The 144,179-nt window shown below is 42.8% G+C and overlaps 3 protein-coding genes across 3 annotated transcripts; all 3 read right to left on the reverse strand.

Moving 5' to 3' along the window:
* Positions 1-29,866: 29,866 nt before the first annotated feature.
* Positions 29,867-44,695, reverse strand: LOC117811348. Its single transcript, XM_034681582.1, has 6 exons — positions 44,660-44,695; positions 44,167-44,325; positions 43,882-44,078; positions 43,118-43,247; positions 35,163-35,356; positions 29,867-30,647 (listed from the first exon to the last, which is right to left on the reverse strand). The coding sequence occupies exons 2-6, from the start codon at positions 44,260-44,262 to the stop codon at positions 30,404-30,406; spliced, it is 861 nt and encodes a 286-aa protein (XP_034537473.1). The 5' UTR covers positions 44,263-44,325; positions 44,660-44,695; the 3' UTR covers positions 29,867-30,403.
* Positions 44,696-45,828: 1,133 nt separating this feature from the next.
* On the reverse strand, positions 45,829-105,492 carry LOC117811799. The gene is made up of 12 exons (XM_034682273.1): positions 105,348-105,492; positions 61,522-61,572; positions 54,935-55,035; positions 54,545-54,671; positions 51,824-51,873; positions 48,176-48,281; positions 46,689-46,847; positions 46,481-46,598; positions 46,336-46,397; positions 46,113-46,238; positions 45,933-46,027; positions 45,829-45,840 (listed from the first exon to the last, which is right to left on the reverse strand). Exons 3-12 carry the CDS (start codon positions 54,998-55,000, stop codon positions 45,829-45,831), a joined length of 921 nt encoding a protein of 306 aa, XP_034538164.1. The 5' UTR covers positions 55,001-55,035; positions 61,522-61,572; positions 105,348-105,492.
* LOC117811344 lies at positions 80,496-85,344 on the reverse strand. Its single transcript, XM_034681570.1, has 2 exons — positions 81,000-85,344; positions 80,496-80,566 (listed from the first exon to the last, which is right to left on the reverse strand). Exon 1 carries the CDS (start codon positions 85,221-85,223, stop codon positions 81,309-81,311), a length of 3,915 nt encoding a protein of 1,304 aa, XP_034537461.1. The 5' UTR covers positions 85,224-85,344; the 3' UTR covers positions 80,496-80,566; positions 81,000-81,308.
* Positions 105,493-144,179: the final 38,687 nt, after the last annotated feature.

A 144,179-nucleotide genomic window follows, 5' to 3' on the forward strand; every position in this document is an offset into this window, starting at 1 on the left:
TCTTGTGTATCTGATCCGGAGGACTCAAGACCTGCTGGATCAGAGACGCAGCCGGAATGCAACAGAGCAGATCCAGAGGAAGTTAACACATTGACTAGAATAGAAACCTATGAGACCCGGAGCTGTGACGGATCAGAGACGGACCAGACACGGATCTGGTGGAATTTGGCTGTGAGGCGGGGAGAGCACACCTCCCCTCTCTTTCATGGGGATACATGAAACGACAAGGCAGGAAGAGCAGCAGCAAAGAAGTACAGAACAGAGCGAGCATCAGTGATGGTTCGTTTGACACTGGTCAAATCAGACACAGCAGGAAGGAGGATCTGGGTTGTGAAGAGGTTTGCAGGCTGAAGCAGTCGGCTGATATCGGCCGGTGTTAAGAGCAGCTGATGCTCTGTCAGCTGAGCTCGACTTCATGCCCTGAACTAACTCTCCTTCTGTGCATCACAATAAGAACTCTAAAACTAAATGTGGTACTTTAGTTCTTTTCCGCAACCTACAAACATCAAATCTAAAAACAATATTGGTTTAGCCCTGAAGGCTGAGCAGCGAGGAACAAGAGAGCTCTGCTCCTCATTGACAGAGCAGATTGATTTCAGGCAGGAGAGAAGCAGACGAGTTTACATGCTCGTCTTAGATTCTGCAGCTCGAGCAGCAAACATAATTTATTCATTAGTTGTTATTTTAACAAATATTTAAGACACCTGAAGTTGGCTGTAACTTGTTTAAAGTCTATTGGATGCACAAGAAGCATTGAAGGCAGTGATGTAGTTACCAAACCTCAAGTCTGGGTCCAGTTTGAGTCATGAAGAAGAATCAGAGTTCAGTGTTAGTTAAGTTCCAGATTACCTGAGTCTGAGTCCAAGTCAAAACTGAATCAATTGTTGGGGCTTCATACCAAAAACCTACAAAAACAGTCTTTATGTAAAGGATAATGTTGGTTAGGAAGTGGTTATGGGAAAAAGAATCTGGACCGGGTGGCGTCAGGGTCTTGTCTCACACTGAAGGTTTTATTCAATGATTGATGGACAGGATCACTTAGGAAAATGTCCGCATTACCGAATTAGCATGCTAACCAAAACTGGAGTTTAAGCCACATTGTTTACCAATATGATGCTAACAGAAACTAAAGGCTGATTTATACTCCTGCGTCGCCATTACGCAGCAGGGGCTGACGCGGACACGAGCTCTACATACTTGTGTGTCGATGTTGAGGACAGTCTGGTCTCTCTGATAGCCGGTCGCCTGCTTCCGGTCCCGCTACGATCTCTGTTGACTTTTCCACAGAGATTCAGAGCGTGTTCTGTTAATCTACAGCTGATACATGTTGCTGTTTATCATACAGACATGATTACATGAAGAATAGAGAGGAGGAGATCAAATACACGGCCGATGAGCGGGGATCCAGGAAGTGTTGTAAATGCTGTAAATACAATGCAGCCGAGCGCGCCGGTTGGTGGGCTCTGGTCCTGGTCCTGCCCGTCTGCCTGGCTGTCTGCTCCTGGTGCCGGGCCCCCTCGGCCCTGGTGGCTCCTTTGGCTCCGTCTTGGGGGGCTGTGGGGGCGGTGTTGTGGGGGTGTCCCTTGGGGGGGCTGCGGGATCTCTCCCCCCTCGCCCCCCTTTCCTCCTACTGGGTGACCTGGGGGTCGCCCTGGGTGCTCCGGCGGTACCTGCTTGCTTCCGGTCTGGGTCCTTGGCTTGTCCCCTGGCCTGGGTCTCCCGCGGCGGGTTGGGTCCTTCGGTCTGACTGCTCTCGCGGCCCGGGTGCCGAGTCGTACCGCTCGGCTGGTCTGACCCAGGTGGTTTCATCTGCACCAGTGGTGGTCTTGTTACACAAATAGAACACAGCTCGGCGGCAACCCTCTGCGACCCAAGCTTCAGTAATGATTGTGGACACTAAGGGTTGCTTAATCATTAGTATCACCCCACGGATTTTCTTTTTGGCGTCATGGTGAGATGGTCCCTCTCCATCTAAGTGTGTTAGGTCTCTCTCTCCATCTCTCTCCCTGTCCCTTTGTATATCCTTATGTAATCTTTCTTTCACTTTCTCTTATTTTTATTTTTTTTTGGCCCACCTCGGTGTGCACGCCCTCTTTTACAGAACATGATATTAGCTGCCAATAAAAGATAGGCCAGAGTTCTAAGAGGGATGGTGATGGTTGCATGCACACAGTCACAAGCACAGAAGAAAAATATTCTCTTTCTTTTCTTTTGTTTCAACTGTCTTTTATTGTTTTTTTTGCATTAATTACAAATCTCACATGACATTCTTATGCGGCAATATCAGCACATCAGCTTACAAAATCTGGTCTAGAATGAAATGAAGTAAGGGGGGGAACGACTCACCCTTAACATAATACATAATACAAACAGTACAAACATCCCTTGTAAAAATAATACTAAAAAATAAATAAATAAATAAATAGAAAAGATTGGTTCTACCACCAATACTATATACACACACATATAAATACATACATATATACATAAAGAAACATAAAGCCATGATGATGATGATAATAATAATAGACTGAAATACACATATAGATCACAGATAAATAAATACATTAAAATTAAAAGGAAAAAAAAAAAACAAAAAAAACAACAAAAAAAAACAACAAAAAAACAAAACAAAACAAAACAAAAAAACACGAGAGAGAGAGGGGGAAGAGGGGGGGGGGGGGCTTCACGAGGGCCTCAGTCTGCTACTTTTGCACCTGGTAAGTTGTTGAAATAGTCCAAAAAGGGCTTCCATGTTTCAGAGTACCTCCTAGCAGAACCCTGGCTACGGTACCGTAATTCTTCTAACTTTAAATGTGTCGCCACATCTCTGACCCACCGAGCGTGTGAAGGTGGAGCCCTGTCCTTCCACTTAAGGAGAATAAGTCGGCGGGCCAGAAGAGAGGCGAAGGCAAGAGAGCTTGATTGACAACCTGAAAGGGACATCCCTTCTGGAGCCACGCCAAATATAATAGTTACAGGGTTAGGTGTTAAGTTGCATGAGTACATAAGAGAGAGAGTCTCAAAAACGGAGGTCCAAAATGGGACAATAGATCGACAAGAAAAAAACATGTGAGTTTCCTTCTTTTCTTTTGCTGCAAGAATAAATTGCATTAATATTTGACAGTTTGTGACAAACATGACACAAACCAGAAATATATATGCAGACAAGAGGAGAGAGAAAAAGAAAAAAAGAAAAAAAAACAAAAAAACAATGCAGCCGAGCGGACCAATCACAGAGCTTGTGGTCCGCGTCGATTCGATGTGTAGTTACATTTTGGAGGCGGTGCACGTCAGCTACGTGTGTAGGCCTCTGCGTAGGTACGGGAGCTACGCTGGTCTCCTGCGTAGGGTACACCATCGCCATTCGAGGCAGAAGTATAAATCAGTCTTAACAGATTTAGCTGCATTGTTTACCAATATGAAGCTAACGTAAGCTGACAGTTTTACCTCACCTGACGGTCTGAGGTGTCAACAAGCAGAAGCTAAATGTGTCTGAACTCTTTTCAGCGGATTGATTTGACATGACGTGTGATCAGTGTTCCTCTGGCGTTGCTCATGTTAGGGAAAGTCAATAACCGTTGTCAAGGGGTTTTAACCAATCAGAATCAAGCATCGTAATGACAAAAGATAAATATGAATCATCTCCATCTTTTGAGTCCGTATGCTCAAAGCTGGAGTCTCTATCCAAGTCCAGACCTGTGCTGATTTTGATGAGCTCTGCAAATGTCTCTCTTTCTTTTCTTCTCAGCACTCCTTCCTCTTGTTTCCCTCCATGTTGCACGGTGACTTCTTACATCACATGCACAAGAAAAGCCTTTTGTTTTCCTGTAATTTCTCTGCGTGCACAACCCAGAACATTTACAACACTTAGCATTTGCGTCCCTCGCTGAATCATTGCACCTGTGCTGCAGCGTGTGTCCGTGTGACCGTAAGCTACAGCTGTTTGGAAGAAGAAGAAGAAGAAGAGCAAAGGGGTTTTTAGTGGAGGCATTAACATCAGTTTGTCATTGCACGAAAAGGTCACCTCTTTATCTCTCTCTGGGTCTCATGCGGCATTATTTCACAATCTGATATCCGTCCATAGAGCGCTGAACCACAGAGGTACCGCTGACCCTCTCTTTCTAACAGGACAGTAACCTTTTACTTCCTGTTTCCCACAAAGGCCACCCTGTCTCTGCAGCAGCTCATAAACCTGTTCTCCTCCGTGTGTGTCTGCGCCTGTTTGTCTCCCTTTATGCCTGTGTGTGAGTGTAAGCTCGGGCGAGGCTGATGGCTGTTTATATGAAGCAGAAGAGTGTATCCATGCTGAAATGACTAATTGGGAAACATAGTGTACGAGCTCATTTGACGCACCGAGCAGCTTATTCTCTTTGCATGAATGACTGCAGGTTTATACCCTGAACGCAGCACTCCTTACCTCACCGAGGAGACTGTTTGTTTTAATTTCATACTCAGTGATAGATTAGGAGAATCTCTTCACAGCATTGTGCTCTTGTTCAGTCTTGTTTGTATTTTGTTTTCCACCCTGAGGGACTTCATCTTCCCTCCTCCTCCTCCTCCTTCCTCCCGCACCTCTGCTCCGACTGCTGCCACAAGCTTGGCATCAAAGGGCCGTTAAAGAGGCCGCTTCTAAATGAACTTGACAGCAAAGCCAAGGCGTGGTGATATGGGTGGACATGCAAATCAATATTTCACATCATCAGCCTCTGGTTGGTGGAGCATGGGGACAGGATGGCAGGGTGCGGCCGACGCTGTCATTGATTTAGACCACAAGAGGAGTCAGAGCGGTGCACGGCGAGGGCTTCGTGGTCGCGTCTCAGACTGGAGCTGTAGATACTGCCGAGTCAATCAAACTCCAGATATCTGTAGGAGGGTTTGTTGTTGCAGATGCTAGCAGCAGTATGAAACATGCATGAAGTGCTTCAGCTGATCACCGTGTGCCGTGGCCTGGTTCTAAAGGATGTTATGTTAACGATGACCTGGAACAATCAGGCTCTTAAAGGTTTGCTCCTCATTGAGGCGATAGAGCGTCACAGCTCCACTCTCTGCTGTGAGATCTGTGCATGCAGAAGGAGTTAATAGCATAGATTTTCAACTGTACTTGATGAAATCTGGTTGTTTTGGTCAGGATTATGCTCAAATATATGTTCCTCAACTATATCTAAGTTCCCTATTAAGAGCCAACCTTCGATTTAGTAAATTCCTGGTTTATTCCCGTTTATTCCCATGGAAAGTTTCCAACTTTATAAATTCCAGGAATTTTGCAACCCTACATCTCAGTGCCATCAATACAACTGATCAGCCGTGACATTATGGCCACATGGAACAAGAGCTCGCCCATTCATTGTACTTTCTGAAGCTTTTACATTGTCAGTTTTTGTTGATACAGCAGAAAGGTGATTGTTCTTCTTTATATTTATAGTTGACGTCATATTCTCCATCTGTTGGAGTTTTCATTACTGTGCCCTGATTTAACACTCAGATCTTTCATGACATTCAGACTACATCTGTGAGCTTTGGTCATGCGTCCCCAGGGCTCCTCTCACACTGAGTTTAGTAGAGTTTTTAATTCTTAAATTTTCCAGATTTATCATGAAGTCAAGAAATTGATGTTCCCACAACTCCAAGTGCTCCATTAGGTTTAGAGTGTGCGAAGGGAGGAGGAGTCTTCTGCATTGATGACATATGTGTTGAAGGATGTGTATGCATGTAAAGAGATATAGAGACAAACAAACATGGCTATTGTTAGCACTCACAACTGTCATGCTAGCATTATCCAGTTGTACTGGTGACACGATATCAGGAGAAAAGTTATAACACATATATAATATTGTAACAGCTCTACTGTTTGTTAAACCTGTTCAGTGTAGATGCTCTGAATTCCTACAGTGCTGACAGTCAGTGAAGGCATCAGGAGAGGTGTAGAGTGTGTGAGCTGGAGAGAGGAGAGACAAGAGGAGAAGTTCTTCATTCATTCAAACATTGATTGTTGCTTTGTTGGTTGTCGTGGTAACGGCCGACAGTGACCGATTATTAAAGATCAACGTGTTCACCAATCGGCTCGTCATCACTACAGCGTCCGGACGGACGCTACAGTACATCTACATTTCTGTAGGACTTACTAAATGTCATTAATTCTTCTGCTTGTCAGAGCCCCCGTGGTGAGAGCTTTTTAGACTCTGATCCGGACTACAGTCCTGAGCAAAGACCCTCATCGGGTCAGAGGGGACAGGCCCGAGGTGGAGCGAGAGGGGCAGTCAGTAGAGTCAGGGGAAGCAGAGGCAGGAGACGGGGAGTGAACGCCGGGGAAATGTACGCTCTGCAGGAGGCGGGCAGAACGGCAGGACAGGATCTGATTGGTTTCATCATTTGGCTCCTGATGGCAGGGATTGTTTGGTGTTTTCCCAGGTTTACTCCGGCTGTAGAGAGCAGCTTTTTTTTACCTCTTTCTTAAAAAAAAATTATGTATTGATTACCATCAGGACATAAAGATCATTTTAACCAGGAGAACAAAAAGTGGATCTGAATCTGACGACCAACCCCAGCTTTAAGAGTATAAAGTAGAGAAACTCGCACACACACTTGCTTGTCGTATATGTTTCTGGCTTCATGCATGCTGCAGTTTTGGAAAATGTCCACTGTCGCTACATTTCCATTCACACATGCAACAACATGTCTGAACATTCTCAGGTGTGCAGTGAATGAGTAAACGGGGTTAAACTGAGTACCGGCTATTAGCGCTGATGTTTGTGAGCAAGAGGATTTTGCAGTGAGCTTCATCTGCATGGAAAGGGGGCATTGTTTCCTGAGTGTGTGCACACACTGCTGGCTGAAGCATGTGCAATGCTTGGAGCACAGACTCAGTTATGGGTGTTCTGAATATCAGACTGGTTCTTATGGTGTAACGGTGAAACCTGTTCTGCGGCAGTTCAGCTCAACGTTTAGGGAAAGATGGTTTGGAAGCTGTTTATCACACCGGAATGACATCTGCGCTTTGTTTACACACACACACTGACACAAACACACACACACACACACGTTCGTCGTCTCATTGTAGAAAGAAAGGATCAGTGTGAGCAAAGCAGATGGAAGGCATATGGAAGCAAAGACAATCCCTCCTCATTGAATTGTTCCATTTAGTGCTACACACCAGCTAAGCAATGTGTCACAACACGAGCAGTATTGATGCAGCCTGGCAGCCGCGGCGTGAACAGCAAACATGTCATTCAGTTGTAAATTATGTTACACGCAAGGTCACCTTGTGTAAAGGTTGGGGAGGAGGAGGAAATGAGCTGAGGGTGTAATCTGTTTCCTGGTGTCAGAGATATATATCTGGGCGAGGAAATGGAGACACATGCAGTTAAACTGGCAGATAACACAAACACAAACATTGCACACATGTCTGTATTTATGAGCCGGAGAGAGCAGGCGGCTCTCGCACATTTGATGCCATAAATCACACAATCCAGTAAATTTAACCTGGGCTCAGAATAAAAAGTGTCCTCCGGTATTGATTGGTTAATCAGGTGTAGTAAAATCAATCACTTCAAACAAAGAGACTCGTATAAACGTATGCAGATGCAGCGCCGCGTCTTGCAGCTGGCATCGTCTTATTAGCTTTACTAATTCTCCAACCTTGAGTGACTTTCAACTCGGAGCCGCGCTCCCTCAAGGATACATGTCTTAGCATAATACAGAGAGCTTAGGAGTCATTGAGATGTGGTCCCTTTGCTCCGTTAGACACTGCCAGGCGAGGATCCTCCCTCCCCCCCACACCAGCTCTCTGCCAGCACAATGCCAACTCTGTGCCGCTGCAGCTTGGGCACCCTTGACCGTTGACTCTGTCTCATTCACACCTCCCCTCCCCCCAGACGCACAGAGTACACTGAGGCTGTGTTCTGAGGCTTCACTTCCACTTTGACTGAGGATGTTTAATAAACTGCTAAATCAACAATACTGCAAAACAAGCAGCCGTCAAACATGAGTCTTTACTTTGAATAATAAAAAAAGTACAAATAAATATATATGAAATAAAATAATAGTAATGATAATAAAAGTAATAAAACAAATAAAAAAGAAAAGAAAAAATAATAATACAAAAGTTAAAATAAACAAATAGAAATGATAATAGTTGTAATGATAGAAAATAAAAAAAGCAATAAAATAATAATAATAAAATAAAAAGTAATACAATAATACTACTACTAATAATAATAATAAGAATTATAATATTATTAAAGCAAAAAAAAGTAATAAGAAGAATAGTAGTGAAGTGTGCTTGAGCTGGTTATGGTTCTGTTTACTTGAGTTTGGTTCTGGTTCTGGTTATGTTAGCTTGAGTTGGTTTTGGTTCTGTTTGCTTGAGTTGGTTTTGGTTCTGTTTGCTCAAGTTTAGTTCTGTTTCTGTTTCCTTGACTTTAGTTCTGGTTATGTTTGCTTGAGTTGGTTCTGGTTCTGTTTGCTTGAGTTTGGTTCTGCCAGCTTGAGTTGGTTCTGGTTCTGTTTGCTTGAGTTTGGTTCTGGTTCTTTTTGCTTGAGTTTGGTTCTGGTTCTGGTTCTGTTTGCTTGAGTTGGTTTTGGTTCTGTTTGCTTGAGTTGGTTTTGGTTCTGTTTGCTCGAGTTTAGTTCTGTTTCTGTTTCCTTGACTTTAGTTCTGGTTATGTTTGCTTGAGTTGGTTCTGGTTCTGTTTGCTTGAGTTGGTTCTGGTTCTGTTTGCTCGAGTTTAGTTCTGTTTCTGTTTCCTTGACTTTAGTTCTGGTTATGTTTGCTTGAGTTGGTTCTGGTTCTGTTTGCTTGAGTTTGGTTCTGCCAGCTTGAGTTGGTTCTGGTTCTGTTTGCTTGAGTTTGGTTCTGGTTCTGTTTGCTTGGAATGGTTCTGGTTCAGTTTGCTTGAGTTTGCTTCTGGTTCTGTTTGCTTGACTTTAGTTCTGGTTCTGTTTGCTTGAGTTGGTTCTGGTTCTGTTAGCTTGAGTTTGGTTCTGGTTATGTTTGCTTGACTTTAGTTCTGGTTATGTTTGCTTGAGTTTGGTTCTGGTTCTGTTTGCTTGAGTTTGCCTCTGGTTCTGTTTGCTTGAGTTTGGTTCTGGTTCTGTTTGCTTGAGTTTGCCTCTGGTTCTGTTTGCTTGAGTTTGGTTCTGGTTATGTTTGCTTGAGTTTGGTTCTGGTTCTGTTTGCTTGAGTTTGGTTCTGGTTCTGTTTGCTTGAGTTTGGTTCTGGTTCTGTTTGCTTGAGTTTGGTTCTGGTTCTGTTTGCTTGAGTTTGGTTCTGGTTATGTTTGCTTGACTTTAGTTCTGGTTCTGTTTGCTTGACTTTAGTTCTGGTTATGTTTGCTTGAGTTGGTTCTGGTTCTGTTTGCTTGAGTTGGTTCTGGTTCTGTTTGCTTGACTTTAGTTCTGGTTATGTTTGCTTGACTTTAGTTCTGGTTCTGTTTGCTTGAGTTGGTTCTGGTTCTGTTTGCTTGAGTTGGTTCTGGTTCTGTTTGCTTGACTTTAGTTCTGGTTCTGTTTGCTTTAGTTTGGTTCTGGTTCCGTTCTGTGGATATGTTTGCAGTTTTTTGTTAATTTGTACAAAAAAAAAGTTTGATTAAAATACTAAACAAAAGTAAGAATGGTTTTGTAACAGAATAAATGCACTTGAGGCTTCTCATAAAAACACCGTACATAAAGAGGTTTCAACACAGAAACCATTCTTTTTTGTTAAGTTAAGGTTAAATATGCGGCTACAAAAGATCCTAAAGTAAGAGCCGTTCAGGAGTCAAAAGAGCCGGCTCTCTGAAAAGAGCTGAACTTCCCTTCACTAACGCACACCCATTCAAAGAAGACAATCTTTACAGCAGAAATAAACATGTTCACAGCCTGGTTCAAAAAACAGTTCAGGTCTGAAAAGTTAATTTCTCTCTGCACACACTGTACGGGGTGAATTAATTATAACTTGTTATTATTGAAGATATTAAACTTATGAGTTTTCCATAATAAGGGCGTGGCTGACTTGATTGACAGGCGGGCTCCCTGTTAGCTGTTAGCAGAGACACTAAAGGCCCGCCTCTTTACCTCACACTAGCTCCACAGAAGTTAGGTTGAGTTCAGCATTTCCAATATGGCACCCGCCGCGGTCGGCTTCAGAAACAGATGGCTTCCCCGTGTGTTGGGGCGTTAAAGTCGGATCCTTCTGCCAAATATTCAGCTGAGACTTAGATATGTGTTTCTAAGTTTTCATAGCTGCAGATTTTCTTGTCTTTTACACTTAATACCTGTCTATAATTCAATATAATACATAATTCATGTAGTTTAGTAAATGTCAGTGATTAAGGGCTGGAGAACTTTCACAACACTGATGCAGTCACATTACTGCATACATGAACAAAGGAACCACACATTCCTCATTATCTCATATTTTGCAGTCCTTACTTTGACTCCTCACTCTCAAATTTGCTCTCCAAATAAAATCCATCTTGCATTCTCACATATTTTTTTTCCATTATTCATATAAACAACACTCTTATCATCAAATGTCCTTCTTTCACAGGGTAATGTGCCAAACACGGGGAGACAGTCAAGGTCAATCCATCCCCGTGGTCCCCAGCTGGCACTAACCCCGGTGACGAGGGTGTCTGGGAGAGGGAGATGTTTTCATGCTGGGATGCACAATTTGTCCAGTGTTTACTCTCCTGTCCATTTGCATCACTGACAGTAGACCTGAGTGACATCAACATGAGGCCACAGTCACAGAGTGCCGTGGCTTTTTTTTATTTTATTTTTTTAAAGTTAGCTCAGAAAAAAAGAGAATCTCTCCCAGGCTGCAGACGAGGCGTGCATGTACTGTGCAGTCATGTACACACGCAGGATTCTTATGTTATGCAGACTTTCTCTGTACTCCATCTCCAACATGACGCAGGTCTAACTATAACCTTTGTGTTTCATCTTAATCTGAAAGGATTGTTAGACTGGTGCAGGATGTTTTAACCTTTGAAATAGAGCTGCAACCATTATTATGATTATTCATCGACTGTATCAGTCAGTTTCAAACCATAATGTTAAATATTTGCTGTTCCATCCTCTGAAATGGGAGGATGTGCTCCATATCCTTTCAAAATAAGAGTCTGTTGGACTCATGCTTTGGCAAAAGATGCAGGTCAACAAACCACTGTGGGTTATGGAAAAATTGGAGAACTAATTTCATGGTTTTTTTTATTCTATAGGTAATTATTCATGTTTTAATTGTTAGAATATTTGCAGATTGATAAGTACTGTACATAAAAATGACAGAGCCAGGTTAGCAGATTTGCGCTTGCTCAGGCCAAGAAATCCAAGGTCGTCCCTTCACTCAATCAGCCTCTAAGGACGACAGAAGTTAGAGCATTGAAAGAGGTCATTGACTTCAAATATCTGAGGTCAAGGATCAACTCGTCAGACCAGGACAGACCTCGTCAAATTACAGAGACTTTGCATTTCTCTGCTCCTCAAATGCATCTACCTGTTACATTTCACCACAGTCCTTTGAGACCTCTGAGTGTGAAAACTAGCCTGGTGTCACTGTGATCTCGAAAGTTGGACATTTCAAGATGCCAGTCGGATACAGTCAATCAATTTTTGTTTGTATAGCGCCAAATCACCAAGACAGGGTAAGACTCAGTCTGACCCCACCTTAATCCACCATGAGCATTGCACATCGCAGTATTTAGCTAGTTACAGCAGAGAGGACAAACTTCCTTTAACAGGCAGAAACCTCCAGCAGGACCAGACTCATGTTAGACACACATCTGCTGAGACCGTGTTGGAGAGAGGGATAGAGGAGAATAAGAGAGAGAGGGAGCGGTGATAATGATGAGACGAGTAGTAGTAGCTGTTGCTGCTGGAGTCCAGCACGTCCGTATCAGCTGGAGTCTTGAACGTCCACAGCAGCAGAGATCCAGAGGAACCTACGAGACTAAGGGAGCTCAGGGACTCCAGAAAGGTCTAAGAAATAGAGAAGAGAGGGAGACCAGAAGGAAGAAAAAGAGCAGAATAAATGGTGAAGGAATGGATAGAATGAAATGAGACATAAAGGATGAAGAAACGTGGAAAGAAAAAAAAAGAAAGAAAGAAAGAATGAAGGAAGAAAGAAAGAAAGGAAGGAAGGAAGGAAGGAAGGAAGGAAGGAAGGAAGGAAAGAAAGACAGAAAGTAGGAAGGAAGGAAGAAATTAGGAAGGAAGGAAGGAAGGAAGGAAGGAAGGAAGGAAGGAAGGAAGGAAGGAAGGAAGGATGAATAACAGACCCCAAAAAAGGAATCTACAGCAGAGATCCAGAGGAACCTACGAGACAAGGGAGCTCAGGGACTCCAGAAAGGTCTATGGTTAGTAACTTTAATGGGACAGGAAGAGTTAAAGTAAGAGACAGGAAGACAGAGGAGAGAGAGGGAAAGACAGGATCCCAGTGTGTCAGTCTAAGCCTATAGCAGCATAACTAAGACCTGGTCCAAGCCTGATCCAGCTCTAACTATAAGCTTTATCAAAAAGGAAAGTTTGAAGCCTCCTCTTAAAAGTAGAGAGGGTGTCTGCCTCCAGGACTCTGACTGGTAGATGATTCCAAAGGAGAGGGGTCTGGTAACTGAAGGTTCTACTACCTCCCATACTAGGCAGAAACCTCCAGCAGGACCAGACTCATGTTAGACACATATCTGCTGAGACCTACCGTGTTGGAGAGAGGGATAGAGGGAGATGAAGAGAGAGAGAGATGATAGTGGGGAGACGGAGAGTAGTAGTTGTAGCAGCTGGAGTCTGGCACGTCCACAGCAGCAGAGATCCAGAGGAACCTACGGGACAAGGGAGCTCAGGGACTCCAGAAAGGTCTATGGTTAGTAACTTTAATGGGATGGGGAGAGTTACAGTAAGTGATGAAGGGGTTGGGGGGAAGCATAACTAAGAGCTGGTCCAAGCCTGAGCCAGACCTAACTATAAACTATAACATCAGAATCACCTCCTGAATTGGGACTCCTACTTGTTGAAACTCAGTTATCACGTTTTTTATTGGCGGATATAACGGACTCTCCTGTGACGGGAGCGGCCATCTTGTTTGTTTACAAAGTGTCTCATCTTGTAGAAATAAAGGACAGTGATTGGTCAGGTGGATCAGGAATGATGACAGCGGCTCCACAGTCACCTGTCAGCTGGCTGCTAACGCCCGGCTGTATGAACCCATCAGAGCAGGTTATCAAGATATGAAACCGTGACTTTAGAAGACGCTCGTTCTCACCCTCTAAGAAGCTCTGATCCAGTCATCACAATCATTTGGTCACCTTGGTTGTTTCATTAAAACCTTTCATGTTGTTCCAACGCTCATCAGAAAACAACCATCAGAGAGTGTAGCCGGGTACATCTGATTGATATCCAGGTATGCTTTGGGAGGTGTAGAGATGTAGCGTATTACATAAGCAGAGCTCTGCCTGGATGTGTAGTCACACCTGATGATGAGCAGAATGACCTGATTTCCTGTGTCCCAGGAGACAGATGTGTGCAGATGAAGGAGCGCGGTGCATCAGGCCTGCTTTCACTTCTCCTCCTCCAACCTGTCATGGAATCAATCCTGCCTTTAGATGTGCTCTCCACCGGGAACGAATCAGAGAAGGTGCTGTGGTTAACCTTCTCTGTCTTTTCTCTCACTCTCTGTTTCTATCTGTGAACACATCTATCCATCCATCCTTATGTTTTGTCATCCTCTCTCTTCTCCTTCCTCCTCAGAGATTAGCTCTCTGTCTCTTCCCTCTCACTCATGCTGACTTTCTTTCCGCCTTGCTCTCTTTTTATCTCTCCACATCTCCTCCTCCCTCTCCCTCTCTCCCTCTCTCTTCCTCTCTCTCCCTGTCTTTGCAGCGCAGCAGCTCTCGGAGCTGAGGGACTATGATTAGGACAGAAGAGAACTGGCTGTAAGACAGAGACAAACTCAGAACTGGGTCATCATTGTTTCTGTGTGAGGGCCCGCTCGCTCGCTCGCTCTCTCGCTGGCTCGCTCTGCAGATGAAAAGCTTGAAGACGAGAGCAGCAAACGGCGCTCGATGCAGCCCCAGACATTTCTGGGCTACAGAAACACTCATGCAAAGGAGTGAAAGCAGCTGCAACACAGGATTTATGTAATAAGAGCTGAATAAAACATGCTGCCGGCCCGCTTTCTCCATCTCTGAACCCTTCCAGTTAGTAGTCATCGGTCGGTCGTAGCTGCAGGACGGAGGAGCGGCACGGTCACACAGAACGCGGCCAGCAGGGAAAACCTTGGTTGTCACAGGGTAATAGTATTTTGACATCGATTCACCATTTTTCTCCTGCTCTCTCACGCTCCGTCTCTCCTTCCTGTCCTCTCTGCACTCATCTCTCGCTCTCTCTTTCTCTCTGTCTTCCACCCCTTTAGCAGACCGTCTGACAGGGTCTGTCCCACTGGCCAACCATTCAGCACTCATCATGCGCATCATTTCCTCTCATCATTCCCCCCGGTGTGCTTCTTCCATCTCCTCTGGCCTGTTCTCTCGCCATCAACCACTCCCCACAAACCTTCCTCCTCCTCCTCCTGTGTGTGTGTGTGTGTGTGTGTGTGTCTCTCTCAGTGTGCAGCGTATAGCGGTGGCATTTATGGGTATGCATGCTTTTACATGGAGCCTGCTTCTCTATACTGTTTAAGTGTGTGCCAGCGTGACAGCACATAATATTATCACACAGAAAGGATGAGTAACAGTGTGCTGGGGGGTAAAAGAGGACGAGGTATCACTTTGAGACCACCAGGAAGTCATAAAACATAGATATGTTTCATGTCAGAGCTTCAAACTTTCAGTTTAATCTTAATAAGTGTCTCACTTTATCACCCGGCTATCTTCCTGATCTTCAGGCTGTGTATGATGCTTGATTCTGATTGGTCCAAACCCCTTGACGACGGTTATTAACTTTCACTAACCTGAGCAGTAACATGAACCGCAGAGCTCAGAGAAGAAGGAGAGCTGAATGAGGACAGTTTCATGTTCAATCCAACAGGCAGAGAAGAATCCATCACCATGGAACGATCACTGACGAGGAATCACTGAGACTGATTTTAAAAACTGTAAACATAAATCATTTTAAACCCTTCTGGGTGGTCGAGACCCCTCTGCTTCACATCAGGGTCTTGTCTCACCCTGTCTGGGTTCTTCTTCCCATAGCAACCTGCTAATAGTACGTTATCCCTTACTTAGATTCCTTTATGAATGACCCACAGGCTTTGCTTTGTGTTTCTGCGACTGAATATTGAGATTATTTTTGAAGTTTGCTCAAGAAAATGTACAAAACATGACATCCAACAGAGATGGAAGGCTCATTCTGCTTTAAAGGAAGACAGAAAAAAGCCGTGTCGGTGACAGAGCAAAGGCCAGCTTCATATCATTACCTGGACATTTTGCTCAGAGACATTCTTACAAGACGTTTAATCTTTGCAAAAGAAAATAATTAACTATCTGCATGCACTAAGTTATATTTGGCGGTATGTCTCTGTTCTGGGAGCTCCCTGCCCTTCCACCTGCCTACGTGGAATGCCAAAGCCTAAGGCAGGGAGAGCACACCTCCCCTCTCTCTCATATATATATATATCGGCCTTTTTGCCTCTTTTTATTTGATAGGACAGCTGAAGAGAGACAGGTAATGTGGGGAGTAGAGAGTGGGGGAAGACATGCAGGAGATGGTTGACCGGCCGGGAATCGAACCGGCGACCCCTGCGACAAGGACTGTAGCCTCTGTTTGTGAGGCGCTTAGACCACTAGGCTACCAGCGCCCCCTCCCCTCTCTTTCATGTGCATGCATGAAAAGTCAAGGCAGGGAGAGCAGCAGCAAAGACCCTCGGGGTACAGAACAGAGCGAGCATCAGTGACAATACATATGAGACTGGAAAAATCACGGCCAAATTCAACCAGATCCGTCTCCGGTCCGTCTCAGCACCGGATCAGATAGGTTTCTATTCTAGTCACTGTGTTAACTTCCACTGGATCCGCTCCGTTGCGTTCCAGTTGTGTATCTGATCCAGCAGGTCGGAGTCCTCCGGATCAGATACACAAGACTTCTATTTGTGCCGGATGCCGGAGCACGACGCATCAATCTCAACAGAGCAGATGGAGCGGGACAGGAAGTCAGGTTTCACCAAAACAAAATGAAAACATCTGGTTAATTTTCAGAATAAAAAACTCTGTTTTATCACCAGATCGTATTTCACTTAACTACAACAACAAACCAAAGTCATGATGAGCGGAGCCAGGCCTGGAGTCAACAGGTCAGAGGTTTTCAGAGGACCAGAAAGACAACATGGATGAGGAGAGGAGGAGGAGGAGAATCCTTGATTCAGGGAAAACCTTGGTCACATGACTCCAGCTGTCCGGCGGTCCTGCTCCGTGCTGCGTTCTGAAAACACAACCGGTGGGTGTTGACGGACGAGAGAGCATGGAGCCGGACTGGACTTGGATCTGGTGGAAGTCCTGTGTCATACTTTCTGTCCCATGACATTTTTTATACTTTAAAATTTAAACTATCTTTCCTTAAGAAGTCTGGTTAAAGAGAGACGTGCGTGAGGTGTCTCATTCTGTAAATCCGGCTCCTCATAGAGCAGGAAAGAAAGATGTCCCTGAATCAGAAGGTGAACCACACTGACTCTCCTCTCAGCCGCACCATGACACGGCGATCTCTCTGAAAAGAATCAGCTGAGTCAGTGAATGATGACCCTTCATCCTGCACACAGCAGAGCCCTGTACGCACGTCTGCAGGCTTACAAACATGGCACTAAATGAAGCCCTCTGTCTCTGCATGTTTTTGTGTTTTCCCTCTTCATGGTGCATTCAGTGTGTGTCAAACCTTTACAGCGGATCAGAATTAGAGGAGCCTTGGCCTACTTTCCAAACCATCGAGGAGCAAATAATCAGCCTGAGCCGAGGATTTGCCTGGCACTCTCTCAAATGTCTCGGCTGCTTGTGAAACATCCTTTTTTCTGCGAGTGTTTGGTTTCACCGAGACGCTCAGGAGCAGTCTGTGAAGCTTTGACTGAGAGGATACTGAGACCTCTACTGCCATCTAGAGGCTGACTGCAGGAGGTTCAAGAGAGAGGGCTGTGTGTCTTCTGCACCAAATGATCTGCATTTTATCAATCGAAGCCCTGTAGCTTTAAATGTGTTTAACTTAAAGGCACTATGAGGAGTTTTTCACCAGCTGAGAAACAGACTGAAACGCACACTGATGCCTCTTTATGATCTTCAAAAGCAAACAAAACCATGAACAACAACACTGATACCTTCTCTGTTGTCATTTTAATGCCGTAAACCACTCAGAGGGGGTAGGTGTCAGACCACATGATTGATATTTGGCTTTAGAAACACCCTATTTCCTCTTTTTTCATGTCAAATAATCACATCCAGTGATACATCTGGCTGTTAAAAGACAGCAGGGTGAGGTTTTTGTTGAAAGCACTACTTTTGCATGTACAGAATAAGAAATAAGAGGTATCACTTTGTCCACAATGGAGCACCTAAATTGATATAAATCAAAAGTTCCTCACAGCAGCTTTAAAGAGCTTCATTAAATCATGAGAGTCTGGTCATGATTGGCTGCAGCAAAGTTTAATAAAGCTGCAGAAATACAACATTTAACAACTGAAAACACAGGTAAACATAACCTTGGACACGTCCCAGAAAGGGGGGCGGTGGTTGAGTGAGTCAACGCTCGATCTAATGTCCTTGTCACACCTTGTTTTTTAATATATATATATTTTGGGGCTTTTTTTGCCTTTATTGGATAGGAGAGCTATAGAGAGACAGGAAATGTGGGGAGTAGAGAGAGGGGGATGACATGAAGGAAATGGTCGACCGGCTGGGAGTCAAACCGGCAACCTCTGCAACGAGGACTACAGCCTCTATACTTGGAACACTTAAACCGCTAGGCTACCAGCACCCAGGCCCTGTCACACTTTGACAATTTAGCCAGCGTATGCCGGCTTATAAAAAACTTGGCGAGGACGCTGGCGTACGTCGAGTTATAGGTACGTTTTGTATAAGTTAAGAGCACGATGAAGCATGCTGGTATATGTCGTAGTACGGCGACCATGCAGCTTATGGATCATACGTCCGGCATACGCCTGCCATAAGTTGTAGGTAAGTTATCATTGACACACGTTCACACACGTAGAGCTGTGTGTCTGCGTGTGTGTGAGTGTGAGAAGCCTTGAAGCCCTCACTCAGTGTCAAACAGCAGAGCCTCTGGAACAGAAGCTGAAGCCAGCATGTCAGAGTCAAAGTCTTCTTTATTGTCAAAGTATGTACTAGACATACTGAGGATTTCATATTGTGTTTCTCTCTCAGACCCTCAGTGTTGATTTCGGGGGGGTCAGTGACCGGGTTAAGTCTGTGAAGGGGGCACTATGGGAAGAGGGGGGAAAACAGGGAGAGAGTTCAGCATCCTGACTGCCTGGTGGATCAAACTGTCCCTCAGTCTGCTGGTTCTGGTTCTGGCCTGGAGACTGTGTAGTCTCCTTCCTGATGGCAGCAGGCTGAAGAGGCTGTGAGACGGGTGGGACGGGTCGCCTGCGATGCGTAGGGCTTTTCGGGTGAGGCGGGAAGAGTAAATGTCATGTAGGGAGGGGAGAGAGACACCAACAGTCTTCTCAGCTGTTCTCACGATGCACTGGAGGGTCATTCGTCAGGACGCAGTGCAGGCCCCGTATCACACAGGGATGCTGCTGGTGAGAATGCTCTGGATGGTGCCTCTGGAGAAGGTGCGCATGTCGGAGTCTGCTGGTGTTCAACGATAAAGCTGCTGTTGTTGAATTCAATGAAGTTCAGAATGTGATGTTTCTGAAAGCACTGCAGTCAATGAGTGTGACTTCCTGTAAAGAGCAGAGGCTGTGCTCCTGCTGGTTTCACTCCTCTGACTCTCTCCACGGCTCATCATGTTCTTACAAAGAGAGAGAGACTGCAGAGTTTTTAATAACACACACCTTTTTTAATCACCAATGAAGAGCATCTCATTTCAACACCGTCATTAACGAGCTGCAGCCTTTTTATACACTTCACCTGTGTTATTACGCTGCTGCACGCTTTGCACAAGTGGACTATAGTTGGGCAGAAGTTATGAATATGATATGTATACGCCCAATATTGAAAAAAGCATCAGCGTATGTCAGCGTTTTAGAGGCAACGCTGGCTAAATCGTCAAGGTGTGACAGGGCCATAAAGGTTGTTGGTCCTGCAGTTGCACGCCAAAGTGTCCTTGTGCAAGACGCTGAACCCCAAACTGCTCCTGGACACAGTCAGCAGTATCTGCATGCGGCGTGAATGAGTGTAAAATTGCATGAACAAGCTAATGCGTCTTCCTCCAATGCATTCAATCTACCTTTAAAACATTAAAGACACGACGCACTCTCACTCAGAAAGCAGAATCAAGTCTCATGAATGTGCCACCGAGCGAAGCCTGCAGCTCCCAGCATCACTCAGCAGAGTATTCTTAATAATCAGTGATTGTGCATGTGTCAGGGATCAAACCTTTAAGCTGTGTTCCCATGCAGAGCACAACTCCTCTCCAGGGATGAGGTTTTGGGATCCCTCTCTGCGTTTGCTCTGCAGGGATGAGGGTCTTAAAAAAAGAGTCCCGGGGCTTTAATTTACTCCCCGCTCTGGGACGTTTGTGCAGCTTCCTCTCTTGTCAGCGGACTAATCTGCCTAATCTTCACAGGTGTTTGAAACTCCGTGGAAAAGCAGACACCAAAGGGGTTAGAGGAACCTTTGAGAAGCTCCTGAGACTGAACTTAAAGACCTGGGTACTTTCAGCAGCCTGATGTTTCCTGATTACAGAAGTTACTCCAACAAACAGTATGATTTTTTAGAGTTTCTTCTCAGACGAGCCCCCCCCCCCCTCCTCGCGGCACAGAAGTAATGCCAGAGCCGTCCCCGGTGCCAGGAAGTGCCCTCAGGTTTATAAATGAACTAGTTGTTGTGCAGAGTGTGGGAAGATTTTTCTTATTACACAAATAACCCGACATCAGCTACCAGAAGAAGAGAAAGCTGGGGATCATCAGAGGCTTAAACCTTGAAGTATTTTCCACCTCCTGTTTTATTTGATTTCTCCTCTTTGTTATGACTTCTCTCCCTCGCTCTCCTCCGACTAAACAACTCAAACATCCCGTCCAGCTTTAAGCTGATTGTGCTCTACAGTGATTCCCCTAATCACCGTTTTCATCTTGCTTTAATTAAACCTGTTATTGTCCCGAGACACACGCCATTATGCTCTCCATACTTCACAGAGAATGGATTAGAAAATGACGAATACCTTATGCTGACCTTTCTCAATCACTGCCTGCTGGCAAGGCTGAGCAAAGTCATTTCAGCAACATATTTATCAATCCAGAGCACACCTTCAACTTAATCCTAATGGTCTTTTCATTAGCCCGTTAATTGAGCTCCATGGAGAGTGTTAAAACGTCTCAGCAGCTTTTGAAAAGTGGTCGCATGTCAGAGCCGGCCTTCACACATTCATTCCAAGTAGTTAAACCCACGTTAACCTCCGAGTGTTGACATCAATCACACGTGCACGCCCTGTTTTATTCCTTATCTGACTCTGTGACGCTTTAAATAACCTTCTGAATGTAAAGGACTCTGCCTCACATTTACATATCAGCATTATAGATAACAAGGCTCCGGGATAAATCAATGCAATTACAGTAATTACAGGATCTGTTTCATACGTTTATAAACCATGCTCTGATTCTGTGCTACGTATTTCAGCACAATGTAAGATTTCAAACAGCTTGAGTGATAGGAGAAATGTAATTGCAGTTTTTACACTCAACTCAACTTTATTTATAAAGCACTGTTCATCTAAAGCAGGGGTGTCCAAACTTTTTTCAAAGAGGGCCACATTTGATGTTGTCAGAATACCTTAGAGCCAGTGGCTCCTACTGAGACTTAGGAATCATAAAAGTTATAGATGAAATATATATTTAATAACAATTATTTTACTTTTTTTTCTCAATAAATAAGTAACTAGGTAGTCCTCAGTTCTCCACAAGCCACGTATACATTAGCAAACTTTATCTTCTTCTGGAGGAAAATGTTTTTCATGTTGTTTTTTAGACTTGTCTGACCAGCAGACAACATTTGAAGAACAAAATAATAATTTTCCTGCATTCTAAATATTTTTTATGCACCAAATTTTGCCTTTTCTGCACAATTTCATAATTTTGATCTTGTCTTGTGTCTTCTTTTATGTCTTCTGAACTTTTAGTGTTCATCAAGAACATTTTCACATCATGATATAATCATTAATTTGAAAACCTGTCAACTTTAAGAGTTCTTGTGTTTCTTCTTTATTGCCATCTTGCAGAATTCCCAGAGCTTTGGCTTTATATAAGTAGTCCATATGGAGCTTTTTGAGACGTTTCTGGATTGACTTTAGTTTTGTTTGTGCGCTTGAAAGAAACTACAAATGTACAGATGATTCAGAATGTGATTAATTTCTAATGCTATTAATTAATGCTATAAATAACACACTTTAAGATGGAAGCTTGGGGCCATAAATAAATGGACCTTGGGCCGCAATTGGCCCACGGGCCGTACTTTGGACACCCCTGATCTAAAGCGACCTGGTGTGTTGACCTGAGTGCTCTGGCTGGAGTGTGGAGGTGCAAACACTCACACAGGTATGATGGTGTACCGTCAATCATCTCATCCTTGACCCCGGACCCCTTGCAGCACTTTCATGCATAAGATAAAATAAGATCCTCCTTTATTCATCCCACAACGGGGAAATTCATGGAGTTCCAGCAGCAAACAAGAAGGTGTACAGAACAAGAATTTAACAAGAATATATATAGAAAAGAAATGTTCATCAGAGATGACAGCTTGTCAATAATTCTCCTGTCAGCCACCTCCTCCACAGGGTCCAGGACTGAGCTGGCCTTCTTCAGTTAGTTCAGTCTGGCTCTCCTGTATCCTGTCCGCCCACAGCAGGTGAAATCCTTCCAATGTGGCGTTCGTGTCCGGTGTTAGCTCTGTTAGCATGATGCTACTCTGGTGCTGGGTTAGCTGGTCCACCTTATCATAGATAGATCTTACAGTCCCCATAACGGTGGGTGGAAGGACAGGTCCATGTCGTCTTTTTTAGCTTGCACCTCAGTACCAGCACGTCGTCCTCGCCTCCTTCTCCTCGGCTCGCAGGGAACATCGAGCCTAGCATCGTTTAGCATCGACATGCTACGGGCTGCTAACAGCTGATCTCGTATGTAAACAATGCAACCACGGATACATGCAGGATCTCCGGACACACACAGGAACAAAAACAGTAAAAACACCCCTGCACACGTAGTCAGTTTGGTGTCCATGGCCAACAAATGAGTCCTTAAAAGTCCTGACAGGCTCCAAATACAAAGAGAACTAAACAGATATGAAACAAGATTAGAAATTAGATTAGAGACAACATAGATATATTCAGTCTTTGTGCTAATGCTCTCGTTAGCTTTCAAAGATTATTTCAGTGTGTTTTATGACCAGCTAAAAACTCCTCACAGGAGTTTTAAGCATGACTTTATTTCCCTGTTTTGTTAATAAACGTGCTTTTATTTTGAAGGGAAGCTAAAGATACTTCCTCTGTGTTATAATTTACTGTAGTGAGAAAAAAAAAAAACAGCTAAACAAACAACCAACAGCTTAAAATGTTGGATGTATTAGTGACCCCTGAAGAGAGATAACATCGTCTGTTGCATCTCTCTTTCTCTGTTACTTGAAGAGCAGGTGAGGATTCATTACTCACGACCTGCATACAGGAAGTAAAGAGAGAGAAAGAGAGGTAAATATCCTTTCATATCTTTGATGGGCCGACAGGTATCGTCTATGTGTGCAAGCAGAAGTCTTCACCTGCCTCCACGTCTGTGCTTCTCTTTTCGGCCACAGAGAAGTTAGAGGGCGTCCTCTGCTGTCTAAAAAAGGAATCACTATCCATTTTCCTCTCCCTGATTTGAATCGGCCCGTCGGTGCACCCCTCTTTCAGCTGCATCCTTAATTCAGTCTCATAAATCTGACTCCTCTGCCTCTGACAGAGCGTCTACTTTAACTGCTGTGTGCTTCTTTTTGTAATAACCTTGAAAATGTAAAAAAGAGAAGAGTCCTTGGCAGGCTCTGGTTCAGTGTTTGGCCCCATTTACTGCTCGGGAAAGATGTGAGTGTGTTTTGTGCAGTAATCAGATAAATCCAGCACAGGATTAAATCACTGATTACAATTCAAAGCATGCTTTTTTTCCATTCAGACATGCAGGGTAATTGTTCTACACTGCCTGCCCTGTATGAATAATAGGATCTAATCAGAATCACTCATAATCAACCCCGAGAGGCTTTCTCATCTGTGCACAAATCCCACATCATGATGGTGATGTGGAGTGTTCCCAGCGTCCAGTAGATGGCAGTGCTTCCTCAGGTTGTCTGGGCTGAGAGCAGCGAGCATGAACCAGGGACAAAGGTCACATAACACCGCCGTGTTGACCAGGAGAGGGTCAACACATAAATATCTTCGGGGGACTTTCTCAAGTGCCTACAGCGGCTGCTTAGAGTGAGATTTGCCAGAGGAAGAGGCAGAAGTCCCGTTTCCACCTCGGTGAAATGAAATCAGAAGCCCCTGGGATTTGAGCCTGACCTTCCTGACTTTCCCTGCCGCTGAGTGATCACTGAAACATTAGAGGCTGGAAGGTGTGCGGCTGTGGAGGCTGCACTGAACTGCTGGATGATAAATGCACATATTAATAGAGATTATCTGCTAATTAACACCTCACTTCCTACCTCATTAACTGTAATCTAACGTCTGATGAAGCAGACAGAGCGGGGGGATATTTCAGAAGCAGGGTGACACAGAAGTTCCTGCATTAAGCAACAATCCTTTACACTGTACTGTTTAATATACGGCTAAATGCCAATCCTGTTTGTTTAACGTTCAGTGGACAGGAATTCCTTTGGTTCCCTCAGACCTGCATGCATTTTATTGGCTTGTGTGGGATTTGGGCAGGAAACCAGAGCTAATGCCCCCTCTCCCACTTCAAACGGATGCCAGGCACCCTTAAATGTCATGGGGTGGTTAGAGAGTTGAAGGAGGTGGAGGGAGGGAGGGAGGGAGGGAGAGAGTCAAAGAGAGAAATCCAGCCACACCGGGCTCTCCTCGGAGCTTATCAGTGTGTTCTGGATGTAGCTTTACCGAAGCTGTTAAGGCAAACCAGATGCAGCGAAGGTTGCTCTGTGCCACTGCGTGTCAGGTACAGGCTGGGTCGACCTGAGGCGCCGCGGCGGTACAGGAGGAGGCCAACGTACAGTTCAAACTGGCTGCAGATGTTCCTGACTGGAGTACAGTAGAGCAGAGGTAGTCAGTTGTCAGCCTGGGGGATGAATCCGGCCTTTTATTGACCTCGATCCGGCCTTTAAATCAAGCTGAATTATCTATGTGTGCAAAGGTTTGAGGCCTGAGAGAAAAAGACTTGAAGCTTGAGATCCCAGTGTGGAGAAATCAGAGTGTCTGGAGATTTGAATTATGCTCTCACCAATCATCTTGGATCCAGCTTGCTAAAATTAGCATAATCAACTGTGCAAGTAGCTCCAGCATCAGTTTCCTGGGTGCATCCAGGACCCATGTCTGTTAAAGTCTGTCCCAGTTTTCTCCTTGATGGTTTTTGCACGGCTCTTGCTCTTGCATGCTGGATTTTGTTGCACCTCTTTGAGCATCCTAGCAGGAGATGTTGCTGACCAAGGCGCCAGGTGAACCTGCATGACAGCTTCTGCAAACTGATTCAATCAATCAATCTTTATTTATACAGTACTAAATCCAAACAAACGTTGTCCTCTATGTTCTATTATTAACAAAGACCCAACATCAGGACCGGATCAGATCCAGTCCCATCTTCCAGACAGGACTCAGTCTGATCTCATCTGAATCCACCATGAGCAGAGCACTTTGCAGCATTTAGCAAGTTACAGTGGCAAGGACAAACTTCCTTTAACAGGCAGAAACCTCCAGCAGGACCAGACTCATGTTAGACACACATATGCTGAGACCGTGTTGGAGAGAGGGATAGAGGGAGATGAAGAGAGAGAGAGAGAGATGATAGTGGGGAGACGGATAGTAGTAGTTGTAGCAGCTGGAGTCTGGCACGTCCACAGCAGCAGAGATCCAGAGGAACCTACGAGACAAGGGAGCTCAGGGACTCCAGAAAGGTCTATGGTTAGTAACTTTAATGGGACAGGAAGAGTTAAAGTAAGAGATGGGGGGTGAGACAGGATCCCAGTGTGTCAGTCTAAGCCTATAGCAGCATAACTAAGACCTGGTCCAAGCCTGATCCAGCTCTAACTATAAGCTTTCTTTAAGTGCCTTTAGAAGTAGCTTCTGAGACTAAAAGTTCCTGGTACTTTTGGTGGAAAAGCAGCTTTAGTCCATTCATCGTTGAGTAAAGAAATGCATATTTTGTTTTTTTTAAAGGTTAGACCAGGATATTTATGCAGAGGGATTTAAAAGGGTCAGAATTCATTTTAAAAAAGATGCAGCATTTTGTTCATCAAAATAAGTCCTCTCTGCACCTCCATCTTCTCTGCTCCCTTTTTAAATAATGATTTAAAAAGCCTGCAGCAGAGTGTCGGGCCCTGCGGTTCATCGTCCTGATTCCACAGCATCTTTGAAACATTTGAAGGTTTCATGGTGTCACTTGAATTACTCACCCTCATGGATTTCTGCTGGGTTTCAGATTGACAGCTCTCCTGGTTTATAGCTGAAGTATCAAAGCCTGCTGGTGTGTGTTCTGGGGTGTGTTGGTCACTGGGAAATCCACGGCGCCTTTCTACTCCTGCCAGCAGCAGTGTTTATAGGATTTTGTCTCATTTTCTCCAGTGTTAATTTATTTCCATAAAGGCAGCCATGACACATTCTCTCCTCTGCCTTCAGTCTCTGTGCGGCTTCACTCTACCCAGCTTTGAGTTTCTCTCCCTGTCGCTCTCTGCTGAATGGAAAAACAAACAGAGTGACCACAGCCTGAGCCGTTCAGACAATGAGCATCATCTTTCTTTCTCTTGTATCATCTCTGTTTACCTCCATCTCTCTGGTGCTTTACATTAAGGGACCGAATCATGCTTTGATTTGATGTCTTGTTGTTGTTTTTTAGCCAGACGTGACCATATTTGGTTGAGAGGGCGGAGCTAGAGAGAGAGGAGAGAATTTTCCCAAAGAATGAGTCTTTGTTTTTGTTGGTTTGTGATTGGAAACGTTTATTTAGTACATTTAAGGAGCTAAGAGAGCTCATGGAACAAAGTGGACCCATCAGTTTGCACGGATCTCTGCAGGGAGATTCTGCAGTTGGCACCTTGCAGACAACATCAGAATCTGGCAGCGCCTCTTTTCTATTCAAACCCGAAGTGATTCAGCGTTTCCAGCGCTCAGAGTCCATGGCGTCAGCTGATTTCTGTCTCAGCGTTCTCATTTGAAAACAGTTCAACTTTTAGGACACCGCAGCGCTCATCAACGTCACTCCTTGATCAACGACCAATCAGAAACAAGAAGGGGCGGGGCTTCTGATTTGTCATTTGTAAACAGTTCAACTTTTGGAGTACTGCAGCGCTCATCAATGTCACTTCCTGATCACTGAGCAATCAGAATCAAGAAGGGGCGGGGCTACCAAGTTTCTCAACAAAAATATCAGAGGGTCGTTAACGCAGCGCTCTTTTGAAAACATTTCAACTCTTGGAACACTGCAGCGCTCATCAATGTCACTTCCTGATCACTGACCAATTAGAATCAAGAAGGGGCGGGGCTTCTGATACCAACTTTGTCGACAAAATGCTGGGGAGCCGTTGTCGCAGCGCTCTCACCGCAGCGCTCTCGCCGCAGCGCTCTCGCCGCAGCGCTCTCGCCCCAGCGCTCTCGCCCCAGCGCTCTCGCCCCAGCGCTCTCGCCCCAGCGCTCTCGCCCCAGCGCTCTCACCCCAGCGCTCTCACCCCAGCGCTCTCACCCCAGCGCTCTCACCCCAGCGCTCTCACCCCAGCGCTCTCACCCCAGCGCTCTCACCCCAGCGCTCTCACCCCAGCGCTCTCACCCCAGCGCTCTCACCCCAGCGCTCTCACCCCAGCGCTCTCACCCCAGCGCTCTCACCCCAGCGCTCTCACCCCAGCGCTCTCACCCCAGCGCTCTCACCCCAGCGCTCTCACCCCAGCGCTCTCACCCCAGCGCTCTCACCCCAGCGCTCTCACCCCAGCGCTCTCACCCCAGCGCTCTCACCCCAGCGCTCTCACCCCAGCGCTCTCACCCCAGCGCTCTCACCCCAGCGCTCTCACCCCAGCGCTCTCACCCCAGCGCTCTCACCCCAGCGCTCTCACCCCAGCGCTCTCACCCCAGCGCTCTCACCCCAGCGCTCTCACCCCAGCGCTCTCACCCCAGCGCTCTCACCCCAGCGCTCTCACCCCAGCGCTCTCACCCCAGCGCTCTCACCCCAGCGCTCTCACCCCAGCGCTCTCACCCCAGCGCTCTCACCCCAGCGCTCTCACCCCAGCGCTCTCACCCCAGCGCTCTCACCCCAGCGCTCTCACCCCAGCGCTCTCACCCCAGCGCTCGCTCTATGTCACTTATTGATTAGCAAACAATCAGAATCAAGAAGGGGTGGAGCTTCTGATACCAACTTTGTCAACAAAAATGGCAGAGGGCCGTTGTCACAGCGCTCTTTTGAAAACAGTTCAACTTTTGGAACACTGCCACACTCATTAATGTCACTTCCTAAACACCGACCAATCAGAATCAAGATGGGGTGGAGCTTCTGATACAAACTTTGTCAACAAAAATGGCGGAGGGTTGTTATCGCAGCGCTCTCAGTTAAAAACAGTTCAATTTTTGGAACACCGTCACGCTCATTAATGTCCCTTCTTTATTACCAACCAATCAGAATTGAGAAGGGGCGGGACTTCTGGAATCAACAACAACAATGGCGTACAACCCGTACGGAGGAGAAGAGTTATCACACTCGTATTTTTGAGTTACAATTTTCCACTTTAGAGCTGCTGCTGATGCTAAGATACAATTTCTATCAATATATTTTACAGTTTCTTGTTGAAATGCCGTTTAATAAAAGCAGGGAAGTGAAAGTGCCTTGGGACAACTTTGGAAACCCTTTGTTTTGCACTCGGAGCGCCAACGACCTCAATTTCAGAGCGCTTCTCAGGGGCGTTTACTCTTGGGCACCTTAGTCTTCATGCAATCTAGAAATCTTGCATCTTAAGTGGATAATTAATGTTTTAAATGGAGGCTAATGGAGATTGGCTTACTTTTTGGGTCAGCCTCTAGTGGCCCCTACAGGAACTGCAGTTTTAGGCACTTCTGTAACATCTCCTTTAGTTCCTGCCTCATAAACACTGACTATTGCATGTTTATGGCTTTTGATAACCTCTCATATATCATCGTCCTTCCTGAAGCACGTCATCATGGCTCATCTTCATCAGTGTGTAGATTAACACACATTAGTGTGGTTGATTTTTATTCTCCACATCAGGGAAGTAGTCTCTCAAATCCCCAGCTTGCCGGCACCATACCCCTCCTCCTGTTCTGTGGCTGTGTTTGGCAACCAGAAAATATCATCTCCCTCATCAGGAGGATTATATGGAGCTTATTTTCCTGTGATTTCAAAACCATTAATGTCCAAATGTATTGGTTGCTGACCCACGACCTTTTCTCATCCGCTGACAAGTGAAACCGGACTCATCACTTCTCGTCTCAGGCTCTTTGGACCTCCGGGGTCTGGGTCACGGTTTGGTAGTGTTTGTGCTTTCCTTCTGTCAGACTCGTATGATCCAGTGCCACTTAGAGAGGGAGAACAAGGCTGAGAAATGAGGCATTTCCGGGGCCCAGGGGTTTGTTCCTACAGCACAGTGGATTACATTACAACTTACAAAGGCGAGACGTGACTCATTTTTTAATAAACCTTCTGCTCTGAACGCGGTCCCAGACCATCTTAGCATCTAATCTGAAAGGAGGAAGCTAGCAGGCAGGATTCAAAGCTTCTGGACGTGTCTTTGCAGCATGTCACATATTTGTCTGACTATATCTCTACTTTAAAAAGGTAGGGCGTTTGAACTCATCAGATTTGTATTGTTGCTGAATGGAAAAAGGAAAGCTTATCAAACATCAGGTGGAGAGAAATCTGTCTGTGTCTATTTTTAACTTGGACTTTTCTCTCATGCAACAAATATGAAGCAAAACAGGAAGAGATTGAAAACATGACTTTATCCTTGGAGTATTTTCATGGGCATTCTTCTGCTCATACATTGAAACAATATGGTTAATGATACAATAATTTCTACCAGGAACAAAATGATGGACATGTGGTGCAGCTTTAAAAGAGAAGACGTCAAATAACACAAAAACACAGCTTTATAACTACAGGACATTTCTGACTAAGATGCATTTGGCAACAATCTATGAAACCGTTTTATAAACACAATAAACATCTTTACATATGGGGGTAAATAACCAACTTTTAAGGAACACTGACAGATCTGCAGGGTTCCCACGCATCCTGGAAAACAGTCCAACAATTCTCCAGTCATTGAAAACACATGAAAAAGTTCTCCAACAGAGACGACAGCATCATCTTAAAGGGCTAAATGATGCCAGTCAGGACCGCTCTCATCAAAATGATTTAATATCTGTATGCAATAAGTTATATTTGGTGGTATGGCTCTGTTCTGGGAGCTCCCTGCCCTTCCATGTGCCTATGTGGAATGCCAAAGCCTGAGGCGGGGAGAGCACACCTCCCCTCTCTTTTGTGTACATACATGTAAAGCCAAGGCAGGGAGAGCAGCAGCAAAGACCCCAAACGGACTATCACTGACAATACATATGACACTGATCAAATCAGACACAGCAGGAAGGAGGAGCTAGGGTGGAGGAGGTGAAGTGGCTTGCAGGGGGAGCAGCAGGAGAAGGCAGGCAGAGCATTTTAAATAGAATGGCCATTTCGCTATTTGCTGATTGGATGTCAAATTATGAGTCACTGCTGGTTGCAGTAGTTTCAGTTAAGTGTTTGGCATGCAAAGGTTTAAAGTTTGGGATCCAGTTCTGGCTTGGAGTGCTTGTTTCAGATGGGTTTTGGGGCATTATTGGGAGAGTTTGATGAGGAAGGCCAAAGTGTTAGAACTTAGAATGGCAGCCAAACCTTGGCTAATGCTGGGCGAACACAACTACCAGTGCTGCACCAACTATATCATGACATGAATTGTGTAACAACAGGTTACACAAAACCTTTAAGTTTTAACCACCATAGTGTCAAATACAGCTGTTCCTCCATTGTTCTTGTTGTATTGATCTCTAGGAAATAGTTGGAACCCTGGATCCATCTTCCACCAATGTTTCTGTCTCTTCACATCCTTCCTCTTTATCATCAGATGGCCATCACTTTCCGTTGTGGAGTAGTTTCCAGTGGAGCCGTATTCTTTTCAGTCCAGATTGATGGGATGGGATCAGGGTTGACCATGTGCTGCAGGAGGAGAGGGTGTATCTGGGAGGTGAGGCTAGGGGAGGGCTGGCGGAGAACCACAATTTGAGCGCTGGGTCCCTGCCGCAGGATCTCTGTCAGCTCTTCTGTTGTGGAGTTAATCACTGGAACGCTGTTCACCTCCACCAATCTGCAAAGCCAAAGACACACATTCAGAAGTTATTTCAAAACAACTTGAAAAATGAGAAGTCCAACGACATCTTATTACAAGTTACTAAAAGTAAATAAAGCGACCTCTTGAGTAAGAAAGTAACTCCAGGGTGGAAATGCCTCAAACCTGCATTTTTTCCAAAGGGCAACAGGGGGCGACTCCACTGGTTCCAAAAATATGTGAATTATATTGAAGCTGGTCTAAAACGCCGCAGCTCGAGTACTGACCCCCTATAAAATCATCTGTTCCTTCTGAGAGGGTTAGGGTTAGAGTTCTTCTCAAAGACCAGGCAAATTCTCACTGAGAGGAAAAATCAGATCAGCCCATCCAAGCTGAGGCATCTGATTCTTCTCAATGCCAACCTGAGGACATTGCTACAGTTTGGTTCTGGTTCTGTTTGCTTGAGTTTGGTTCTGATTCGGTTCTGATTCGGTTCTGGTTCGGTTCTGTTCCGGTTCTGGTTCGGTTCTGGTTTGGTTCAGTTCTGGTTCAGTTCTGGTCCGGTTCTGGTTCGGTTCTGGTTCGGTTCTGGTCCGGTTCTGGTTCGGTTCTGGTTCAGTTCTGGTTCGGTTCTGGTTCGGTTCTGGTTCGGTTCGGTTCTGGTCCGGTTCTGGTTCGGTTCTGGTTCAGTTCTGGTTCGGTTCTGGTTCGGTTCAGTTCTGGTTCGATTCTGGTTCGGTTCTGGTTCCATTAAGTTATGGTTCCGTTCAGTTCTGGTTCGGTTCTGTTCTGGTTCGGTTCTGGTTCCGTTCAGTTCTGGTTCGGTTCTGGTTCGGTTCTGGTTCGGTTTTGGTTCGGTTTGCTTGAGTTTGGTTCTGGTTCTGTTTGCATGAGTTTGGTTCTGGTTCTGTTTGCTTAATTTTAGTTCTGGTTCCAACCCTAACCCTAACCCAAACCCTAATCCTAACCCTAACCCTAACCCTATCCCTAACCCTAACCCTAACCCTAACCCTAATCCTATCCCTAACCCTAACCCTAACCCTAACCCTAACCCTAACCCTAATCCTATCCCTAACCCTAACCCTAATCCTATCCCTAACCCTAACCCTAACCCTAATCCTATCCCTAACCCTAACCCTAACCCTAACCCTAATCCTAACCCTAACCCTAACCCTAATCCTAACCCTAACCCTAATCCTAACCCTAACCCTAACCCTAACCCTAACCCTATCCCTAACCCTAACCCTAACCCTAAGCCTATCCCTAACCCTAACCCTAACCCTAACCCTAATCCTAATCCTAACCCTAACCCTAACCCTAATCCTAACCCTAACCCTAACCCTAACCCTAATCCTAACCCTAACCCTATCCCTAATCCTAACCCTAACCCTAACCCTAATCCTAACCCTAACCCTAACCCTATCCCTAACCCTAACCCTAACCCTAATCCTAACCCTATCCCTAATCCTAACCCTAACCCTAACCCTAACCCTAATCCTATCCCTAACCCTAACCCTAACCCTAATCCTAATCCTAACCCTAACCCTAACCCTAACCCTAACCCTAATCCTAATCCTAACCCTAACCCTAACCCTAATCCTAACCCTAACCCTAACCCTAACCCTAATCCTAACCCTAACCCTATCCCTAATCCTAACCCTAACCCTAACCCTAACCCTAACCCTAACCCTAACCCTAATCCTATCCCTAACCCTAACCCTAACCCTAACCCTAACCCTAATCCTAACCCTAACCCTAACCCTAACCCTAACCCTAACCCTAATCCTATCCCTAACCCTAACCCTAACCCTAACCCTAATCCTAACCCTAACCCTAACCCTAATCCTAACCCTAACCCTAATCCTATCCCTAACCCTAACCCTAATCCTATCCCTAACCCTAACCCTAACCCTAACCCTAATCCTATCCCTAACCCTAACCCTAACCCTAATCCTAACCCTAACCCTAATCCTAACCCTAACCCTAACCCTATCCCTAACCCTAACCCTAACCCTAACCCTAATCCTATCCCTAACCCTAACCCTAATCCTAATCCTAACCCTAACCCTAACCCTAACCCTAACCCTAACCCTAACCCTAATCCTAACCCTAACCCTATCCCTAATCCTAACCCTAACCCTAACCCTAATCCTAACCCTAACCCTAACCCTATCCCTAACCCTAACCCTAACCCTAATCCTAACCCTATCCCTAATCCTAACCCTAACCCTAACCCTAACCCTAACCCTAATCCTATCCCTAACCCTAACCCTAACCCTAATCCTAATCCTAACCCTAACCCTAACCCTAACCCTAACCCTAACCCTAATCCTAACCCTAACCCTAATCCTAACCCTAACCCTAACCCTAACCCTATCCCTAACCCTAACCCTAACCCTAATCCTAACCCTAACCCTAACCCTAACCCTAATCCTAACCCTAACCCTATCCCTAACCTTAACCCTAACCCTAATCCTACCCTAACCCTAACCCTAACCCTAACCCTAACCCTAACCCTAATCCTAACCCTATCCCTAATCCTAACCCTAACCCTAACCCTAACCCTAACCCTAATCCTATCCCTAACCCTAACCCTAACCCTAATCCTAATCCTAACCCTAACCCTAACCCTAATCCTAACCCTAACCCTAACCCTAATCCTAACCCTAACCCTAACCCTAATCCTAACCCTAACCCTAACCCTAACCCTATCCCTAACCCTAACCCTAACCCTAATCCTAACCCTAACCCTAACCCTAACCCTAATCCTAACCCTAACCCTATCCCTAACCTTAACCCTAACCCTAACCCTAATCCTACCCTAACCCTATCCCTAACCCTAACCCTAACCCTAATCCTAACCCTAACCCTAACCCTAACCCTAATCCTAACCCTAACCCTATCCCTAACCTTAACCCTAACCCTAACCCTAACCCTAACCCTAACCCTAATCCTATCCCTAACCCTAACCCTAACCCTAACCCTAATCCTAACCCTAACCCTATCCCTAACCTTAACCCTAACCCTAACCCTAACCCTAACCCTAACCCTAATCCTATCCCTAACCCTAACCCTGTACCATAGTGATAAACAGATAACACTTCAATCTGAATCCAGTAAATCCCACTTGTATCCTTTAAAACAGAGTGTCATTTCATTCCTTGTGGACTCAACATGACAGCATTTAGACTTTTCAAGTAATTGATCTTAAACGCTTTCAGAAAATTAACAGTAGCAAGACTCACAAATGGTATCATAACAATGGTGTATATGCTGTTTTTAATGACACAGCACAATTTTATAGATTATTAGAAATGTATTCAAATTATTTCACGGACCCCCACGCTATGGTTCGTGGACCCACAGGGGTCCCAGGACCCCACTTTGGGAACAACTGTGTTGAAGGAAGTTTTGACACAGGGATCAGCCTGTGTTGAGAGCAAAAGAAGTGAAACATATTGGCTGTTGTGCGACCCAGACTCCCATCAGCAATTACCTGACAATGATTTAGCTTTATTTAATCTCAGTAAAGAGACATCTGCTTGCAAATACCTCAAACAACTTATTTAAGACACCACTCAACTCAAACTTCAGTCTCGCTTCTCAAGCCTCCAGTTAGACGTTAAACATTGGCAGAACAGGCGAATGTGCATCAGCTCCGTTTCCAGATAATGTAACTTCTGGCGCCAAAAATTACAAGATTTTGCGTCCAAAATGTCAAATTAGAGGCGTGTTGGTGACATCAGGTCGGCTAGATTGTCTTCTTTTATTCCTGTGGTGTCTACATTATCTTTAATAACATTATTTTCTCAACTTAAACTTAATATCTGTAAACCCTATAGAGCAAATCTCTCAAATCTGTCATAATATGAAATGTTTATCTCACTACAGCAAAGGAAAACGTCTTTAATCCTGTTTAACTAGAAACAAATAAATACAAATAATGCACAAATCACAGAGACTGAAATATTTTAAAAATCCCCTCTGCACAAAGGTTTTGAAAAATCCCCTTAATAAGTTTTAATTTATGGCAATGTGGATAAAATCTGACAGAGAAATATCAATCTGTGGTGTGTTTTCATTAGCTGGCATAGATGAACACACACAGCGAGGCTCAAAGACTTTCCTGTCTCTGCACTGTCATGCACCTTTCTCTGTCTTTGGCAGGATGCTCCCAAAGAGTGATGTCAGCCGCACTGTGTGTGTGTATATATGTGTGTGTGTGTGTGTGTGTGTGTGTGTGGTGTGCACTCACGTGTCAGAGAGTGTTTGGTTTATAAGCATGTACATGTTTTAACGCAGTAATTACTTAATTATACAAAATTCTTTCATCTGCTGCTTTCACTCTCTTGTGCGTCCAAGTATTACACGGCACTGTTTGCTTGTTTTGGCGCCAATATCTGATGGGTTTCCATAGCTACCGGGAAGAGAAAAACAGAGTGATGACAGAAAGGGGAGGGATGAGCTCAGCGGCGAGGTGGCCTCTTGTGAACTTTAACCAAACCGTTTGTCATTAAGCCTGAATACATAACCCGGTGTGTGTTCATGTGTTACCTGTCGTCCACACAGAGGTTAGAGTGGTCCGCCTTCACCACCACGAGTCCGCTGCCTTCTCTGAAGCAGCAGGTAAAGCCATAACGGCCGTCAGGGTTCAGGTTCTCTTGAACAACCAGCAGCATGGCGGGAGACTGCGGCGACACCAGCTGACTCAGGCTGCCGATGGCAAGACTCTTTTTCCGAGCTTTCTCCTGAATCACAGAAAGATGGGTAGATGTAAGGCATACGCTGCTTTAGTGTGATGTGTTCCTACTTTGAAGACGGAGGCCATCTTAGTGGATTCAACAACAATGACAGAAAACATATCAACTAAAGCTAAAAACATTTCAACAGTCAGATATAAGAACAGAAGAGTTGCTTAAGAATGACATAAAGAGGATAAAAGGCACTATAAGGGACCTGATTGCAATCTAACGCCTCAACCGCTCTCTGCCCTAACCCTGACCACTCGGGCTTCATACCTAACCCTGACCCTGACCCTGACCCTAGCCCCAACCACTCAGGCTTCATACCTAACCCTAACCCTAACCATTCGGGCTTCATACCTAACCCTAACTCTGACCCTAACCCTTACCACTCAGGCTTCAAACCTAACCCTAACCCCAACCACTCGGGCTTCATACCTAACCTTAACCCTGACCCCAACCACTCGGGCTTCATACCTTACCCTGACCACTCGGGCTTCATACCTAACCCTAACCCTGACCCTAACCCCAACCACTCGGGCTTCATACCTAACCCTGACCCCAACCACTCGGGCTTCATACCTAACTTAACCCTGACCCTAACCCCAACCACTCGGGCTTCATACCTAACCCCAACCCCAACCACTCGGGCTTCATACCTAACCCTGACCCTAACCCTTACCATTCGGGTTTCATACCTAACCGTGACCCTAACCCTAACCACTCAGTCTTCATACCTAACCCTAACCCTGACCCTAACCCTAACCACTCAGTCTTCATACCTAACCCTAACTCTAACCACTCAGTCTTCATACCTAACCCTAACCCTAACCCTGACCCTAACCCTAACCACTCAGTCTTCATACCTAACCCTAACCCTGACCCCAACTCTAACCACTCAGTCTTCATACCTAACCCTGACCCTAACCCTAACCACTCAGTCTTCATACCTTACCCTAACCATGGAAGGTGGTTGGTGCATTGTTTTACACCTCTAACCCTAGTGCACAAGTTAATTCTAATTACAGCAAGTGGTTCTGATGTACACAGAAAGCAGGGGTATGACATAAGCTTGGTTTATACTTCTGCGTCCACGTTGTTCTGCAACTACGGCAAAATATTTGAGGGCAGTGTGGTCTCTTTCATGGTCAGGTCGTCTGTTTTTTCTCAGCGATTCCAAACACATTATGTTGATTTAGAGCTGATACATGATGCCGTTTATCATACAGCAACACATTTTTTTAAGCTATATTTTTGGGCATTTCTGCCTTTAATGTAAAGGACAGCTGAAGAGAGACAGAAAGTGTAGGGAGCAGAGAGTGGGGGAAGACATGCACTAAATGGTTGAGCCTGGGAGTCGAACCTGTGACCGCTGCAAGGAGGACTATAGCCTCTGCATGGGGCGGCAGCTTAGGCCACTAAGCCAACGGCGCCCCATTATAAATCGACTATTACATGATGATTAAATGCACGGCCGACTATATGTCAAGACATGCTGTAAAAGCAGGAAGTATAATGCCGTCCAGCCGACCAATCACAGGGCTTGTGGTCCGCAACCTTGCGATGCGTGGTTACATTTTTAGGAGGTGCATGTCAGGCTACGTGGACCTACGACGCAGGCTATGGCATCGATTTGCAGCAGAAGTATAAACCAAGCTTTACTTTAAACAGCTGAGTCTTTGAACCATGCAGGGAGTGTCACTAGGCTGGAAAAGGGGCTGGACCCTTTAGTGCCTTAAAATCAGTTCTAAAACTTAGAGATAACCAGTGCAGGTGTGCCAGAACAGGAGAGATATGATCTCTATGTTTTCTTGCTGCAGCATTTTAGCCGAGATGGAGACATTCGAGGATGAGACAGGTATGAAGAGAGTTGCAATAGTCAAGTATGACAACAGGTCTGTCACCAAATTGAGTTTGAAAATATTGGTGTCTAAGATATCGTCAAATATCCAATATTGTGCAAAACTCATTTATTAAAAACAGCTTGATTTTTCTCTTCCAACACTCTTTGAAGACAGCGCTGATTCACATTTGTAACCCAGCCTCTGATTGGTCAACAGAGAACATCAAATACTTTTATTATTATGATAAATATAGAAATATTTGATTCTTATACTCCATTTGTTGATCATAAAGACACATCAGTGTTAATTGCAGCCTGTTTCACAACCAGCTAAAACTCCTCACTGAAGCTTTAATGTTTATAACACCATGAGGTCAAATATCTGTAAGATCTCAAAGGTTAGTCATAACTTCTTTGAGATTATGTAACAGCTTAATTCTTGGAAGGAAGCCTCAAAGACTGCAGACACAATAACAAGGGAGTCATCAATGCATTACATTGATGCTGCTTTAAAACCAGAGGACCACCTAGATGTAATGATTAGCTCTGGAGCAGATCACACTGAAAGTAGCTCGCAGGGATCAGTAAAAACTTGTGAGTCTGACCGCTGAATTCCAATCCTCCCTCCTCCCCCCTCCTCCCCCCTCCACCCCCCTGCGCCATGTGAATGCCTCGCAGCAATGGATGCCGCCTTGCCTGTGTCAGGGGTCAAATCTAAGGCCTCCCTCTCCTCAGACAAGCAGGCCAGACAGGATATATTCGCGGAAACGCAGCTGAAGCCCCTTGAAAAGCACCCCCTAATGCGCATGATTTTCCCTTTTAGTTCGCCTCAGTGTTGGACAGCAGCCAGGAGGCCAGGGAATTTTCTCTTCATATTTGCCTTGTTTATTTAAAAGATCTGATTAAATCCTCGACTACCTGGGCCAAACACAGGGCACGCATCCTGAGTACACACAAGACACGTCCCACTGACTCTTAGTGAGCGATTCAAAGTTTAATATTCAAACATTAAAGATCAGTGAGGCGAGATATGGCGGCTCACGACAGGTGTGACAGTGTCTTCTTAAACTCAGGGGGAGAATGTTGTGACAAAGACACAAAGAAAATTTTTACAAACTTTGAGGGAAGGAATCCCTTAAAGCCCAAAAATACAAAATTATTAGAAAACATTTGTCTTGATACAATTTAATTATGACATGCCCAGTGATGAAATAAAATAAAATGGGATATTGAAGATTTTTTTTCTGCAAGTTAATACTACTACTACTACTACAACTACTACTAATAATAATAATTAATAAATACCATATGAAATATCAAAAAATATTGTGGTATAGTAGATTTTTTCTGCAGGATAATGATAATAAATATAATCATATCAATGATAATAATATATTAATAAATAATTAAATATAAATAAATAAATAAATAATATAAAATTTTGTGATAAAGCTTTTTTTTCTGCAACTTAAAAATAAAATATAATGATAATAATTAAGTTGAATTATTATTATTATAAAAAGTAATATATTATGTATTATTAAGTAAATAAAATAATAATAATATTAATAATAATAATAATAATAATAACAATAATAATAATAATAATAATAATAATAATAATAATAATAATAATAATAATAGCAGTCTTTTCAAAACAGGGTTACAAAGTTCTTTACAATTAAGAAAGAAATTGAAAGAAAAATTTAAGGAAAACAAATAAAAAGAAATAAAACAAGGTTGGATAATACAAATAACAAAAGATTAAAAGAGTAAAATTATTTTTTAAAAATAAGAAAAAAATAATATTAAAAGGATTTGATGATTTACTGATTTCCCAATCATTTTTCTTTTAATTTTACATTTCTATAAAATACAAATAAAAGAATATAAAACTAAATTATAAAATCATGCTTTGATGCTGCCTGATAAAGACTAAAAACCTCTTGATTAAAACACGCTCAGGTGACATCTCCTTTAAAAGAACAAAGAGATTTAAAGGAGGATAAATAAGTTACCAATCTGATCTCCTCTGAGATGTTCTTCCAGAAGCTCTTTATATATCTGTTTGTTTACAGTCTTCATAGTTACATTAATAAAAGTAACCATAACAATAATTCACCTTGCAGATAAAGTCACACAGCCCCCTCAGCAACTCTTGACTCTTTCTTTTCTTTGGCCCACTCTTTGAATCCTCTCTGTGATACGAAACACACACTTTGTTTTTTTGTGTGGGACTAATGTTTCCTCACAAAACATGCTGATGCTTTGTTCTTTTACTTTTTAGTCCTCACTCCTGCACATGTGAGAGTAAAGATAAGGTGGGAACATTAACTCTTCCAGCTTCCTGTGTTTGGGTGTCTGTGTTTGGTTTAATAAATGTTCCGAGCTGAAGAAGTGATTTGAAATCATTTCCGTCACTTGTTGTCCTTCCCTTCCTCTCTTTCCTCTCTTTCTTCTTCCCCTCGGTTTCTCTTTCTCCTTTCCTGTCGGCTGCTTTATTGACGCTCCCCAGTCGCAATAGATCCTGGAGATTAGCCGGCCGATGATGAAATATTTCCTTACTGTCTGCAATGCGGGGCAGCCTACGAGAGCAAATACAGGGCGGTCTGCTCCTTATTAGAGCAGCAGCTCCATCAGTTCCCAGGCTGCTCCTCAGCTCTGACCTGTGTGTTAACTCTGATTAGGTCATATGATAAACATTAGCGCTGCTGCTTTTCCCACAAACTCAGCACCTAAAAAAGCGTGGCCCCGGGGCGGCAACGTGACACGGGGCACCTTTCAAAGCCGAAGCCGCGTGTGTCCTTTCATGGCACCTCGTTAGGGCTTCTCCAACGGGATAAAAGAGCCACATTAAAAAAGAAGTGGGCTCCTCCGGGGATAGATGGAGATAGTTTTACACATGCTGGCCCATTTCTCCTTTGCTCCCTCTCAGTGGCTTTTGTCACACACATTCCATTGTTGGTATGGTCACAGGCTCTCGGATGTCAGCGCTAAACATGATTTTCTCAGGAAAAGTGCGTGTTCATCTGAAGGAATTCACTCAGGCTTGTGTGTCCACTCTCACAACGGGACTAACTGCACAGCTTAATGAAACAGAGAGCACTGAAAGGGGCTTTGTGTTGTCACTCAGGGGAACAGTGCAGAGGAGATCAAAGATGATGGATATGATATTTACTGCTGTGGTCTCCCACATCAGGAAGTTGTTACCACCTCTCCCAGAGTGTGATAAATCTGCCGCTAGACAATGTAAACTAACAAACATGTGAACTCTGCAGGTTCACCTTTCACTTTGGGCGACCATTAAAACCTAGACCTTAAGACTGGTACCTCTGCGTGTTCTAATAAGCTCTAAAACATCAGGAAAACATCTTGTTACTGCAGCAGAAACGTCCTAAAACATCAGATTTTATAATAATGTTTGCAATCCCAACATCTCCATTCTCTTTCATACAGTTTCCACTACTGAATGCAGTTATTGCTTCTTCTTTTTTTACATATTAACTTCATAAAACTTTCCCACTCTTTTCCAGAGATCATTTTCCAGGACATTTCAAGGACATTTTCAGTGATGATCAAGCTGCTAAATTTTGTTCCTAATTTAGTTCCTAAATAGTCTAATATGTTCCTCTCAGTGGAAGTCTACATTGAAGACATGCAGTCTATGGCTATCCATGCAATCATCTCTTACATGATTAAAAATGATGGCAAATTGATTATAGAATAATGCAACCACAGATGTACAGCACTTCACTTTATTAGTGCAACCAAGCAACAATGATGGGCAACTCTCATCTCAGCTTTCTCTTTTCTCAAAAAATATTAAATTAGCTAATTAAAAAACAAAAGAGCCAGCAAAGGACTCTGGAAGCTTCCTTACTGAAATAAATAAATAATAATAATAATCAGAGGATCAGTGCAGAAATTTACCTAAGTAGAACTGAATGACAAAAATGCCCACAAATGTTGAATGGGGATGTGTTTTTTTTAACCTTGTTAGATAGTCATGTTGGAATAATTTTCCAGGACATTTTACTTTTTCTCCCATTTTCCAGGACTGGAAAACTGGTCGACTGTTTTCCAGGTTTTCCAGTTTTTCCAGGACGCGTGGGAACCCTGTTTGTGCACATTGAATGTGAGGATGTCCATGTCTCATTAGAATTACCTGATCATTAGGGGTGTAACAATTCTTTTTAACAATGATTCGATTCGTATCATGATTCGTGGTTGCCGATACGATTAAAGGACGATATTGGTTCATTTAGAACGATACGATCCAAAACGATTCAGTGATTGTGAAATAAATCCCTTGATACTGGACAGTCCTAGAGTCCTGTTGTTTCTTGAAAGGGAATTAGGTATAAATTAATGAATTGCTTGTGAGGCCTGAGGCTTCTGCAGAGCTGATGTTACCTTGATGAACGCTGCAAGAGGGGGCGGCTGTGTCTCAGTGGGTAGAGTCGGTCGTCTATCAATCGAAAGGTTGGCGGTTTGATCCCAGCTCCGCTAGTCACATGCCGAAGTGTCCTTGAGCAAGACACTGAACCCCGAATTGCTCCCTTTGTTGTTCAGAGGTGTGTGAATGTGTACGAATGAGATTAGCTAACACTGATGGCCCCTCACTACATAGCAGCCTCTACCATCAGTGAGTGAATGGGTATGAATGGGTGAATGTGACGAGTAGTGTAAAAGCGCTTTGAGTGGTCAGGCAGATCAGAAAAGCGCTATTTAAGTACAAGTCCATTTACCATTTACAATTTACCAAGAGGTGCCTGGACGGTTGGCGTTTTGTGAAATCCCACGGCGCCTTAGTAGGTGGTTGGATAGATGTGTGGTGTTGCCGTGGTAACTTTACTTGACCTTTACATATCCCACAAACAGCGAGCGACCTATTTAGAACATCTCCATCTTTGCAGAAGCCAAAGTGTTTCCACACGCTGGACCGCGATGGTGGCTTGATAATGTCTCACTAGCCGGCTTCTCCTCTGCCGTCCGCCATGCTATTAAAAGTGTAAGTCGATGTCGTAGATGAATCGTTACACCCCTACTAATTATCAATATTTGTATCATTGTATGCTAGAAATGCCGGTCACATATCGTGTCTAAGCTGCAGTTCAGCCTCCCTCCACTAGCTGGGGCTGCAGCTCTAGTTAATGGCTACTGCTACAATGCTGTGAAGCTCTACTACCTGGATGTAAACGAGCACAGGTGACAGATAAGTTGTATTTAGGCTGTGTCTGGTTAAACTGACATATAACCACCAGAGAAATGAGGAACCAGCACAGGCATGAGGACCTTCACCTGCAAGGAGGACTGAAGGCTGGTGGTGCTAGCTCTGCTAACTGTAGCCACACTCTGCTCAACTTGGACTCATTTCTAACCTTTGGATTAATACAATTTTCATTTCAGTACTAATGACTTAAAAATACGTTGCCAGCTATACTCCTTGTTTGCCTACACCTTTAAGCTCCACCTTCTCTCCCTTATATGGTCACTTCTGGCTCCAGAAAACCAACATGGCTGTGGTTAAACACTTCATTTAACTGTAGCAACACTCTGCAGACCAATTTGACTTGAGACATGAGTCGTGTTAGACACATTGGGCTAAATTTTGGCTGTTTTTTTTTTAGAGTTTTATTACCTTGAGACTCGGCTGTTAGTTGCATTTAAAGTTTCCAGTTAAACCAGCAGGACATTAGGCATTTTAAGTGTAGTTCAGCTGGTTTGTAAATTTGCATTCTGCCATGCACGCTCTCGGAGTAATGTCCAGGCATGTTCAGGACATCAGTGCCCGTGTGTGAAAGAGGCTTATGTTCCACCTGCAGCTGATTAAGCTCGACTGATCCTCACTTTGCTTTCTGAATAACACAGCCGAGGAAATAACTCACAACAAGTGTAGGTACATTTATTCTGACCAACATTACCTTCACATAGCTTTCCTGCAGAGCGCTCTGGAGGTGAGCCACCTGTCGGGTGAGATGAACGATGGAGATTTCCTCTTTGAACACCTGACAGTTCAGCTTCATCTTCTCCAGGAGACGGACGTCCAGCTGTCTGAACGGGGCAGGAAACACGTCACAGAGAGATACAAGATATACGCATCATTAAAAGTATACTTCAATTAAATTAAGGTTTTATGAGGATTAAACAGGTTTAAATTAACATAATACATAGTTTTTTGTCTGGTGGTATTGAAAAGCTTTGCACCAAGGAAGGTCTTCATATATCTGCAATTTAACTCCTGACGGACGTTAGAGAGACGTGCAAGTATCGCCGCTGCCTTCTTTTCTGTCATTGGATTTGGCGAGTCCAAAGTCATGTCCCTAAATAGTCTTAAAAGACTCATATTTACTAGACTTGTCTACTTATTCTTGATTTGTTTTTACCCAAGATTGTATAAAACATGGACATAGTCTCAGGGTTGCCACCCATTGGTCTCCAAAGATGGTGGTCGCCATATTGGAAATGCAGAGTCCAACAAACTTCCAGTTGATGGAAGTACAGTTGTGTTTTTGCACCAAGCGTTAAACATGCTTTAATAAAGGCTGCTTAATATGGGCGTTAACAGTGTTTATATACTAGCTCGACAGAAGTTAGGTTGAGTCCAGAATATTTAGATCAACCTCACTTTGGAGTCTTTAATCTAAAGTCTACATGTCTCCAGAAGGTGTAGTAAAGACCGTCCTACTTCTTCTTGTGAGCAGCCGAGTCGTTCACGTTGTCTCTGAGCGTCTGCAGACTCTGCCTCTTGTCGGTCAGTCGGCTCTTCACCAGCTCCAGTTTCTGCTTCAGCTCAGCAGAGCCGAGTCTGTCCGCGCTCGCGTCTCCGTCCATGCTCTTTAACTCAGAGCAGAACGCCACCAGACCGTGGTGGAGCTCCTGGACCTGTGGAGTCAGAGGATAAGTGTAGAGCTCATCCTATACCATTATCTGCATCTCTGTGTTTTTATCAGCATAAATGAGATATTTTAACCTGCAGGATGACGTTTTGGAGAGAATCCACCTGCTGGTTCAGCTCCCTGATTCTCTCTTCTTTAGCCGGCTGGGTCACTTGGACGTTTTTGTTCATGTTGCCGTTCTCATTCGAGCTGTTGCTCCCTTGGTTGTCTTGTGAAGCAGGATCTGACTTTCCCTATGATGCAAAGGGAAACAAGTTAAAACCTCTGGTGACCCAAATCAACAAAAACGTTCTATATATGATATTTACAGTCATATGAACATACTATTAGATATATAAAAATATTAAAACTGAACTTCAATCCATTTTTGAAATATTATCAGTCAAGTTTTGGATAATGTTCTGACTCTAGGTTAAAGTGGGCGGGGTTAACTTGGATATTTATGAGGACCGTCGGACAGATGGAGTCATGTGACCGAGGTTTTCCCCGCGGTAATCACTGAATCAAGGATTCTCCTCCTCCTCTCCTCATCCATGTTGTCTTTCCGGTCCTCTGAAAACCTCTGACCTGTTGACTCCAGGCCTGGCTCCGCTCATCATGACTTTGGTTTGTTCAGTCCCTCCAGGATTTCGCGGGAGTTTTTTGTGATTGTTGCGGCCCAAAAAGCCTGAATTTGCGACAGCTTTTTGAAAAAATTGCTGTGCAAGTTGCGATTTTTTTTTTTTTGCTTTTTTCCCCCAATAACATCTCAGGGGCAAGTAAATACTCTAAATTACAGTTTTTTTTAGAAAACATTCTTAATGTGGCCACTGTGAATGTGTTTTGATTCTCTTTATTCACAGAAAAATGCCATGAAAAGTCTGTATTGCACATTTACGACGGTCCCTGAATGCACCTCGCAGTGACAGAGGCACTTGACAGGCAGTTCACGCACTCTGAAATGAATCTGCATCTTTGTTGACCAGGAGTTGATCAAAACTTACTGAATGTGTCTGATGTCTCACCAAACTGGATTAAATCAAGCTGTAGACGCAGAGCTTTTTACGGTGATGGCGGCAACAACGGCAAACCTCAAATATTAAACAGACGTCCCCCCGGTTGTGTCTTTGTCACTAACGCACACCGGGGGGTAAAAATCATCAATGAAGATGAGACAGATGCATGGAGGTGAGGAGAGCTGGTTCATGAAGTACACCTGCTGCAGGTAGAGACCAAGCTAACACTGAGCCCCTCAATCTATAAATAACAACGTTGTCATGGTCACTTGTCCTGCCTGCTGTCCCCTCTCTTCACCCGTTCTCTCTGCGTGTTTTGTTGTTGAAAAGTGCCGATCAAGTGAGGACTTATGTTTATGTTCCAAGGAAGTGAAATTGATGACAAAACTGATGACGTGCAGGGGCTGAGATTAAGGTAATTGGTCAAAGTTGCGAGAAAGTTGCGGTGATTGTATAAAATTGCAAGGCCGCGAAAAAATCGCGCTGATTGGTTGAATTTGCGTTGATAGTTGTGATCGCGAAATCGCAACTTCCTGGAGGGACTGTTTGTTGTTGTAGTTAAGTGAAATACGATCTGGTGATAACACAGAGTGTTTTATTCTGAAAATTAACCGGATGTTTTCATTTTGTTTTGGTGAAACCTGACTTCCTGTCCCGCTCCATCTGCTCTGTTGAGATTGAAGCGTCGTGCTCCAGAGCGGATCCAGTGGAAGTTAACACACTGACTAGAATAGAAACCTATCAGATCCAGATCTGTGACACAGACACGGATGTTTATTTTCACTCAGACTCTGGTGAGTTAAAGCCTGGTGCCTTACATATATCTGTCAGCTTAATAATGTCACCTTTTTGCACATGTGGAGCTCCAGCTGTCTGTTATCAGAAGTCGATGTCAGCAGACTCCCAATCTGCTGCTCCAACAGAAGGTCCTCTGCTGAATCTTTGAATCAAAGCACACACACACACTCAGTGTCTGTTTCAGTGATAAAGACCACTTCATGCACTTCTCTTCTTTTATTTCCCACCTTCTTTTTCCTTCAGTATGAAGAGGCTCTTGTCTTCCGTCATTCCCAACATCTTCATACATGAGTCCATGATTTTTCCAACTGTTGTTTCCTTCGGGGTTCTGAGATGAACGATTCGCTCTGATGCTGGAACACGACACGACAGTAAGAGTTAAGGAAGCAGGTTGATGTGTTTCAGCTCATCAGACACATATTCGACCTCTCCACTAACCCATGCACTCACCGTTGATGGTGATCTCTATTAGCTGGGAGTTCCTCTGTGCAGAGATATTCTGGCTGTTGTTCCTGAGGTGGAAAAAGGTCACATCATTCATAAAAGGCTTCATTTTGCTTTTATATATTCTTGTTTTGCATCTGAGAGTCTCCACCTGAGCTTGAGGGAACGCCGATTCATGCTGAGGCAGCTCACGTGAGGAGAGGACTTGGACTTGCTCATCGACACTAACGTTGCAGTGAATGCCTCGACATTCTCAGGGCCCAGAGACTCTGCAAGAAGAAGGATCATTCTCACTCACTTTATTCACAAACTGCCAGGTTTAATTTGCAATATGTCACGCTGTAGTGATGAAATGTTACCCAGCAGAGAGTCCAGTCTCTGGCTGACGGTGTTAGGAGGGTGCAGCTCGTTGTAAATGGCCGACAGCAGCAGCTCTCTCTCCTGCAGCGTGTTGATGTGGAGGACGTCCAGAGTGTCCAAATCCACTGACGCAACGTCTGCTCCGCACAGTTTGGCTTCTGAAAGAGAGAGATATGATCGCTTCAGTAAATCCCACAGACAAGGAAATGTAATCCACAACAAAGATTAACAAGAGATCTGATAAAGAGGGCGAGACAAGGCCATCTGTGCACGGCTGAAAAGGAAAATATCATGATGTGAGAGCGTGATTTAATTATATCAAAATGACCGCAAAGTGAAGCAAATCATATCAAATAATGAATCTGGACGGCCTCATAATTGCTCTCACCGCAGGAGGAACTTGAGACGTTACAGATTATGAAGTTTGAACGGTGACAGCCTTATTGGAGAAAATTTAAAACCAACCAGAAAAATCCAGGAACCTTTAGATCCAGGAACTAAATGTTTCCTGTGGTCCACTTGGTCTAAAAGTGTTTCACTCAGCTTAAAAGCCATGTCAGAGATGGACCGGTGTTCCAGTTTAAAGAGCGACCCTGTTAACTGGAGACTCCCAGCCGGATGCATTCCTCACAAACGTCTTTAGACGATCATTAAATATCTGATGAGGATATTTGGAGAATAAAAACTAAACTAGGATGCATTCCCGAGGACTCCTTCTGTGTTTCAACAGCTGTTGTAAACTCCACAAACACTGACACGTTCAGCTGAAGGTCTCCAGTTTACAGGGTCACTCTTCAGACTGGAACACCGGGAGCTGACAGAGACGCAGTCACACTGTCAGGCTCAGAGAAGACTGATGTTCAGGAGGTATTAAACCAAGAGAATCACAGGTGTGTGTGGTGTTATTGTGGACGGAGGGGGAAATAAAAACACTGAGGGTACTCGACCAATTGCAGGCCCCACCCCCAGTTCCTGGAAAGTACTGACCCCCAGAGCAGGAACTTTTCAGGGAGCGATTAACCTCCCTGGTTCCTTTTGCATTTCTGTAATTTCTGGATTTGAAATTCACTGCAAATGACCTTCTATATCTAAAACAAAGATGTAATGAGATAATATCATATTGAAGGAAGTCCCCTGATTCAGGCTCATCGTGCTGCACATATTTGAGACCCATGTGCAAAGAAGATGAGCTCAAATCCATGACAGGAGCAGAATCTTAAAAGATATCAACATGTGATTCATGCAGCCATGAAGTCCTGAAACTGAGAACTTACTTCAGGCCCCTCACTGTTGAGATCTGATCTGTGGTGAGGATAAATCACATCGTAAAACTTAATAAACTTATTTCCTCTGACGATTAAAGTTTATTGATCTGTATCACAGCACTGTTTTGATTTGATCTTCTGTAAGGATTAATCAGATCTGCAACATCTGCCGTCGTTATGTACCCGCCGAGCCGAGACAGGAGAAGAAGAAAGTGTTTCACCTTTGATGAAAGGGAGACATTTCTGCAGCCCGATGCTCGTGAACCACTGACAGACTTCCTCTGGGTTCATCTCACGGAGTCGTTTGGATTCTCTCTTGTTGGTTTCCTGTGTGGAGACAGAGGTTACAGTTATTATAGCTGCTCTGATACTGAAAACAAACTGATCAACACGACTAACAGATCAATAACCAGAGTGCTGCTACGATGATGATCTATTGATTTAATTACACTGATATCAAAGAGGGACTCTGCTCCAGCCACAACACACATCTGGGGAGAACAATGTTATTAAAACACTGGATGGATGGATGGATGGATGGATGGATGGATGGATGGATGGATGGATGGATGGATGGATGGATGGATGGATGGATGGATGGATTTCCCAGTAGAGGGATAGATTTTTGATGGGAAGATGAAGGATGGATAAACAGAGGGATGGATGGATGGATTTATCAGTGGATAGATGGAAAGAAGGGTTGGTTGGTTGGATGAATATGAATGGATGGATGGATGGATTGAAAGGTGAATTGATGGACGGATGAATGAATGGGTGAATGGATTGATGGATCAATGAGTGGGTGTACGAATTTATGGAAGTGTGTTGGGATGAAAGGATGAATTTACGAGTGGACTGATGGATAATTGAGTACTGATGAGTGGATGAATGGATGGATGGATGGATGCAAGAGTTGGATGCTTAGATATATGACTTGATAATTGGATGGATGGATGGATTGATTGATGGATGGATTAATAAGTGGATGGATGGATGAATTTCCCAGTAGAGGTATGGATTTTTGATGGGAAGATGAAGGATGGATACACAGATGGATGGGTGGATGGGTTCATGGATAGATGGATGAAGTGATGCAGGGATGAATTTATGGATGGATGGGAGGAAGGATGGAAGGATTCATGGATAGATGGATGGATTCACTAAATAGATGGATGGATTAATAAGGGGAATGGATGGATGAATTCCCCAGTAGAGGGATGGATTTGTGATGGGAAGATGAAGGATGGATGGATGGATGGATGGATGGATGGATGGATGGATGGATGGATGGATGGATGGATGGATGGATGGATGGATGGATTGAAAGGTGAATTGATGGATGGATGAATGAATGGGTGAATGGATTAATGAGTGGGTGTACAAATTTATGGAAGTGTGTTGAGATGAAAGGATGAATTTACGAGTGGACTGATGGATTATTGAGTACTGATGAATGGATGGATGGATGGATGGATACAAGAGTTGGATGCTTAGATATATGACTTGATAATTGGATGGATGGATGGATTGATCCATGGATGAGTTTTGATGGGTAGATGATGGATTCATGGATTGATGAATGGATTAATAAGTGGATGGATGGATGAATTTCCCGGTAGAGGGATGGATTTCTGATGGGAAGATGAAGGATGGATACACAGATGGATGGGTGGATGGGTTCATGGATACATGGATGGATGGATGGATGAAGTGATGCAGGGATGAATTTATGGATGGAAGGAAGGAATGATGGAAGGATTCATGGATAGATGGATGGATTCACTAAATAGATGGATGGATTAATAAGGGGAATGGATGGATGAATTCCCCAGTAGAGGGATGGATTTGTGATGGGAAGATGAAGGATGGATGGATGGATGGATGGATGGATGGATGGATGGATGGATGGATGGATGGATGGATGGATGGATGGATGGATGGAAAGGTGAATTGATGGATGGATGAATGAATGGGTGAATGGATTGATGGATTAATGAGTGGGTGTACAAATTTATGGAAGTGTGTTGGGATGAAAGGATGAATTTACGAGTGGACTTATGGATAATTGAGTACTGATGAGTGGATAATTGGATGGATGGATGGATTGATCCATGGATGAGTTTTGATGGGTAGATGATGGATTCATGGATAGATGGATGGATTAATAAGTGGATGGATGGATGAATTTCCCGGTAGAGGTATGGATTTCTGATGGGAAGATGAAGGATGGATACACAGATGGATGGGTTCATGGATACATGGATGGATGGATGAAGTGATGCAGGGATGAATTTATGGATGGAAGGAAGGAAGGATGGAAGGATTCATGGATAGATGGATGGATTCACTAAATAGATGGATGGATTAATAAGGGGAATGGATGGATGAATTCCCCAGTAGAGGGATGGATTTGTGATGGGAAGATGAAGGATGGATAGACGGATGGATGGATGGATGGATGGATGGATGGACGGAAGGACGGACGGACGGACGGATGGATGGATAATCTCTGATGGATAGATTCATTGTTGGATGGATGGATGAACTTAAGGGTGGATTAATCAGTGGATAGATGAATAGATTCCTGAGTGGATGACTTGATGATTGTAAAGATTGTTTCATGGATTCATCTTTTCATGAACGGATGAGTTCATGGATAGAGGGATGAGTGGAGGTATTTACGGATGGTTGGATTGTTGGTTGGATGAATAGATCAATGATTTGATGACTGGATTTTTGATGGGTAGACGATAGATGGACTCATGGATTCATGAGTTGATAATTGATAATTCCATCATGGATGATCCCAAACTGGAGAAATAACTTCAGACTTAATAAACCCTGACTCTAAAACAAATCTAAACATAAATTCAGATGTTCATATGTTCGTATACCTCCTCACACGTAGAACATTCTCTCCTAACATAGATTTTAAATCTGTTATTTACAGACACATTTAAAGAGTTAAATTACTTTCTGAATCCATGAAGACAAACGATGCTGGGAACTGCAGAGTCAGCTGAATGTGACGCACAGTAATGAATCACACTGCGTGTACGAACTCATTTTTAATAAGAGGCGAAGCTTCAAGACAAAACATGGCTTAAGTCCTCGACACTTAATCACAGTCTGTGTCCCTGATTCATTAAAAGCACGTATGACTCCATGTTTCATCATCTCGCAGCTGATAAATTCATCTCTGTGTTTAACTGTAAACAAATGTTTAAGAAGGACAAAGAGATGTTTGCTTAGCTGAGAACTTAAACACAGGTTCAGTGTGATCCTTGCATTAGTCACAGACTCTGTGTATGGTGTTCATGGGAAGAGAAGCACTGAGTTTCCTGCTCTCAGTGGAGGCTTTACAACCTGACAGTGGAGTGATTAGAAGAACTGATGTGAGGGGATATCACTGTCGTGTTTTAAGACAGCAAGGCTTAAAGAATAAACCCTGATGGATCATAATATTCCAAAACCTGATAAATAATCCAGAGTTTCAGCCGTGGAGGCGAATCTGAGGTCCCAGTGTGGGGCTCTAGTGTGAGGCGTGGCTGCTCCAGATACATGTTGCAAAGATTACCAGAGATAAATAACAATAATAGAGATAATAGATGCAGGACGTGAGCAATTTACCGGTGAAAAAACTGTTCCGTTTTGTGTTTCAGCTCACACACGGATCGCTAAGGATAGGAGAAATCTCGCTTGGCAAATCCTGGACACATAGAGTAAAATCCAGGGACTATATGCAGAGTCATTGCTTTGACAGATCAAGTGATCTGGGAAATATAAACAGAGCATATTCTGTAATTGCAGCAGCTCTGGGCTGCGTGCTGATGCCACCCTGAAGGCCCTGCTTTGATGGTTTACAGTACCTTCTCGGGGAAGTTTCCATTCTGATCCGTAGACTGAGGCATATATGATGCTGCAGGAAGAGCATAAAAAGAGCACTTAGTAGTATCTGAGGCCGAGGGGGGAAAATGAATCACAATCCATCTTCTCTCCCCTGAATACTTACACATGATAGCACACAGCATCACAAAGATTTATTACTCTTTTGTCTTCAATCGTGGATTTTAACATGGAAGTGTTATTTTTCTAAGATGTTTGAAAATGTGCGCCTGTGGTCTGATCAGTGTTGACCAATCAGGTATCAGCAGGATTCAAGACAGTCTAGCTGCAGACCTCAAGGCCGGAAACACATGGAAAGAGTTTCAAAGTAAAATCATGTTGAACCTCTCTCTCTCTCTTCACCTCCCTCTATCCCTCTCTCCAACACGGTCTCAGCAGATGTGTGTCTAACATGAGTCTGGTCCTGCTGGAGGTTTCTGCCTGTTAAAGGAAGTTTGTCCTTGCCACTGTAACTTGCTAAATGCTGCAAAGTGCTCTGCTCATGGTGGATTAAGATGAGATCAGACTGAGTCCTGTCTGTGAGATGGGACTGGATCTGATCCGGTCTTAATGTTGGGTCTTTATTAATAATAGAACACAGAGTACGGTCTAGACCTGCTCTGTTTGGAAAGAGTCTGAGGAGAACAGTAGTTGGGATTTGGCGCTATATGAATAAAGATTGATTGATTGATTGATTGATTGAACTTCCGGTTTAACATTTCAGTATATTGTTGACTCTAATCCCCTAAAAAGTATGCAAGATATTTCAAAATAAAATCAGGTGTTCACTTCCTGTTTCATGTTTAAGTCATTTATTTACATGACTCAATATCATATCCCATCTGCTCACCAGGTTGATTGATCACTCTAAATTACCCGTAGGTGTGAGTGTGTGCGTGAATGGTTGTCTGACTCTCTGTGTTAGCCCTGTGATAGGTTGGCGACCTGTCCAGGGTGTACCCTGCCTTTCACCCGAAGCCAGCTGGGATAGGCTCCAGCCCCCCGTGACCCCTGACGGGATAAACGGTCAAGATAATGGATGGATGGATGGAATATCATATCCTATTTATAATTGCTTCTGATTTATAAAGTAAGAATGGAAAATGAACTCTATCTGGAACTTAAGGCTCTCTTCTTAAATTTCAGCTGAAATATACCTTTTTAATATTTGAGTATGTTGCATAAAATGATGGAATGATGAATCTACGACTGACAGGAAAACTGTTACAAGGCTTATCCACTCGGTAAACAAAGTTCTGATTAAACAAGATTCATTCACGAAGCATAGCAAAGTCTTTTTGTGAAGCTTAAATGTGAAAACCTTTCAGTTAAAATTTTCGAACAACAGTAAAAGTATCCATCTTTATTACAAACTTTAAACCTTTTTAGAAAATAACTAACCTGATCTGGAAAAAACCTCTTAACAGAACTGTTCAACCAAGCTCAATATGTATAGAACTAAAGGCTCGTCCTCTACTAACCATACACAGCTGCTGCTAACATTTGTGTAACTTTTTAAAGGTGACATATCATGCAAAATTGACTTTTTAATGGTTCTTTACCTGAAATATGTGTCCCTGTCTACAAACCCCCCGAGAATGAAAAAAATCCATTCTGCCCCTGTTCTGATTTCTCCACCTTTCTGTAAATGTGTGTGAAACGAGCCGTTTCAGACTTCCATGTTTTTGTTACGTAACAACAATATCCGGTCTGTCACGGAGTCAGAGCTCGGAGCTTGTTCAGCCCATAGACTGTATAAAATAATACTGAATCCCTCCTCCGTTTTTCATTCCCTGCACACATGTGTGCTAACAAGGAGCTTAGGAGGGAGGCATGCTAGTTGTAGGCTGTCTTAATAAACACAAAGGTCGGTTTTACTCCCCACGTCTGCAGATTTGAAGATCTAGTGGATGATTTTTATTTGTCATGGATAAGTGCTAGCGCTAATTAGCATAGCCACATAGCTATATGTTCATAGCTGTAGCTGTAGCTACAGAAAGGTCCTGCTGCAGGCGCCTCTCCGTCAGGATCAGATTCAGAGGGTTGAAGTAACGTGATCTCTGAGCAGCCGTGTATATTCAGCCAACATGTAAACATTAGATCAACGTGCTGGAGAGCCGAGGCACATCCACTTCCTGAGGGGGCGTGGTCAGAGAGAAAACAGAGTGTTCTGAGGAGGACTGAAGAAGAGGGTTTTTCAGGCAGACCAAAATCTGATTTCAAAGTGTTTTTTTGAGCATAAACTTTAAAGACATGTTTTGGGGACCTCTTAGACCAATATATGTTGATGAAAAAAGCGTGATATGTCACCTTTAAAATGAAAAATAAATAATTCTAGTGTCACATTCAGTTATTTGATTAAAGTCTGAAGTAACTGAAACTGTGAAAAATGAACAAATGTAAGTTTGGTACATAAAGACTTATTTTTAAGAATAGCTGACTACCATTGTAATCACTACAACAAGTTACATAACTCCTGGACCTGACTGTGGAGGTGCTTCAGGTCTGCAGAGGTAAGGGTCTGGCTGTGAAGGATTTGGTGTGTTTTGGTAGCTCTGATCTATGACTTGATTCATTTAAAGTCTTGTGTAAAGCACTTTGAATTGCCTTGTTGCCAGAGCGTGCTTTATATTAATAAACATGCAGTCTGTATGGAGAGCAAAAGCAGTCAGAACACAGAAGTAACCTCTTAATATTAGACTCACCAACGGTTATGCGTCGTTCACGTTGCAAGCCGTCCTCCTCCTTGCGGTTGTTAGTTTGGGTCAAAGCGTGGAAAGTGGCGCTCCTCGTCAGTTTGTCCTCCAGACTGCAGGAGCGAGTTATCAGCCTCTGTTTGACAGTTTGAGAATCCAGACCAATCGAATCAATTCCCAGTCAGCCGGTATTCTCAGCCTCATGAGATGTTAAATAACGGTCACGGTCTAAATCAGATAACGTCACGTCTTCCAGGAATGTGTAGTGACTCTATACGGACACCTTTAAACACGTTACAGCTGCGTGTGTGGGCCTTACAGAGAGCATGTGATTTACAGTATGAAGAGGTCATGAGAACACTCTGTAGGGTAAGCATGTTCAATGCATGGTCGTCATACCCGCTGGTGAGTGAATGTGTCCATGTTGGCGGTGTTTGGAAGGAGACAAAGATCTGCTTTCAGCATGTCTGCACAGCTCGCATCTCCGTCGCTCAGGTCGTCTGCAAAGGAATGAAATCAGAGTTTAGATAAATACACAAGGCTGCACAGGAGATTTAAGAAAGCTCAAACAGATTCACAACCACTGCTAAATTATTTCCACCACTGTGTTCTTTAATTGAAGAATGCAAAATCCTTATAAGTTTGGAGCTGGTGCCAGTTTCTCCCAAGCAGCAACCTCCAGTGTTCAAAAATTGGAGCACATACTGAAGTGCTTGTTGCAGTTCCTCGAGTGTCCACTTGGGGCTGGCTCCAAAAACCAAGGACAGCCCATTAACACCCATGTTAAAATGTCTAACTTCACAGCAGTCATAAGTCAAGTCAAGTCAAGTCAACTTTATTTATATAGCACATTTAAAAACAACCAGTGTTGGCCAAAGTGCTTTACAAGGTAAAAAGTAAAAATTACATGAAGACAACAATAAACAACAACATAACAGGATATTAATGTCCTCTTCACGAGGAGAAGGCCAAAGAGAAGAGATGGGTCTTCAACAAAGATTTAAAACATTCAACAGTGGGGGCCGATCTTAATTGGAGTGGCAAGCCATTCCAGAGCTTGGGGGCCGCTGCTGCAAAGGCTCGGTCTCCCCGGGTTTTAAGGCGACTTTTAGGCACATCCAGGAGCAGCTGGTTTGTTGACGTCAGTGCTCGGGTTGGGTTGTGAGCATGGAGAAGATCAGCCAAGTAGGATGGTGCCAATCCATTTAGGGCCTTGTATGTTAAAAGTGCAACTTTAAAATCAATCCTGTGACGGACTGGGAGCCAGTGGAGAGCACGCAGCACAGGTGTGATGTGCTCCCTCTTTTTCCTGCCAGTCAGGAGGCGAGCTGCCGCATTCTGTACAAGCTGCAGGCGCTGAATAGACGCCATGTCTAAGCCGACATACAAAGAATTACAATAATCAAGCCTAGCCGTAATAAAGGCATGGACCACTCTCTCTAGATCCTTAGGAGGGAGATATGCCTTCCCCTTCGCTATGAGTCTCAGCTGGAAGAAGCTGGACTGAACCACAGAAGAGATTTGTTTGACATGTTTGCAGCTTGGTACAAACACAGTTTTAGTCGGCATAGCTAATTTAACATTTCTTACACACAGTACAGGGTAAATGTGTTTTTATGACTAATTTCTTTAAAGATATTACGGCCAAATGTTTTGCATAATTGTACATGATTAAAGGCGTGGCAGACTTGGACAGGCTGGCACACTGTAGCTGTCAGCCAGGAGGCGAAAGGCCTCAACTCTGCCTCTCTGCCTCTCTCTGGGTCGACTGCAAGTTAGGTCGAGTCAGCATTTCCAATACTGCAACTGCCGATGGATGACGTCACTGAGGCTATTTCCCATGTATTATATGTCTATGCTTGCTCCTGGTGAGCAGGTAAACGCCTCTACAGTGCACATGAAAGCACACACAGAAATCCACAAAATCAAAGGAAGGAGAAGGCAGGAATGTCTGAATCACACACTGGACGCCAAACGGGAGAAAAATGTTGGTAGTTTTGAAGGAAGGTGGAGCTGCTGGAAGTGGAGTGAGGTTTCAATCCAACCTGCAGCTCTTTATCACCCATCATTCACAACTTCATCTCCCGGTTTCCTGCTCTATTCACTGTCCTTATCTAAATAAAAGCATAAAAATCATCTTTAAAATATATACAGGTCATATAACATTAATAATAACATTTATCTATGTGGCACCTTTAAAAACAAATGTTCACAAAGTGCTTTGGCAAAAAAAAATGGCAGGTTAAAAAGAATAAATGCAAATTAAACAGAATAAAGAGATGAAACAGTAGACCAATAAATCATTGTTACAAAGGTTTTAAAAATAAAAAATAAATAAAAAATAAAATAGAATAAAAGCATTAAAAGAACAATAAAAAGGCATTAAGAAGAAGACAGAAAAAATTGAAAAAGTTAGATAAATATCAAATATCAGAAAAAAAGTTAAATTAAAAATATAAATAATTGTTTAAATAATAAATAAATACATAAAATAGAAAATAAAATTGAGCAAATCATAAATAAAACCATTAAAGGACAGAGTTTAGAAAAAGATAGATAAAATAATGATAAATAAAAAGGAAATAATAAAACAATCAATGGTCAAATAAATAAAATCGAATTTATTAGTTAAATAAAAATAAATAAATACAATAAAAATAAATAAATAAACCTTTGAAGGAAAATAAAATGGTTTTAAGAAGAAGACGACATCACATCAGAGAAAATAGAAAAGAATAAATTAAAAACATTAAAATAATAAATGAAAAAGGAAATAATAAAACAATCAATGAATCAATCAAATAAATAAAATCAGATCTATTAGTTAAATAAATCAATAAATCAATAAAAATAAATAAATACAATTTAAATAATAAATGAAAAAGGAAATAATGAAACAATCAATGATCAAATCAAATTAATTAGTGAAATAAATAATAAGAATAAATTAATAGAAAATAAAAAGCAGTTAAAAAGGTGAAGTGAAATAAACACTGTCACAAAAAGATGCAAAATTAAGTAAACACAATAAGAAATGTTTTTGCACGAGCATATCTGAACTCAAACTAATGTGTTGGTGAATTTCAGAATCCTGAAATCTGTGCGAGTGGTGTGTGAATGAGGCGTTTTGTTTTTACCCTTTTAAGGCTCTGTGTTCTGTATTCTGAGTCTCTCTCTGGCGCGCAGGTCACCAGGTCTATTTGCAGTTTATTGCTGATACTAGATGCAGCTCGATGAGGTTGCTTGGAAACCTTTTAGACACACTAAAGTCTGTCTGGTGCTTGACATACTTCTCTGACAACCCGAGTGCTTTCCCACAGAAAGCTCATATTCTTACATTTTCCAAATGTCACTTGGTCAACGAGCAGATATCGTTTTTTTTTTCCTGCTATCATAACAAGCAAGACGAATGAGGCTGAGAATGTGGCATCAGGCGAGGCCCTGCGTTCTCAGGCGGCAACGGCTCTGTGATGTGAAAGTGATGGATGCTTGAATGTTTGAGCTTCAACTTTTATACCTTCATAGATTATTAAAGAGAAAACAGAAGTCGTTTCAGCCAACAAGAAGTCCTCCTAATAAACACATGTTTTCCATTGTAGGGGCCTGTTTCTGGAAGGCCGGTTTGACATGGATGGAGGTTTAGATGGAGGCAGAATCAGATAAGACGGTGTAATTGGTTTATGTGTGTCAGCAGAGGAATCTTGTCTGGGTCCTGCAGAGACAGTAGAGTACAAGGAGGAGGGGGGGGCTGCGAGCTGGCACTCTCTTCATCACCTGGCTGCTCTGTGAGTCAGGGGATCATAAAGTCTACAGCCTGAAGCTACCCAAACTCACAACCGTCTTTCCTCCACAAGCACAGAGAGAAATGTGATGAGTGTTGGTTAAATGTGAAGACGTGTGGGAGCCCCCTCCTCCAGCCGACCTCAGACACAACAGTGTGTCTTTGAAATTCTGAGAAAATCGCTTCCAGTCTCGCTCTGTGATTTCTTTTCACCATGCATGGGAGAGAGGAGAAAAAAACTGGATCCTCCAGTACACCCACCATACCACAACCATTTTCAAACTTCACACAGCCGACCACGACCGGGTAACGGCCAATCAAAACAAAGGGCGACAGGAAACAGCCCGATGTTTCCTTACAGGGTGAAATCACCAGAAAAGGATGGACGGACATCAGACCGGACCGGCTTATTAAGGGCAAGTCCGAACATGAGAGAGTCCTCTGAGCCGTGACGTGTTATTAGTGACAACCACATCACATCCACGGTCTGCAAATACTTCGGTCTGGTAAAATAAATCATGCATTCACCAGGAAAGACTCAAAACATGAATTGGGAAAATGCTGCAAAAAGAAATTGTAAAAAACAGTAAAATAAACCTTTATTCAAAATGCAATGCCTATGTTTGTTTGTTTGTTTGATTGTGTGTGTGTGTGTGTGTGTGTGTGTGTGTGTGTGTGTGTGCGTGTGTGTGTGTGTGCGCGTGCGCGTGTGCGCGTGCGCTTGTGTGTGTGCAAGCAAGTGTTTTTACAATGTGATGTTTTAATTGTGACCTGCCAAGGGACTGCAGATGTAAATTAGCTTTAAGCTAACTCTGGTACAATGCATCAGATGGTGACATTTATGTTAAATATTGTACATGGTCCCTTTTACAAATAAATTGAATAAATAAAATATTTGGTCACAACAGTAGATGGCGCTATGTGAAGCTGGTGTACCCCTCGTGACTGCAGCTGTCACTCACAACCACGGCAGCAGGGGGATGAAAGATGGAGAGACACAGCGATCGTCCAGAAAAAAGAGACCCAAAAGTAGGCGGAGTTATGACGCTGGTTGTAAGATGATGTTTATGAATGCAGCAGAGACTTTAAACAGCTGTTAATGAGCGGACATATGGAGTCTCAGAGGGTGATAGCGAGTCCAAAAAGACCGTCTTAAAGATGCTAACCATAGACTGTAAATAAAAATGGACAGCGTTGCTCCGCCTCTTCCCGTTGTACGGTTCTGAAGCCAAAAAATCCCTCTCCTGGGCGCAGCCATTGTGCAGCCAGAGCCTGTGAAGCCTTTGTAATAAGCTCCGCCCTACAGCGTGACATCACAAGAAACAGGAAGTAAAACCCCGTTTTTTAAACTCTAATAACTAACGAAAAAGAAACTTTTCAGAAAAAAGAGGCCTTGGACACAAAATAGTCAAATACTAACTACATATCACCACAGCATACGGATGGGAGAAACATTCGTACGACGTGTATTTATTTTTTAAAGTTTGACTGCTCCCCCATTCAAATTAATGGAGGAGACGGATTTTTTGACCTATACTGCAGCCAGCCACCAGGGGGCAGTCACACTGCTGAAAGCCTCACCACCAGGGCTGTATCCGGCACGCTTGATGCTAACAGTCAGAAAATCTTACTGGGGTCTTCAAAGGGGCTTGAAGTCTTGGAGATCATAAAGGATGCACATAGTTGTATTTAACTGAGATGGATGAACATTGGTGATAAATTGAATAATAAACGGGTTATTTCTCATTTTTATGATTTTAATGGCAAACATCAATAACACAGGCGCTTTAGTCACACATGTGATTACATTTCAATTTTATTTCAATTTAAAATAATATCAAATATATTTTAAATTTGTCCAAAACAACAATCAGTTTGTATTTTTTCCAATTAAATGTGTTTTATTTGTAAAAAAAATATATAAATATTTATATATCTTCACTATCTTCAAAAAGTAAGTCCAAAAAAATAAAAGTTGAATGTTTACCAAAGTCAAATTCCTTGTGTGTTCAAGCATACCTGGCCAATAAAGCTGATTCTGATTCTGATTCTGAAAAGTATGATTTTCTTACAATCAGGGTCGGCTTATTTTACGACCATTATGGAAAATGCAAGCTAATGTTTGCAGAGTATAATAAAGCATGTGAGTGCAAGCAGAGTCCCTGCTCAGCCTCTGGGAAACCCTGTAGGTCTCTCAAGTGAAGCCTTAACAAAAGTTACATTTTGTTAAATGCAGAAAACAAGTTTTATATTTAATTTACATTAAGTAATACATAATTTTTTTAATTAACTTATTATATTATATTATATTATATTTATTTCCTGTATATATCTGATCTTTTTAACTTACACTTATTTTTAATTTAATTTTACTTATTTTATTTATTTATTTTACTGTAATGATTTATTTATTCAATTTTTTAGTGTTATTTATGATTATATTTTTTTATTATTTTACCCATCCCTGTTGTTTTCTGTCTCTCTGTTCTTCTGTGAAGCACTTTCAGCTGCATGCTCGTCTGGATGAAAGGTTCTTCATGAATAAATAAAGTTGAGTGGAGATGTTTGTTAAAGGAAATCCACAGAGCAGCATCTCCTTTTTTAAACTCCTGAGATTATTTCTGCTGTTTTCACAGACTTAGCATGCACACACATACTGAGCAATCAAGATCTGGTGCATGACACACTTTGACAACCATTCACACACCGACACACACACGGGATTAATGACCAAGCACAGCTTTAGATTCAGAACTTTTCAGCACATTTCTGTAATGGATAGGCAGAGGCGATGCTTATCGTTTCCAGTAGCATTGTCCTCTCGTAGTTTGAAAAGAAATGAAGCTCTTTGAGAGACGAGCGAGGGAGGAGAGCATGCTGAGTCACAGGAACCCAAAACCTGGGAACCGCCTGCCCAGCCACGCACTGGGAATACACACACAAAGGCTAAAAAGGGATCGCAACAAAGGGGAACTTCTGCAGCTCCCAGAGGAGGCGTTCTAGGTACTGTAGCCATGTCACATAATGACTGCAATTTCTTCTGAATGGGGAACTGAGATCAAACTGCAGATGCAACACATGAGCTCAACAGCTGGATGGAGTGTGCGTTCATCTGGCGCTCTTTCCCTCTCACCTGGGGTTTGATAAATGGAAACAGAAAGGTGGAAACACAAACACTTTACAGCTTTAGGTCGGGGGAACTCACCCAAGCTGTGCTCTGTAAAGGACAAAAGGTTTATCCCGGTGTTGTAGCTCCCTGTGACAGAAACAGAAACACAGAGGAGCATTATGATGAAGAACATCTGGTTATATGTGCAAAATGTGCTTTTGGTCTTCTGCTTGTTTAGTAAAGGGACAGGCCTTTATGCTGCTGTATCTGGAGGAAGCAAAGGTGTTAGTTATGACACCTGAAATGGGTCGCTTCTACAGGGTGCATGCTACAAGATAATCAAGCTAACTTTGAGCCTGATTTTCCTAACCTCTTCACCTTTCGTTGTTTGCAGGCTTGCAGTCGCATCTTGCTCACGCCACAAATGGAGCGACGCCTGCGAGCTAGTTCAGGCAGACAACTCGAGCTGCAATGCCATACACGTCACATGTCCCACTCTCTTATCCATCATCCAATCCCGCCCTCTGCCTCTCAAATTGGCGGTCTATTTAAACTGGGGAAAAATCTCCCATCTCTCCCTCTGCCTGTCAACGACTCTGCTGCTGCATGCCATTGCTGATATTTCTTCTTCCCCGCCGCCTCCCCAGCTTCCACCTGCAGGCTCCCGGGGGTGTTTAGTATGTTTTGCTCATCACTCCTCAAAGTCTGCATGTAAACTTATCTGCAGGGAGTGATGAGGCCGGAGCCTGGGCGCCAAACATGAATATGTTTTTGCTGCTACAATAAACAATTTAAACGTGAGTTGTCTGACTGAACTTAGCTAACTGGCTGATTGGTGCGGTCATTCTCTGACCATGAACGAGTGGATCAGGATAAAGCTTTGTAAGATTGAAGGGACTGAACGTTTGCAGTGAGAGGTCAGCTGAGTCAGAGATCTCTTTTGACTCCCTTCTTAAAATATACTTTTATTGCATAGCCTTTCCTGATTTTACCTGAACTTTATTGTATTCATTTTATAGTTAATTAAAAGGAGTTTTACGTCTTTTAAAATCTATTTTATTTCTTGATTTTTTCCTTTTGTGACTTTATGATCTCCTTGTTTAATTTTGCTCCCCATGTAAAGCATTTTTTTAACCTTTTTTGAAAAGTGCTCTTTAAATAAAATTATTACTACTATTAATTATGATTACAATTTAAAAATAATAATAATTATTATTATAATCATCATTATTATTATTTGACTTATTTTAATATTATCATTATTGTTGTTATTTGTATTATTGTAATTATGATTATTATTCTGTTATTAATATCAACATCATTGTATTAATATAAATAGTATTATTATTATTTTATTATAACTATTATTATCATCATTATTGTATTAATATTATTTTTATTATGATTTTTATTATTGTATTTATTATTATTATTGTAATTATTCTTATTATTAATATTATCAATCTCATTATTATCATAATTATGGAATTAATATTATTTTTGTTATTTTTGTTATTATTAACTTTAATATTACATTTATTTTTAATATTAATATTTGCAATGTAACTTGTCAATAAGTCCTTTAAAACATCCAACAATCAAACAGAGGAGGAGAGATGATGCACAGACATTGTGGATGTAGCATGTAGCTTAGCAGCATTTAGTTTGAATCAAATTGATCCTGTCTGAAGCGACTGATAACCAAGTCTTCATGCCGGTAAGAGGCAGAGCTGAGCGACATCTCCTTTGGGTTCTAAACAAAATATCAAAAGTACCTCATACAACCACGCTCTAGATAACCCTGACTGTCCCTTTAAGATGTTGATCTTTGTGATCATCTCTCTGTCAGACTCACTTCTCTGAGGCAGAGCGACCACCTTGAAGGCGCTACATGAGAACCTGGACTTTGCATCCTCTTCCTCCCCGTCTTTGTCCGTCTCAGTCTCTCTCTCCTCTCCTCTCCGATCACTTAGATCATCTTTAGTCTCAGCTTCGCTCTCATCGCTGATCGTCTTCTCAGCCGACGTGAGCTCCTCTTCTTCAGATCTCTCCGTCTTGTCTCCACCTGCAGCGACGCTTCCATCACTGCCGGACGTGTGCGCCACGCTCTCCTCCGAGTACACGTCAAAGAACTGATCATCGTCGGCGATGTCGGAGGGAGAGGGCGGGATCAGATGGATGACGGGTCGTGTTAGGAAGCTTCCAGAGGCCGGCGTGCTTTCAGCGCCGCTCTCAAACTGGAGCTGATCGTCCTCTTCTTCTTCTTCTTCATCATCGTCTTCCTCCTCCTCCTCTCCGCTGGTAGCTTGTTCTCCTTGAGGCTGTATCGGGAGCGACGACAGAGCCTTCACTCTCTTCTTCTTCCTCAGAGCCCTGGAGCAGGCGGACACGGAGCTGGCAGAGCGGGCCATGATGCTCCTGAAGGTCACGGGGTCGTCCTCCTCCTCCTCCTCCAACAGGCTGAAGCTGCCGTTAACTATCCCCAGATCCTCCACCGTAATCTGGATAACCTCCTTCTCACCTGATCCCCGTTGATCCGAGTGTGGAAGCTGAGGGCCTCCGTAAATCTCCTCTTCCTGCCCCTGCAGAGGATCCCCCGCCTCCCCTCGCAAACAGGAGCAGCAGAGCAGCCTGCGAGGAAGACGAGCGCCGTGCATCCACCGGCGTCTGTGAGGCCGCTGTTTCCCTGATTCACTCGCCATCGTTCTTTCACTATCTATCCCGCTCAACACGCATCCTTTAGAGCGCTCAGATAAAGCTCTGTGCTCACCTCTGAGATGTAACGCTGCACGGGGAGAGAAGCTGCAGCATCTGTAACGTGTTGCTTAGGAGAGGAGTGGAAACAGAGCGCCTGGTGCTCTCAGGGTCAGGTGAACACTTGAAATGAATGCAGGACTTAATCAGCAGGCTTTGATATGTTAAACAGGAGCATTTTAGATACAGCTCTGATTTCAAAGGGCTCTGATAAGACTGAGAAGCAGACATCTTAACAAACATATGTTTAATGGAGAAACAAAGAGACTTGAAATACTGAGAATGAAATAAAGCATGATATAAAGATCTGAATGTTGCTTTTGGTCGGTGTTAGTTTCCTTGTTTTGTTCGTTCTTCCCCGTGCTTCCCTCGTCTTTTCTGTTCGACTGGATCTTGGATCATGAAGCTGTTCAATCACTCCACTCCTGCTCAGTCCTACATCTCCTAACATCTAACATCGGACTTCCACAAGATCCGTATCTGGACCGCCGGTCATCTGGAGTCATGTGACGGAGGTTTTCCCCGCTGTAATCACTGAATCAAGGATTCTCCTCCTCCTCCTCTCCTCATCCATGTTGTCTTTCTGGTCCTCTGAAAACCTCTGACCTGTTGACTCCAGGCCTGGCTCCGCTCATCATGACTTTGGTTTGTTGTTGTAGTTAAGTGAAATACGATCTGGCGATAACACAGAGTGTTTTATTCTGAAAATTAACCGGATGTTTTCATTTTGTTTTGGTGAAACCTGACTTCCTGTCCCGCTCCATCTGCTCTGTTGAGATTGATGCGTCGTGCTCCGGCATCCGGAAACAAATAGAAGTCTTGTGTCTCTGATCCGGAGGACTCATACCTGCCGGATCAGAGACGGAGCCTGAACGCAACGGAGCGGATCCAGTGGAAGTTAACACATTGACTAGAATAGAAACCTATCAGATCCGGAGCTGTGACAGACCAGAGACGGATCTGGTGGAATTTGGCCGTAACAGGACCGTCTGTTACACCCCCATTCATCGTGCATTTCAAACAAATGCCTCTCTGCTCATGCTGGGATACCTGTCCATGCAGCTCTGGCTTGTGGTCCTACTTTTTCTTCCTCATTCTGTCAAAAACATGCATTTAAATCTGTTTCATTCAAAGAATCCTCAATTTAAGACGACAGAAGAAGCAGCCAAAGCGAGAGCTGCATTTTTAGACGTCTTTGCAGCATCCAGTGGGTCAGCTTCATGCAGAGAGACTGCAGATCACACACTAAGTTTGTTACTCTGCGATGATGCTAGACATACCTGAGCATGCCCAGTAATAGTCTGTGCATGGGGAACATTGCTTTAGCCTGTAGCGTGAAGATGCTAACGCGCAAGTAAGCATGTTTCAGACGTCTCCTCTCTCGTCTATTTCTTCTCTTAAGTTGAGACTCACAAATAGAAGTCTTGTGTATCTGATTCGGAGGACTCCGACCTGCTGGATCAGAGACACAGCCGGAACGTGGAGCAGATCCAGTGGAAGTTAACACATTGACTAGAATAGAAACCTATCAGATCCGGAGCTGTGACGGATGTGGTGGAATTTGGCCGTAACAGGACCGTCTGTTACACCCCCATTCATCAAGCATTGCAAACTGATGCCTCTCTACTCATGATGTGATACCTGTCCATGCAGATCTGGCTGGTGATGCTTCTTTTTCTTCCTCATTCTGTCAAAAATGTGCATTTAAAGCTAGTTTCATTCAAAGCATCCTCAATTTAAGACGACAGAAGAAGCAGCCAAAGCGAGCGGTGCATTTTGAAGCGTCTTTGCTGCATCCAGTGGGTCAGCTTCATGCAGAGAGACTGCAGATCACACACTAAGTTTGTTGCTCTATGGTGATGGTAGACATACCTGAGCATGCCCAGTAACAGTCTGTGCATGGGGAACATTGCTTTAGCCTGTAGCGTGAAGATGCTAACGCGCAAGTGAGCATGTTTCAGACGTCTCCTCTCTCGTCTGTTTCTTCTCTTAAGTTGAGACTCACAAATAGAAGTTTTGTGTATCTAATCCGGAGGACTCCGACCTGCCGGATCAGAGACGGAGTGGATCCAGTGGAAGTTAACACATTGAGTAGAATAGAAATCAGATCTGGTGCTGTGACGGATCAGAGCTCCAACACTTTGGACCTCTCTGCCTCTGAGTTTAAGATCAGCCTGTGTTCTAGTGTGATTTGGATGTTATATAAATGAATCAACTTTTGAACTTGTTGTCTTTATCTGATAGGACACCTGAAGAGAGGATGTGGAGGACAGAGAGAAGAGGGAAGACATGCAGCAAAGGGTCGAGGCTGGGAGTCAAACCTGCGACTGCTGCGAGGCGAACGGCGCCGCTTCTTTGACTTTCATAGTAAGTGTTTGTTCCATCTTTCACCTCCCTGATCTTGTGACCCTCCTCTCTTTTGTGATGACACTCTACACACGGTGCAAAATGCGAGTGCACTCTACACAACAGGGTTTCCTCTGTGACTGAGCAAGAGCAGGGGCTTTAACTCTCCCATCTGTTGAAGAACTCAAAGGAAAGACTCTAACATTTTAAATTTGGCCACTCTGGTGTATACTGCAGATCACACATCACCTCCTCTGCTGTATAAATAAAATGATGAAGGATGAAGTAAACGACGTAAAATAAACACTTTAAATCATTTCAACTGCTTTAACATAAAACACCTGATGAAGGTTTGCTCCTTGCAGAGAATCTGCAGTAACATCAGAGAGTTTTATTATCTTAATAAGTCCTCTCGAATGAATCATCTTCACAGATTTAATCACCTTTGAATTTACGGCCTGCTCCTTTAATCTGTTTCTGCCTTTAACTGTATTAAATCCACCCTCCTGTGAATCCTGTGAGCGCACATGTTCATGCATGACTGTGCGAGCGTCGGGGCATGTTATTATATTATTACAGAGTCCGTGTTGGGTTTCTGTGCGGGTCATCTGCAGCTTTTATGGCAGCAGGTGAGAAAATGGGCAGGCGGATGCTCGGCTCATTCAGCCCCCATGGCATCGGATGACATTTCCTTCACTCCGCAGGCCCGGTCCTGTCCCGGGCTACACGATAAGTCATCCAAGCATCAGCTTAAAACCATTTTGCCACACCACCCACATTGAGTGCTGCATGAAAAGATGATATCCCTGCTTTTTTCTCACGCCCATAAAGTGACAGAGGAGTGATGGGAATAATTACTCGTCCGGGATCCACCTCTCACCCTGCTGCCTGTCTTTGAAGTGAAAGGAAGATCCCTCTGTTTGTTTCTTTAACATTACTTTCCTCTGTTTCCCACCAGAAGAGTTCAGGTTCCACCTTTAGAAACTGAGCTCCTGTGTATACAAGCCGCCAATAAATCAACCGCCTCACACTTTAGGCGGTTTGTGACCGGAGGAACTTTACCCCGGAACTACATGCGTTTCAACCAGTGGACCCAGGGTCTAAATTTAGTTCAGGGGTAGATAATCTCCCCTCTAAAAAGCCCCTGCTAGGGGGGCAGTACTTTTCAGAGGGTCCTGGGGCTTTTGGGGGGCGGGGCCTCCAATGCTGAACGCGTCTGATTGGTAGATTAACAATAACATCACACACATCTGTGATTCACTTGATTTCTCTTTCTTTCATTAGTTTTTATTTGTTCTATCTTTTTTGTATGTGTGTGTACTTTTCAAAAGAAGAAGCTGTGATTCTCTTGATTTAGCAGCTTGTAACAGTAGTCTTCTCTCGGCCCACCGTGAATGCGTCTCTCCTCCCGGTGTTCCGGTTTTAAAAGTCACCCTGTAAACTGGAGACCTTCGGCTGAACGTGTCAGTGTTTGTGGAGTTCTCCAGTTAACAGGGTCGCTGTTTAAACCAAAACACCGGGTGATCTAAAGCCGTGTTGAAATGTCTTTGCTACTCGCGCTTATCTCCTCTCACGTGTTGATTCATTCTTTGCTTTTTCCATGTTCTTAACGTCAGGCGCAAAATTTTCACTGTTTTGGAAGTTTTTCTGCTTTTGGAGCACAATTTAAAATTTGAGGAAAATTATTTTTTTCGACAGGCTCCGGGTCAAATTTTTTTTTGTCAATTTTTAATAAAAAAAAATAAATAATTTTTCTTTGTCAAATTTTTTTTGTCAAATTTTTATTTTTTCAAAAAAAAAAAAAAAATTTCTTTTTTTCAAAAAAAAATAATTAATTATTTTTTTTCAATTTTTATTTCAATTTTTTTTTGTCAATTTTTTTTTTCGATTTTTTCCAAAAAACATTCACAGTCATTGTTTTTTTCATATGTGATTCTCTTGATTTCTCTTTCTTTCATTAGTTTTTATTTGTTCTATCTTTTTTGTATGTGTGTGTACTTTTTAAAAGAAGAAGCTGTGATTCTCTTGATTTAGCAGCTTGTAACAGTAGTCTTCTCTCAGCCCACCGTGAATGCGTCTCTCCTCCCGGTGTTCCGGTTTTCAAAGTGACCCTGTAAACTGGAGACCTTCAGCTGAATTTGAGGAAAATAAATTTTTTCGACAGGCTCCGGGTCAAATTTTTTTTTGTCAATTTTTAATATAAAAAAAAAATAATAATGATTTGTCTTTGTCAATTTTTTTTTGTCAAATTTTTATTTTTTCAAAAAAAAAAAAAAAAAGTCTTTTTTTTCAAAAAAAAAAAAAAAAATTTTTTCCAATTTTTATTGTCAATTTTTATTTCATGTTTTTTTTTTTCAAGTTTTTTTTTTCAAATTTTTTTTTTCCATTTTTTCCAAAAAACATTCACAGTCATTGTTTTTTTCATCTGTGATTCTCTTGATTTCTCTTTCTTTCATTAGTTTTTATTTGTTCTATCTTTTTTGTATGTGTGTGTACTTTTCAAAAGAAGAAGCTGTGATTCTCTTGATTTAGCAGCTTGTAACAGTAGTCTTCTCTCAGCCCACCGTGAATGCGTCTCTCCTCCCGGTGTTCCGGTTTTAAAAGTGACCCTGTAAACTGGAGACCTTCGGCTGAACGTGTCAGTGTTTGTGGAGTTCTCCAGTTAACAGGGTCGCTGTTTAAACCAAAACACCGGGTGATCTAAAGCCGTGTTGAAATGTCTTTGCTACTCGCGCTTATCTCCTCTCACGTGTTGATTCACTCATTGCTTTTTCCATGTTCTTAACGGCAGGAGCAAACTTTTCACTGTTTTGCATGTTTTTCTGCTTTTGGAGCACAATTTCAAATTTGAGGAAAATTAATTTTTTCAACAGGCTCCCGGTCAAATTTTTTTTTGTAAATTTTTAATTTAAAAAAAGAATAATAATAATTTTTTTTGTCAAATTTTTTTTGTCAAATTTTTATTTTTTCAAAAAAAAAAAAAATATTCTTTTTTTTCAAAAAAAAAAATTAAATATTTTTTTTCAATTTTTATTGTCAATTTTTATTTCAAATTTTTTTTGTCAATTTTTTTTTTTTTCAATTTTTTCCAAAAAACATTCACAGTCATTGTTTTTTCCATCTGTGATTCACTTGATTTCTCTTTCTTTCATTAGTTTTTATTTGTTCTATCTTTTTTGTATGTGTGTGTACTTTTCAAAAGAAGAAGCTGTGATTCTCTTGATTTAGCAGCTTGTAACAGTAGTCTTCTCTCAGCCCACCGTGAATGCGTCTCTCCTCCCGGTGTTCCGGTTTTAAAAGTGACCCTGTAAACTGGAGACCTTCAGCTGAACGTGTCAGTGTTTGTGGAGTTTACACAGCTGTTGAAACACAGAGGGAGTTTTAAGATTCAATATCCTCATCAGATATTTAATGATCCTCTAAAGACGTTTATGAGGGATGCATCCGGCTGAGAGTCTTCAGTTAACAGGGTCGCTGTTTATACCAAAACACCGGGCGATCTCTGCCACGGCTTTTTGAGTTCAAAAGGATTTTAAAGCCGTGTTGAAACGTCTTTGCTACTCGCGCTTGTTGATACTTTTTTCATGTTTTAACAGCAGGTGCAAAATTTTCACTTTTTTTCATGTTTTTCTGCTTTTGGAGCACAATTTCAAATTTGAGGAAAATTAATTTTTTCGACAGGCTCCGGGTCAACTTTGTTGTCAAAATTTTGTTGTCAAATTTTTTTTGTCAAAATTTTGTTGTCAAATTTTTTTTGTCAAAATTTTGTTGTCAAATTTTTTTTGTCAAAATTTTGTTGTCAAATTTTTTTTGTCAAAAAAATTTTTTCTATATTTTTTCTTCAAATTTGTTTTTTCAAAAAAAAAATTTTCAAGATTTTTTAAAAAAAAAATTAATTTCAAATTATTTTTTTTTCCAAAACAAAATTCAAAAAAAAAATTCAAATTTTTTTTTCAAATTTTTTTTTTATTAAACTTTTCCAAAAACCATTCACAGTCATTGTCTTTTCCATCTGTGATGAATGGCATTCGTCTTTGTTTTACTGCCCTCTACTGGTCTGGTGGTGTAGCGTCAAAGGATTTTTAAGCCGTGTTGAAACGTCTTTGCTACTCGCGCTTATCTCCTCTCACGTGTTGATTCAGTGAATCCATCTTTGATGAAATATAGCACCATCTAAAACAGACCAGCTGAGTCTCTTCATGCTAACAGGCTAACTGTTGTGTTGCTCAGAATGATACCTGCCTGTCCGTCTGCTTCTATGGTGTCATCTGTGATGAATGGCATTAGTCTTTGTTTTACTGCCCTCTACTGGTCTGGTGGTGTAGTGCAGTTACTTTCTTTTTTCCCCATATGTCACTGGCCTGATTTGCACAATCTACCCAGGACTTCAGCCCACGGGTGAAACGCAGACAACAATGGGGGCACAGGAACCTTTTAGTTCAGGGGGCTAAAAGACCCCGGAACACTTTTGTGAATCCACAACATCTTATATCTGGTTTGGAGGTTATTCCTTGTATCTTTGTCCGTCATTAAAGTGAGCGCCCTTGTATTTCATGAGCCTCACTCGTGTGGAAAACCCGGCTCTGTGTGTGAATTAAAATCTGCCACAAAGGTTGACTTAATTAGACTTTTAACAGCTCTGACTGTTTCTTTCCCAAATAAAAGCCGACCTCAGACGGATAACTCTTCTAATTTAAGCTTAGCGTGCACATTTATAATTTCTGCTCCCCAGCAGCACATACAAGCTAAAGTAGTTAGCTCTGTTTGTGTTGGTAGTGCGAGCTTCTCAGGTAATAAAGTCCCACAGAAGCTTTGTTGCCAGGGACAAAATCACAGCACCTCGAGGTGATTTCCGCGGGAGGCCGGGCTCTTTGTCGTGCGATGAAAAGTGCTTTTATACCCGGATCACTCAAGAGACCCACATGATGGTTTCCACAGGGAGGGAAGGGAATCCAGTGAACAACACGATCTCACAACGAGACCCAGAGAAGGTGGTTTACAGCTAATCATGACACAGCAGAAAACCTCAGAGGGTTTCAGCACGTTTAGAGAGGTGCAGCAGAAAATAAGAAACCTGCAATCCACTTAAAGACATCTGTGAGCAATTTAGGAATCAAGCACTGAAGCAAGAAATGTTTGAGAGATGTAGATTACATTATTCCTCACAGCTGGGAGCAGGTGAGCAAAACAGTCAGACTGTTTCTAACTTCTTTGCACTGGAAGTTTGAAACACAGATCACTGCTAATGTTTCTCTGCATGCATGGAAGCTTTTCTGTTCCAGTGTGACGCCTCTGAGGTGCTGACGGGTGTTCACCTGACAAGCCATCGAAGAAAAGCTGCTTGAAGTTTGCAGAAAGAGGGCTCAACATCACCCAGCATGAAATGTGAAAGACAGGAGAGCATGCAGGAATGTGTGAAAGAGTTATTCCAGCAAAGATTTCTGGACTTTTCTTAATTCAAAACATTTTTTTGTGTTGTTGAAATTCAAATCATCTTAAGCAGCTGTCATTTCCCGCAAATAAAAGACCCCAGTGAGAATATTTTCTTAGGGAAGTTGGGAGACATGTTGGATTCAATCAAACAAAATGTTGATCTTTCTGAAAAACAAATTAACAGTAGAACCAGAGAATCATACTTTGCAGAGGTCTTCAATCAATCTTTATTTATAAAGCGCCAAATCCCACAAACGTTCTCATCAGACTCTTTCCAAACAGAGCAGGTCTAGACCGTACTCTATGTTCTCTTATTAACAAAGACCCAACATCAAGACCAGATAAGATCCAGTCCCATCTTCCAGACAGGACTCAGTCTGATCTCATCTTAATCCACCATGAGCAGAGCACTTTGCAGCATTTAGCAAGTTACAGTGGCAAGGACAAACTTCCTTTAACAGGCAGAAAGCTCCAGCAGGACCAGACTCATGTTAGACACACATCTGCTGAGACCGTGTTGGAGAGAGGGATAGAGGGAGATGAAGAGAGAGAGAGATGATAGTGGTGATAGAGGAACCTACAGGACAAGGGAGCTCAGGGACTCCAGAAAGGTCTATGGTTAGTAACTTTAATGGGACAGGAAGAGTTAAAGTAAGAGACAGGCAGAGAGAGGGAAAGACAGGATCCCAGTGTGTCAATCTAAGCCTATAGCAGCATAACTAAGACCTGGTCCAAGCCTGATCCAGCTCTAACTATAAGCTTTATCAAAAAAGGAAAGTTTGAAGCCTACTCTTAAAAGTAGAGAGGGTGTCTGCCTCCTGGACCCTGACTGCTAGATGATTCCAAAGGAGAGGTTCCTGATAACTGAGACACTACCTCTCTTACTAGGCAGAAACCTCAAGCAGGACCAGAATCATGTTAGACACACATCTGCTGAGACCGTGTTGGAGAGAGGGAAAGAGGGAGATGAAGAGAGGGAGAGAGATTATAGTGGGGAGATGGATAGTAGTAGTTGTAGCAGTTGGAGTCTGGAGTCCTACGAGGCAAGGGAGCTCAGGGACTCCAGAAAGGTCTATGGTTAGTAACTTTAATGGGACAGGAAGAGTTAAAGTAAGAGACAGGCAGAGAGAGGAGAGAGAGGTAAAGACAGGATCCCAGTGTGTCAATCTAAGCCTATAGCAGCATAACTAAGAGCTGGTCCAAGCCTGATCCAGCTCTAACTTTAAGCTTTATCAAAAAGGAAAGTTTGAAGCCTACTCTTAAAAGTAGAGAGGGTGTCTGCCTCCCGGACCCTGACTGCTAGATGATTCCAAAGGAGAGGTTCCTGATAACTGAGACACTACCTCTCATACTAGGCAGAAACCTCAAGCAGGACCAGACTCATGTTAGACACACATCTGCTGAGACCGTGTTGGAGAGAGGGATAGAGGGAGATGAAGAGAGGGAGAGAGATTATAGTGGGGAGATGGATAGTAGTAGTTGTAGAAGCTGGAGTCTGGAGTCCTACGAGACAAGGGAGCTCAGGGACTCCAGAAAGGTCTATGGTTAGTAACTTTAATGGGACAGGAAGAGTTAAAGTAAGAGACAGGCAGAGAGAGGAGAGAGAGGGAAAGACAGGATCCCAGTGTGTCAGTCTAAGCCTATAGCAGCATAACTAAGACCTGGTCCAAGCCTGATCCAGCTCTAACTATAAGCTTTATCAAAAAGGAAAGTTTGAAGCCTACTCTTAAAAGTAGAGAGGGTGTCTGCCTCCTGGACCCTGACTGGTAGATGATTCCAAAGGAGAGGTTTTTCTGATAACTCAGACACTACCTCCCATACTAGGCAGAAACCTCAAGCAGGACCAGACTCATGTTAGACACACATCAACTGAGACCGTGTTGGAGTCCTGCAGGATGATATCTTCCCAAGCTGCATGCAATGAAAGAGAAAGAAAAAGATTTGCTGCAGCGTCTGCACGCAAACTTCCAAGATTTCTGCCCTGCACCAAACTTTAAGCCCCAACCTCTATCTGCAGGATCCAACAAAAGTGTTTCAGATATTACCTCATCACTCCTCAATTCCTGCACGTAGAATAAAACTGCACAGAGTGAAGAGGCTGGAGGCAAGGCGCCAAATATGTGCAACAATCTGCTGCTGCTGCAAGAAACAATTCAAAGCAGGGTGTCGCATTTCCACATCCTTTTTGTTGTCATCGGTGCTTCATTGCATCTTCTTAATATTCATGCTAACAGTGTCACAAAGCATGTCTTATAGGCTGAGATGTCTCTTGGATAGTGTTTGAAATATTTAAGTGCAGTGAGTAGAAATGCTCGGGCAGTGAGAGGATGTGGATCTGATGCAAACAGAAGAGGAGAGGTCTTGAGTCATTCCCTGGTGATTTCCACTCTGGATCGTCTCCTCAGGCCTCTCACAGATGATGCAGTGTGGCTGCACAGTCAGACTGAACCTGGTCAGTACTGCGTGTCCAACATAAGGGGGCAGTAGAGAGCAAATCCACACCGCTGCCAGGACATAAAACAGAGCCCACCTCTTCTTAGAAAGACCTCCTCTGGTATTCAAGAGTCTGGATAAAGTTAAACCACACAAGTGCTTTTCATCCGCAGCCGAGTGAGGCTGGCTTTCATGATATCTTGATCTGGTGTTTGCAAGAATATCAAGTTTGGTCCTAATCCCTCTTACATGTTGTTTGAATATACACGAGCGGCGGGGAACGAGAAGATATCTGCAGGATTAATGTTCCAGCTCCGCCGTACGGGACATGTTTGAAATTAGCTGAAGATCTGCGACCTCACTGGCAGATTTATGAAAAATTAGTTCCTTATGATAAATGTGGAGAGACAGTGTAAGTGACAGAGCAGACAAAGATGAATGCTTCACAGCTGCCTCAGCCTGGGGCCATTTGTGGGAGAGATGATTGAGACAGACATGGGAACCCACGAGTCTGCTCTCTGAGTGACGATTTCAAACTTCAACTTTCTGATTATTTGTTTTTATCTTGTTTGCATTCACAAAGTTTCCCTACATCACAGGAGTGGCTTACCCTGCATGTCCAGACACAGTTCCTTAAGTTACTGAGCATGCTCAGAGTGTTTTTACTGGGCTCACTTGCAGAGAGTGGTAGATTCTGGACAGCCCCCAGGCAGCCCTGCAGCCAACATCAACAGCAGCTCTCAGCTGTGGGGAGGGCTCCTCTCTGAGCAGCCTCACCTCTGCAGCACAGTTAAACATGTCCAACATTTCCTGTGACTGTCATGTTCTCATAGGCGTCAGGACTGCGGGTCCTCAGTCAGCTGTGGGTTCTGTGGTGAACATGACCCTGTTTGGCCATGCAGAGAGCTCACACAGGCGCAGAGTGAAAGAAAGAAAGAGGAGCTTTTTCTTCGCTCTAATTCACAGGAGAGGAGAATGCTTCAACCACCAGCCTGTAATTGCATTTACTAAACAAGACAGCAGCATGAGTCACTTTCCAGGGGCAAGGAATGTCACCTCTTCCTGTGAAACCAGGAGGAATGGAGGGAGTCATTTCTTCAGAATAACAGTCACAACCCTCTTTATATTGTACGGATGTTGAGCAACCGCAGAGGCCCAAACAAACGAGGGGGGTCTGCACAAATAAGCACATTTAGCCGAGGATGTTGAGTTCCCAATTAAACAGAACATCAACACGACACGAATGGAGGTTCAACTTCTCCTTAAACGGACTCATCCGCGGTGCTTTCGCCGATCTTCCTGTTTGTGCTCAGCGCCACCAAACCTCTTGGAAGTTGGACCAAGTGTGCCAAATATTTGCAGTTTCCCCGGCGGCTGATACCTAATAGCATGAGAAAAGGAGTCCGGCTGGGGGGGGAAGGAGAGGGCAGTGACCTCCAGAACTTCTGGGTTGAACTTTCCCCTCCAACCCCCCTCCTCACCCGCCGGTCCTGCGCTCCCTAATCAATTACTGTTGGCAGTCAGGAGACCACCAGTGATTAGCAGCAGCAAGGCTGATTTGGGGGGGAGGAAAAGGGGGTCCAAGAAACGGCTTTGATCAACACGCTGCCTCGAGAGAAGCGTAACGCAACAGGACCCCCCCGCTTTAAATGACCCTTGAAGAATTTATTTATCAGAGAGAATGAAAGACGGCATCCTTTTGTGTTCCACGTCTCAGACTCTGGGACAGCTGGAGATCCTGAATCTGTTGTTTACACTCGTCCAAACCAGCCGAGACCAACACCGCATGTAAACACAAACCTTTTCTTGTTGTGGAGGACTTTGAAGCAGGAGGAAAATAATTTACAGGCTCTTTTTTTTTTTTATGAGAATGAGCGCTGTTCCCACGCCCAGTGTGGCAGGAAAGCTCAACAAAATCATTTGTCTTAGATTGGCTGATTGGCTCGCTGGAATCTGAGAAAGTCTTTGACGGTGATGGAAGTTTAATTTGATGAGAGGAACTCTCCCACCACACCCACCCATCCACCGCCGCCGCCGCCACCCTCCTTTCCATTTTCTCTGTCCCCACTCTCTCTATCTCTGCTCCTCTCCGTTTTATAGAGTGAGAGGAGAAGAAGGGGCCCACGCTCCTGCAGACATCAGAAATGTTTGTGTCATTAAGTCTCCCCCTCTTGTTTTATGGTCGGGGGATAAGACAGTTTATGTGTGAGTGGGAAAGAGTGAGAGATAAACACAGAGAGGAAGATTAAATAAAGAAAGATAAAAGAGAGAGAGAGGGAATAAAAGACAGACGGCAGAAACCTGCTCTGCGAGAAGCCTTTCTCTCTCACACACAATTAATGGCATTAAGAGCAACACTGGAGAGCTTCAGCTAAACAGTCGTGTCTGCAGCTTTCCCATGGGAACACCGTGCTGCGAGGATGCCAAGCACTCCTCCTCCTCCGTGATTCTGTTATCTCCTTTCACTGATGTTCTCCACCGGGATTGTTGAGATAGCTTTGAGGGATAAAGTGAAATCAAATTAACTTTTATTTATAATTTCAGAGCCAATGAGGATTATCGTGATGCATCACAGAGACGCGAGGGCTGGACTCCGACTTCTGAAAATTTGGAATCAAGCTCGGGGTATTGTCTGCCTTTGTCATGAGATGTTTTTCACAGCCGGACAAGTACAGTCGCTGTAACATCCAGCATCTGAGGCATGTCAAAGCTGCTGCTGCTGTCGTGGCTGCTTAGAAAAGGGGGGACAGGCAGGCAGGCCGAGGACAAAGGCCGACTATTGGCAACTTGTCCATTTTGTAGCCCCTTTGAGGTTTCCTAACGACGCCTGTGCCCTCATAGAAATCACTGCAAATTAATTTTAACACTCGGTGAAAAGACAGATTAGTGCCGAGAGGATGGCACAAAGGGTGTTAAATATGCCGAGCAGCATGCTGGACCACAGGCCAGGCCCGGGACACATTACCCACAGCTGCCAACACTGACCTATTTTCACCAAACCATGCAGCTTAAAGGTTCCTCTATTGTGCAAAGGCCCTGCAAAGCACACCATTGAAGTCATATCTGCATGACCCCTTTGGATCGCGTGGCCTTTGATGCGTCTCAGAAAGGCAGCGATGGGCTTTTAATTAAGTGTGGCAGGTGATTAGATGGTGCGTATTGATCTGGAGGGTTAGGGGCAGATGTTGCAAGAGACAAGCAGGAGGATATAGCTCTATAAAGAATACAAACAAGGCCCCAAACTATTGTGGTGGAGACTTCAGTGACAGACTCGACCCTCACTCTTCAACCGCGAGAGAGAAAAGTGATTTCAGATTCAATTATCTTCTGTGCAGGAGGAAATGGTAAGCAGATGGCGACAATAGTCACGGGCCTCAGTGCGATAAGTACTGTTAGTCGACGTCTTTTCTTTGGGACAAATTCACCGTGCCCTCATGAGGATTTCATTGAAGTGTAAGCACCGGGGGGGGGAAGCTTGCCTACAGGTCGCAGACGTCAGTGATACGAGCGTCAGAATGTTTTATGCAAACACTTTCTGACACCGTAGCTCTTCCTTTTCAGATCCGCTCCGTCTGCTCGCACTCTGTCAGGTTGAGTTTTCCTGCTCAGGACATGTGCTCTAACACGCTCTAACTGCATATTATGTTATGCAAATCTTAGATCCTTACACTGGCTTCCTGTCTGTCAGAGAATAGACTTTAAAATCCTGCTGATGGTTTATAAAGCACTGAATGGTTTAGGCCAGGCATGTCCAAAGTACGGCCCGGGGACCAATCGCGGCCCAAGGTCCATTTATTTATGGCCCCAAGCTTCAATCTTAAAATGTGTTATTTATAGCCCAGAAATTAATCTCCTTCTGAATCATCTGTACATTTGCAGTTTCTTTCAAGTGCACAAACAAAACTAAAGTTCATCCAGAAACATCTCAAAAAGCTTCATATAGGGTGCAGACTTAGCCTAATGGTTAGGTTGCGTGCCCATGTAGCGGGCGGCCCAGGTTCAATTCCAGCCCGCGGACCCTTCCTGCATGTCATTCCCCCACTCTCTGCCAGTTTCCTACTCTATCCACTGTCCTCCCCACTGTCAATAAAGACTACATATGGACTATTTTTATAAAGCCAAATCACCATGAATTCTGCAAGAGTATAATTAGGAGGAAACACAAGAACTCTTAAAGCTGACAGGTTTTCATATTAATGTTTTCATCATGATGTGAAAATGTTCTTGATGAACACCCAAAGTTCAGAAGACACAAAAGAGGACACAAGACACTGAAAAAAATGATGAAATTGTGCAGAAAAGGCAAAATTTGGTGCTTAAAAATAGTTCAGAATGCAGAACAAGAATTATTTAGTTCTTAAAATGTTGTCTGCTGGTCAGAAAAGTCTTAAAAACAACATGAAAACGGAGTTTGATGAAATCCAGATCCTGATCCTGCCATAGAAAAATAATGAGACAATATTTTTCCCACATTGCCCGACCCGAATGAAAAACATTTATCTCCAGAAGAAGATAAAGTTTGCTAATGTTTACATGGCTTGTGGAGAACTGAGGACTTCCTAGTTACTGATTTAAGAAGAAGAAGAATTAAGGTACTTTATTAATCCCCATGGGGGAAATTCAAAATTTAGAAAATTAGATAGATAGATAGATCTTTATTTGTCCTTCATAAGGAGATTTGTTGCCACCGTCTGTACAGGAATACATGTATGAACACAATAAACAATAAACATCCACCCAGCCTCACAACAATGGTGCACCTCATCCCACATATATACACACCGGACACATATGAACACACTGGACACATATGAACACACTGAACACATATGAACACACTGAACACATATGAACACACTGAACACATATGAACACACTGGACACATATGAACACACTGAACACATATGAACACACTGAACACATATGAACACACTGGACACATATGAACACACTGGACACATATGAACACACTGGACACATATGAACACACTGAACACATATGAACACACTGAACACATATGAACACACTGGACACATATGAACACACTGGACACATATGAACACACTGAACCAGATGAACACACTGAACACATATGAACACACTGGACACATATGAACACACTGAACACATATGAACACACTGAACACATATGAACACACTGGACACATATGAGCACACGGACACATATGAACACACTGAACACATATATACACACTGGACACATATGAACACACCGGACACATATGAACACACTGGACACATATGAACACACTGGACACATATGAACACACTGAACACATATGAACACACGGACACATATGAACACACTGGACACATATGAACACACTGGACACATATGAACACACTGTACACATATGAACACACTGGACACATATGAACACACTGGACACATATATACACACGGACACATATGAACACACCGGACACATATGAACACACTGAACACATATATACACACGGACACATATGAACACACCGGACACATATGAACACACTGGACACATATGAACACACCGGACACATATGAACACACTGGACACATATGAACACACTGAACACATATATACACACGGACACATATGAACAGATGTCAGAGTGAGGAGGCTGCCATCAACCAGCACACCCCAAGCAGTTGGGGGTTTGCTCAAGGGCACCTTGGCAGTGCCCAGGCAAGTGAACCAACACCTCTCCAGCCACCAGTCCACTTGCCAAACTTTGTGCATACTGGGACTCGAACCGGGGACCCTTCAGTTCCCAAGCCAAGTCCCTATGGACTGCCCAAGATTTTTTATTATTGAGAAAAAATGTAAAATAATTGTTATTAAAAAGAGATTTCATTTATAACTTTTATGATTCCTAAGTCTCAGTAGGAGCCACTGGCCCTCTTTGAAAAAAAGTTTGGACACCCCTGGTTTAGGCCCAAAATACATCCCTGATCTGCTGCTACTGTATGAACCATCTGGACCTCTGAGGTCCTCAGGTACTGGTCTGCTTTCAGTCCCGAGAGTCAGAAGGAAACATGGTGAAGCAGCGTTTAGTCATTGTAGCATCCCCGGTCGAATGATGAGCTTACTCTCCAACTGATGGTTCACATAGTTTTATTTAGAATTTTTCCTTCCACATCCATGAACATAGTGAACACACCGTAAGAGCTAAAACAAGATAAAAGAAGAAATGTATCAATACTTTTGTACACATTAAATAATTATTTAGCTCCTTACAATTACGTGTTCAATTATATCAACAATAACGTATTTTAAACCTTTAAACATAAATTATGCTTTTTATCCTTATGAACTGTTTTACCTTTTTAACTAAATGACAACTTCAATAAAACAGAGTGCCTTAACTAGTAATTATTAGTCTTTTAAATGATGTTAAGTTGCTTCCTTTTAAACAAAATAACAAACTGCATTCTTCTGCAAACTCTCATACATCACAGGCAATACACACACACTGAAATAGCATGGTCAGGATCGTAGCATCTTTGCTAACCAAAACACCGACACATAAACTCGACAAAAGGAAAAGAGGTCATAAAGTTGCATATTATTAATCTGCACAAGAAACGGAGTAAATACAAACCTTATGCCTCCTTCAACCAGGTGCTTCATTTACTTGTAATAAAATAAAGACGTTCATTCATTCAGCCTTCACGTGCCTTCGAACCTTTCAACTTCCGGTTTGTAACTTTCAAAAATAAAAGCATTGATCTTTAAAGGAAACAAAAAAATCGGAAAGATACCTTCAAAATAAAGTTAACATGACAGACAATGAATTTGAGTTACTTACACTCCCACCAAATTATGAGTGTTTCAAAGAACAATATGGGATGTATAAACACGAATGATTTACTCAAATGATCATTACACTGTAAGGGATTCAAGATGGCTGTTAAACAGTCTCTAGGAGCAGGACCAGCTTTTGAACAGGGCGTTCAACGACAGATGGTTTGCCAGAACGCTGACCCTCCCGTCCCATCTTCTGGTCTCCAAGACGAATCTTTACTCTTCTCACAAGTCCATCAGCATCAGTCATTGTCTCTAAAACTTTAGCCAATCTCCACTCATTCCTTGGAAGATCTTCTGTTTTATCCATGACTATGTCGCCAACTTCCAGGTTTCTTCTCGGTGAATGCCAGCGCTGTCTGGTGGTAATATTTGAAAGATATTCTCTTTTCCAACGACCCCAAAATTGCTCTGCAAGGTATTGAACGTGACGCCACCTCTTCCTTGCATACATGTCTTCTCTGATGAATCTGCCTGATGGAGGTAGAGCGACCACAGGTTTCATGGTAAGCAGGTGATTGGGTGTTAGTGGCTCAGGACTATCTGGATCACTCAGGTTGTCGACTGTGAGTGGACGACTATTCACAATAGCCATAGCCTCATAGAAGAATGTCCGCAGAGAGGCATTGTCCAGTCTGCCTGTTGAGAGTGAAAGTGTGGAGCGAAGAACATTCCTGACCGTTCGGATTTGTCTCTCCCAGACGCCTCCTGCATGGCTTGAATGTGGAGCATTCATAACAAAGTCACACTGCTTCTCAGCAAGAAATGTGGTCAAGCGGTTGCCATCCATTTGCTTTAGTGCTGCACTCAGTTCATTTTTAGCTCCAACAAAGTTTGTCCCTTGGTCACAGCGTATTTGACGAACTGCTCCTCTCAAGGCTATGAAACATCGAAGGCCGTTGATGAAGGCATCTGTTGACATGTCATCTAACATTTCAATGTGGACGGCTCGACAGCAAAGGCAGGTGAAAAGCAGTCCATATCGTTTGTACACTTTGCGTCCTTGTTTAGTGTGAAATGGGCCGAAGCAGTCCATTCCGCAATAAGTGAATGGCGGAGATGGATTGACCCGGTCTGATGGTAGATCTGCCATTCGTTGCTCTTCCACAAATCTTCTGAGTTTACGACATGTCACACATTGACTCAGATATGCAGCAACAGTTCTGTTGATTCCTGGAATCCAGAATCCATTTGATCGTACCTCATTGATAGTCAGACCCTTTCCTTGGTGTTGGACTTTTTCATGATAATGGGCTATTATCAGTTTGGTAATGTGATGATCTTTTGGAATTATCAGTGGATGTTTCTGTGAGGTAGGAAGTGTTGAGTTTTTCAGTCTTCCTCCCACCTTGAGGATTCCATCTTGATCAAGAAAGGTGTCCATGTGGTAAAGCTTACTTTGTGATGGAAGACGTGTTCCCTTGCTGAGCAACTTGACCTCTTCTGGATAAGCTTGCCTTTGTAAGTCCCTTATGATGATGCACTTAGCATCTTCTCGCTCTTGCACCGTGCTGTGGCCTGTTGACTTGTCACCCTTGGCACATCTGAGAAGACGTGCAACAGCTTGTGTGACTTTGTACCATGAAGAGAACTTTGACAAGCGGTCTGTTAGAATCACTTGCTCTTTGGTTTGAGTATTCAGTATCTGCACCTTTTTCACTTCAGGGTCTCCCACCGGTGTTTCTGTGAAGACATCTGCAGCTGGAGGTAAGTCCTTCTCCCATAAGAACTGAGGTCCTTTAAACCAACTTGATGAGCAAAGTTCACTTGCATTGGAACCTCTTGAAGCAAGGTCTGCAGGGTTTTTGTCTGTCGGAACATATCTCCACTGCTGAGGAGTTGTGCTCAGGTGTATCCTTTGTATTCTGTTCGACACAAACGTGTGGAAGCGACGTGCCTCGTTGTTGATATACCCCAGGACCACCTTTGAGTCAGTCCAGAAGTATTCATCAGTGTCTTCAAGGCCGAGCTCCTCCTTCAGTGTGTTGCTTGCTGCAACCGAAACCACTGCAGCCGTCAACTCTAACCGTGGGATTGTTGTGACCTTGATAGGAGCTACTCTTGACTTTGCGATTACCAGAGCACAGTGAACTCTTCCATCTTCACTAATGTGTCTCAAATATGAACACTGGCCATATCCGTATGTGCTTGCATCTGAGAAATGATGTAGCTCTATTCTCAGAACTTGTCCAAAGTCAGCTGGTACATAACAACGAGGTATGTTGATTTTCTCTAAGTTTGCAAGATCGACCTTCCAGCGTTCCCAAACTGGTTGTAGTTCGCCAAGCAGAGGGTCATCCCATCCTGTGCCATGTCGACACATTTCCTGAAGCACTCTTTTCCCTGCAAGCAGTACTGGAGCAATTAGGCCCAGCGGATCGAAAATGGAGGCTACTGTGGAAAGAATGCCTCGACGTGTTGCTGGCTGGTCGTTCAGACAGATTTGAAATCTGAAAGTGTCAGATTCAATGTGCCAGTGGATCCCCAAGGCTCTCTCCACAATGGAGTCTTTGAAGGTAAGGTCAAGAGCCTCTACTTCGATGGCACGCTCAGATGGGGGGATACTTTGTAGCACTGATTTGTTGTTCGTTATGAACTTGTGCAGTCTCAAACCGCCAGTAGTGCAGAGTTCTTGAGCTTCTCTTGCAAGCTGAATAGCTTCTTCTTCGTTAGCAATACTTGTGACACCGTCGTCGACATAGAAGTTCCTCATAACAAACTGTGAGGCGAGGGGAAACAGGTTCTCTTTCTCCTTAGCTAGATGTTTCAGTCCATAATTGGCGCATCCAGGTGACGATGCGGCACCGAAGAGATGAACTTTCATGCGGTACTCCTTTGGCTCTGCACTCAGGTCTCCATTTTTCCACCAGAGAAACCGCAAGTAGTCTCTGTCAGCTTCTTTCACGTAGAACTGATGGAACATTTTTTCAATATCACACATCAATGCAATATTGTGTTGCCTGAATCTGATGAGTACACCTGCAAGATTGTTTATCAGATCCGGACCTGACAGCAGATGGTCGTTAAGGCTTGTTCCCCTGTGCTTAGCAGAACAGTCAAACACAACACGAAGCTTTCCTGGCTTTTTGGAGTGGTGTACGCCGTGGTGAGGAATATACCATTTTTCTCCTTCCTTCCCTTTATCATGAACTTCTTCTGCCTCTCCCCTTTCAATGACCTCACTCATGAACTTCACGTACTGTGCCTTGTAGTTCTCATCCTTAAGCAGTTTTCTTTTAAGGTGACTGAGTCGGACAACTGCTTGTTGCTTATTGTCAGGGAGACAGGGTCTTTCTTTAAAGGGGAGTGGCATTTCATAATGGCCAGTTGTGTTCTTCTGAATACTTTCCTTTAGACTGTTCAAGAAGAAGATGTCATCTTGAGAGACAGTCTTAGTGTCTTTACTGCTGTCTTTGAAGTCATACTCAAGAACCTTGAGAGCATCTGATGGAGTCACTGGTGGAAGCTCTCTGACTGCAACTCTGTGGCACATATTGGTTGTGCTTGGTGTGTCAAGATGAGGTGGTAAACAACCTACAATACTCCATCCTAGGTCTGTGCGAACTGCGTAAGGTTCATTATCTCCTCCCAAGATTACTTGCCGTGGTGCCATTGCCCTTGAGCAGTTGTATCCTATTAGCAGACCAACTTCACACTCTAGCTGTGGTGGAATTTCATCTACGATTGTTTTCAGATGACTCCACTGCCTTGCCGTTTCACAGGTAGGAATGTGTGTTCGATTCACTGGAATACAGTCCTTGGTGTAGGCCGGAGGGAGATGAATGAGGACCGTTGAGTCATAACCACGCACTCTGAGACCTGAGACCCTTTCACTGTGCAGTAATTCATCCTTTCCGATCATGGTAGTTAGCTTCAGCCTTACAGGATGTGCCTTGGTTTGCAAGCTACAGCTAACTTCTTTGTCGATAAAGATTGTATCACTTTGTGTGTCTAGTAGGGCGTAAACAAGCTTTTCCATACCTGGATTGTTGTCAGAAGAAACCCACACTGGCACGATCATTGAGGTATTGTTGGATGACTCCTCAGTTTCATTACTGAGAGACAAAGTGGTTGCTGTTTCATCTGTGGGGTTCTGATGTGAGATCACAGCTTGTTTCGGTTTATAGCTGTCATCATGGAGACAGGTTGGATGTCGTCCCTTACAGGTGTCACATGCATGTCTGTGACGGCAGTCCCTTGCACTATGACCTGGTTTCAAACAAGCAAAGCAAAGTTTCTTTTCCTTTACGTAGTTTCTTCTTTCATTCAGAGTTTTCTCTTTAAACTGAGGACAAAAATGTAGGCGATGTTTTATGTCTTGACAAAACATACATGGTGGCTTTAAACCTGTCTTTGACTTCTCTTGTCTTTCTGTCTCATTAACAGTCTCTGTGTGTAGAACACTGGAATTAGTTTTCTTCTCTTTAAAGTAGCGTTTCTCCGTATGCAGCTCTGTTGTGTGAAGAGCGTTATAGGAGGTGACAGGATTACAAGTGATCTCTGCTTCCATTGACATGAAGGCAACAAAATCCTGAAAGCTTGGATACTCTTGCTTATCTTTGATAGCTTGAGTGACTTGGCGGTTCCATCGAGATGCTGCCCAGTCAGGTAACCTTTGTACCAGTTTTTGATTTTCTTCACAGTCATTCAAAATGTTAAGACCTTTCACATGAGGGATTGCTTCTTGACATGCATGAAGGAAATCAGCAAACATCCTAAATCCTTCAGCATCCTTAGGCTGAACCTTTGGCCATTTTGCCAATCTTTCTCTGAATGCTCTTTGTATGACAAAGGGCTGACCATACCTGTGGTTCAGGCGATTCCATGCATCTTTATAGGCCTCCTCGTCACTGCGATAGAAGATGCCATCAAGTGTCTTTCGAGCTGGACCTCCTACATACCTTCTTAAGTAGTGCAGTTTATCTGCAGAAGAAATGTTCTTCCTGTCTATAAGTGCTATGAATGAAGCCCGCCATTCAATGAACTGGATTGGATCACCAGTAAACACAGGTGGCTCTGGCATTGGGAGCCTGTTCAGTGATATAGCATCTTGGACTGTCTGAGCGAGATACGACACGTCTGTTCTTGGTTGTGATGCAGGGGGTGGAACATAGGTGGACTGCTGAAAGGGAGCTGAAGACACAGGTTGCGGTGGTGATACATGCTGGCGTCTCCTAGAGTTGCAATCAGCGGAGTAGACACTTTCCTCTTGCTTTATTTCCTGGTTGTAGCTAACCAACCTAGCTCGTGCAGCTTTAACGTCCTTCTCTGCCTTAAGTCTCTCAAGCTCTCGTTTCTGAGCTTCTAGATCTTTCCTCTGCTGTTCCTCCAGGAGCTGAATCTTTTCTCTTTGCCTTTCCTCCTCCAATACCATCTCGTACTCTGCTTCCTTTGCTGCTAACTCTGCTGCAGCGTCTGCTCTTTTAGCTGCTACAATGGAGCTTGCAGAGGGATGACTTGAAGTGTTACTTGAGTGTTGACTTAGAGGAGTGACAGTGGAGCCATAGATTGAACTAGCATATTCCTTTTTAAGCAGCTCACGAAGCTGATGTTTAACTGTTTTACTGTCATACTCTCCATCTACACCTGCTATCCTTTCATAGGCAATTTTAACAATGTCCTTTGTGACTGCCTCACATGCATCAATACGGCGTCTTGTCTCACTGGATGGAGTGATGTGATCTCTAATGTCCACATAAATGTTAGTAACATCTTCTTTACCTTTTTCCAGAGTGTCTATAAGAGATGCAATTTGGCTCTCAGGTATGTCCAGCTTTAGCTGCTTTCTTGCCTCTCGCGCCTGGGTCTTCCATTGTTCATAAAGTTGAATAAGCCTTTTTTCCTTTCTGTGAGCCTCCTCTCTCTGAAATTCCAGCATCTTTTCCGTGGGAATCCGTAAGCGACCAGAGCGGCGAAGTTCCTCTTCTTCGCTGGCCTGTAAGGCATCCGTTGTCTGGTCTGGTTCTCTAATGTCTAGAGATATGTCATTAGATGTTTCCATTTTGAGAGCGAGGGTCACAGACTTACACCATCATATCAAGTTCCTCTGTTGTCATCTTTGTTCGGAGTGAAGTGTGATGGGAGCGATGAGGTGAAGCTCTTACTGTAGCATCCCCGGTCGAATGATGAGCTTACTCTCCAACTGATGGTTCACATAGTTTTATTTAGAATTTTTCCTTCCACATCCATGAACATAGTGAACACACCGTAAGAGCTAAAACAAGATAAAAGAAGAAATATATCAATACTTTTGTACACATTAAATAATTATTTAGCTCCTTACAATTACGTGTTCAATTATATCAACAATAACGTATTTTAAACCTTTAAACATAAATTATGCTTTTTATCCTTATGAACTGTTTTACCTTTTTAACTAAATGACAACTTCAATAAAACAGAGTGCCTTAACTAGTAATTATTAGTCTTTTAAATGATGTTAAGTTGCTTCCTTTTAAACAAAATAACAAACTGCATTCTTCTGCAAACTCTCATACATCACAGGCAATACACACACACTGAAATAGCATGGTCAGGATCGTAGCATCTTTGCTAACCAAAACACCGACACATAAACTCGACAAAAGGAAAAGAGGTCATAAAGTTGCATATTATTAATCTGCACAAGAAACGGAGTAAATACAAACCTTATGCCTCCTTCAACCAGGTGCTTCATTTACTTGTAATAAAATAAAGACGTTCATTCATTCAGCCTTCACGTGCCTTCGAACCTTTCAACTTCCGGTTTGTAACTTTCAAAAATAAAAGCATTGATCTTTAAAGGAAACAAAAAAATCGGAAAGATACCTTCAAAATAAAGTTAACATGACAGACAATGAATTTGAGTTACTTACAGTCATTATGCACCACATATCTGGAACACAATAAGTTGCACTTTTAAATTATTGATGTCTTCTACATACTGTCTGTATATATGCTCCATGCTGTTGAGTTGTGCTCTTTATTTTGACGTGTGCTGCTGACCTCTTGGCCAGGTCGCCCTTGTAAATGAGGTCTTGATCTCAATGGGTCTCATCTGGTTAAATGAAGGTTAAATAAAAACAATAATTAAATAAACACTCTCTGAAAGCTGCAGGTCTGCTCCAACTCTCACCTCTTTTAAATCAAAGACCTTTTTATTTACCACTGCCTTCCTATCTGAGCTTATTTTAACTTCCTTTAAATGCAAATTTAATTTAATTCTTAATATATTCTAATTTTCCTTTTCTGTTTTATTATATTTGTCATTTTAATTGTGCTCTTTTACGCTTGTCTGAATGTTTCCAATGCTTTAATATTTTAATATAAAGCACATTGAGTTTCCCTCATGTATGAAATGCACTATACAAATACAGTTGCCTCGCCTTGCCTTGCCTAATGACATGCATGAGGAGCACTTACAGAAGAAAGGACCCCTGCTGTGCTTTTGAGTCGTCATCTAAAAGAATGTAAACTTGTCCTAACTGGTAACGAGGGTTCCTGATTGTGTTTGATTGGATAATAAGATGACGAATCTGAAGTTTATGCAGTTCATGGGAGAAAATTATGAATACAAAGACTTGGGAGGAAAGTCTGAGTGCGCTGCCGGCTGTGGGAGCAGAACGAGAACCATGTTTAAACGATGACCAAGTTTTTACACAAATAAATGTTCTCTATTTAAGGCGGCATAAATCAGATCTGAGGAGCACACTGTCCGTTCAGAGCGAGCAGAAGCTGAACCTCTGGTTAGATTCATGCCATGGCTGAGCGAGAAGGGAATGTGTTTACTTTGTGGAAATAGCCCTGACTAGAAACAGAATGGGTACTTTTAACACAAGGCCAAGGCTTACAGTAATAAACAGGAGCTGGCGTAGAGAGAGAAGAAGTCTTAAGCTGACTGATATTTTCGAGAGTTCCTGCACGGCTGTATGACGAGGGCGTCCGTCGTTCAACGGTCACAGAGTGTTTGATTGAGGGGAACGGGCCGCAGCTTCAGAGACGATGACACTTTAAAGACTCAGAGATGAATCCAAAATCAGAACAATAGAAACACGCTTCATACACGACAACAAAAACACAATAAAGCAACGTGTCAGATGTGGACACAAGAACTACAGAAGAGGTACTTTCAGCCACCAGGGGGAGCAGCTTTACACACAACATGTTTGGTGTTAGGGCTGCACGGTGGAGCAGTGGGTAGCACTGGTGCCTCACAGCTAGAAGGTTCCTGGTTTGAATCCCCGGCTGGGCGGGTGCCTTTCTGTGTGGAGTTTGCATGTTCTCCCCGTGCATGGGGTGGGTTCTCTCCGGATACTCCGGCTTCCTCCCGCGGTCCAAAAACATGCTCAGGTTGATTGGTCACTCTAAATTGCCCGTAGGTGTGAGCGTGTGCGTGAATGGTTGTCTGTCTCTCTGTGTTAGCCCTGTGATAGGTTGGCGACCTGTCCAGGGTGTACCCTGCCTTCCGCCCGAAGCCAGCTGGGATAGGCTCCAGCCCCCCGTGACCCCTACCGGGATAAGCGGTCAAGATAATGGATGGATGGATGTTTGGTGTTATTGGCTTTTCAAGTTTTTTTTTACTTGCACTGTTTCTGTTCTACACATTAAAACAATAAGATACATGGGATATAACCTCTACATGATATGAAACCATATTGTAGGTTATGATACAATATGATACCGTACGTTAGGTACGACATAATACAGTGCGATATGATACAACCTCAACAATATACTACAATAAGATCTGCAGGATAGGATATGACGTGATATGGTTCAATATAGCATGATATGCTGTTTGATACAATATGATATGGTATGATCAGAATCAGAAATACTTTATTTATCAGGTTGATTCAGTTATTACAGTATGCTCTTATAAACAGTGTGTGAGAAAGTCAAAATATATATATAATATATATATTATATATAGGGCTGCACGGTGGTGCAGTGGGTAGCGCTGTTGCTTCACAGCTAGAAGGTTCCTGGTTCGAATCCCCGGCCGGGCCGGTGCCTTTCTGTGTGGAGTTTGCATGTTCTCCCCGTGCATGGGTTCTCTCCGGGTTCCTCCCACAATCCAAAAACATGCTCAGGTTGATTGATCACTCTAAATTGCCCGTAGGTGTGAGTGTGTGCATGAATGGTTGTCTGTCTCTCTGTGCTTGCCCTGTGATAGGTTGGCGACCTGTCCAGGGTGTACCCTGCCTTCCGCCCGAAGCCAGCTGGGATAGGCTCCAGCCCCCCGTGACCCCTAACGGGATAAGCGGTCAAGATAATGGATGGATGGATATTATATATATTATGATATGATGCAATCCAGAATGTACAATATGATCTGAAAGGATTGGATACGACATGACACAATACGATACATTACAGGGGGTTACGATAGGATACGACACCTTACGATACAATACATTATTGTACAGATCGTTAGGATATGATACTCAGGATGGGAAATGATTTTTGAATATTCTAATATTCGTTCACTTTGTAAAAATCGATGAGTTACTTTGAATATTTTCTTTTTTTTTAAAGTTATATTTTTGGGGCTTTTTGCTTTTATTTGATAGGACAGCTGAAGAGAGACAGGAAATGTGGGGAGTAGAGAGCGGGGGAAGACGTGCAGGAATCGGTCGATCGTCCGGGAATCGAACCGGCGACCCCTGCGACGAGGACTGTAGCCTCTGTATGTGGGGCGCTTAGACCGCTAGGCCACCAGCGCCCCATTTTTTCTCATTTTAAAAGTACAATTTTTCCTCGTTTTTACCGGTGCCTGGTTGTAATACCGTATTCCCGCCAGACGGTGTCTATAGAGCGTCTTGAAGCTGTTTGCTAACTGCATTAGCAAACAAAAGAAGAAGAGTGCGAACTGCGTTGAATACATAGACTGTATAAATATGGACGTAGTATCCGTGACGTCACCCATCTGTTTCTGAAGAGCTGTTTTGAGACCAATCGGCTGCGGCAGCCATATTGCTTCTGTCGAGCCAGTGTGACGTAAAGAGGCGGGCTTTGAGCCTCCTAGCCAACAGCTGCAGTGTTCTCACAGGCAGCTGTGCCTCTCATTGGAAGACTAGTAATCTCAATATCTTCGAAATTGCCGAATTACAAAAAAATTCACCCCCCTCACAGTGAGAGGACATCGAGAAATTAGCTATTCAGATTACACTCATCTTTTGTACCAGACTGTAAACATGTTTATTAATGCTGCAAAGATCGTCTTTTCCCCATTCATGTGTATGTGACTTCCGGTACTTCCGGAGCCAGCCTCAAGCGGATCCTCGATGAACTGCAGCTTCTAACACTTCCACATTGGACTCATATTTTTAGACCGGAGGTTGCTGCTTGGTTGAATAGCAAAAGAAGAAGAAGAGAACATTAGCAACAGTTGCAGTGATTTTCTCCGTTTCTGAATCTCACTCTACTACACACGTATCTCCAGAGACTGAGCATGGCTGTAAAATGTAAACACACACGCCACACCGCGTCACAGAAACACTGACGTGCTGTCGGCATCTCGTCCTGCTGCTGGTTAAACGCAACTGCCAAACAAACAGTCTCTTAATGGGACAGGAGTGTGTGTGTGTGTGTGTGTGTGTGGGGGGGAATTATTCGAATAATCATCGATTAGATGCCAATGATTATCGAATAGTATTTTGGCTTGAAATGCCCATCCCTATACGATACTACACAAAAGGATACGAGGCATTACAGAAAGTTACCATACCACTCAATACAACACGTTACAATACATGACAATACAATACGGTACAGAAAGTCACAATACGACACGTTACAATACATTAACATACGATATAAGTGCCACTCTTTGGAGCTAAATGGTGATATTTAAAGGGGACATATCACGCTTTTTTCATCAATATATCTTGGTCTAAGAGGTCCCCAAAACATGTCTTTAAAGTTTATGCTCAAAAAAACACTTTGAAATCAGATTTTGGCATGCCTGAAAAGTCCTTTTCTTCAGTCCTCCTCAGAACAGTCTGTTTTCCCTCTGACCACGCCCCCTCAGGAAGTTGATGTGCCTCGGCTCTCCAGCCCGTTGATCTAATGTTTACATGTTGGCTGAATATACACGGCTGCTCAGAGATCACGTTACTTCAACCCTCTGAATCTGATCCAGAATCTGATCCTGACGGAGAGGCGCCTGTAGCAGGACCTTTTCTGAAGGATTGGTCACAGATTTAGTGTTTCTTGTTGTTTTATTTATCAGTATGTCGACGTGTGTCTTGGTACACAGCTACCAACATGTAGCTATGCTAACTAGCGTTAGCACTTATCCATGATAAATAAAAATCATCCACTAGATCTTCAAATCTGCAGACGTGGGGAGTCAAACCGACCTCTGCCAGAAAGGCAGCGGGACCTTTTATGAAGGATTGGTCACAGATTTAGTGTTTCTTGTTGTTTTATTTGTCAGTATGTCGACGTGTGTCTTGGTACACAGCTACAGCTACAGCTACAGCTACAGCTACAGATACAGCTACAGCTATGAACATATAGCTATGTGGCTATGCTAATTAGCGCTAGCACTTATCCATGATAAATAAAAATCATCCACTAGATCTTCAAATCTGCAGACGTGGGGAGTAAAACCGACCTTTGTGTTTATTAAGACAGCCTACAACTAGCATGCCTCCCTCCTAAGCTCCTTGTTAGCACACATTTGTGCAGGGAATGAAAAACGGAGGAGGGGTTGAGTTGTATTTTATACAGTCTATGGGCTGAACAAGCTCTGAGCTCTGACTCCGTGACAGACCGGATATTGTTGTGACGTAACAAAAACACGGAAGTCTGAAACGGCTCGTTTCACACACATTTACAGAAAGGTGGAGAAATCAGAACAGGGGCAGAATGGATTTTTTTCATTCTCGGGGGGTTTGTAGACAGGGACACATATTTCAGGTAAAGAACCATTAAAAAGTCAATTTTGCATGATATGTCACCTTTAAAACATGACTCTAGGATGTGATATCTTTGTTTGAGCAGGCTTTTGTTTGAAAGTCTCAACAGAAGCACTGGTTTTGTCTCTGCTTCTCTTACTGTTCACAAGCCTGGGAAATCCAACCAGTCCTAAAAATAGATACATCATGTAATGGAGAATGTTTAAACCCGTCAATCCGCTTAAGTGTACCAACTTGTCCGATTTGTGCAACAGGCTGTTTGCTCCAAAATACAGAGTGTGCTGTGACGTCTAATAGGGTGTGTGTAACCTCCCTCTGGAACAACAGCAAGTTAAATTCACCTGAAAAGAAACTTAGAACTACTTTATATATTCAACATTTCACACATCTGGGTTTGAACAGTTGATTAAAACCTGCATTTTGTAGGTAACTGACTGTAGGTACCCATTCACAAATCTCCTCCAACGCCAGCTTTGTGTGCATTATGTCAAAGTAATCAACACCTAGAATAGCTCTAATAAAACCCAGGAACCACAGCAGCAGCAGCATCGAATGTATGTTACACTTAATAGTCAGCCGTGACACTCGTCAGCGTGCCCGCAGACTGCCAACATTTGAGGAACCGGAGCAGTAATCCTTTAATTTCCCAGAATGAAGCGTCGAAAGGGAACCTGAACCTCCTCAGCAGCTGAATCAGAGACGAGGCCGCACAATGGATGCTCATTTCCTGCACTGAATAGACTTTAGAAATGACCTCAAGCTTATTCTTCTTCTCAATTTGCATGACACAAAGTGCTGTTCTTATTAGGAAACACATTCTGATCATGTCACACAGGAAATGAGTGACTGTGTCGACGTATTGTGTGACGGTTTATTCATTTAAAGATACAGTTAACTCATATCTGGAGGGTATGAACACAGCACTGTGAGATACATTCAATCAGATAACCAGGATGCTTATTCAACACATTTCTTTGTCTCCTAGTTTGTGACATAAAGAACATTTCCCTGATGTATTTCTGTAATCCTGTAAATCTCATGCTTGTATTTTGCTGTCACAGATGTAATCTGCTTTGTCCCGTGTGCAGCCCGTGTGTGAGGGGGGAGTATTTGTGTTTTTTTCCTCCCGTGCTGACGGTCCTCTGGAGGCCATAATGCTGCGTGTCTAGTCACGCCAGACGGCAGCAGGCTGTTTTAGTACTCAGGTTGCTGGAGGTCGCTCTCTCACCTTGACCCCACTGAAACCTGAGAGCTTGAACACCGTCTCCCCCATTTCTTCAAATAGCAACATCAGGTTTTTCTTTTTTCTCCTCCCGTATGTTTTGGTGGAAGCAACCGGAAAGCAACTGTTTCTGTATTCACTCTGTATGTACAGTGTCATTTTCCAGTATTTGTTGCTCTTTCTTTTTGTGTCCTTAGCCTCTTTTCTCTGTTTTCTTTGGATGTTATTCAGAGCATTCCGGGGTTAAGTCTCTCGCTCGTTGCTGTCGTCTTATATTCCTCAGTTTGTTGTATCAGTGATGAACTTTAGGGTCATTAGGAGCTTCAAGGAGCATGTGATTATTGCCACCCAGACATTTCAGAGCATTTGACTTTAAAAACTACCATCACAGCGTCCTGACAACAAATATCTTTTTATGACAAATCACACTTTCCTCTTCAGACGTGTTGAAATAAACTGTCGCAATAAAACCCAAAGATGGTCGCCATAGCAGAAATGCTTTCTCTTGTAACCATCGAAGAGTTGGACTCAAGCGGCAACCTCCGGTCTTAGAATATGAAGCCAATGCAGAAGTGTTAAAAACTGCAGTTCCTTGAGCGTCCACTAGAGGCTGGCTGCAGAAACACCGTAAACCACATACACACCCATTCAAAGAAGACGATCTTTACAGCAGAAATAAACATGTTCAAAAAACAGCTTAGGTCTGAAGAGGCACACACTGCAAGATATTAACCTTACAAGTTTTGCCCATATAAGGGCGTGGCTGACTTGATTAACATTATTTCACACAGGCAGTGTAACTTCAGCACACTTCCTGGTAGCACTTCCTGTTTGGATTGTTTGAGCTCATCTTAGTGCAATTATGATTTTATCTAGAATCCAAGTAACCTCTTGGAGCACAATGAAACTGCTAGGCTAGGTTGGGCGGTTATGAAAGTTGTCCTCCAGCACTTCTGCTTTCCTTGGTAATGAATGTGAAGTCTGTCTTTAAATGATATGTATGCTTCATATGTGTTTTTATTTAATGGAATGATACAAGGAGAACATAAGAACTGTTGATAGAAGTCTTGCTGTAGCATTAGCTTCAAGTCTGTACCTCAAAAGGCAAGTTTGGTTGCACTCCCCTGCGTACGGAGTGCCGCCATTGTTGTTGACATAGCTGATATCAGACGTCTCGCCCCTTCTTAAGTTTGATTGGTTGTTGAAAGAGAAGTGAAGCACTGAAAACACTGAACTGCATAGTTTTTGGGAGAAAGAAGGTGCTGCATGTGCACTAAATGCTGTCAGTGGACACAGGCCCTAAATACAAATCATCCCTGCACAGTTTTTACTTGTTGGGAGAAATGTGTAATTCTGCTGTTTGATATGGGGATCGTGTTGCTCTTAGTGGACACTCTAGGAACTGCACTTTTATCTAGTCTATGAGTGGACTTGCCATAGCTTTACCGCCTGGGAAACAGCCTCAACACACCCACCTGTCCGTCAAATTAGCCACACCCCTTATTGCACTGAATCATGCATAAGGGCCTGTGTCCACTAACTGCATTTTTTCACACTGGCAGTGTAACTTCAGCACACTTCCTGGTAGCACTTCCTGTTTGGATTGTTTGAGCTCATCTTAGTGCAATTATGATTTTATCTAGAATCCAAGTAACCTCTTGGAGCACAATGAAACTGCGAGGCTAGGTTGGGCGGTTATGAAAGTTGTCCTCCAGCACTTCTGCTTTCCTTGGTAATGAATGTGAAGTCTGTCTTTAAATGATATGTATGCTTCATATGTGTTTTTATTTAATGGAATGATACAAGGAGAACATAAGAACTGTTGATAGAAGTCTTGCTGTAGCATTAGCTTCAAGTCTGTATCTCAAAAGGCAAGTTTGGTTGCACTCCCCTGCGTACGGAGCGCCGCCATTGTTGTTGACATAGCTGTTATCAGAGGTGTCACCCCTTCTTAAGTTTGATTGGTTGTTGATAGAGAAGTGAAGCACTGAAAACACTGAACTGCATTGTTTTATGGGAGAAAGAAGGTGCTGCATGTGGACTAAAAGCTATCAGTGGACACAGGCCCTAAATACAAATCATCCCTGCACAGTTTTTACTGATTGGGCAAAATGTGTAATTCTGCTGTTTGATATGGGGATCGTGTTGCTCTTAGTGGACACTCTAGGAACTGCATTCTTATCTAGTCTATGAGTGGACTTGCCATAGCTTTACCACCTGGGAAACAGCCTCAACACACCCACCTGTCCATCAAATAAACCACACCCCTTATTACTCTGAATCATGCATAAGGGCCTGTGTCCACTAACTGCATTTTTTCACACTGGTAGTGTAACTTCAGCACACTTCCTGGTAGCACTTCCTGTTTGGATTGTTTGAGCTCATCTTAGTGCAATTATGATTTTATCTAGAATCCAAGTAACCTCTTGGAGCACAATGAAACTGCTAGGCTAGGTTGGGCGGTTATGAAAGTTGTCCTCCAGCACTTCTGCTTTCCTTGGTAATGAATGTGAAGTCTGTCTTTAAATGATATGTATGCTTCATATGTGTTTTTATTTAATGGAATGATACAAGGAGAACATAAGAACTGTTGATAGAAGTCTTGCTGTAGCATTAGCTTCAAGTCTGTACCTCAAAAGATAAGTTTGGTTGCACTCCCCTGCGTACTGAGCGCCATTGTTGTTGACATAGCTGTTATCAGAGGTGTCACCTCTTCTTAAGTTTGATTGGTTGTTGATAGAGAAGTGAAGCACTGAAAACACTGAACTGCATAGTCTTTTGACAGAAAGAAGGTGCTGCATGTGCACTAAAAGCTGTCAGTGGACACAGGCCCTAAATCCAAATAAAATCAATGCTGCACAGTTTTCACTGATTGGGGAAAATCTATCAGTCTATGAGTGGACTTGCCAGAGCTTTACCGCCTGGGAAACAGCCTCAACACACCCACCTGTCCGTCAAATTAGCCACACCCCTTATTACTCTGAATCATGCATAAGGGCCTGTGTCCACTAACTGCATTTTTTCACACTGGCAGTGTAACTTCAGCACACTTCCTGGTAGCACTTCCTGTTTTGGTTGTTTGAGCTCATCTTAGTGCAATTATGGTTTCATTTAGAATCCACATAACCTCGCAAAACGAAACCGCTAGGCTAGATTGGGCGGTTATGAAAGTTGTCCTCCAGCACTTCTGCTTTCCTTGGTAATGAATGTGAAGACTGTCTTTGAATGATCTGTATGTTTCATATTTGCTGTTATTTAATGGAAATGGATGGATACAAAGTAAAATGTAAAAACAGTTGATAGAAGTCCTGTCTTAGCATTAGCATTAGCTCTAGAACTGGAAATTGTACCTCAAAAAGCAAGTTTGGTTGCATTCCCCTGCGTATGGAGCGCCGCCATTGCTGTTGACAAAGCTGAAAACACTGATCTGTATAGTTTTTTGGGAGCTAAAAGGTGCTGCATGTGCACAAAACGCTGTCAGTGGTCACAGGCCCTAAATACAATCAAATCAAAGCTGCACAGTTTTTACTGAGTGGGGAAAATGTGTAATTCTGCTGTTTGATATGCAGATTCCTTTACTCTTAGTGGACACTTCAGGAACTGCACTTTTTTTGCACTTTTGCATTAACTTCTATTTTCAACACTGACTGTTGCCGCAAGCTTCAACCCAGCCCAGGTGCTAGATTAGCTGCTTGTCTGCACTTTGAACCAGCCCGCTCCTCTCTAAGCATCCATTTACACACAGAAAGAAAACTCCACTGTTGCTTCAGCTTATCTCTGACTGTATCAGCTCCCTGACGGCCCGCAGGGCAGACTGAGGGTGAAAGTGAGGTCAGAAGAAGCGAACAGGTCAGTACTGTCAGTTTGATTAGGACTCGAACACTTTAACAAAACCCCCCTGAACCCCCCCGCCCCTCTTAGCTCATCCCGGGCTGGGTGGAATGCAGCAGAATCTGATGGCAGACAGGAAGTCCTTATTGTACTTGTGCAAAGATCCCGGAGCCAGACAGCATACGGGAGCGATGTCATCCCTGTCCAGGCCAACATATCTTTGTGCTTGCTCACCGCGTAACAAAGACGTAAATAAACACTGTTCCCCCCACCGGTCTTCAACTGTCAGTCCAATTAGGCAGCGTAGTGATCGAAAGCCACGGCCTGTGTTTTTCCCAGCCGTGCCGTTACCTCTGACCCCCGCGGCTCGTGCCTGAGGTGATTTTCTTTATTAGTCTGCGGGGTCAGTATTTAGCCCCGTAGCCATCAGTAGCTGGCTTAAATCTGCAGAGTCAACACTCTGCCTTCCTGGCTGTTAGCTGCATTAGCACACTGAAGCCCCGCAGCCCTCCCACTCCCACTCCCCAAACATCCTCCCTCAGGCCTGATAACATCTCTGTCCGTGTATTCATGAGCTCGGAGGCTGGGGTTCTACACATGTTGGTGCACAGAGGCTTTCTAGGAAGTCTGTCTGATTGAACTATGTGACACCGGACAAAGGTTAGCAACAGTTTAGAGTTGTTATAGGAGGGAAATGTTTCTTCATTAGGCGTTAAACTGTTTGACTTTCTGAGGTCTCTTACCTGGAATTGTTTTTCACTCTGAAACACACCCGGAGGAAGAGAGCTAAGAATAGAGGAGTGGTGAAAGCGTACCCGGAGGCTGTAATTCATCCAACTCTAGATAAAGTTGGAGGTCTTGACTTTTAAACCCTGTAATAACTAGAACTGAGGCGAGGACGTGAACAGAGCTGTGACCGAGTGCTACATTTTCCAGGAAGCCAAGCCTCTGGGATTGAAACAGTAAATGTTTTGTTACGGCTATAAATCACGACATTGTTTAATTAGCGTCGTCTAAATTCTCATTCATTGCGGTGTGCCTCTGAGATGTTTCCCTGCATTTTTCTCAAGATATTCCACCCATCCGTTTTGCCACTGAGAGGAAGATAGAGGCGAGTTGTAATTACACGGAGAGGCAGATCTGGTGAGGAAATAAAATGGGCCATTGTGATAATCCTCTTGGAGGGATTTACAACCCCGACAGATAAAGAAGCAGCCGTTTGCTTATCAGGCTTTCCTCATTACACACTGACAAAACAATGAACGCTACGACGACTTCTGTTTTCACATTTATCCCCCCCTAAAGAAGAGCGGAGTCAGCACATTTGATGAAGCAGCGTCCCCCCCCTCCCTCCCTCTCTCCCTCTGCTTCACCTGAACCTAATCTCTCAGGGCATCTCAGCCACACAAACCCTGTCAGCCTGAGTAAGACGATGCCCTGTCGGTGGTGGTCTCTAAAGACCAGCAGGGACAATGGATCAAATGCGAACTGAGAGGCTTTGAACTATTGTTGTCGCTCTCTTTCCCTCTATTGCTCATGCCCACTGTGACCTTCCTCTGCTCCTGGTGTCTCCAGTGAAAGTGGAGGAGGGGGAGGTTTCTGATTCGCTTCATACCTGTGACCTACATCAGGGGTTCTCAAACTTTTCAGCCTGCAATATAGGTGCAGAAGACTCATGACCCCCACTGTCCCTCACAGTGATTTAATGTGTCTTCATTCAGCTGGTCTGCAGAAAATGACCCTACCTATATGAGTCTGTGTTCCCTGTGCTGTTATGAATTAACCCAGGGATTTTCAACCACTGTGCCGTGACAGATCGTCAGGTGTGCAGTGGGACATTATCAAATTTCAATTAATTAGTCCAAAAAAGTATTATTCATATACTGCAAATAATTTGCCATGTAGTGTGTCTGTGCCCTCAGTGTAGTGACTGGCGGAGTAATTAAATACTTGTCCATGTACTGACCTGCGCTACCCACCCACTGGATGGCAATAAAGCACACTAATGACCTTGTTAATTTAAGACGGTAGAATTAATGATGCAGGTGAGAGGTGCATGTGACAAGAAGTAGGCGTACAACAGCGATGGATAAATATTCAAAAAGGAAAGATGAAAACTCCTTAGCTTAAAGGGGACATATCACGCTTTTTTCATCAATATATATTGGTCTAAGAGGTCCCCAAAACATGTCTTTAAAGTTTATGCTCAAAAAAACACTTTGAAATCAGATTTTGGCATGCCTGAAAAGTCCTCTTCTTCATTCCTCATCAGAACACTCTGTTTTCTCTCTGACCACGCCCCCTCAGGAAGTGGATGTGCCTCGGCTCTCCAGCACGTTGATCTAATGTTTACATGTTGGCTGAATATACACGGCTGCTCAGAGATCGCGTTACTTCAACCCTCTGAATCTGATCCTGACGGAGAGGCGCCTGTAGCAGGACCTTTCTGAACGACTGGTCATAGATTTAGTGTTTCTTGTTGTTTTATTTATCAGTATGTCGACGTGTGTCTTGGTACACAGCTACGAACATGTAGCTATGTGGCAATGCTAACTAGCGCTAGCACTTATCCATGATAAATAAAAATCATCCACTAGATCTTCAAATCTGCAGACGTGGGGAGTAAAACCGATCTCTGCCAGAAAGGCAGCAGGACCTTTTATGAAGGATTGGTCACAGATTTAGTGTTTCTTGTTGTTTTATTTGTCAGTATGTCGACGTGTGTCTTGGTACACAGCTACAGCTACAGCTACAGCTACAGCTACAGCTACAGCTACAGCTACAGCTACAGCTACAGCTACAGCTACAGCTACAGCTACGAACATATAGCTATGTGGCTATGCTAATTAGCGCTAGCACTTATCCATGACAAATAAAAATCATCCACTAGATCTTCAAATCTGCAGACGTGGGGAGTAAAACCGACCTTTGTGTTTATTAAGACAGCCTACAACTAGCATGCCTCCCTCCTAAGCTCCTTGTTAGCACACATGTGTGCAGGTAATGAAAAACGGAGGAGGGGTTGAGTTGTATTTTATACAGTCTATGGGCTGAACAAGCTCCGAGCTCTGACTCCGTGACAGACCGGATATTGTTGTTACGTAACAAAAACACGGAAGTCTGAAACGGCTGGTTTCAGCACACATTTACAGAAAGGTGGAGAAATCAGAACAGGGGCAGAATGGATTCTTTTCATTCTCGGGGGGTTTGTAGACAGGGACACATTTTTCAGGTAAAGAACCATTAAAAAGTCAATTTTGCATGATATGTCACCTTTAATATGGGCGGTGGAAAAGGCAACTTTTATGGGAAAAACTACAACGGTGACTGTGAGAGCTCTCAAAGCTAGCTGCTTAGTAGCTGAGCTTGTAGCCAAATCATTAAAGTGACACACTGTGGCAGAGACATTAAAACTACAAACAAAAGGGGACAGAGCGTTTGCAGTAAGGGGGTCCGACGCTCTGGAACCTTCTGCCCGAGGAGATCAGGTCTGCTGAGTCAGTGGGCTCTTTTAAATCCCTTCTTAAAACATACTTTTATCGCAGAGCCTTCCCAGATTTTATCTGAATTTTATTTGACTATATTTTATTTTAACCGTCTTAAGAAATATATTTTGAAAGAATTTTATTCCTTTAGAGTTCTTTTAAGGGAATTTTATGTCTTTTAAAATATGTTTTATTTCTTTATCTTGTGTTTTTATGATCTGCCTGTTTTATTTGCTACCCATGTAAAGCACTTTGTAACCTGCTTTTGAAAAGTGCTCTACAAATAAAAATGTAATACTACCTGCAAAGGCCAGTGTAAATGAGATGCTTTGTCCTGACACAGTTAAAGAAGTAGCCAAAGTCCCTCTCTCAGATAAATAGATTCATATATTGAGAGATTAAATGTGTCATTTTGGTGTGACTCCGGATTGTTTTAATGTATGAAATGTGCCTTGGCTCAAAAAAGGTTGAAAAACACTGAATTAACATAATACTACTGATGCTTTAGATCATTAACTGTTCACTAACACTAAACTTAGGAGTCATCTGGAAACAAAGAAAGGCAGAAAACTCATTACACTTTATATTTACAAGGTATAATTTCAAGTTGAGCTTCTGTTTCTGTCTATATTTTTTACTATAATGGGTAGAATTTTATATTTTTAGATAACTTTGTCATTCAACTTTTTTTATTTCATATTTTTCAGTATTTCTTTGTTCACCACGAGTTAACAAACTATATAAAAGTAATACAAAACCAACAAAGAGAACAACAAATGAATAAATAGAGCCCACATCACACCCATCCTTCAGCACCTCCACTGGCTCCCCATTCAGCACCGAATCCACTTCAAGATCTTTCTCATCACCTACAAAGCCCTCAGTAACCTCGCCCCCTCTTAAGGCTGATTTATACTTCTGCGTTGAGTCAACGGCGTATCCTACGCCGGGGGTCCGCGTAGCTCCCGTACCTATGCCGAGGCCTACGCACGTAGCTGATGTGCACCTCCTCCAAAATGTAACTCCCCGTAGAGCCGACGCGGACCGCAAGCTCTGTGATTGGTCCGCTGGACGGCTTTGTCTTTCCCGCATTTACAACACTTCTGGGATCCCGGACATCGGCCGCACATCGGCCGGGTATTTCATCTCCTCCTCTCTATTCTTCATGTCATCATGTCTGTATGATAAACAGCAACATGTATCAGCTGTAGATTAACAGAACACGCTCTGAATCTCTGTGGAAAAGTAAACAGAGATCGTAGCGGGACCGGAAGCAGGCGGCCGGCTATCAGAGAGACCGCACTGCCCTCTAGAGTTTAGGAGGAGAATTGCTGCGCGACACGGACACACCGACGCACAAGTATGTGGGGCTCATGTCCGCGTCAGCCCCTGCTGCGTAGGGGAGTATAAATCAGCCTTTACCCGACCGACCTCCTCAAACGCCACTCCCCATCTCGCCGCCTCAGATCATCAGATGCCAACCTCCTGTCCCCCTATCACCAAGTCCAAGCACCGCACCTTGGGGGGGGGGGGCAGAGCCTTTGCCATCGCTGCCCCCGCTCTCTGGAACTCTCTCCCTCCAAACATCCTCAACTCTGACTCTCTCCTCTCATTTAAAAACCACCTCAAGACCTACCTGTTGCAAAAAGCATACCACACATGACCTCTCCCCCCCGCCCTGCCCCACCTCTGTCCCTGTTTTGTTTTGTTTTATTTATGTGTTTTTGTTTTTTTCTTTAGTTTTCACCTTATGTAAAGCGACTTTGAGTACTAAGAAAAGCGCTATATAAATTCTATGAATTATTATTATTATTAAATACAAAAAAATACAATAATAATAATTAACAGTACAAACAAAAAGGAAGGTAAACATAAGAAACAAGATAAATAAACAAAAATAAATAATAATAAATATTTTTAGACATCTCACGACCCCCCTTGATCTAAATAACCGAGGATTTTATTTATGTATTTATTTATTTATTGCACATACAAAAGAACAAAACAAAACATTGCATGTTCAATAACACGAGCCAAGATATAACAGATCAAATTCAATAATAAAATGAACCACTAACATGTTATGTGCAGGAGGAGCCAAAAACACCCCAAACAGGCTTGTCGAGTGGCCCTCCATAGAATATAACAGTCTCAACTTCTTCTTTCTTTGTAAGTGTTTTTAATCTGATAGAACTATTTGGAATTCCCCTCAATCCATCTGACCACACTTGCATAAAAAGCTTGGAGAGCCTGGGTGTGTAGGTAGATTAGATTCACTTCAGAGGAAGGAGCAGGATTTGGGAATTAAAGATAACATGGAGCAGGATTTCCTGGAATCCAAACGGTTATCAATTACAAAGTGAAGAAAACCCTGTAAAGTCCTATCCTCTGCGCACACTCTCCTTCAGTCACTAATAAAACATGAGGCATGAAACATCCGTCATCCGCAGAGCGCTTAGATACAAGTGCACTCAGGAGAGCCGCTTGGCAAATACGATTGCAATATTTAACAATAATGGCCTCAAAACGGCGCGGCTGCAAGAAACAGTCATAAAAATTTCATTGTGCATTTTCAGAAATAAGCCATGCACTGACAAACCGCCGAGAGAAAAGGCAAGTTGGAAAAGTGAGGGCTTATTTGTGTGTCTTTATTGCAGGGCGCTGCCAGTGTTCATGAATAACACAATAAAAGAGTCGGGCGGCGCTTCAGAAAGCTTTCAGGTTTCCAAATGTTTGAGAAATGGGGTTTTCTCTCGCCAGAGGAATCCCGAGGAATCCGATCCTTGGATATCAATCTCTGTCTGCGTGATAAAGACACTGATGACAGAGGAGTTGATCACCAGCTTAGGGTGGGGTCCGTACATATTTGTCTGCACTTCTACAGTAAACGCTGCCGTCTCCACCCAAACTAAAACCACTCCACAGACTTGTCTCTCTTCCCCGAAGCTGTCTGCAGACATCAAGTCTGACATGTTGTACACGCTGCCTGTACCTTCATCCCATCAAGCATTTCCACAAGACAGGACCGCGAGGAGCCTCGGCTAATGAGAAAACAACGTGTATGTAATCAGCTTGAGAGAACGAGGGGAATTCTGTAAACCTCAGTGAAGCTATCGCTGGCAGACGCTGCTTATGATACAGGCTTGTCAGCTCCTGCCAGCTGGCACAGGCGCTCTGGCAAAACCAATGCCTGGTGGTTAATGGATCATAAAGGTTTGCTGGGAGCCGCTTCACAGCTCGACTTGATTTAGAAATGTAACACAAACCCATTAGTGCTGCTATTCTGTATGAGCTAGCGTGGCGTTCAGGCTCCGTGCATCATGCAGACTCCTACAGACTCACAGGCCTTGTAAATAATCAAGTCTGGGCAAGTTGCATGAAAAACAGCTACTTGTTCCATCAAAAAGAAATGATACAGCTTATCACATCATAACAGTAAAATTATTGGCATGGAGAAGGCAATTATGCTCAACTGCTTCATGTAAAACCGCAGGAGCAATTTCCTAACCATGCTCTCCACAAAAACGATCCATTAAAGTCAAAATAATGCCAGTGTGTCACTTATTAAAGAATGAAGTGCACCTCCACACACCCTGAACACACAACTGGCTGCATTGTTTTGCAGCTTAATAAACATCCCTTCAGAACAACCCAAGGCTTCACATCACAGGGTGAATATAAGTATAGATATTTTTCTCTCTTACCTTCATGAGTCACTCCATGAACGCACCGTTTATTCAAAGACGTCTCTCAGCCTCGTACCTTCTCCCTGTGAAGATATGTGACACACTGTAGACTGTGCGCTGGCATGAGGACAAGCCTGGTTGGCTGACAGAAAGGGATTAAGCAGTATTAAGAGTGTCCAGATGCAAGGCCACATGCACAGTCAGTCAAACTAATACTTTGACACACTGACACACTGCACTGCAGCACAAACAATGACCTAAATCAGTCCCAGTGTCTCACTTTGAGCCCTTCACTGCACCTTCTCTGTGTTTGCACATCACATCTTCAGGGTTAGCATGTTAGCATACACATAAACCTTTGTTTTTACACATGTGCTTTGTATCATTTGGCCGTCTGTAGGTCTGTTGTTTAAAGCTGATTATGGTACGCCAGATGGACACCAGAGGCCACGCCCCCTTCTCTATCAGCAGCCCAGCCCTCAAGAAGGAAACACATCTGGGTCATGACGGAATCTGACGGTAGGAGGTGAGATGGTGTGAGTGCTGGATTATGTGTTGGATTCTTTGGTTGCATTAATGGTTCAAGCACAACAACATTCAGAAAACAGAGGATCAGGGAAATCAGAGATTCTACAAAACAATGGAACACAAAAACATTACACACAATAACAGCAACATTTCAACATTTCTTCTCTTCCTGCAGTGGTCACACTCTATAACCAATAATATATATATATAATAACTTTTTAATAATTGATATTTTATAGCCTCTTGTTTGCTTTATATTTTTTTGCACTGTCTACTTTGTTACTGTGACACTTGAATTTCCCTGCTGTGGGACGAGTAAAGGACTCTCTTCTCTTATCTTATAATACATTTTTTATTTCACAAAATTTCACTGAAGGAAAAAATATTTTCACAGGACACAATATAAAATAAAACAACATATTTTTACAAATCTTTGCAACATTACATTTCAAAAGACATGATTATTGCCAAAAACAAAAAATGCAATCAGCACAACACTGCATAAAAAACAACAATGGTTCACTCAACAAAAACAAATTGCAAAAAAACAAAATGCAAAACAAAGTAAAATACACAGGACACGAAAATTAACAAAACACAAGAAAAAATTTACATTTTAAAAAACTGGACATTTGAAAGAAAAGAAAAAACATCTTTGAAATCCTACAAAAAAATCACAAATATAACCATTTATTTTTTTAAATGTACACAACAAAACATTATTCAAGAAATATTTTACAATTAACTTTCAACACTTATTACATAGTTTAAAATGTTTTAAAATACATTACTTTGATGTATGAAATTTCAATATAACACTTCTTGAAATATGGTGTATTAAAGAAATGCATTTCTTTTTTTTATAATACTCTTTTGTTATTGATTCTTCAATTTTATAAACACAAACATTGGAACAAAATAAAACAAAACACACAGAAAACATAAAAAGTCCCACCCCAAACTAACAGAGAGCGCTGCACTGTACATACACACAAGACACATAAGTAAATGAAAAAACAACAGGAGACAGGTAAACTAAGAATGAAAGGGCAAACAGTCCTCATCTTCCAGGCACAGATGATAAGTTCTGTCTTCAGCAAGAAGGAGTGCAGTGGTTCCCAGATCCTCCAGAACTGGTCTGGTTTTTGATTAAGGTTACTGCTCAGCTCCAATCTACAATGATGAAATGTTCAAACCAAGCCAGAAACCTTGGTGTAGTCTTAGACTCAGACCTTAATTTCAGCAGCCACATTAAGACAATTACAAAGTCAGCCTATTATCACCTTCAGAATATCAAGGATTAAAGGACTCATGTCTCAGCAGGATGCAGAAAAACTCCTCCATGCATTTATCTTCAGCAGACTAGACTACTGTAACGGGGTCTTTACAGGACTCCCTAAAAAGTCCATCAGACTGCAGCTCATACAGAATGCTGCTGCTCGAGTCCTAACAAGGACCAAAAAAGTAGACCACATGACTCCAGTTCTTAGATCTCTACACTGGCTTCCTGTCTGTCAGAGAATAGACTTTAAAATCCTGCTGATGGTTTATAAAGACCTGAATGGTTTAGGCTGATCTGCTACTACTTTATGAACCACCTCGACCTCTGAGGTCATCAGGTACTGGTCTGCTTTCAGTTCCTAGAGTCAGAAGGAAACATGGTGAAGCAGCGTTTAGTCATTATGCTCCACATATCTGGAACACACTCCCTGAAAGCTGCAGGTCTGCTCCAACTCTCACCTCTTTTAAATCAAAGACTAAGACTTTTTTATTTGCCACTGCCTTCCTATCTTAGATTATTTTAACCCACTTTAAATTAAAATTTTAATGTAATTTTTATTATATTTCTAATTTTCCTTCTCTTTTCTGTTTTATCATATTTGTCATTTTAGTTATGTTCTTTTATGCCTGTCTGAATGTCTCCAATGCTTTTAATGTTTTGATGTAAAGCACATTGAATTGCCCTCGTGTCTGAAATGCGCTATACAAATAAAGCTGCCTTGCCTTGCCTTGCCTAAGGTCATGAGTCAACTAAAACTGCATTTCACCCAAAAATAATCAGAAAACAACATTTCTTGAAGTGATATTTCACAAGACCTACGTCCCACGAAACACAACTGTTCATGAAGCACATTTCACCCAAAAAAACCCTGACAGGTAATCAAACATGACATTCACAAAACAACAACATCTAATAAACTACAACAACTCTTAAAATATGACATTACAAAAAACACATCATTTCACAAAGAACATTTCATGACACAAAATTCCACACATCACAAAGAAGAAGTACATTTCCTGAAACACTAAATCACAATATCTTAAGAGAACATTTCCAGTAGGTTTTGGTGGATGTTTTAGCATTTTTGGAATGTTGTAAAATGTGTTTCTCTGAAATATGGCCTCCGTAGAAAATGTTTCTGCTTTGTGATTTTTGTTTTGAAGTTGTTCGGGTGTGATGACGATTTAATCAATGCACATACTTTACATTAAGACATCCACAAGATGAAGTGACTGTTCACTTTGACCGCTTTAAAACCAGTTTACTGTTTAATCTACATTTCCTCAGAGGTCCCTGTAAGCAGGCAGAGCTTATGAATCTGTAGTGTGGTAAGAAAGCCCAGAAACCCACTCGTCTCTCTAGAGCCGGCCCTGCTCCCTGGACGCCCTCCCCTGGCCGTCTCCTGTGACCCCTCAGACTCCCTATAAATCTGCTGAGTGATTGCGGTGGTCAATTAACACTCAGTTAATTGGTCCCTCTGGAGAGAACGGCCACATCCGCAACAACACGAAACCAAAGCCACGGGTTCACTGCGAGTTCTGCGATAATAATAAGGTGGACCGGGCACAATGAAAAATGGGTTCAGGCCCAAACTATAATGGAAGCTATTGTGCTGGCGGTCACACAGTCACTCAAGTGCAATATTCAGGAAGGCCGTTTCATTACTTCCAATAGAGCCCCAATCATGTGTAAAATTTGCAGTTTGAATGGACCTGCTATTATATCAATCATCGGCGGCTGCAGCAGAGGCTAATGGAGGTCCTTTCTTCCTGCTGACTCTTAATATCGGCCTTTTATTAATCAAGATAGGCCTCTCAGAGATCATCACTGTGCTGAAGCAGGCTGCTTACACCAATATGTTTCCTCTAGATTACAGGGAAACACAGTCTGTTCTGCTGGAGGGAAGAAATCAGTCAAAGTGAGCTGTGTGTTTGATGTTGAGTCAGCAGCCATGCTCAAAGTTTCTCCAACATTTATTCATTTATTTACATCCACAGTCTGGTTTGGAAAGAGGTCGCTAGCTCAAGCCTGTTTGGACTAAAGTAAGGTTTGTAGGAACTTGAGAGGTGCAAATTTGCTTCCTGAGCTTCCCTTGAGCAAGGCACTGAACCCCCAACAACTCAGGCTGCAGCCCCCTTAATCTGACATTATGTATTACTGCCCTAAATGTGCATGTTGCATGATCAATAACAGTAAAAAAATGACTTTCCTCTTGGGGATTAACAAAGTTTATCTTCTTCAACCGTTTAATAAATCACAACAGGAATTTTTCCAAACACTCATGTAACCAAGATTATGAATCCATGTAATTTAACTGACCCTGGTCATTTCTCAAGCAGATGTAGTCGTTTCAGTTGAAGTTGACAGTTGTGGTTTGAAATGAAAGGTCTCAGATTCTTGTTATGAAATCTGAATTGGAAAGCAGAACTTGAAACTTTATTTTGGAGCGATCGTCGGGTCAGAAACTTGACTTGTTTGAAACTCAAGTGAAATAAAAGGATGCATCAACCTTCATGCCATAAATCCAGACTGTGCGGCTGTAGCGACGGTTAATTCATAGTTTTCAGTCCCGTGAGCAGAGTGAAGCCTGGAAGTCATAAAGAGTGAAGCACAGGCTCGTTAATCAACCATCTCTTCAGAATAAGGCATATTTATATCACCAGAATTTCACGTTGGTGATGTTTACATTCATCTAAACGAGAATCCTTCCCTTTACACCGCCGCCAGGATGAAAGACGAGAAAAGTACAGACAGATAAATGTGTTAGGATCCGGTCAGGTCAGTAACGCAGCAGTTTGAAGGCTGTAGGGTCAGAAAGTCTTTGTGTAAAAGAATGAACGACATGCATGAATTCACTAGCAAGGACCACGCCACACAAGGATATAAGTTGAACATTTAATGAATTAGTTGTGCGTGGTGTGCCCAGCAGAAGGAGACTCAGGATGGGGGTTCCGTCTCAGCGTTATCCTGCCAGAGCTGATCTTGACCCGGGTTGTGCCTGGAAGTAGACAGGGCACAGAAGGAGCGAGCACGAGTGGAGTAGGAGAGGACAAGGAAATAGGTTAAGTGCAGTAGAGTAAGGTGAGGGAGGGTGGGTTGAAGAATCACGGACAAGCAGTTGGAGTAGGCTGGCTACGTTTAAGAAGGCTTGTCAGGTGATTGAGGGTGTGGTTTAGGCGTGGTCCTGCTCCCGAATCTAAGTTAACACCTTAACTTCATTTAAAATATTCTGTTTACTTCAATTTACCGTTAATGAAGTGTTCAAAGCTCAAAGACATGCAGACTTTGATCCTTGTTTTGTTCCCTCTAATAGAATGAATCCACATCTCCTCCTCTCTGGGTTTTCTATCTCTGGTGGGATTCTTAAGAAGCAGAACCCGGGCTCGTCTCCCCGTCATATAATGTATTTAAACACGTAGTTGGCAGCAGAGTCCGCTAATTTCCCCGTAGCCTGTAGAATTAAAGGTGACATATCATGCAAAATTGACTTTTTAATGGTTCTTTACCTGAAATCTGTGTCCCTGTCTACAAACCCCCCGAGAATGAAAAGAATCCATTCTGCCCCTGTTCTGATTTCTCCACCTTTCTGTAAATGTGTGTGAAACGAGCCGTTTCAGACTTCAGTGTTTTTCATACGTCACAACAATATCCGGTCTGTAACAGGAAGTCAGAGCTCGGAGCTTGTTCAGCCCATAGACTGTATAAAATAATACTGAATCCCTCCTCCGTTTTTCATTCCCTGCACACATGTGTGCTAACAAGGAGCTTAGGAGGGAGGCATGCTAGTTGTAGGCTGTCTTAATAAACACAAAGGTCGGTTTTACTCCCCACGTCTGCAGATTTGAAGATCTAGTGGATGATTTTTATTTATCATGGATAAGTGCTAGCGCTAGTTAGCATAGCTACATAGCTACATGTCCTAGCTGTAGCTGTAGCTGTAGCTGTAGCTGTAGCTGTAGCTGTAGCTGTAGCTGTAGCTGTAGCTGTAGCTGTAGCTGTAGCTGTAGCTGTAGCTGTGTACCAAGACACACGTCGACATACTGACAAATAAAACAACAAGAAACACTAAATCTGTGACCAATCCTTCATAAAAGGTCCTGCTGCCTTTCTGGCAGAGATCGGTTTGACTCCCCACGTCTGCAGATTTGAAGATCTAGTGGATGATTTTTATTTATCATGGATAAGTGCTAGCGCTAGTTAGCATAGCCACATAGCTACATGTTGGTAGCTGTGTACCAAGACACACGTCTACATACTGATAAATAAAACAACAAGAAACACTAAATCTGTGACCAATCCTTCAGAAAGGTCCTGCTACAGGCGCCTCTCCGTCAGGATCAGATTCAGAGGGTTGAAGTAACGTGATCTGTGAGCAGCCGTGTATATTCAGCCAACATGTAAACATTAGATCAACTTGCTGGAGAGCCGAGGCACATCCACTTCCTGAGGGGGCGTGGTCAGAGAGAAAACAGACTGTTCTGAGGACTGCTGAAGAAAAGGACTTTTCAGGCATGCCAAAATCTGATTTCAAAGTGTTTTTTTGAGCATAAACTTTAAAGGCATGTTTTGGGGACCTCTTAGACCAATATATGTTGATGAAAAAAGCGTGATATGTCACCTTTAAGAAGACTTTCTTGCCCTCAAGGGGGGCGGGTCCATAAGTGTGTGACATCACATTAAAACTATGAATGGCTGCTGCTTTAATGCTCTGATACTCTACTACCTGGATGTAAACAAGCGCAGGTGAGAGATGTCATCTGGTAGCACGGGAGGTTTGTCAGTATGTTGATCTAGTAAAGGAGATTAAGTTGTGTGTAGGATGTGTCTGGTTAAACTTGAGCTATGTGGACGTTAATCTACAAGGAGGTAGTGGTGGGCGTATCAATTCATGGTGTCGATACTCTACTCATTTGAGGATCGATAAGCTTTCCTCTCAGATAATTTAAATAGAGGATCTTGTTTTTTATGTTGTATAAATAAATGACAGTTGATAAAAAGTGTCTTAAGAGTAAAACAATTCATAACACTTACTTTATTAAAATAAATTAGAATTGCAATATTAGTCAAAATAATGTTTTTTTTTTACTGTGAAATATTTAAAATGTTAAAATCACACTAGATGTTTTCTTAGATTATTATTTTAATTAATATTTATGTGTTTTTCTAAATATATTTCATTGTTTAAAAAAAGAACACCCAAGGATTTGCATATTAAAGGTGTAAAATTAACAGTATTTGTCATGGGAGCTGTCTTTCAAGCATTTCGTTTCATTTTATTTTTTAAAGGGGACATATCACGCTTTTTTCATCAACATATATTGGTCTAAGAGGTCCCCAAAACATGTCTTTAAAGTTTATGCTCAAAAAAACACTTTGAAATCAGATTTTGGTCTGCCTGAAAAACCCTCTTCTTCATTCCTCCTCAGAACACTCTGTTTTCTCTCTGACCACGCCCCCTCAGGAAGTGGATGTGCCTCGGCTCTCCAGCACGTTGATCTAATGTTTACATGTTGGCTGAATATACACGGCTGCTCAGAGACCCGCGTTACTTCAACCCTCTGAATCTGATCCAGAATCTGATCCTGACGGAGAGGCGCCTGCAGCAGGACCTTTCTGAAGGATTGGTCACAGATTTAGTGTTTCTTGTTGTTTTATTTGACAGTATGTCGACGTGTGTCTTGGTACACAGCTACGAACATGTAGCTATGTGGCTATGCTAACTAGCGCTAGCGCTTATCCATGATAAATAAAAATCATCCACTAGATCTTCAAATCTGCAGACGTGGGGAGTAAAACCGACCTCTGCCAGAAAGGCAGCGGGACCTTTTCTGAAGGATTGGTCACAGATTCTGTGTTTCTTGTTGTTTTATTTGTTAGCATGTCGACGTGTGTCTTGGTACACAGCTACAGCTACGACATGTAGCTATGCTAACTAGCGCTAGCACTTATCCATGATAAATAAAAATCATCCACTAGATCTTCAAATCTGCAGACGTGGGGAGTCAAACCGACCTTTGTGTTTATTAAGACAGCCTACAACTAGCATGCCTCCCTCCTAAGCTCCTTGTTAGCACACATGTGTGCAGGGAATGAAAAACGGAGGAGGGATTCAGTATTATTTTATACAGTCTATGGGCTGAACAAGCTCCGAGCTCTGACTCCGTGACAGACCGGATATTGTTGGGATGTAACAAAAACACTGAAGTCTGAAACGGCTGGTTTCAGCACACATTTACAGAAAGGTGGAGAAATCAGAACAGGGGCAGAATGGATTCTTTTCATTCTCGGGGGGTTTGTAGACAGGGACACATATTTCAGGTAAAGAACCATTAAAAAGTCAATTTTGCATGATATGTCACCTTTAAATCACTGAAAGTATCTGTATCGGGTATTAAATAAATATGCCAAAGAAGTAATCAGTGTCGTATCGAATCATAAAAGTGTGGTATTGGCCAGCACTACAAGGAGGACTGAAGGCTGGTGGTGCTAGCTCTGCTATTGGTAGCCAGTTTGTCACTGTTTACCCCCAGACTCTGTGAGCCTGTGTGCATGATTTTCAAAGTTTTCTGACCTTCAGAGTTTAGATTTCTCTTTAAACAACTTAGAATGAGTCACTTTGGAACACCCCTAGTCTTAACTCCAGTAGCTTGGTTAACAGTAGCCGTGACAACATCTCTGTAAGCATTGTCAAGGTGTCTTGGCATGCTGACAAAAAGCATAGCTCTGCTTAAGCCACCCTTAGAGAGCAGCTTGCCTGACTGTAGACTCTTGGATTTGTTTTATTTCATGAAATAATCCTCATGGCAGACATTCATGTAGGAGCCAGCTGACACCACATATCTACAAGCAGAATGATGTCGTCGTGTTTGTCTGAGTGAAAGGAGTTCAAACTTGAATTCCCTTCATCCCAAGATTTCACGTGTCCCGCGCTGCGCCGTCTGCCATAGGCTCCGTGGGGCATGAATGGTGCCACTTTATGAATGCAAACAAGAGGAAGTGTGCGGTGAAGATCAAATGCTGACATTTGAGATTCACTCACAGCTGCAGGAAGCGGAGGAAGCCCCGAAAGGGAAGTGATGCAGTTGGAATATTTGCACTGATGATTCACAAAGGCTGTTAAATAAAGAGGGCAGACTGTTTCATCACCGCAGAGAGGGAAGTTTGAAACTGTGTACAACCGCTTTGCATTTATTTGTGCTTCCGCTCAGTGCAAGGGCGATACGATTAGGCCAAAGTGCTACAAGGAGAAAGAGGCTGCAATGCAGATTTAAAAGCATGTGCACAGATCCAAAGCTAATGCATCAACAGGCATGCACTGGAGATGAAATGAGGTGCTGCAAAATGTCAAAACTGTTCCACATTTAGAAACTATGCAAAGTCCAAAACAATGAGGTTCAGACTGCAGACCTATGGGGCGCTGTGTGTAAAGCTGTGCACACCAAAAATAACATTTCTCCACATTTAGCTCCAAAACATCATCAACATGTAGAGTGAATTTTTAAAAGTCACTTTTTTATCACATTTAGACAAATATTTGTGATCTTCTTCACATTTAATTTAGTGTGAAAAATATATTAAGTTAAAATAATTGTTAATGTCAAATATAAATCTAAATATAAATGTTAAATCTAAATCTAAACATTAAATATAAATCAAAATATTAATTATAAATCTAAATGTTAAATATAAATGTTAAATGTTAAATATAAATGTTAAATATAAATATAAATGTTAGATATAAATCTAAATGTTAAATCTAAATCTTAAATCTAAATGTTAAATCTAAATCTTAAATCTTAAATCTAAATCCTAAATCTTAAATCTAAATGTTAAATATAAATCTAAATGTTAAATATAAATATAAATGTTAAATATAAATTTTAAATATAAATATAAATGTTAGATATAAATCTAAATGTTGAATATAAATCTAAATGTTAAATATAAATCTTAAATCTAAATGTTAAATCTAAATCTAAATCTTAAATCTAAATCCTAAATCTTAAATCTAAATGTTAAATATAAATCTAAATGTTAAATGTTAAATCTAAATCTTAAATCTAAATGGTAAATATAAATATAAATCTTAAATCTAAATGTTAAATATAAATCTTAAATCTAAATGTTAAATCTAAATCTAAATGTTAAATATAAATATAAATGTTAAATATAAATCTAAATGTTAAATATAAATATAAATGTTAGATATAAATCTAAATGTTGACTATAAATCTAAATGTTAAATATAAATCTAAATGTTAAGTGTTAAATCTAAATCTTAAATCTAAATGTTAAATATAAATCTAAATGTTAAATCTTAAATCTAAATGGTAAATATAAATCTAAATGTTAGATATAAATCTAAATGGTAAATATAAATATAAATCTTAAATATAAATGTTAAATATAAATGTAAATCTTAAATCTTAAATCTAAATCTTAAATCTAAATGTTAAATGTTGCTCTGCGATCCTAAATATTTAGCTGATATGCAAATTCACACTGCAGCCCAGCGGAAACACCAAAATAAAAAATCTAGAGTTAACATTTATATTTATATTTAGCATTTAGATTTAGATTTAATATTTAGATTTACATTTAACATTTATATTTCTATTTAACATTTAGACTTATATTTAGCATTTAGATTTAACAATTATTTTAACTAAATATATTTTTCACAACTAAATTAAATGTGAATAAATTTCCTCTAAATGGGAATTTTTAAAAATTCACTTTACATTTCTATGGCGTTTTGGAGCTAAATGTGGAGAAGTGTTGATGTTATATTTTCGGTGTGCACAGCTTTACAAACAGCGCCTGATACAGATCCAGTTCTCCCCATGGAAGTGAATTTAAAGCACATAAAGAAATACATGTGGAGTTACTGACTCTTGATTTGCATGCTTTGTTTGATATGCCTTTAAAACATTTCCCTGATCCTGAATAATGAAAAGGAAAACAACAAGCCGACTCATTTTTAATCCATTCTGCAGCTTTTGTTCCTCTTCTTCTTCTCCTCTCACTCATTAATCCAAAGTGACATCATTTGTGGCCACACTTCTGGGTGTGTGTGTTACTTGTTGAACACATTAACTTTGTTTACAGCTGTTGTGACTATGAGTGTGGAAAATAGGTGGTCAGTACCCCCACAAACCCTTTCATTTGCACTTTGTCGGCCTCTTTTTTTATGATGCTGCGAACAATTATGTCTACAAGGAACATCCCATAAAAGACACTAATATAAACGCTTTATGACTGCAGACGATCTTTTCCCCAGCACAAAGGCATTATAACAAGTAAACACATGACTTCATCAACTGTATTTTATCTCAGGAGTTTAACGTACACCCTGCAAGGTGCTTGGCAGGGAATCAACAGCAGACGCTGTAATCTGACGGGTTTGAAGGGGTTTCTAGTGAGTCCAAGTTTGTGCAGCTTTGCAGAATCCTGTTTGGCTTTTGGTCTCTAGTAAAATGTTTTAATGTCTAGACGTCGCGCCGAAATAGAAACGCTGAAAGGATTTCTCCGAGTGTAGAGTCTGTTCTACCCACGGGATCGTTGTACTTTCTCATGAGTTAAAAAAAGCTCTCTTCCGTTCTGTTATTTGACTTCACAGTTCAGTGGAGCTGTCAGCTGGAGGACTGATGTTGATTCAGCAAAGAGGACGGCTGAGATGACAGTGATAGCTGTGATCTATGTTTGAATGCATGCATGGGACACAGAACTGTATGGAGGATATTCACTTAGATTCAAATATTGAAGTGATAAACATCTAAGAACCAAAAAGTAGAGACCACATTGGATTGTTTGGCTGTTAAAATACTGCTGTGGCATTTCAGAGAGTAAAATCCTGGAGGAGGATGACATGTACGTGTCAATCTGGGTTTACTTTCTTACTGCAAAACATTACTTGATAAGTGGGGAGGGAGGGGGGAGTTAGAAAAACAGATATGAAAGATAAAGCAGGAGACATTAGAGAAGTCTGGAAAAGCAGAGAGTGGAAACTTCCTGCTTTATATTTACACTTTAAGACCTCTGTAAGTTTTGTTTCCTCTCTAATAAAGGGCTGAGATCCAATCATTGGATTAGTCACAGGGTGGGACTAAAGTAGGGTAGGGAAATAAAAATACATTAAATACAGCCATTATTTGAATATTAATACTCATCCCTTTTATCAAGTCATTCACAAACATCATACTGACTAATATGACTGATATCTGTATCGAGCGCTGAATGCAATGGAGGGTGTTTATTCCCTAAAGCAAGGCAAGTTTATTTATAAAGCAGCATTCATACAGAGAGCAATTCAAAGTGCTTTACAGAGTTAAAAACAAAAACCAGAACAGGAACAATCAACAAAAACACACAGCAAACACTTCAAACATTAAAATTAACGTTATCTCAAGACTCTTTTACAAACAGAGCAGGACTAGACCACTCTATGTCAATATATATCTAATCTATCAGAATATATATGTAGAAAAGAAATGTTCATCAGAGACGACAGCTTGGCCATAATTCTCCTGTCAGCCACCTCCTCCACAGGATCCAGGACTGAGCTGGCCTTCTTCACCAGTTAGTTCAGTCTTGAACTCCTGTATCCTGTCCGCCCACAGCAGGTGAAATCCTTCCAATGTGGCGTTCGTGTCCGGTGTTAGCTCTGTTAGCATGATGCTACTCTGGTGCTGGGTTAGCTGGTCCACCTTATCGTAGATAGATCTTAGATTTCCCCATAACGGTGGGTGGAAGGACAGGTCCATGTCGTCTTTTCTTAGCTTGCACCTCAGTACCAGCACGTCGTCCTCGCCTCCTTCTCCTCAGCTCGCAGGGAACATCGGGCCTAGCATCGTTTAGCATCGACATGCTACGGGCTGCTAACAGCTGATCTCGTATGTAAACAATGTTACCATGGTTACACAGGATTTCCAGACACAGACAGGAACAAAAATAGCAAAAACACCCCTGCAAACGTAGTCAGTTTGGTGTCTATGGCCAACAAATGAGTCCTTAAAAGTCCTGACAGGCTCCAAATACAAAGAGAACTAAACAGATATAAGAACAACCAAGAGAGAGCTGCTGCAACAAGCAGACACTCCAGCGGCACTAAGCAACAGAATCTATATGTGGCAAGTTCTGTTTGATCCACTCTCTCTCTCTCTCTGTTATGTAACTTAATGTACATAGTAAATAATGTTGGGTCTTATTATTTATTTAAATTAGGAGGGATTATTCTAAATAATCAGCCCCCCCTTCGCTGCTCTGAAGTCCTTAACTTGCAGAGTCTTACTGTCCCGCCGGACACAGAATCACAACTGGTCTTGTCTTAACTGAAATTAACCTTTAATCACTCGATTCATCTCAGAACTTCTTCTCAAGGATTCAGACTCACACATTGAATCTGTTCTGTGTGGAGTCGCAGCCCAAAGCTGGATCATACCTCTTGACACCCCTGCAGGGTGCCTGCATGCCCAACATCTAATAGATCCAATGTCAGGTTCATTCCAGAACGCCATACCTTGTCAGAGAATATCCAATTTAAAATATGACATTAAACAAACAGAAGCATGAAAACATAAGATATTTTAGAATATAAGATCGAGAAAGAAAGAAAGAAAGTAAATTTAGTTACAAAACTTCATTAAACTCAGTTTGTTAAGAGAAATTAAAAGTTTGTAGTTACAGAAATAAAAACTAAGGTTTAAAAATGAGATGCATCCATTATTGATCAGAGTAAGCAGCATGAAAGAGGAACCTTTTTACTCTGGACTTCAAAGTGTTCAGAGAGTGCCTCTGCCCTCCTCAGATGAGCCCGGCAGGTGTCGAGTCTCAATCAGCTGTTCTGAACGTCCATATTCACGCTCATGTCAGTTGGTGTTTAATAAAACTGAACTTAAACACTCTACATGTTTTTCTTACACTTTACTAGGGCCTTTATATTTCCACTGGACTCTTTCCCTCTGAGTTTAATGTGAGCGGGTCTCGCCTGTAGAGTTTGTGAGTCAGGCTTCAGTTATTCCCTCGCTGTACGCTAATGAACACTGACAAACAGCGAAGGAGGAATGGGATCTTCGAGCATTCTCCACAGGCCTCATCGAGAAATCAATTTATCACAGGCCGGGTACAGAGCGGTGCCAAGCTTTTAACTGCAACACAAGACGCGGTCTGTGCTGCTAACAGGGGGCGAGGATGAAGATTGATGGCCAGATGAAGCTCTGTTATGACTAAACCTCGCTCGGTGGTTTTCTGAGAGGGCGCTGGAAGAGCAGGACCCTGCCGTCCGGAGTGACAGGGGAGGGATGGTGAGGATGTTTGACGTGACGTGCAGTCAACAGACAGAGTGGCAGAGGGCCACGCTAACAAACAGCAGAGCAGCAGATAGTCTCCACTCTCTCTCTGAGTAATGTCTGCCTCTCGCTCGTTTTTGGGCGGCGCATGAAATGAAAAGTTTGCAGACACCGACGCCATGCCAGAGGTGACATCACACCATATTTCCTCCTCCTCCTCCTCCTCCTCCTATGAGGCCGCCTGCAGCAGGATGTGAAGGAGGGTGACACGACAGAAACCACCTCTTGCTTACGAACGTTCACGTGTCGACGCCCTTTTTATGTGCAGGGTGTGAGAGCGGGTGCGTGCCGTTACTTGTGCCAGATTGTCCCGTGTTTAAGAGCGTTTGATGATGGTGCAGGTCTGTGGAGTCATTTTCCTCTGCAGAAGGAGTGCTTGAATAAAACTGATTTATTAGACCTCTGAGGCATTATTCTATTTTCTCTGCACTTTTTTTTAACGCCGCTCTTAGATCCAAGAAAGAGCTGTTGATGACTACTTCCTATGGTTTCCAAATTACATACATTAGGGGATCACATTTCCCTTAAAGGTGACATATCATGCAAAATTGACTTTTTAATGGCTCTCTACCTGAAATCTGTGTCCCTGTCTACAAACCCCCTGTAAAGTAAAAGAATCCATTCTGCCCCTGTTCTGATTTCTCCACCTTTCTGTAAATGTGTGCTGAAACCAGCCGTTTCAGTTTTCAGTGTTTTTCATACGTCACAACCATAGACTGTAAATAAGAATGGACAGCGTTGCTCCGCCTCTTCCCGTTGTACGGTTCTGAAGCCAAAAAATCCCGCTCCTGGGTGCCGCCATTGTGCAGCCAGAGCCTGTGAAGCAACTGTAACAAGCTCCGCCCTACAGCGTAACGTCACAAGACGCTGTGTGTCCTTTGAGGTTTCCCTCTACGGCGGCTGTGAATCAAAGGAAACAGGAAGTAAAACCCCGATTTTTAAACTCTAATAACCAACGAAAAAGAAACTTTTCAGGAAAAAGAGGCCTTGGACACAAAACAGTCAAACACTAACTACATATCACCACAGCATACGGATGTGAGAAACATTCGTACCACGTGTATTTACTTTTTAAAGTTTGACTGCTCCCCCATTCAAATGAAAGGGGGAGACGTATTTTTTGACCTATACTGCAGCCAGCCACCAGGGGGCAGACACACTGCTGAAAGCCTCACCACCAGAGGAGGATCCGGCTCGCTTGGTCATAACGCCATCCGGTCTGTAACAGGAAGTCAGAGCTCGGAGCTTGTTCAGCCCATAGACTGTATAAAATACAACTCAACCCCTCCTCCGTTTTTCATTCCCTGCACACATGTGTGCTAACAAGGAGCTTAGGAGGGAGGCATGCTACTTGTAGGCTGTCTTAATAAACACAAAGGTCGCTTTGACTCCCCACGTCTGCAGATTTGAAGATCTAGTGGATGACTTTTAGTTTTCATGGAAAAGTGCTAGCGCTAGTTAGCATAGCCACATAGCTACATGTTGGTAGCTGTGTACCAAGACACACGTCGACATTCTGACAAATAAAACAACAAGAAACACTAAATCTGTGACCAATCGTTCAGAAAGGTCCTGCTGCAGGCGCCTCTCCGTCAGGATCAGATTCTGGATCAGATTCAGAGGGTTGAAGTAACGCGGGTCTGTGAGCAGCCGTGTATTTTCAGCCAACATGTAAACATTAGATCAACGTGCTGGACAGCTGAGGCCACATCCACTTCCTGAGGGGGCGTGGTCAGAGAGCTCGTTCTCATTTAAAGGCACAGACACAGAAAACAGCCTACAGACCCAATAGGATCCCAAACACATTTATCTGTCTGCACTTTTCTCGTCTTTCATCCTGGCGGCGGTGAAAAGGGAAGGATTCAAGTTTAGTTAAATGTAAACATCACCAACGTGAAGTTCTGGGTATATAGATATGCTTTATTCTGAAGAGATGGACGATTAACGAGCCTGATAATTACTCTTTCTGACTTCCAGGCTTCACTCTGATCACGTGACTGAAAACTATGAATTAACCGACGCTACAGCCGCACAGTCTCGTTTTCAGGATCAGATTCTGGATCAGATTCAGAGGGTTGAAGTAACGCGGGTCTGTGAGCAGCCGTGTATATTCAGACAACATGTAAACATTAGATCAACGTGCTGGACAGCCGAGGCCACACCCACTTCCTGAGGGGGCGTGGTCAGAGAGCTCATTCATATTTAAAGGCACAGACACAGAAAACAGCCTGTTCTGAGCAGGGCTGAAAAAGAGGGGTTTACAGGCAGACCAGAATCTGATTTCAAAGTGTTTTTATGAGCAATAAACTTTAAAGACATGTTGCAAATCCTTTGCCTGCAATAACTGCATCAAGCCTGTGACCCATTGACATCACCAAACTTTTGCATTCTTCTTTTTCCCCAAAACAAACAACAACTGATAGAGGCTGCAGTGAAAGCCTGGAAAAGCATCACAAAAGAAGAATGCAAAAGTTTGGAGATGTCAATGGGTCACAGGCTTGATGCAGTTATTGCAGGCAAAGGATTTGCAACAAAATATTCAGTCTTGTTCACTTTAATGTATTTTAAGTGTATCTGTTCCAATAGTTTTGCTCACCTAAAAATGTGGTGATCCTTTACAAATAATGTTATCTTCTAAGTTGTGTATCAGATCCAGATGGAAATACCTGGAAATAAAAGCTGAAATGTTGATCTCTTGTCTCATGTTCATCAAATGTTTCCAGTCTACAGCAAAAATAAGATAATTGGCCTCACTGTTCCAATACTTTTGCAGGGGACTGTATATTGACGAAATGAGCAGAATATGTCACCTTTAAAGATATATCCTCATCCTCTCTTCTCTCCTGTCTAGTTTGAATTACTCAGCTCCAACGTTAAAGCCTTTTTGCTCAACTGAAAGAAAAACACACACCTCGTTCTCGTCTGTTAGCTGCTCGATTAATCTCCTTCAGAAATGAAGAATGCGCTTGTCTCCTCAGTTAAAGAATATTTTTATATCTTATCATTCTGGACGGCTTTTATAGACCGCATGTTTTCTTAACTCGCTCTTGGCAGCGCTTGTGATTACACACTTTTGTGCTCCTTCCATTGTAAGCTCACTCCTGCCCCGAGCCGCTCTGCAGTGTAATTTACGTTTCAGCGCTGCCGGCAGATAAAGACGAGAGAGCCTTTGTGTCTGTGACGGATGGAATGTAACCGGGAATTAACCGAGCTTCAAATGGACCCTAATGCTGCTAAATAATTACCCTGTGTGATTGCAGTTTGTTCAAGAGCGAGATAGAGAGCGCTTCATGTTGCAAAACACTGTTTTCACATCTCGTGTTCTCGCTCAGATCATCACTTACAGGCCGGACTTGTGGTCGATGCGGGGAAACATGAAGCAGGCATCACACCTAGAACTTCCCCCTCGTGCAATCAGGCCTCGTCTCTTGCGGTCGTCACGGCGGTTGACGTCCAAGTTCATTGTTTCAAATTCTCCTCCTAAATGCACATCATTTAGTTATTACACCGGGAGGGGGGAAAGTGATGTGGGAAGGAGGAGGAAGAAGAGGAGGAGGAGGAGGAGTGTTTGCATGGTTTTTTCCCCTTCACTTAGCCTCTCTCCCCTGCTTGCCTGCCTGCCTGCCTTCCTGCTGCATTCCCTCGTCCTCGCTCTGCTGCTGTCTCTAACAGAAGAAGGCTTCAAGGAGAGAAGTCAGACAGGGATGGGCCTGAAAGAGACGTATTGTGAGGTCACATTCTTCCCAAATGCAGGCAGGAGCCAAGTCAGAAGCTGGCGGAATTACCCCCATGAATCATGCCCATTGTGATGCCTACCCAGGATGAGAACATGGAAAGGAATTAGGTATGGCAGAGTCTTATCAGCTTCCCATTCGGACTCTGCCGGTGCAGCGAGCGAGCGAGCGGACAGCCGTTCCCATCCTAACTCATGCAAAGTGTCGGCGAGAGCTGAATTCCTCCACTGCCATGTGTTGTTACTTAAGGGTGTGCTGCAGCCAAGTTACTGCGCACTTTCCATCCACGCCCGTCCTCCTGTCTGTGCACTTCCTTCCCTCCCATTTACCCAGAGATCTTTGTGGTAGGTCCTGGAGTTCAGGCAATATTAGGTTGCACCTCTTAAAACATGTCAGGCTTTGTGGTGAAAATTAAAGTATGGAAAAATGATGAAATGAAGCGTTTTGCTGAAACGCTTTTTCACTTTGGTGCACAAGAGGAGAAGACGAGACGGATGGAAACACATTTGACAACTTTTATCATTTATTTTTCATGTTCAGTCGCAGTTTTTCCTCTCGAACGGCGCTCTGTGAAGTGGGTGGTTTCAGACCAGCTGTCTCGCCGCTGAAGTGAAGAAGACGTGCGAATCTAAACATTTGTGCAGCGCGATGAAGTCGAGCTGTGTCGCCCCTCACTTTTCCATTTTTAAGTCCATTCACAAACCGTGCCGAGACGAGGATCCCCCTGACGCTGCTCTTTCTTACATGAGAAGACAAATGAAGTGAGGAAGAAACAGAAATGTGTTTGTCGTTTTTTTGTCAGGGAGGATGAAAGAGAGATACAGAGACGGTAATAGAAAACACGCCAGAGCGCTGAAGAATCTCCCTCTGGTGATTTGAATGGAAAGAGCCAGCAGAGGATGAATGAGTCTGCTGTGTGATAAACTGTTGAGCCTTACATGACTTTAGCTGAAGGTTTCACCCCTCCAGGACTTTTGTGATGGATGGTAAACAATCCTGAAGTCCTCTGAAGCTTGTAGGAATGAGGTAACAGGAAGACGGACCAGGAGAGGAAGTTTCGTGTCAGCATTTTCACGTCTGAGCACAAAGGAGGCAGAAAAATTCATCTTTGCCTAATGAATCGAATAAACCTTGATCTGTGTGAAGTTTCCATCAACGCCAGGCAGGACGGGACAGGGTGTGGAGCGGGAGTCGCCCTCCTGGCAAAGCTGCGAAGGCCCCCATACCTCATAAGGGCATGACACAACTCTGACTGCATACATCCGGGGGCGAAGTCTTTGTCATAACACGGCCCTCCTGCAAAATAAAACAAACACACGAGAGAAAGAGAGAGAGGAGAGGGTGAGGAGCGATAAGGATGAGGAGGGAGAAGGTGGCACATGAAACAAAGCGACAAGCCCCCCCAAGTTGATTACTATTGAGTAAGCCCCGAGTCCATTAGCCCAAATAACATCCAGGTGCTGCTGCGGCTTTTTTCACTGGGGTGTAAACGACCTGCTCCTTTTCATGCTCCAACACGGGAGGCCGGGAAACAGGCCAGACAAGCGCCATGTCTCCCTGGGCAATTCCTCTCTCCCTCTCTCCATCACCTGAGTCCCATCAGGAGTCCCCGCTGCTCCTCGAGACGGGTTCTGTTCATCCTCAGCCTTTGACATCACCCGAAAAACACGGCTGCTCTCTGATCTGCGTGTGTGTTGTTGAGTGTGTGTGTGGGTGTCTTCTCTCCCTGGGTGAGACCTCCCTCCATTAACCGTTACAGCACCCCCCCTCTTTCCCACACATGATCCGGGGGGGTCGCACCGAGCACGCTTTCTTCTTCGTGAGTTTAATGAGGAGTAGGAGAAAGCGAGGGAGAAAGAATGTTTGGCTAGAAAGAAGAAAAAAAAGGTGGAGGGATTTTTCAAAACAGCCACAGAGGATTTATCTGAAAGAGGAGGGAGAGTCTAAAGACAAATATGTGCACATGCAACCACACTACACCCGTGTTACCTCTCATTACCTCAGGACCAGCAGCAGAACACCACAGCTGGCTGCTGTCTCTCAGTAATGACCACCAGAGTACAAATGAGAAGCTGCAGCCAAGCCCGGCCTCTGTGGCTGTGAGTCCTGGACTCTGCCTCTGCAGAGTCTGATTCACAAGCTGGACTGTTCGCCTGAAGGTCCAGTTTGACCTTCATCCAAAATAAAAATGGAGGATGTAAATTTAGGGATGCTTGATTTCAATCAATCAATCTTTATTTATAAAGCACCAAATCCCAACAAACGTCATCCTCAGACTCTTTCCAAACAGAGCAGGTCTAGACCGGACTCTATGTTCTATCATTAACAAAGACCCAACATCAAGACCGGATCAGATCCAGTCCCATCTTCCAGACAGGACTCAGTCTGATCTCATCTTAATCCACCATGAGCAGAGCACTTTGCAGCATTTAGCAAGTTACAGTGGCAAGGACAAACTTCCTTTAACAGGCAGAAACCTCCAGCAGGACCAGACTCATGTTAGACACACATCTGCTGAGACCGTGTTGGAGAGAGGGATAGAGGGAGATGAAGAGAGAGAGAGATGATAGTGGAGAGACGGATAGTAGTAGTTGTAGCAGCTGGAGTCTGGCACGTCCACAGCAGCAGAGATCCAGAGGAACCTACGAGACAAGGGAGCTCAGGGACTCCAGAAAGGTCTATGGTTAGGAACTTTAATGGGACAGGAAGAGTTAAAGTAAGAGACAGGCAGAGAGAGGAGAAGACTGGATCCCTGTGTGTCAGTCTAGGCCTATAGCAGCATACTTAAGAGCTGGTCCAAGCCTGATCCAGCTCTAACTATAAGAGAAAGGAAAGTTTGAAGCCTACTCTTAAAAGTAGAGAGGGTGTCTGCCTCCTGGACCCTGACTGGTAGATGATTCCAAAGGTGAGGTGCCTGATAACTGAAGGCTCTACCTCCCATACTACTTTTAGAGACTTTAGGTACGATGAGCAGGCCTGCATGTTGGGAGCTTGGTGTTCTAGAGGGGATTTAATGTCCTCTTTACAAAACTTGTGCAGACCTTCACCCGTTAAGAAGAGGACTACCTCATGTGGGAAGTAAAAGGGTCAAGAAGTCTTTAGATGAGATCTGACCTTGTTTCCATATTCCTCTCAGTCACAGCCGAATGAGACGTTGTGAAGCAGATGCTTCAGTGACGTGTAATTACAGAGGATCGTGACGACACTAGAGAGTATATCTCGGTAAAAGACGAGACAATGAACAGATGTCGTCCTGCAGAAGGATTTACATGTATGCTCAGCTGACTCTCTGGAGGTCTTTAATCACTCCAGCCGTCACAGTTGCCCTCATACCTCCACTTTTCCTTTATGGGTCCGTTTACATGTCAAAACAAGAAGCTCAATCTTTCCAGGTAATGATCAGGGAAGCCTCATCTTCTTTTCACCGTCGTGTTTGCTCCGCTTGCTTCTTCTTTGTCCCCCTTATTCCTCTCTAAGTCTCTTCACCTCTGCTCTGCCCTCCTCGTCATGAAACAGTTTGGAGCTCTGTGTCAACTCTCCCGTGAGGACGTCTGTGAGACATTCACTCAGCGGGGATACAGGAGGCTGCATTGGGGACAAACCAGGCAGAAAATCCACTCATCCTTGTGGTGACCATTAGACGTGGTGCGTTGACGTGGTGCGAGTCGGGGCGGCGTTTGAGGTGAAGAGGCCTCAGAAGAAGACACAGATCACGGCTTGGAGGATTTCAGCCTCAAAACAGCATGACAAGGGAACAAAGAGGAAGAGCTATGATGCTTAAGCTCCATAATGACTGGGTGCATGCCATCCATAGGGACCTGTCTCATTTACGTTCAGGTCTGTGATCCTGCTGCTCCTCTCTCTGCAGAGTCATACATCACGCATTGTGGAAGGAACCCGTCCAGCTTCATTAGAGCTGCGGCACAGATATGTAAAGAAGGGTGGATCTAGATTTGTGAGCACACTGAGTGAAATGTGCAAAGTCTCTGTGTGCATACCACATGTGTTTGTTCATATTGTGTGTTTGTACATGTCACTGCTGCAGAGTTTTTGTAAGGCATGTATCTCCTACAAGAAGCCTCCGGGAGGAAAGGCTGTTGGAGCGCAGAATAAATGTTATTTATGGCCACTTTGACAGATGCTCATGCAGGAACTGTTCATACGGAAGCCAACTCCGAGTACTTGGCGTAAACATACCAAGAGGATAAATCCTAGTTCAAAAAGCTGCTTCACGCACAGAGAGAGAGGATTTTTCTTTTGTGCAGAATGAGAAACATGGGTTGGAATATTTCAAGGAGTTCTGAATGTTTAAACAAACAGTTTGAGAATGAGCAGTGATGGAAAAATCACACACAGGAATGTCAGGATGGAGAAACAGAGCTCTACAGTGTGTAAATATTAAAGGCGGGGATCATAACTCTGTAAGTTTAACGGCTTTAGAGCCTCCTTTAAATAAATTCAGGCTTTACGTTTGAAGAAACAGCACAAATATTTTGTTTCTGTTCTTTAAGGTCAGGGACAACCTCCAGAGGTACATACAAACTGCAGTTCCACAAGTGTCCACTGGAGGCTGGCCCCAAAAGCCCCTAAAGCCACATACACACCCATTCCAAAAGGCTGATCTTTGCAGTAATAATAAACATGTTTACAGCCTGGTTCAAAACATGATTTTGGTCTGAACAGCTCATTTCTGTATCAGGAATTATTTTATGATTCATTCCTTTTGAAGATATGGTTACACGTTTTGCAAAATTGGGGGCGTGGTTAACTTGACTAACCACTGTAGTTAGTTAGCAAGGAGGCTAAAGGCCCGCCTCCTTCCTCATGTTAGGTTGAATGAGAGTTAAGTTGAGTCAGCATTTCAAATATGGCAACTGTTGACGTCTGTGTTTAGAGATCTGACTCGTCAAACGTTCATACACGTATTTACCAAGCGGCAGCCTCAAGCTATGAAGCCCAAGTGTTATAAACTGCAATTCATCGAGCGTCCATTTGATTGGTCCAAAGCACTTTGGCATGGACTGCATTTCTACTACAGCTAGAAAATGACTGTGAAGAAATGTCATCATATTATCATTTCTGTCCTTTATACCCTAAAAAACACAGATTACCAAAATGTGACTGAAGGAAGTTCATTATTTAACTTCTGTTATGTTTGTTTTGCATCATTGTGCTCTGCTTTGTTGCAAAACTTCAAACCAAGCAGCAACTTCAGGTGTTGGAAAAATGAAGCCAAAGCAGGAGTGCAAACTGAAGTTCCTCCAGGGTTTTGTCTACTTGAGTCTGGCTCCAAGGTGAAGAGTTGTGCATAGTTAAGCATGATAAGGGGCGGGGCTTATATGACTGACAGGTGAGTGAGTTGTAGCTGTTTGCAAGGCAGGAACTTCACCTCTTCCAAGGCCTCTACATGGAGGCAGCATTTAAATATGGCGACCACCATTTTTTGGGGTTTGTACCGCCTCTGCAGAGACAAGGTCCAAGTTTTGCAGAGTCTATGTTTCTGCAACAACTCTTCCTTGTGATGAATGTTTGTGCAGATTGTGCATGACAGATGCAACATGACACAAACAACTTTAAAGAGGATTCGAAAACTGGAAAGGAAATCTGTAGTCACATGGATGAGAGTGAAACTGCAAACATGGCCGACAACGAAGACTCACTGCAGCAGGACTTTCCTCATCCACCTGATTTACACACTGGAGTGAAGTTGGTGTATTGTTTGTATCATGTGAAGTATTTTAAATGAGTTTAAGAGCCTCCAAATATGAGGTTAGCTTCAGTTAGCTTAGCACAAAAACAGAGGGACACTTTTACTGGATGCCAAACGTTCACGGCTGTAAAGATGATGAGTCAGTACGTCTGTTTTTTACCTGCGTCTTTGTTCCCCAAGTATCTGTCTTTTCACCTGCTGTTTACTTTGCATCCTCTGACCACAGCTTGTGTCTTCATCCCAGCTGTTTGTTCTGACTTCCTGCCACTTCTGACTAAACAAGACTGTAAATCCAGATTCAAGGGAAAGACAGGCAAGTAGGTACAGGTGAAAGATTAAAGATGCATCCACTTCTGCCAAAAACCAGGAGTCACCACTGGCATGGCAGTACCACCCAAGGCGTGTGGCTGAATAACAGGTGATCATCTCCTTAGATGGGTCCTTTTGATTATCCCGGTGACGTCATACTTTCTGTGTTCAACTTCTCATGCAACATTATCTAACGACTTTCGGGGAGAGCCTCTCACGATGCAAGAATTCAACGAGGTGGACGTGCGCAAGTTAAGGCGAACGAAACGCCTACGCACGTGGATGTTTGCTGCATGGACGTTCTCTCTCCTCTCCCTGCTCTCTCCTTGCTCTTGTGCAGCACTTTGCATTAGTGTAAAGCCACTTTATTAAACTTTATTAGGTTTGATTTGCTCAGTGAAACACAGAGTTTCCATAGTAACACTCAGCTGCAGTACAGTGAAAGCCTTATTTGTTTGCTGGATGGTTTCCCTCACCCTCGCTGCTCCACTGGTCCGCTGCCTCGGCTTGGACTCTGGATTTCTTCCATTTCTGACCCAATCGTCCGCTCCACGGTGTAAGCTAACACGGCGGATTTAAAACGACACGCTGCGGCTGCTGTGGCGTGGTCAGTGGAGACATAACGAATAAAGGAGTGTGACATTTGTGTGCTTGTTGAATGCATTCCACTTTACTCTCCCCAGGCTGCAGCACATGGCATTGATACTAGGTACTGTAGTATGATGATGCAGGCTCTTATAATCGAAGCCATGTGTGCTGTGATGCTCTATTTTTAAAAAAGAAATGCAAGACAACAAGGTATCAGATCTGAGACGCGATAATGAGCCAGTAAAAGCTAGAGTCCAGCACACTCCCTCCGTACAGTAAAAGAAAATGCATCATCCTGTTTAATTGCTCGGCATCATTAGCTGCAGCTTCACCACCAAACTACAGGGCAGTCTTACTGTAAATAAACCCGCTCCTCTCTCGGGTTGTTCTTGGCGTCTTTGATCTCTGCGCAGCACCTGCATCCGATGTCTCAGGGAAAATCCTTTAAAAGTCAGAGGCATGTTTATGTGGCTGCCTTTCTCATCACTTTATTATCAAGTCTTTTAAGAAAGCGGTCTGCATGAGCACGAGGAAATACCTACAGACATAATAATCATTAAATGATTAGACTAGGGAAGCGAGCACTGACTCAGAGCGCTCTCAGGAGGCACCTGTGTTCCATCAGGATGCCATTAGAGTCTACAAAGATCACGTCCAGGATCCAGCTAACATCCTGTTTCTCTTGACTCTGTGTGTGTGTGTGTGTGTGTGTTTGTCACAGTCCATGTGTACTGTATATGTGTGGGGGAGTAGGGGCGGTGGAGGTGGAGGTGGAGGTGGAGGCTAAGTTGTTTTGTTTTAATCAGTTTCGCCTGTAATCACTCTGCTCAGGGTTGGCAGGCGATGAGACTGGAGATGGGCCCGATGTGGGTAAAATGACTTCCTGTCTCTCGCTCTCTCTCCAGGCTGACTCATAGCTGGGGAGCGGCCGTGCATGCGAGTGTGAAGCTGAGGGGAAGTGAGCTCACTGGTGGGCCGGACTGACCCTCTTGGGGCCGAATCGCTGCCCGCTAATTAACCGCAGAGTGGCCCCTTCCCAACACTGCCCAGCGGGGAGTCTAGCAGTGGTCAGTGCATGCAGAACTCTGCAGAACTCTGCAGGACTCTACAGGACTTTGCAGGACTCTGCATGTGCATGAGTGTTGATCCTGTCAATAATCTGAAATGACTCTTGAAAGCGTCCCACACATTTCACTTTTACTCTCCGGGTGACATCAGTTGTTTTCTTTGAGCGCCGACCTCGATGCTCCAGCTTTGGTGCCGAGGCCGTGTTGCCCATGTTGCCATGACAGTGTGTACCTTGTGTTGTGTAATGCTTTCCAGATGGATAGGTAAAGCCAAACATACTGCATTACACCAGCATCTGGTAGAATAATCTCCTACCACCTCCAGAATGCTTTCTTTGGATGCAGAAAGGAAGTGATGATCACGATTTACAACAATCCGCTTTGATTTCAGGAAACTCAGACCACCACCTTGTCTTGGCTGGCGGTGACTTCTGAAACTGGCAAGACGGGAGTCTGTGGATGGAAGCTAATAGGCCGAAGAACAGCCAAGCCCACCCACACCTGACAATCCAGGGTAATATCCAGTAAAAAACAAGCAGGCATTAAGTGAGCTGGGATCTGCTTGTTTGGTTTTATTCACTCATGAAAAGTCGGGATAACTATTTAACGACTCAGCACAGAGTCAGAGATATTTCTGCTCATGAGGGAATCATCACGCTGATCAGCAGAGAGTTTGAGCAACATAAATCTACAGTTAAACACAGAGACGGCTTAAATAAACTCTCTTTAATATGCATCAAGTTCTCCAGAGTTGCAGCTGTGCAGCTTCTGCACACAAAGAGAAGTTAAGCGCAGGTTTTTATGTGTTTATTTTTAATCTACCCAGGCCTTAGTGGAAGCTACAGGTGATTTATAATGTTTATTGTTACGGGGGATAATAGAGGCTTAGATAGATGGATAGACTTTTTGGATCATGATCTGGGAAATTATTTTTAGAGCAGCAAAGAAAAAGAAACACACAGTAAATCTGCATAAACTGTAAAAGCAGATAACAGGCTGTAAAAAATAGACGTATGAGTGTAATATCATGTTCCATGTTACAGAGGTTTGACTGGAAAATGAAATGTGCAGAGTTGCAGCAGGACGTAAACAAAGAGGCGATGAAGATGATGGAGGTGTTCGGAGCTTTTTGAGTCAAGTGCATTTAAATTTGACTCCAATGTCGAAGGTTGCAGCGTAAAGAGCTTGTTGCTGAACTCGAGTCCAGGACTCAAACTCTTTGTCCTGATTTGCAAAAGTCGTTATTGATCTTGAGCATCAAATACTCTCATCATTTAAAGATGCAGCCCATAAACAGCATAATAGATGGATGTAGTATCCGTGACGTCACCCATCCATTTCTGAAGCCAATCGGCGGCGGCGGCGGCGGCCATATTGCTGCTGTGGAGCGATAGTGACGTAAAGAGGCGGGCTTTGAGGCTTTGAGCCTCCTAGCCAACAGCTACAGTGTTCCCGCCTGTCACTCAGGTCAGCTGTCTCTCTTATTCTGCAAAACTTGTAGTCTTAATATCTTTTAAGTTATTGAGTTCTACCAGGCTGTAAACATGTTGATTTCTGCTGTTTTGAATGGGTGTCTATGTGTCTTCAGGGGCTTTTGGAGCCAGCCTCTAGTGGACACTCAAGGAACTGCAGTTTTTAGCACTTCTGCATTGGCTTCAGTCCTCATGACTTCTTGCTGCAGCTTTGTTCAGCAACAGTTCCTGCCAGGGTCCCTGAAGAGGGGTTACATATCTTGATTTTGCAGCATATGCAGGAGGAGCAGAGCAAGATGTCCGATATGTTAAATCAATCAGTTAATGAAGCTTTATTTATAGAGAACATTTAACTCAAATTAAATGCAACTCAAAGTGTTTTACAGCAATTGGAAAAAAATAGAAATGAAATATAAAATGACAAACATAAAAAATAAATGGATTTAGAAGTAGACTAATGCACACCAATTGGATTCAATTTATATCAATAAACCGAAAATTTGATATTTAAGAAATAAGTAAATACAAATTAAAACATCACTAAATAAGACGATCAAAAGGGAAAAATAAAAGTCAAAATAAAAGTACTAAAAATGGCAATAAATATCTGAAGTTAGATGATAAAAATTGAAGAGTTAAAATTAGATTTAAAAAAAACTAATGAAGACAATTAAAATAAAAACAAGCTCAAAAAATAACAATAAAAATAAGTAGTTGTATAATAAAGTTGAAGGTTTAAAATAAATAAATAAATGGAATATTAAAATAAATATAAAATGCTAAATTATATGAAGTAAAAAAATATTTTTTTAGGGATCTTTATGACTTCTTTTAATTTATCATTTTATATTTATTTTAATAATCTATTGTTTTTATTTATTTTTAACTCTTCTTTTATCATCTTATTACAATTTGTATTGCTAGTTTAGACTTTTATTATTACCTTTTTTATTTTATATTTATTTATTTATTAACTATTTCCATTTGTTGCAATTAATTTGCATTAGTCTCTACTTCTATATCAATGTTAAGTCATGATATATTAGATTTTTATCTTTAATTACATTTTTTCAATCACTGTAAAGCACTTTAAATTGCATTTGATTTGTATGAAAGGTGCTCTATAAATAAAGCTTGATTGATTGATGCACCTGGGAAAGTGAGTGAAAAGGTTCCACAGGCAGTCCTCTATAAATCCTCAAGTGACGCAGACCTGACTCAGATTCTTCTGTGCCGACTTGGACTTGAACTGAGGACTCCAGCCTCGACTCAGACTTGAGGTTTGGTGACTCGACCACAGCAGTTGTAGCAACATGATATCTTCTAATCTTCACCTGCAAAACATTTGTTTGAAAGTTCTTGATGTGACGCTGAATCATAAAGTATGACTACAAAAGGAGGAGTCAGACATTCCTCCTCACTTGAGAATCCAAACTGTCATCACTTCTCGTCTGAAGCGATGAATCAAACGCAGGAACACTCCTCCTAAAGAACCGAACGTCTCTTTAATTGGATAATGGAGATGCATTGGCCGCCTCACTGCTCCCCGCGTTAGGTATCCTAAAGCAGACAGCGTCAAAGGAGATGTAAAACATAATAACACAGATTCATTTTAAATAAAGACAAGTTAAAACAGACATGAAGAAATAATAATGTCCCCATAATCCCTCCAGAGCTCCTTCAATGAACTCCCAAACACAATCATTATACCATCTATCCGTTGCAACACATCTTGAGAAATAACCAACGCTGAGAGCCGTATGACAAGCGTTTGACGGGAAGCGCATTACAGCTTTGCATCATGGGATGTGTCATCAGTTTAGGAGTTGGCATGGCCCTCTGTTGATGTAATATGGCAGTCATTATCTTCCAGAGTCCCTGCCAAAGGAGGAATACCCTCTCAAATGTCAACTCAGATCAGCTCTGTGGAAACCCACGACGACTACAAGAGCCAATTTGTCACTTCTGCAGCGAGTGTGGCTTCAAACCAGCGGCAGTAACACTCCTCTGTGTCCGGGCGGCCCTCATTAGGACACCAGAACTTACTCTACTGAACGCCTCTAATTATTCAGACACTGTTTATTCCTTTTATTGTCAGATCAGATTTTTGGCCAGTGGGCTAATTCAACATTTGGACTGCAGTGCAAAGAGAAAACTCTCTCAGCTGAGGAGCGCAGACACTTTAACCGCCAAGTTAAATAAATGTACACGATTATTCTGAGCGCTGTTAGTGCAGCAGGAGGATATACAGAGTTTAATAGAACACACTGACAGATAGACAGAAGGTTAAGAGCTTCAGATCACAGTTAGTGAACAGATCTGCAGCTGCAAGATACCGAAGTACCAAAAACTGCACCTCCTTAAGTGGCCACTTGAGGCTGACCCATATCAGCTCTGGTCTTGATCGTTTATTTCCATCTATGTTTCACAACTGTACTGAGGTGTTTGTCAGATTCACACGATACAATAGATACTTTACGATACGATGAATACTTTACAATACGATGGATACTTTACGATACGATGAATACTTTACGATACGATGAATACTTTACGATACGATGAATACTTTACAATACGATGAATACTTTACGATAAGATGAATACTTTACGATACGATGAATACTTTACGATACGATGAATACTTTACGATACGATAGATACTTTACGATACGATGAATACTTTACAATACGATGAATACTTTACAATACGATGAATACTTTACAATACAATGAATACTTTACAATACAATGAATACTTTACAATACAATAAATACTTTACGATACGATACGATGAATACTTTACGATACGATGGATACTTTACGATACGATATGATGAATACTTTACGATACGATAGGATGAATACTTTACAATACGATACAATGAATACTTTACGATACGATGAATACTTTACGATACGATACGATGAATACTTTACGATACGATGAATACTTTACGATACGATACGATGAATACTTTACGATGCGATGAATACTTTACGATACGATGAATACTTTACGATACGATACGATGCATACTTTACGATACGATACAATGAATACTTTACGATACGATACAATGAATACTTTACGATACGATACAATGAATACTTTACGATACGATGAATACTTTACGATACGATACGATGAATACTTTACGATACGATACGATGAATACTTTACGATACGATGAATACTTTACGATACGATGAATTCTTTACGATACGATACGATGAATACTTTACGATACAATGAATACTTTACGATACGATACGATGAATACTTTACGATACGATGAATACTTTACGATACGATAAGATGAATACTTTACGATACAATGAATACTTTACGATATGATGAATACTTTACGATACGATACGATGAATACTTTACGATACGATGAATACCTTACGATACGATGAATACTTTACAATACGATACGATGAATACTTTACAATACGATGAATACTTTACGATACGATACAATGGATACTTTACGATACGATGAATACTTTACAATAGGATGAATATTTTACGATACGATGAATACTTTACGATAGGATGAATACTTTACAATGTGATACGATGAATACTTTACGATACGATGCGATGAATACTTTACGATTCGATGAATACTTTACGATACGATACAATGAATACTTTACGATGTGATACTATGAATACTTTACGATACGATGAATACTTTACGATACGATACGATGAATACTTTACAATACGATACGATGAATACTTTACAATACGATACGATGAATACTTTACGATACCATACGATGAATACTTTACAATGGGATACGATGGACACTTTACGATATGATGGATACTTTACGATATGATACGATGAATACTTTACGATACGATACGATGAATACTTTACGATATGATACGATGAATACTTTACGCTGTGATACGATGAATATTTTACGATGTGATACTATGGATACGATATGATGAATACTTTACGATGTGATACGATGGATACTTTACGATGTGATACGATGAATACTTTACGATGTGATATGATAAATACTTTGCGATGTGATACGATGAATACTTTACGATGCGATACAGTGGATACGATACGATGGATACTTTAAGATGTGATACGATAAATACTTTACGATGTGATATGATGGATACTTTACGATGTGATACGATGGATACTTTATGATGTGATACAATGGATACGATATGATGCAATACAATAAAATAAGATGGATACGATATCATATGTTAATATGGCTACTATACGAAACAATACAATGCTGTACGATGAATATTAAATTATACGATATGATGGCTAGGATATGATGCAATATGATACCATTAGTATGATACGATGCAATACAACAAAATGAGATACTATATAGTGTGATATAATGAGGTACGATACAATTTATATGATCCAAAATGATATTATAAAATATGATTCAGTGTGATAAATTACAATAAAACAGGACATGACTGATATGATACAATATGATGCAGTATGATGAGATGTGACATCATGAGCTTTACTGCCATGTAATCTGTTTTGAACTAAAGTGACATTTCGCCTCCTCCACAGCAGAACTAATCAATAAAAACAAACAACACTCCTCATGTAAACACTCTCATTGTTCCTTCTTATGTTCCTCAAACTCTCTCCACCTCTCCAGTCCGCTTCTCTTGGAAACACGATTCTTCATTCACCAGCGAACGACTTAGTCAGCTCCACCCGCTCATTTAAATACGGTCACACATGACTCCAGAAAACCAACATGGCGACAGATGAATGACGTCGCGGTGGGTACGTCCATTATTCATGCAGTCTATGGTCTGTGTGTGTTCTTCATGTTTCTTCATGATGTTTTTGCTGTTACTGCGTCCGAGCGTGAAGCCAGCTCTGCATGTCCAGGAGGCAGGGACTGGGTGGCTCCTGGAAGCATCCGGAACAGACCTCTCTGTTGTGATTGGACTGATATTAAACTACCGAGGGAACAAACACAGAAGTGGACCACATATGAATGAATGCAAAGTGCAACCATATGAAGCTGATGGCAGACATTTAAAGAGAGAGAAAATAGACAATGACTGCAAGCTCTGTCGTAATTAGAAGCAGTGGCCCTGCTGGAAATACCCGGCTGAATTGATGACATTGATTTGGTCTTCATGAGCACACACACACACACACATCTGTTAGTACACACTCTGTACAGCAGGCAAGTATGTGCATGCACAGGGCCCTTGAGGATTTACTTTTCCTGGCATGACAACCATCCTAATACTTTTATACACTGAAATGAAAAAAGAGCTTGTCAGGCTTTTCTGCCAATAGCTGTTGCAATACTTGTCTCATGCAGAGTGAAAATTTTGAGGTTGGGAATATGAATCCACAGTGTTACAGATATACACTAAGTATGCACGCCAGAAACCTTTCTGCAAAACCACCTCTACATTTCAGTGCACGTTTAATTCAATGAGCAGCTTGAAGTGTTAATACGAGTTCAGTGGAGGAGGAGGAGGAGGAGGAGAGAGTTGGACGGTTCTGCAGAGTAAAGGCCAAACTGCTGTGATTTAATAAAGTTAGAATACAGCGTCCTCTCTCCTGCAAAGAAAGCCTCGCTCCGTTGCAGGCAGTTGGACCGTGAGTGCTGTAATTCCTTCCCTAACATACATATCTAAATCATCTCAATTGCGGAAAATGTTCCTGAGCGAGATAAGGAGATAAGGGAACGGAGGAGTATGGGAATGTTGGGCAGCGGTTTAGGTAAGGCATGTTTCTGAAAGAGAGAGAGAGAGCGCCCGGCTTTGATTCGCCTGCAGAAAATAATAAACCAATCCATTTCTGTGAAGGACTCCGACTTCTTGAGCAGGTTTGTACCTACAGCTAAGCTTTCAGCCTGCTTTCAATATTGTTCCACAGCAGCTGGCAGGCTGCAACACACACCTGGGTAAACACACTTTGCTCTCGCTCTTGTCCCATTCGCTCTCAGTCTCTCCGTCCACCATTGGCTTGCTGCTGCAGGGGCCTTCGTTTGTCTTCATTCCTCATCCTGCTCACTGTCAGGCTCCAACCGCAGATCAATCTCACTTCAGCAGCACTGTCCGTCTGCGCACCAGAGGGACGCCGCGGCCAAAGGGCCCACCCAAAATCCCTGCAAATCCTCCTCATGCAGAGCAAGCAGGACTCGCGGCAGCAGCAGCAGCAGCGTGCATTACCTCAGGAGGCTGACACGGCCCGGCCCCTCTCGTTTACAACCAGAGCTGTGATTGTATCAGCGTGGGTGATGTCAGCTAACAGCTCTCTGCCACTCTCACTCTCTCTGTCAGTCCTGCCAGTAGATTAATCCAAGGCTCCCCCACCACACACTCATCACTTTCCTAACAAGAGTGGGATACAGCCTGTTAATGTCACACCTGACTGAAATGTACATTGTGCAAGCTCTCCCTCTCCAGCTTTACTTTTTGGGTCAACAAGTACTGAAACAGCCTGCTCCCGCTCTGACCTCCCTTATATTTCAGCATGGGCCTCCAGATGCTGGTGACTTAACCCCCTCGCCTGTAAAACACGAGTAAGAAAAACACCCTGGTTATGATGACTGTATTGGTGGCCTTGTTCTCCCAGGGAGTAAAAGCTTGGCAGAGGTTTGGTGCACGTACGGAGGGCCAGCGGGTATTAGTGGTTTCTGCAGAGCTTTTTTGGGATCCATTTAGTTTGGTATCCGACCAGACCCTTCCCCGTTTGTCGTCCTGTTCCCCCCATCAGAGTGGGGACACCATGTCAGGGGTTTGTGGATCCCACCGTTATTTATTTATGAGTGTTTAAATGCCACAGCACCCTGGCAAGGACTTTAATGGAGGTGAGACACTCCCATGTCGCACTACTCCCCTCAGTAAAGTTTTACAGCGTCCCACCACACTCTCCAGAGAGAGGCCAGGGGAAAGTGACGCCATACTCCAGGAAAAAAGCACTCTCACTGCTCGGGGCTGAGGCTGAAACTCTCAGGCTGAGAGGTGTCCTGAACCTGTGTGGGTTTTAAAAAGAAGAGGCTCTTGTTCTTCACTTCAGATAAAAGAAGATGTTTGGAAAAGTGAAGTCGGGATTCAACTTCCTGAGACTTTTAAAATCTTAGCAGATGTTGAAAATGTGAGAGAGGCCACACATGACGACAAATAATGTGCGAGGATATGACCGACAGCACACCACACACTAACAGATTCCAGAGTCCAGACTCTCTAGACTGGAAGTCTCAGAGCATCTCTCGCTCTCTAATGTGACTCCAGAGTGAAAACAAACATGGCGGACGACAGGATGGTTTTAAAGTTCAGCTCCTCCCCTTGTCAGTTCGATTGTGGTGTGATTTTGACTTCCTGCACTGTGTGCCAAAAATCAGCAAACGTTAGGGGCCGTACTCTTAAAGCTTCCAAGTACAACGAGTTGCTTCGACTCATGTAATTCTTAGAAAACAGCATTTTCTGAAAATTCCCCCTGAGGTGAAAAACTCAGGAGGACTTTTAAGAGGATTAAGAGTTCCTCGAGCCGAGGAGAGAACAGGAGAGAGATGGTGCAATGAGGGGAATGTTCTCCAAGGGAGAAAATGAAGTGCTATGAATTGGATCGTGTTTGCACTCACATCCTGCAGCCAATCCGACAACGTATGAATGAAAATGATCATAACGTCAAGAGATCTGGCGTGCAACGACCTGACATATCTTCTCTCTGTCTGATGGTGCGGCTGCATGTTTCTCATCATATCTTTCCCTCCCCTCTTCTCTGTGCCACCTTTGTTTCCCTGCAGCTGAATCTTAATTAAGACAACAAGGTTCACCTGGTCTTGGGCCTTTAAAAGTACACTGCTGCCTGCAGGATTGGAGAGGCATTTGGAGGGAGGGACTGCTGCTCTGGTGTCTCTTCTTCAAGGGTTATTTTATGCTCCTGTTAATTTAAGATTTGAGTTAATTGTGGCCTGATCATTTGATTCTTTGTGTTGTTAAAACAGTCATTGGTTTGGATTGTTTAAGGTGTTCCTTGTGATTTTATTTTGGTCATTTTTGTTGATTATTGTTTGCCCCATAGTGCCGCATTGAGTTGGGACATGACACAGGACTTCCACCAGATCCGTGTCCAGTCCGGCTCCGTGCTCTCTTCTCCTTCAACACCTGCCAGTACGGAGCAGGACCTCCGGACAGCTGGAGTCATGTGACCGAGGTTTTCTTGCAGTAATCACTGAATCAAGGATTCTCCTCCTCCTCTCCTCATCCATGTTGTCTTTCTGGTCCTCTGAAAACCTCTGACCTGTTGACTCCAGGCCTGGCTCTGGCCCTTCCGGATCAGAGACACAGCTGGAACGAAACGGAGTGGATCCAGTAGAAGTTAACAGATTGACTAGAATAGAAACCTATCAGATCCGGAGCTGTGACGGATCGGAGACGGATCTGGTGGAATTTGGCTGTAACAGGACCGTCTGGTACATCCCCTTTCATCGTGCATTGCAAACGGATGCCTCTCTGCTCATGATGGGATACCTGTCCATGCAGCTCTGGCTGGTGGTCCTACTTTTTCTTCCTCATTCTGTTAAAAACATGCATTTAAAGCTAGTTTCATTAAAAGCATCCTCAGTTTAAGAGGACAGAAGAAGCAGCCAAAGCGAGCGCTGCATTTTTAAGCGTCTTTGCTGCATCCAGTGGGTCAGCTTTGTGCAGAGAGACTGCAGATCACACACTAAGTTTGTTGCTCTATGGTGATGCTACACATACTTGAGCATGCCCAGTAATAGTCTGTGCATGGGGAACATTGCTTTAGCCTGTAGCATGAAGATGCTAACGCACAAGTGAGCATGTTTCAGACGTCTCCTCTCTCGTCTGTCTCTTCTCTTAAGTTGATTTAATCATGTCATGCACTTATGGATACACACATAAAACATCTTCTCTGTGTGTTATTGTTACATCTATTTAAGTTGAAGTCTGTCTTGATGTCTGGAAGGAGTGATGCAGAATATAAATAGTCCTTTCAAATGCATGATGGATAAAGTTAACAGCATGTTTTTAAAATGTAAGTGATGCAGAGTTGTGATATTTCTTTAAAAATGTAGAGGGTAGAAGTGAAATAATCCTGTAATGTAACATCCAAATGTTACAGCAGGCCAAAGAGACGTCTTTAATGGAGACCTGAGCGGGTGAAATGCAGTCAAAACAAAACCCAGTGCCACATTTGATATCTTTATCCCAACACGTATCGCCGCTCTCCCTCCTCGTGGTAATCAGCCCACAAGCCGCTCGTATCTGTCAGGCTTCACCACCACTGCGGCTAATGGATCCCCACTTTATCACATCGATTCCCCCTGTAAAAGCCAGCCCCCCTGTCAACCCACCCACCTCTCCCTCTTCCCTCTTCCCTCATATGGCCTTGATGAGATCCAGACTCCGAGTGGAAGCATATTAAAGTGGCCCAACAGTGTCAGCGGGAGAGCTAAATGGAAGGTAGTGAAATCTTTTGAACCTCGGTTACATTATAACAGTTCTAAACACATCCAGCTGGGTCCAAAGTTCAGGGAAGACATAAAAGCGGCGTAGCATGTTACCTTGGAGGATGATAATAGCCGGGCACCACTAAAACTACTAAGACAGTCCGCAATCAAAGGACTGGGAGGAAGGACTCCCCGCACTTCTTACTGGCTGCTAATGGCCTGTGTGTGTCAGAGACAAGCGTTATATCTGCTTTTACACGCACGCCGTGGGACGCAGAGGCAGGAAACTTTTCCAGCATTAGTGATTAAAGTCCATTAACTCCGGGTTGATTAAAATACAAAAGACTTAGAGGGGCAGTAATTACCCTGCACCCGCCTGGTGGGTCATCCTGAAACCAAGACTCAGCACTCGTCTTCATGGGAGGCTGCTCGTGGTGTCTTTAAATCTTCAAGACTGTGACTCTTTGGCTGCTCATTGTGTGGCTTTCTTGTTGCTCGTGGTGTGCGTTGCTGCTGCTCATGTTGTGACATTGTTGTTGCTTGTGGTGTGGCTTTGTTGCTGCTCATGTTGTGACTTTGTTGCTGCTTGTGTTGTGACTTTGCAACAAAGCTTGTTTAGGACTTTGTTGCTGCTCATGTTGTGACGTTGTTGCTGCTCATGTTGTGACATTGTTGCTGCTCGTAGTGTGACTTTGCAACAAAGCTCATGTTGTGACTTTGTTGCTGCTCGTGTTGTGTCTTTGTTGCTGCTCATGTTGTGACATTGTTGCTGCTCGTGTTGTGTCTTTGTTGCTGCTCATGTTGTGACATTGTTGTTGCTTGTGGTGTGGCTTTGTTGCTGCTCATGTTGTGACTTTGTTGCTGCTCATGTTGTGACTTTGTTGCTGCTTGTGTTGTGACTTTGCAACAAAGCTTGTTTAGGACTTTGTTGCTGCTCATGTTGTGACGTTGTTGCTGCTTTTTGTAACTTTGTTGCTGCTCATGTTGTGACATTGTTGCTGCTCATGTTGTGACATTGTTGCTGCTCGTAGTGTGACTTTGCAACAAAGCTCATGTTGTGACTTTGTTGCTGCTCGTGTTGTGTCTTTGTTGCTGCTCATGTTGTGACATTGTTGCTGCTCAAGTTGTGACATTGTTGCTGCTCATAGTGTGACTTTGCAACAAAGCTCATGTTGTAACATTGTTGCTGTTTGTTGTAGGTCTTTGTTGCTGCTTGTTGTAGGTCTTTGTTGCTGCTTGTTAAAGGTCTTTGTTGCTGCTTGTTAAAGGTCTTTGTTGCTGCTTGTTGTTGGTCTTTGTTGCTGCTTGTTGTAGGTCTTTGTTGCTGCTTGTTGTAGGTCTTTGTTGCTGCTTGTTGTAGGTCTTTGTTGCTGCTTGTTGTAGGTCTTTGTTGCTGCTTGTTGTAGGTCTTTGTTGCTGCTTGTTAAAGGTCTTTGTTGCTGCTTGTTGTAGGTCTTTGTTGCTGCTTGTTGTAGGTCTTTGTTGCTGCTTGTTGTAGGTCTTTGTTGCTGCTTGTTGCAGGTCTTTGTTGCTGCTTGTTGTAGGTCTTTGTTGCTGCTTGTTAAAGGTCTTTGTTGCTGCTTGTTGTAGGTCTTTGTTGCTGCTTGTTATAGGTCTTTGTTGCTGCTTGTTGTAGGTCTTTGTTGCTGCTTGTTGTAGGTCTTTGTTGCTGCTTGTTAAAGGTCTTTGTTGCTGCTTGTTGTAGGTCTTTGTTGCTGCTTGTTATAGGTCTTTGTTGCTGCTTGTTGTAGGTCTTTGTTGCTGCTTGTTGTAGGTCTTTGTTGCTGCTTGTTGTAGCTCTTTGTTGCTGCTTGTTGCAGGTCTTTGTTGCTGCTTGTTGTAGGTCTTTGTTGCTGTTTGTTGCAGGTCTTTGTTGCTGCTTTTTGTGGGTCTTTGTTGCTGCTTGTTGTAGGTCTTTGTTGCTGCATGTTGTAGGTCTTTGTTGCTGCTTTTTGTGGGTCTTTGTTGCTGCTTGTTGTAGGTCTTTGTTGCTGCTTGTTGTAGGTCTTTGTTGCTGCTTGTTGTGGGTCTTTGTTGCTGCTTGTTGTAGGTCTTTGTTGCTGCTTGTTATAGGTCTTTGTTGCTGCTTGTTGTAGGTCTTCGTTGCTGCTTGTTGTAGGTCTTTGTTGCTGCTTGTTGTAGGTCTTTGTTGCTGCTTGTTGTAGGTCTTTGTTGCTGCTGGCCATGTTTTTTAATTTGTTGCTGTTTGTTGTAGGTCTTTGTTGCTGCTTGTTGTAGGTCTTTGTTGCTGCTTGTTGTAGGTCTTTGTTGCTGCTTGTTGCAGGTCTTTGTTGCTGCTTGTTGTAGGTCTTTGTTGCTGCTTTTTGTGGGTCTTTGTTGC

The sequence above is a fragment of the Notolabrus celidotus genome, chromosome 4, assembly GCF_009762535.1.
Source record: "Notolabrus celidotus isolate fNotCel1 chromosome 4, fNotCel1.pri, whole genome shotgun sequence".
NCBI lineage: Eukaryota > Metazoa > Chordata > Actinopteri > Labriformes > Labridae > Notolabrus > Notolabrus celidotus.

Bases quoted from the DNA above. Each gene is read 5' to 3' on its own strand.
- LOC117811348 (XM_034681582.1), bottom strand. From the start codon at position 44,262: ATGAACAAAAACGTCCAAGTGACCCAGCCGGCTAAAGAAGAGAGAATC. The intron at 43,248-43,881 runs GTAGGACGGTCT...TGCCCCGTTCAG, and splicing joins TCGGCTGCTCACAAGAAGAA to ACAGCTGGACGTCCGTCTCC. The intron at 35,357-43,117 runs GTAATGTTGGTC...TCTGTGATTCAG, and splicing joins TGCAGGAAAGCTATGTGAAG to GAGAAAGCTCGGAAAAAGAG.
- LOC117811799 (XM_034682273.1), bottom strand. From the start codon at position 55,000: ATGCTGAAAGCAGATCTTTGTCTCCTTCCAAACACCGCCAACATGGAC. The intron at 54,672-54,934 runs GTATGACGACCA...ACTGTCAAACAG, and splicing joins ACACATTCACTCACCAGCGG to AGGCTGATAACTCGCTCCTG. The intron at 46,398-46,480 runs GTGGAGACTCTC...TTTCCACCTCAG, and splicing joins CGGCGTTCCCTCAAGCTCAG to GAACAACAGCCAGAATATCT.
- LOC117811344 (XM_034681570.1), bottom strand. From the start codon at position 85,223: ATGATCGTGCCAGTGTGGGTTTCTTCTGACAACAATCCAGGTATGGAA.